This window comes from Phoxinus phoxinus (assembly GCF_949152265.1).
Source record: "Phoxinus phoxinus genome assembly, chromosome: 4".
In the NCBI taxonomy this organism is placed as follows: domain Eukaryota; kingdom Metazoa; phylum Chordata; class Actinopteri; order Cypriniformes; family Leuciscidae; genus Phoxinus; species Phoxinus phoxinus.
In genome coordinates, this window is record NC_136879.1 from 12352414 (window position 1) to 12496592 (window position 144179).

Here is a 144179-nt window from a genome sequence, read left to right on the forward strand (position 1 = left end):
CAAGGGTGTAGTTACATTCAAGCTATTTTAAGACATGAAGTTTTAAGGGATAACATTATCGACTACAGCGGGACTTTCAGATTTGTTCATGTTTTCTGAAAGGAGTCTCTTCTGCTCGCCAAGGCTGCATTTATTTGATCAAACATATAGGCAGGCTAGTAAAACAGTAATGTTTTGAAATATAATTACAATTATAAAATGAACTATTTTCTACTTGAATATATTGTAAAATGTAATTTATTCCTGTGATCACAGCTGAATTGTCAGCATCATTACTCCAGTCCTCAGTGTCCCATGATCCTTCAGAAATCACTCTAATATGATTGAAAACAGTTGCTTCAATTTTTTGGGAAACTGTGATACACTACCATTCAAATGTTTGGGGTAAGATTGATTAAAAATAAAAATGAATACTTTTAACTAATAGTATCAGCAAGGACGCAATAAATTGATTCAACCGACAGACAAAACATCAATGATGTTACAAAAGATTTATATTTCAAGTAAATGCCATTCTTTTGAACTTTCTATTTATCAAAGAATCTTCATTAAAAAGAATCAGTTTCCACAAAAATATTAAGCAACAAAAACAGTTTTCAACATTGATAATAATAATTATTGGTAAATTATTAGTTACGGATTACCATTAATAACTGATAATAATTGAGCTGCAAATCATCATATTAGAATGATTTCTGAAGGATCATGTGATTATCACTGGATTAAATTACAATGTAAAATAACTGTTTTCCATGTCAATATATTTTAAAATGTAATGACATTTCACAATATTACTGTTTTTACACATTAATTCAGCCTTGGTGAGTACGTCAGAAAGCTTTCCTGCAGTCACAGAAGTGAAAATACGAAGTGAAGGCCTTCTCCAGATCGAGGCGCTCTTCAATCCTAGCTTTCTGTTTCAGAAGTAGACTAAGACACCAGATCTGGCTCACACACAGCATCATAAGACACCAGATCTGGCTCACACACAGCATCATAAGACAAATATCATCACTCGTGGACATTTAGACACATTTGAAAACATAAAGACAGAAGAACCAGTAAGCGCCCAAGAAACGGACGAATCTGTGATTTCTGACTCATTACAGACATCATTTCAGTCTATTAAAGAAAACAACACTTCTCTAGTTTATTCCAAACATCCTTCATACAGAATTATTAAATTAGTTTGTATTTCATAACAGTTATTATATGTCAAATAATGTCATCTGTATGGTAACAACAGTACTACATATTTAATTATACATTTTTGTAAAATTGCAGTCAAATATCAAAATACACTCTAAAAAGTATTTTTTTTCTGCTGAGATTTCATTTTTAGTGGTAATAATAATTTAGTGGACAAACTATACTAGTTCTGAGACAAATACAGTGCTTTGTGTACAGAACAACATAAAACCTGGTAACTAGGGTTTACACAACGTCTGTTTGCAACTGTAGCGAGTGACTCATATTTGGCTCATGCACTACTGTAACTGCAGGAGCAGGACGATCTCTGGATGATCTCTGGCGTTTGGCAGGATGGGTAGTACTCGACCAGAGCAGACTCTTTACTAGTTTCCCTTTGTGAACACATCCTGTCTGCTTGCACAGAACACAGTCCTCAGTGTTTGTTCTGATTAAACTGACACTAACATTACATCAATGTCACTAAAATACTATTCACAAAATCATATGGTGTGTGCTTGAGTCCATTGAGTGCATGCTGTCATTCATCTAACTGACATAGATCTAGGTTTCAAGTTGTGTTGGAAATTTGGATCAAATTTGGAAATTTGGATATTCTGGAAATTTCGACATTGACATTTCCAGAATATCGTTTGTTATGTCCCCCTTTCGTATTGAAAAATCTGTATTAAAATGGAAAATATAAGCATTTTCCAACATGGACTTTTAACCTCACTATATAGCCTATTCAAAAGATAAAATGCAATTAAGAAATTATATTAAATTATCATATATTGATATTACGTAATCAACCATGAAAGGGAACGCATGAACTGATACAATGAACTGAATGCACTTCAAGCGTATATCGAAGAATGAACTGGTGGGACGTAATTTCAACAACAACAAAATCAGGCCAGAAGTTCAGAGTTAGTTTCAGGAGTTGAACACAGGTTTACGGAAACTTTACGGAGAAGTTTGCTCCGGCTGGTAACCGAACTACCACTGGTCGGCTGAGATCTTTTCCAGTTCATTGTTCATTTCTCCTGTTGAGTCCGTCGAGGTCAGACGCGAGTAAACACATGAACACACTGCTTTATAGTAGAAAAATCAGCTGTAATTCTGATTTAAAGACACACTGACAGTTTTTCCATGTTAATACTGTATAGCTGCTTGCTTCTCAGCAATCTATTGTATAAAGTGCTGTGGTAATAGAGGTGACGTGACTTCACTGGAGTCGTGCAAACACATCCGCTGTGATCAGATGCTTTCTCGACTACTGTTTTCTCACCGCTGTCATTTTTGCTGCATGTTTATTTTGCTATTGAGAGGAAAGCGTGCAGCACATATTTGCACATTCATGTAGTTCGGGATGTTCACTTCAACTTCTTTTTACCCTTGAGTAAAGAACAAAACATACTTTATATCGGCCCCTTAAGTCGCGTTGGATAAAAGCATCTGCCAAATGCACAAATGCATATGTAAATAAGTGCTGCTCCTCCACTGGGATTGGTCAAATGAAGAACTCTTCTGCTTGTGTGTGTTGATGGCGACTCGGACGCGGTGAAGCGCGAGTCTCTGCTTCAGAGGTCCACCGCGGCTCAGACAACGCATGCTTCAGGTCCCGGGACAGGGTCACCAGCGCAGACACTCCCGTGTCCACGTTGGTCTCAGGCTCCTCCTCTTCCAGCAGAAGGTCAGAGGTCACCGCCGGCTCACACCAGTTCACGGACTGGCCTGCCGGGCTGCTGCGCTGGGACGAGTAGCAGGAGCTTCCCGGAGGAGTGCCGTCTGATCCCACACTCTCCCGACCGCACGCCCCTGACCTCAGCCCTCGAGGAGGCCGTCCCACAGGCTGCTCCTTCACACGGGACGGCCTCTTGCCGGGGGAGGCCCTCAGCTGCGTCCTGGGACAGCTCAGGGGGAACGCAGACGTGAGGAGCGCCTGGGGTTGAGCTGGGGCGCTGACCTGCAGGAGAGGCCACGCTTTATCAGTTCATCACAAGCCACACTTTAACAGTTAACATTAAAAAAAAATGCTGCCACTATTTGACTAACCCTCAAGTCCAAAACCCCACTATACTATGTCTTACCACAAAAAGTAAAAAGATCTATGATCGCACATTGCACTTGCTTGTCTAGTAGCTTTGTGTAACTGAGTAACCTCATCCTTCCCTCGGGTCATTTTGACCCGAAACTCTGTTTATTTGTATTTTTTTATTGAGTGTTCATCAGAGGGGTCCAAGACACTATGCTTGAGGCACTTAAACCACGAATACACACACACACGAAAAAAAAAATCAATGGATTTGAGGAGTTTTGTGGTTGAATTTAAAAAAAGTAACAAATCCTTCCCTCACGGGTCAATTTGACCCCCTTAGGAATGCTTCAGTGTACATAGAAACACATAAAAATGCTAAAAATTCAAACTAATAATGCTAAAACTTTACCAAAATATTATTTTATAATGACTACATGTGTATCTGAATGCTGGCTTTAGGACCCAGAGGAACAGCTCATTTGCTCCATATAGTGCTATAAGGCCATCTAGTGGATAGTCATGAAATATCATGTTATATATATTTTTTCCACAAGAGGTCGGCAAAGACAACCAATGCAAGATATTTTGAGCTGAATTAAAAGTTATGCATGAAATTGTGAGTTATTTTGAATTTAAGTTGAAAGAATGTGAGGAATGTGCTAAAATTACTATTTATTTATTTTGTATTGATCAAATCTTGTAATTTAAAGAAAAATGCATTTAAAAAAATGCATTAAAAATAGAAAAAATATTATCAAAATGAAATATAATAAGATTTCTGGACAAAAAATATTTTTAGGGCTTCAGGTCATTTTGACCAGCAAGGGAAAGATATGTTACAAAGTGCGAGGGAAGGATGAGGGTTATAAGACATTATTCATCTTTCCCTCCGCAAATAGATTTACAATATAGTTTCTACTACAGGCTTGATATCTACAAAATTTGGTTTCAAAACATGAGAAGCAATGACATTTGATGTGACTGGCCCTGTCCCATAATAATGTACACTTGTGGTCTTGCGGACTAATGCATCCTTGATGAGTTTATGGCTTTTATTCATTTGTTAAAATTATTTCCAAATTATGTGCTTGCTATTTGCTGTATTAGAACAAAAGGCTTTCTTTAAAAAAATATGAAATGTCCTAATAGGGTGGAGTTGGGGTAAGGGTTAGAAATATTTCTGAACAGATACATACATCAACTTTAAAATAAACGCATGTACAAAATGTGTAACCTTTATGTCCATGTTTTTTAGTCAATGTAGTTTGTAACAACAGAACGGTGTGGAATAAGTGGACAATTTCAAAACAACCTTAATATGTAGCAGATCAATTTAGGAAAATTATATCAAAATGAACCGAAACTGTTTGGTTACCAACACTCTTCAAAATGTCTTGTTTTGTGTTCTGCAGAAAAAAAGGACGTCATACAGGTTTAAAACGACATTAGTAAATGGGTGTCCCTTTAAACAATAATGCTTGACGTATTACAATATGAATTATCAAGCATATAAGAAACCCATTGGTTTACATCATGGTTTGCCAGTATGAGAGGGGATCTAGACACCAGAACACGTTCCCGTGACCCACCTGGAAGAGGATCTTGTTGCCGTCCAGGTCCTCCGTGTGCCATCGGGTGGCGCTGATGGGGGAGCAGGTGTTGGGCAGCAGGGGCACGAGCTGCCCGATCTCCCCCACCCTGAACTGCAGCACGGCGGAGCAGCACGGCTCCACTCGGGCCCCCGGCGAGAGCTGTTTGATGGCCAACTGCAGGCTGAAGCCTCGCTCCGAGAGCAGAGTGAACCACACGAACCCGGGCTTCTGCTCCTCCGCCCTCCTCCGCAGAACCGTCTCGTACAGACGCACGCCGTCCTCGAAGTTATCATAGGTGCTGTGCAGAGTCACGCGCACCACCTCCTCTCCGTAGTGCACCGTCCGCACCCCCCACACCGGCATCCCCGCGCCCAGGCTGGAGAAGTCCCGGCTGGGCAGGAGGTAGGGCCTCAGCGGGGCGCTGGACGGGGAGGTCACGTCCGTGGGGTGGATCTGCCAGGGCGGGCGCTGCAGAAAGTCCAGCACCCTGAGGATACGCTCCTCCCCGAAAGACTCGTGCAGGAACATGGTCACCGCGAGGGATGGAAAGCCGCCCACAGGGCACGGGTCAGTCCCGGCATCGTCCTGAAGGGGACAGGCGCGCTCGGACACCCGGAAGAGGCGCAGGCCGGGCCGGACCCAGCGGAGCAGGCGGTCCAGAGTGAGCTGGAGCAGGAGCGAGTCCCCGGGGTTGGTGAGCAGGTGCAGGGTGACCAGGAGACGCTCCTCCTGACCCGGGCTGGACACGGGCTTGGCTGTGCAACAGGCAGACGGGAACATATTGGATCACAGGTCTGGCAGAGTCACACGCCTGGCTGTTGATGTGATTATTGAATGTAATGTGTGGAAAATGGACTTACTGCTGCTGCTACTGCATGACATTTTACTGCAGTCAGATCTAAAGAGAAAAAAACACACACGGTAACACTTTATTTGGTTCCACTTTATTTTGATAGTCCACTTTAGACATTCTACTGACTATAAGTAACTTTGCAACTACATGTCAACTAACTCTCATTAGAGTATTACTAGACTGTAGTAGACTGTTAGGTTATGGTTAGGTGTTAGGGTTTGGGTTAGGAGAATAAGTTGACATGTAGTTGCCAAGTTACTTATAGTCAGTATAATGTCTGTTGGGGGACCAACAAAATAAAGAGTTGGCAGATATTAAGCAGACAGTCTACTAATCCTCTAATGAGAGCTAGTTGACATGTAGCTGCAAATTTACTTATAGTTAGTAGAATGTCTAAAGTGGACTATTGAAATAAAGTGTTACCCTTTATTTTTGATGGTCCCTTTTGAACATTCTTTTGACTATAAAAGTTACTTTGCTACTGTGAACTGTTATTAGAGTATTAGTAGATTATCTGCTTAAAGGACAAGTTGGGTATTTTACACTTAAAGCCCTGGTTTCAGATAGTTTCTGATTAAATAGAACGGTAAAGATTGAAATTTTGACACATGCTGCTGGCCCGAGAATTGCACTGGAATATCCTTCCTAAAACAAATTACACTTTCGTTTACAAAGACGTGAAACTCACCGAGTGGTCACACACAAATCGCTGCAAAAGATGCTTTCCAACAGGTTTTATCGTAGTTTTTGTCCAACTCCATTGACTTGTATTGGATGTGCTGTGAGGTACAAGTCAATGGAGTTGGACAAAACCTGCCAACTCTTTATTGTGATGGTCCTCAACAGACATTATACTGATTATGAGTAACTCTGCAACTACATCAACTTATTTTAACCCAAACCCTGCAGTCTACAAATACTCTACTCTACTAATACTCTACTACTAATACTCTACTCTACTAATACTCTACTCTACTAATACTCTACTACTAATACTCTACTCTACTAATACTCTACTCTACTAATACTCTACTAATACTCTACTCTACTAATACTCTACTCTACTAATACTCTACTAATACTCTACACTCTACTAATACTCTACTCTACTAATACTCTACTCTACTAATACTCTACTCTACTAATACTCTACACTCTACTAATACTCTACTCTACTAATACTCTACTCTACTAATACTCTACACTCTACTAATACTCTACTCTACTAATACTCTACACTCTACTAATACTCTACTCTACTAATACTCTACTCTACTAATACTCTACACTCTACTGATACTCTACTCTACTAATACTCTACTAATACTCTACTCTACTAATACTCTACTCTACTAATACTCTACACTCTACTAATACGCTACTCTACTAATACTCTACTCTACTAATACTCTACACTCTACTAATACTCTACTCTACTAATACTCTACTAATACTCTACTCTACTAATACTCTACACTCTACTAATACTCTACTAATACTCTACTCTACACTCTACTAACACTCTACTAATACTCTACACTCTACTAATACTCTACACTCTACTAATACTCTACTCTACTAATACTCTACTACTAATACTCTACTCTACTAATACTCTACTCTACTAATACTCTACTAATACTCTACTCTACTAATACTCTACTCTACTAATACTCTACTAATACTCTACACTCTACTAATACTCTACTCTACTAATACTCTACTAATACTCTACTCTACTAATACTCTACTCTACTAATACTCTACACTCTACTAATACTCTACTCTACTAATACTCTACTCTACTAATACTCTACACTCTACTAATACTCTACTCTACTAATACTCTACTAATACTCTACTCTACTAATACTCTACTCTACTAATACTCTACACTCTACTAATACTCTACTCTACTAATACTCTACTAATACTCTACTCTACTAATACTCTACTCTACTAATACTCTACACTCTACTAATACTCTACTCTACTAATACTCTACTCTACTAATACTCTACACTCTACTAATACTCTACTCTACTAATACTCTACTAATACTCTACTCTACTAATACTCTACACTCTACTAATACTCTACTAATACTCTACTCTACACTCTACTAATACTCTACTAATACTCTACTCTACACTCTACTAATACTCTACACTCTACTAATACTCTACTCTACTAATACTCTACTACTAATACTCTACTCTACTAATACTCTACACTCTACTAATACTCTACTCTACTAATACTCTACACTCTACTAATACTCTACTCTACTAATACTCTACTAATACTCTACTCTACACTCTACTAATACTCTACTCTACACTCTACTAATACTCTACACTCTACTAATACTCTACACTCTACTAATACTCTACACTCTACTAATACTCTACTCTACTAATACTCTACACTCTACTAATACTCTACTCTACTAATACTCTACTCTACTAATACTCTACTCTACTAATACTCTACACTCTACTAATACTCTACACTCTACTAATACTCTACACTCTACTAATACTCTACTCTACTAATACTCTACTAATACTCTACTCTACTAATACTCTACTCTACTAATACTCTACTAATACTCTACACTCTACTAATACTCTACTAATACTCTACTCTACTAATACTACACTCTACTAATACTCTACTATTACTCTACTAATACTCTAATGAGAGTTAGTAGACTTATAAGAGTAACGTTACTTAGTCAACAGAATGTGTTAAAGGGACCATAAAATAAAGCGCAACCAAAAACTCTTATTATAATGGGTTTAATACTGTTATAATGACATTGGCATCCATTCCTTTAGCATGGCAATATCAGCTCATGAAGCAATAACCCTATTACGACCTAAAGTTCCTGAAACCAGTTTTAATTAGTATTTTCATCAGTGTCCCAGAAACCAAACAATATAAAAAACTTTCAAGTTTAATTGGTAACACTTTACAATAAGGTTCATTAGTTAACATATTAATTAACATTAACTAAAAATGAGCAACACATTTGTTACTTATTCTTCTTTGTTACAAATACTCTGTTCATTGTTTGTGTTAGTTCTTACAGTGCATGAATGTCAACTGTAACATTTGATTTTATTAATGTAATGTTGAAATTAATATCAACTAAGATTAATAAATGCTGAAGAAGTAAGTTAACTTATTGTAATTCTAAGGTAGTCAACTAATGTTAACTAATGAAGCTTATTGTAAAGTGTTACCGTTTAATTGAAATGTTCATTCAATCAAAACAAACTCTTAGTGGGTTGCATACAAACGAATAATAGTAGGCTAGTGTGATTCAGATTTTGTAGCCGTAATGCCGTGTTTTACTATTTGATCTCCACATTAAATAGCGCATATTTGACGGCAGAAAGTTGTTTGTATTGTTACCATGTACCGTTGGTTGCTGACGTCATAAAGCGTCCGGCTGCTGTGGGTTACCGTGTTTCTCGCCCTTAGAGACGCAAACAAAAGTGAGTTTATCTTTAGCTTTCTCCGCTAACTCACCCCGCAGTCTCCGCGCCCGAGTCCGCAGTTTCATCCTCCGTCCTGCCCGTGGAGAGAAGCGGTTGTCGGAGGAGCATAATGTGCGTTTACTCGAGCGCAAACCCCGCTTTAAACATGCTCGAGATCTTCGGCGAGCGACGTACAAACCCGTCCGTGTTGAGGAGTCGAGGTCACTTCAGCGTCTATAATTTATGATGATGAGGCACTCTTACTAAAACCCTAAAATATCAAGGTTACAGCTCGTTTAGATGGAGTCGTCCTCCGAGAGCACAGTTGAAGAGTGAGCAGGAGTCGGGGGAAGGGCTCCTCACAATAACAGTCGAGACAGGGGACTGAACCCGAGCAGATGCTGTCATCGGACGTGTGTGTGTGTGTGTGTGTGTGATACAGAGACTTTAAAAGCATCTTCTGAAGCAGGATGTAGTCTGAAGTATGTATAGGTGCCACTTGGATTGATATGTTGTATCTGCAAATAAGGGACACCCATTCACGGCCCCCCAAAAACATTTTGCGACAAGGACACAAATAACGTTAAAGAATAAGTCAGAAACGGATTATTTCATTACATAATAAGTTACAGCTCAACAAAAAAACACGAGTAGCCTATGTGAACTTGCAACAGAACACATTTTATATTATTTTAATTTTATTCTGAAGAACTCCCTGGGATGTGTTGCTGTGCTTTAATCAGTCATTCTGAACCGCTATCACTTTTTTCTTTTCTTTTTTTACTTTTCTTTCTGCAGCTGTTACAGATGGGATGATTTTTTATTTAATTTAATTTACTTAAATTAGGACTAGGCTACATTATTTTGTAATTATTTGGCCCATTTTTATACATTTTATTTTTAAATGTCATAAAACGTATGTGCCAGGACTATTTATTATGTGTATACAGTACTGTGCAAAAGACTTTGGCATGTTAGTATTTTCACCCCAATGGTTTTAAGCCAGTCATGTGTTGCTGTAGTGTGTCAGTAGGAAATATCAGTGTACATTTCCAGACATTCATTTTGACATTAATTGTTATAATCCAGTGAGATTTTTGTATGCCCCAGTTCTTCTGGATTTAGTCTGTCTCTTCATTTTTCACAAATAGACAGATTTGATACGGGACACATCACGTTACCTGTAAAAACATTTCCATAATTTACGGGATGTGTGGCAACTCTACACACTTATGCCATTCCAAACCTGCATATACAGTTTGTCCTATTGAAGGCCCATGTGACCAAAACTTTCATGCTTCAAAGTTGATAAAGACAATGTAAATGTAATCCATAAGAATCTAGTAGTCTTCTGAAAAAGAAAAAAAATTACTTGTAAACATTGATCAATGCTTTTATGTGCGAGAACACATTCACTTGTCATTTACCATATTTGATGTACTATTCAATGTTTATATGTGAATAAAAAGAATGAGAAAATGTTGTGTGAACAGTTAAATGTTGAGTTGTAATGTGTAACTTCACACAGCGATCACTTCTTCATGTCCTAACTTCCAGGATCCTCCATTGTGAAGACGAGAGCAAGAGCAATAGTCTGACCCAAAACGGCCATTCCTTTTATTGTTTTTTCCCCCGTTCTTTTTCTACATTTATTGATGAAAACAAGGCCCTGTACAGTTCACTTCAGCATCGAGTACAATAACAATTATTTTACAATTTATACACATTGAAATATAATAATGCTGAAAACCCAAACTGCCCCCCCATCACTGTTTAAACTGCATTCAAAAGAATTCCTTTAAAATAAAACGCTTTTAAGTCATCTTACAATTGGCCATGTCAGACATGAAGGAAAAGAAAAAAAAAAGCGAGGGGAAAAATACAGCCAAACCACCTTGTTGTATGTTGTGTAAGTCCACCTGTGTCCTGTGTGCCAATCCGACAGGTAAAGCACAGGTGTGACCAGCAGGCAGAAAGCAGAACCTGAACTAAATATAAGGTGCCAGAAACCAAACTCGCTTACACAGATAGAAGAAAAGAAAGAAACAAAAAGAAAACAGAAGGAATTTCCTAATGATATGAATGGTCTTAGTGATATCCAATGATGGGACACTGTGTGACTTACTTTATTAATTTGGTTGTATGATTATAAGGGACAGACACAAGAAAAACCCAATAATTCTCTCATAGAGACCAAGACCTTCTGTAAAACCTGTGAATCTAATCCAGTGGAAAGCCTTGTGGGAATCGGCGGGAACAATTTAAAACAAGTTCATTCGAATGTGAGGTTTTCTTCTCAGTTTATTCCCAGTACGAATGACAACAAAGGCAAAAAAAAGGACATAAAATAAAATAAAATAACATCCCGTGTGAGGTGTGTGATTAAGTCCCAAAAACGACGCTTGCTTGCTCACGCTCGCTCGCTCGCTCATGCCAGATCCAGCTCCGCTCCTTCATGCTACATACGTGTACACTTTGCGATCTTCTGGTGTTCTTGCCAAGTATTCTCTCTCAATAAGTCCTTCAATACGCTTCTTAATGACCACGGGACTCGGGAGGAACCGTGCCTTCAGCTGCTGGGTCACCTAACGGCAAACACACAAGACAAACTCAAGCTCACTCTTAGTCCCCCACAAAACCACACACATGACTGTTATTCTTAGATAAAGCCAGAATAAATATATAAAAACACAGCTCACATTGAGTCATAAGTGTTCCTTCATATGAAATGAAAGCTTGGGTTTAATCAGACCTCATATTATAGTACATTATATCGCTGGGGTCATATGTAAATTTAACTTGGGTGAACAACAACAAAAAATACTGTTTCAAATATCATTGCATCAAAGTTTTCAAAGCATTTATGAAAAACTTATTTTTATTATATGATTCCAAGTAAAGTATGAATAAAGGTCTGTGTGTAATATTGATCAAAACCGATCTGATGATTAATCATTGATCAGAACTGTGCTGTCCTACTCTAGCCTTCAACTTCATTATGCTTTTATATGCTATATACTTCTGTTTCTTACTATATTCAAATAGATCATATAGAGATTATAGACAAATATATGGAAACTTGTTTCTGCCACAGAATAAAACATTTAAGAAGATAATGGTGACTTTTTATCTCACAATTCTGACTTTTTTCTCAGACCTGCAAGATAAACTCACAATTCTGACTTTATATCTCGCAATTCTGACTTTATATCTCGCAATTTTGAGTTTATATCTCGCAATTTTGAGTTTATATCTCGCAATTTTGAGTTTAAATCTCGCAATTTTGAGTTTATATCTCGCAATTTTGAGTTTATATCTCGCAAATTTGAGTTTATATCTCGCGATTTAGAGTTTATATCTCGCAAATGAGTTTATATCTCGCAATTTTGAGTTTATATCTCGCAATTTTGAGTTTATATCTCGCAATTTTGAGTTTAAATCTCGCAATTTTGAGTTTATATCTCGCAATTTTGAGTTTATATCTCGCAAATTTGAGTTTATATCTCGCGATTTAGTTTATATCTCGCAAATGAGTTTATATCTCGCAATTTTGAGTTTATATCTCGCAAATTTGAGTTTATATCTCGCAAATTTAGAGTTTATATCTCGCGATTTAGAGTTTATATCTCGCGATTTAGAGTTTATATCTCGCAAATGAGTTTATATCTCGCAAATTTGAGTTTATATCTCGCAATTTAGAGTTTATATCTCGCAAATGAGTTTATATCTCGCAAATTTGAGTTTATATCTCGCGATTTAGAGTATATCTCGCAAATGAGTTTATATCTCGCAATTTTGAGTTTATATCTCGCAAATTTGAGTTTATATCTCGCAATTTAGAGTTTATATCTCGCGATTTAGAGTTTATATCTCGCAAATTTGAGTTTATATCTCGCGATTTAGAGTTTATATCTCTCGATTTAGAGTTTATATCTCGCGATTTAGAGTTTATATCTCGCGATTTAGAGTTTATATCTCGCGATTTAGAGTTTATATCTCGCGATTTAGAGTTTATATCTCGCGATTTAGAGTTTATATCTCGCGATTTAGAGTTTATATCTCACGATTTAGAGTTTATATCTCGCGATTTAGAGTTTATATCTCGCGATTTAGAGATTATATCTCGCGATTTATAGATTATATCTCGCGATTTAGAGTTTATATCTCGCAAATGAGTTTATATCTATATCTAGAAAAAGAATTGCAAGTTTTTATCTCAGAATTCCGAGATAAAAAGTCACAATGACCTTTTTTTTTTACTCTGTGGCGGAAACAAGCTCCCATTACAAGTATTATTTTTTTTAAATGCTCAAACTATTGTCACAAAAAAATGTAGTCTCCGCACCTCTGCTACAAGAACATTGTGCTGCATTTTCTTTCTGGACTTCATGATTCGAACAATAGCTGCCTCAATTTCATGTTTCCTGTCGTCATCCACTTTTTGTCGCGTCTCCTTCCTCTCAGGGTCTGATTCTCCCTGTTTGGCTGCAACTGCAGGGAAGAGACAAAAAGGTTAGTGGATAAAGCTTTCCAAATGATTACCTAGAAGAAAGTCTCTGATGACAGAGTTGATGCACATTTTTAAGGCTTTTTAAGACCTGAAGAAATAAAAATTAATACTGTACATTAGGGATGCGCGCTATTGAGGACAAAGTTATCTCTCAATATTTTCATATAAATTTATATAAAATAAATATATTGCAATATGTTGGTATATATACATGGATAGTTACACCCCACAAGAGCTGCAGTTTTGGAGATGTCTGACCCAGTCGTCTAGCCATCACAATTTGGCCCTTGTCAAACTCGCTCAAATCCTTACGCCTGCCCATTTTTCCTGCTTCTAACACACCAACTAGGACAAAATGTTCACTTTCTGCCTAGTATATCCCACCCACTAACAGGTGCCACGATGAAGAGATAATCAGAGTAATTCACTTCAACTGTCAGTGGTCACACTGATCGGTGTGTGTATATATATATATATATATATATATATATATATATATATATATATATATATATATATATCCTGGTGATGGACCTTTTTTAGAGTCAGATGAAGTTAAGGATGAAATTCTTATCAATTAAAGGATGAACAATCTATTAGAATATTTAAAATGTTAAATAAAGGCAAATTCACACCACAAGTAATGAGAAAAAGAAAAGAAAATCTGATGAATATGCATTTTGGGGGGGTTTTCACTATTGCTGATCGTCTTGACTTGGCTTACAGTAAGCTCTAAAGCATCAACACAGGATGATTGTTACCGGTCTGGATCTTGACTCTGTGCAGTCTGGAGGTGAACTGGTCGTTAACAGTGAACACGTGGCCGCTCTCGATCTCTTTCGACTTGGGTTCTTTAGTGAGGACTCGCTGTGTGGGCTTTCCACAGGCCAGAGACTGCAGTGCCCGCACCAGCTCTCTCTCTGGGATATCAGTCTCTTGCTGAATCTCCTGCCAAAAGAGGAAAACACAATAGGGACATGAGAATAGGGATATGGGAAAAGTATGGTGATGCCCTTACTTCGGGCATTTTTTATGATTATTTTCCAGTTATCACTGTAAAGCTGCTTTGAAGCAATCTGTACGGTATAAAGCGCTATATAAATAAAGGTGACTTGACTTGAGGGTACAGACTGGTTACTAAGTACAATGGATGATTTTTCCAATTTCTGGACCCAGTTGTTTAAAAAGTTTAATCTGAATTAAAAAAAATTCAAAGGTTTTGAGGGTGAATGCAAAGTTTCTTTGACCCCCTCCCATATCATATACATTTTTCTTACCGCGGTTGAAAAGCAAGAAATTCCCGCTAATCGCCGTCACTCTCTCACTTCTCCCTCGCTCTCCCACACAGTCCCCAAACACACACACACTTGCCGGCTCGACGCACACACCAGCGCACAAGTATAAACACCAGGCCACCTGGCTGCTTCATGTGTTTTCTCAGATCGGATAGCTCTCTGATTTATCAAAACGATTCCATGTACACCTGGTCACATAAATGTGCTTTTGCGGATATAAATCATATCTTCAATTCCTGCGCTATATGCAGATTTAATGGAGTGCACGTCACCGAAAGCAACAGTTATGAGCTGCATTTTATTGATTGTCAGCTAAAATTTCGAAATCAAAGACCGCAATAAGAGAGAGCGCCAACAGCCCTGGTAAGATCATTTCATTTCTTTACTTTTAATAAAGATGATTGTGTGTTAAGCGTCTGCGACATACTTTCACTGTGATTTGCGATAGTTTGCACGTTGGCTTGATGAATAGATGCTCAGCTTCGGTGATGCGTGCTACAGTAGCGTCGTCATATCTGGCTATAACATGACATATAGCTATAACACGCTCTCACACATTACATTTTTAGCATTTTTGTTTGGAATAAAATTTACATGTGGTTTCAACAACCAGATGCACTTGTCCAGTTTCGTCTGGAATGCGGCCCAGACCTCCAGAAGTGGTTTGAGCGATCGGAATTGAAATATCGAAATTAATATCAATATCGCAATATTCATTATCGATATCGCAATATCACATTTTGTCAATATCGTGCACCCCTAGTGCAGGCCAATGTATTTAAAAAAAAATTTGCGGTGATGACGGTGACGAGCTCAGACCCACGGTAGGCGTCACGTGATAGCGGTATTGCGGTAACCGTCCCAGCCCTAAATCTGTCTGCACTCGAGTCTGCACTTCTTCAGAAAGTAAATTAACATGTGATGATGTTTTAGCTTATGATGACATCAGTCACTAAATAAAAAAAACATGTACATTTACGTTTATTCATTTAGCTGACGCTTTTATCCAAATGAGAACAATAGAAGCAATTAAACTAGCAGTAGGACAACAGTATGTAAGTGCTATGAACCTTCGCAGTTCAATCTAACGCAGTACAGTTTCTTTTTTTAAGATAGAATAGAGGAGAAAGTGGTGATTTACCTTGAATACGAGTGAGTAATCGTGCAGTGTAATCAGCACTGTGCATATCGCATTAAATAATTCATTTAAATGTTAGTACATAATAGTTAGACACTTTATATAAAGAAATGTCATTCAAAATACACATTTGTATTATCGCGAGACAGGCGATTTCAATGGTCTGACTGAGTCCAAACCAGGAGAATACACAGCCTGACACAACATGAAGGGCGTAACACGCACCGAGAGTGCTGTACCCACGGCACTGTGCTCGTGTGAAACCAAGCACTACTTCCCACACTTCAAAGCATCGCTGCACGCTTGAGAATCTACATTTGAAATGTGGAGCATGATGTAACTGACAGAATCATCAATGGAGTGAAAAAATAATGACCCAAGCTGAAAGAGATTGGATAGCAAGTTTCCAGGACTAGTATACAACTCCTCACAACAGTGTGGTCATGAGCACCACTCACGGACACCGCTGCGTGCAGCATGAGCAAACTGTTGAAACATCTAGATTCAAAACATAGTTGAACTGTTGTCATCTGGAAACACAGCATGTGCTGGAAATGACGAAGCAGAATCAATCATGGACAGGCTGATCACGAGCCAAATGTTGGGCAGCCTTAGGCCACGTGTCCACCAAAGCGCTTTTAGCCTAGCTGTGGGCGCTGGAGAGCGTTTAGGCAGCGCAGCGTTTTTTCAGTTGAGATACTTTGCTTGCTAGTGTTACTAGCATCTCATTTCACAGATAGATTGTTTCTGTATTGTTTCTATATAAAACAATGTTGATACAAATGTAAAATATTTGCTCTGGCTCTCGTTTTAAATTATTTTGGTCCTTTATTATGCTTGTTGTTGTCCTCTGTTGACGTTGCACAAGCAGAATGTGGCAATTGGTGGGTGTGGTATTAGTCCCGCCCCTCCTCATCTGTGATTGGACGGTTGGGTAAAAGGGACAGTGAGGAGCGCAGCGCTGGTAAAATTTGGTCAAATTCTTCTTTTGCTGTTGCTTGATTTGAGTACTGGACGTGCACAGAGGTGTCACTCGGTTTTTGCGTAGTTTAGAGTGACAAATCTTACTTTGATGTCAAAATGCATACCCACTATGCAAATGCGTACAGGTAGGCAGGTCTGTATTATGTATTAAAACAAATGCCAGCAGAGGGTGCCAACGGTCTGTGTCTAATAATGCGATTCATTCATCCTCATCCGTGGAATGCGCCACTTACGGTATTTTACCGGTTACTCCACACGGGTAAATTGCAATTGAAGATTTTTTTTAAATCGAGTACTCGAATTTAATCGAGGAATCGTGACGGCCCTGATTCAAGTCCATCCATCCATCTTCTTCCGCTTATCCGGGGCCGGGTCGCGGGGGCAGCAGTCTAAGCAGAGACACCCAGACTTCCCTTTCCCTAGCCACTTCCTCTAGCTCTTCCGGGGGGACACCGATGCGTTCCCAGGCCAGCCGAGAGACATAGTCTCTCCAGCGTGTCCTAGGTCTTCCCCGGGGTCTCCTCCCGGTGGGACGTGCCCGGAACACCTTCCCAGGAAGGCGTTCAGGAGGCATCCAGAACAGATGCCCGAGCCGCCTCAGCTGACCCCTCTCGATGTGGAGGAGCAGCGGCTCTACTCTGAGCTCCTCTCGAGTGACCGAGCTCCTCACCCTATCTCTAAGGGATCGCCCAGCCACCCTGCGGAGAAAGCTCATTTCGGCCGCCTGTATCCGGGATCTTGTCCTTTCGGTCATGACCCAAAGCTCATGACCATAGGTGAGAGTAGGAACGTAGATTGACCGGTAAATCGAGAGCTGAGCCGCTTTCTTCACCACGACAGACCGGTACAACGACCGCATTACTGTGGAAGCTGCACCGATCCATCTGTCAATCTCCCGTTCCATCCTTCCCTCACTCGTGAACAAGACCCCAAGATACTTGAACTCCTCCACTTGAGGCAGGAACTCTCCACCAACCTGAAGTGAGCAAGCCACCCTTTTCCGACTGAGGACCATGGCCTCGGATTTGGAGGTGCTGATTCTCATCCCAGCCGCTTCACACTCGGCTGCAAACCGTCCCAGTGCATGCTGAAGGTCCTGGTCTGAAGGGGCCAACACGACAACATCATCCGCAAAGAGCAGAGACGAAATCGTGTGGTCCCCGAACCTGACACCCTCCGGCCCCTGGCTGCGCCTAGAAATTCTGTCCATAAATATTATGAACAGAACCGGCGACAAAGGGCAGCCCTGCCGAAGTCCAACATGCACCGGGAACAAGTCTGACTTACTGCCGGCAATGCGAACCAAGCTCCTGCTCCAGTCGTACAGGGACCGGACAGCCCTTAGCAAAGGACCCCGGACCCCATACTCCCGGAGCACCCTCCACAGGCCGCCTCGAGGGACACAGTCGAATGCCTTCTCCAAATCCACAAAGCACAACTCCCATGAACCCTCCAGCACCCTGTAGAGGGTATAGAGCTGGTCCAGTGTTCCACGGCCAGGACGAAAACCGCACTGTTCCTCCTGAATCCGAGGTTCTACTATCGGCCGTATTCTCCTCTCCAGTACCCTGGCATAGACTTTCCCAGGGAGGCTGAGAAGTGTGATCCCCCTGTAGTTGGAACACACCCTCCGGTCCCCCTTCTTAAAAAGAGGGACCACCACCCCGGTCTGCCATCCCAGAGCCACTGTCCCCGACTGCCACGCGATGCTGCAAAGACGTGTCAGCCAAGACAACCCCGCAACATCCAGAGACTTGAGGTACTCAGGGCGGATCTCATCCACCCCCGGTGCCTTGCCACCGAGGAGTTTTTTGGATACCTAATTCAAGTCATCTGGTGAAATTGTTTTCATATCGCAATATGTATCACAGAAAAAATAAATATTGCTATGTCAGCTTTTTCCAGTATCGTGCAGCTCTACGCAGCAGTGGTAGATACAAACATATTCACACACGATGAAACGGAGAAATGAGAATAAGCAGATCAACCGAGTTTTGATGGCACAAGCATGTTCTTCTGAGAAATCAGAGGCAGTGATTTGGTGGGTGGTGCTAGCGCCATCAGCCAACAACTTGCCATGACTCTTTACAGGCTTCAGACAATTGACCGTTCGCAAAAGCCACGCCCCTTAGTTATTGTTACTACGCCCGTCAAACAATTGAGAACCAGACACATGGCTGGGTTGAGCTCCATACATTAAGTGATTGGTTTTGGAGTAATGCAGCAGACATATCCTCCAGGGCACGACAGAAAGTATAGACAGAATAGCGCACGGGAGCACATGCACAAAACAGTTTTGTAAAATTATATATCAATCATTTTTATTTGATCATATATCATTTTACAAAACTGTTTTGCGCATGTGCTCCCGCGCGCGCTATTTCAGTCACAACACTGCAATCAGAGGACGCGCTGAAACCATCAACTCTCGATGCTGTTCTCTTCATTCATAACTCAGCCTACTGAGAAGGATATATTTGTGTAAATAGTTGTGCAACTGCGCAAACTTTGTTTTGAAGTTTAATGCTTGAGTTCCAGAGGAATTTGTAACTGTGTACCTGTTCAACCACATCAAAGTTTCGTAATTAGTAAGTCCGTGCTCTTTCTCTTTTTTTTCCCTCTTGTTTGCTGACTGATGAGGGGCCGCAGTGCCGTAGTGAAACGGTGTTTGTACATGTAGCCTATTTTTTAATAATAGTTGCAAGCAATCATAAAATACAGCAAGTTTTAAGCCCGTGCAGACCTCACTGCCATAGGCGCATCGTTTCACTATCTTGCTGAAATCGGAATGTTTGACGGAGGTCCTTCTCCTTAGTTACAGTTGCTGAGCTAGGATTGGACGAGAACCGTTCGAGGGCGGGGTTTTGCGAACGGTCAATTGTCACACTTGAAGGGTTTGTTCATAGAGTGAGCTAATTGTGCAGCGATGAGTTAACCCAGAACTGCCCAACCAGTCGATCGCGGTCGACCTGTCGATCGCGGACTGCTTTCCAGTCGATCGCGAGAGTGAATTGTACTCTGGTTTGCCCTTTCTCTCTCTTCACCGCTCCCGCGTCTCAGACATCAAAAACATAAAATATTATCCTTTATAGAGTAGACATAGTATTTCTTGAGTAAAGAAAACGCTGTACTTATTTAAAAAAACAGTTATTTATTTAATCTTACAAGATCACTGATTACGTTCAGCTATGCGCTGGCCGGGGGGCGGAGCTACGATGAGCTTTGAGCTGTGAGACAGAGTCCTGCAAGCGTTCGGGTACCCGATGGGTGACCCGCAAATTTTGCTCAAACGGGTGAAAAATATCCAACTGTGTCTGGTGCGGGTCGGACACGGGGGAAACACGGATCTAAACACGGGTTTAAAACAATCACATGCAAACGTAAAAATATGCATATTTTTAGGAACACATCTACAAAAATATGCCTGTATTTCAAGTTGATAAAATAATTTAAAATCCACATCAGTTTATACAACACATCAGCTTGTATAACGTTACCTGGGCTACTTTCACTTTTAAAAATCCATCATAACCGCGCACGCGATCTGCTTGCAGTCTTTGAGATGGATGCTGAGGAGTTGAAGAAAAGAATAGCTTGTGGAGATAGTAAAGTTGTCGACAGTAGCCTACGGCATCAAAAATAAAGTCCAGTGTGTGGGAGAAATTTGGAGTTATCTGAAGAAAATATTGTGAAAGGCTTGCTGCATTTTCGTGTTGGATAGCCGCAGATGTGGAGCTTCATCACCGAGGAAGCACGATAACTGTGGTAACAAGCAGTTCTGTCGAACAGTATTTTTTCATATTTAACACTATGTGTGGTGTGCAGGGCGTGTTTGAACCCCAAATTATCTGATGTAGGCTAGACGAAATTGCTATAGAAATTAAATAAGTAGCCTATGTAATAATGAAATATTGAATAATTTTATTTAAAATAATAGTGTGTGTTCATGCAAGTTATAATGCTAGAGTGCTGGTTATAACATGGGAATAAAGAAGAGAGAAAAAGAGTGACCAGTTTAAATTGCGATTTGTTATTTAAAAAATACTAAACCTTTTTCATTTAAATTACATCTTTTTAAAGTATAGAAACAACATTCAAAACAATAATATAATAGAAAAAATAATACATATTCAGAAAAATAAATAACTGAAAGGATTAAACTGGTCCCTCTTTTTCTCTCTTCTTTATTGCCATGTTATAACCAGCACTCTAGCATTATAACTTCCATGAACACACACTATTATTTTAAATAAAATTATTCAATATTTCATTATTACTTAATTATTTAATTTCTATAGGCTATATTTTTAAAAATAGAGTAGGCTCTTCAGATATGCGAGCTCCCGACGTTCACCTCGAGCCGCCTCATTCGCGCCACAACTCACTGTTGCTATGGAGACGTTGAGAGCTGCGAGTCGCGACGTCAGCAAAATAAAACACAACTATGGCAGAAACCAAAAAAACAAAAACATATTTTCATTCTGACTGGGAAGAGGATTACTTTTTTGTTTATTCAAATTCGAAGTCCGTCTGTCTTATTTGCAATTCAAGCGTGGCCTTACCGAAGAAGGGCAATTTGGAGCGGCATTTCAAGACCGTGCACAAAAGATATGATGCAGATTTCCCGGCTAAATCAGCTCTACGCACCCGAAAAGTCCGGGAATTGAAGGGGCAGTTAGCAGCACAGCAGTCCATTTTTACCAGGCCAAACACCAAGGGTAAGGCTGCAACTATAGCATCTTATCGTGTCAGTCATATTCTTGCAAAACACAAGAAGTCTTTCAAGGACGGCGAAGTTGTGAAAGAAGCGTTTGTCGAGGCTGCAGACGCACTTTTTGGTGACTTTAAGAATAAAAGTGACATCATAGCTGCCATTAAGGACATGCAATTATCCCGTGGCACTGTTACACGGCGATGTGAGGGAATGGCAGAGGATGTCGAGGAGCAGTTAAGGAAGGATGTTGAACAGTGCGAATGTTTTTCTCTTCAATTTGACGAGTCAACTGATGTTGTTGATGTGGCGCAACTATGTGTTTACATTAGAATGGTTTTTGGAGACATGGGTGCAAAAGAAGAGCTGCTCACCATTTTACCATTGAAAGGACACACAAGAGGCGAAGATATTTTCCAAGCTTTCATGGAATTTGTCAACAAGACCCAATTGCCCCTCTTCAAACTCATCTCTATCACAACGGACGGTGCTCCAGCAATGGTGGGCCGTACCAGCGGATTCATTGCATTGTGCAAACAGAGTGAATATTTCCCAGACTTCCTTAATTACCACTGTATAATCCACCAGCAGGCATTATGTAGTAAGATTTTAAACATGAAAGAAGTGATGGATGTTGCAATGAAGATTGTGTGTTCAGTTCGGGCCAGGAGTCTACAGAGAAGGTTATTCCGTGCTCATTTGGAGGAGACCGGTGCAGAACACACAGACCTGTTGCTTCACACAGATGTTAGATGGCTGAGTAGAGGTAAATTTTTAGCGAGATTCTCAGAGTTGTTGCCTGAAATCAAAGATTTTCTGAAGCTTTCGAAACATGCAGAATATGCCCAGCTAGAGGACTACCAGTGGCTATTGGATTTAGCGTTCCTGACCGATCTCACTGACCTGCTGAATGATTTTAATTTAGAGCTGCAGGGTAAAGACAAACATGTAATCAACATGATCAGTGCAGTAAACACATTTAAAAGCAAGCTACAACTGCTTTCAAATAGACTGCAACGGTATGACCTACGTAACACTTTCCTCACATGCAGGCAGAACTTCAGCGTCAGGGCAAAGACTTTGTGCAGCTTGACAGTGCACGTTTTGAGGAGCAGGTTCAGAGCATCTTGTTAGAATTTGAGAGGCGCTTTACAGATTTTGGATCCATCGAGCCTGTTGCCAGCTATCTGTGTTTTCCATTTGGTCCAAGTATTGATGTGGATAGTATTGCCTCCAAAATTGTATCACTGTTCCACTTCGATAACACTGCTGTTGAGAATGAGATTCTCACACTGCAAAATGACATTGAGATCAAATCCAGGGCAACATCTGACATGAATGGAGAGTTCTGGAACTTACTGACTGAACAAAAGTATCACAACCTCAGAAAATGTGCTTTTAACTTGACAGCACTTTTCGGGTCAACCTACTTGTGTGAGTGTGCTTTCTCTCACATGAAAATCATCAAGTCAAAGTACAGATCTACAATGACTGATGACCACCTTCTGGCCTGCTTAAGGCTTGCAACCAGCTCTTACTGCCCTGACTACGAGAAACTAGCTGCCTCCTCCCAGTGCCAGAGGTCCCACTAAGGTAGAGAAATAACTTTATTATATGTTTTTGTTATTATGCATGTCTGAGCATTTCTGGTTATCCTTGTCTGCCTGTGTCTCTGACCCTTGCTATCTCTAACTCTCTCTGATTGTTCTGCTGCCTGCCTACTGACCCAAAGCCTGGTTCTGGATTCTGATTGTTCTGCTGCCTGCCTACTGACCCAAAGCCTGGTTCTGGATTCTGATTGTTCTGCTGCCTGCCTACTAACCCAAAGCCTGGTTCTGGATTCTGATTGTTCTGCTGCCTGCCTACTGACCCAAAGCCTGGTTCTGGATTCTGATTGTTCTGCTGCCTGCCTACTGACCCAAAGCCTGGTTCTGGATTCTGATTGTTCTGCTGCCTGCCTACTGACCCAAAGCCTGGTTCTGGATTCTGATTGTTCTGCTGCCTGCCTACTGACCCAAAGCCTGGTTCTGGATTCTGATTGTTCTGCTGCCTGCCTACTGACCCAAAGCCTGGTTCTGGATTCTGATTGTTCTGCTGCCTGCCTACTGACCCAAAGCCTGGTTCTGGATTCTGATTGTTCTGCTGCCTGCCTACTGACCTCCAGCCTGTTTCTCGACTCGCCTCTGTTTGATCCCTGAAACTGTGCATCTATGCAGATATTGACCTTTGCCTGGAGTTTCTGTTTAATAAATTGAGATCTGTCTCTGCCTTCTGATTCACAACAGATTTATTATATATGGATTAGACTAGAGCTACTTTTCTGTTTGTTTTGAGCATATTAAATCTGCAGATGCGCTGTTAGTAGCGACTGGCTTTCTGTTTGGTGTGGTAGATCTCGGCACACTGATAAATCTAAAAGTAGATCTTTGTTCAAAAAAGGTTGGGCTCCCCTGAGTTAACCTATGAAAGGGAACTTTCATTCGATAATCCACAAATTCAATACAAAAATATTTAAAGGGACAGTTCACCCAAAAATGACATCATGTCATCATTTAGGCCGCATTGACTCTGCATGGTTCAAGTGACCCAATTCTGATTTCTTCCTCCTGTGGAACAGATCGGATATGACCCATGAACATGCAAAAAAGCGCATGGATTCCGACATTCTCAGATCGGTTTCAGGCCTCATTCATATGTGGAAATAAATCTGATATGTATCGGATACGTGGATTTGTGCCTGTAGTGAAAGCGGACAGATCGGATATTCCCCTGTCAATGTGGGTCGTACATCACTGAAAACAGTGACTTTTTAAAACATTTTGCGGTACAGATATATCTACAACAAATTAAACATCTCTAGTTGACTAGCCGAGCATTTATTTAGTCTGTTTGTGTTAAATAAGTGATGATCTGCCGCTGAAATGTGTTGCTTTTGAAATCATCCCGAGAGCTTGTTGCTGCTGTTATCAGTGACGCCGGCTCGTCTGAAGACACATACTTCAGTCCCGTTGTTGAGACACTATTCGTTTCAGTGAAATCACAAAATAAAATGCACACAAATATGTCCCTGCTCTTAATATACAATCTCTGATGAACACATTTGGTTTTAATGAGGAAAAAAAATACAAGAGCAAAGTCGAACCTCTAACATGCTTAACAAATGCTTCTACCGCGAGGCCATTACTACACACTAACTTTTACAGCGGATCTGTGTACATAATCACTGTCTTGAAGAATTTGTACTATATAATGAATTTGATATACGGATGAAACTATTGCATTGAAAATGTTTCTATGAATTCCATGTCAATAAATTAAACACAATGTGCTACTGAAATTGATTTCTTGATATCATAATGTTACTTTTTGTTTGTTTCGCAAGTGAAAATTTTGTAGTGTAAATACAGATATCAGATATGGTCACTTTTAAAAGAAGATTGGGTTGTCAAAGAAAATTGGATATAGTAAAAAAAAAAAAAGGAATTGGGCATCAAGACCTGCAAATGCTGTAAATGCGGCCTTAATATTTCACTTAATAGCGCACACATAAACTGAGAATTTGGTTAAGAATACTATGTTACAGGAACTGAGACTTTGTGTTTGACTTTATCATTACTGATTTGATCATTTTAAGGTCTGTGCTGCATTATTTAGGCTTATAGATGAGCAAGCACTTCCTATGGTCTACTATTCTGTGTGGAGAATCATGCATTGGTAGCATTCTTGAGTCCCGAACCCCAACTTCTGATTTCAACCTAAAAACCACTAAAGAAAATATTTTTTTACCGTACAAATGAAGCCTTCCTCGGCATGAATGCAAGTTCTACTTTTTCTACTTTGAATACAATTTTCTGAGATACATTTGCTGAGAAATGACATTCACAAACTTTACCAAACGTGTCATGAGTGCAGTACCTCAAACGTGGATTTCTCTCGGTTGTTGAAAAGCATGAGTATCGTCATCTGGAATGTGGAAACCTGCAGAATGTGTTTCCTAGTGTTAGAGCCTGTAACTTGAGCCCCACCGACCATATCCGAGCCATCCTCCTGCAGGGAGATGCAAATAGGGCTGGGAGTTAGAAAGTTAAGATCTGCAAGTTCTTTGTCTGTCTGTGATTGTTTGTTAGTGGTGTATGGACCTTTTTTATTGGCCCATGAAAGGTGGCATTGAGGTCTGCTGAACCCATGTGATGCTGCAATGTGAGCTGCCTACCACTGTGCTTGGCCAAATAAAACCTGCAATGAAAAGAGTCAAGAGTCGCTGTGAACACACACAAAACCCCACGATTGACGCTGAAAATGAAAGTTCTCCACAAATGAGCTTCCTAAAAAAAACTAAACCACAAAAAGGAACTAAACTATTGCAAAATACAATAATAAACACCTTCTAAAGACCTCGAAAGCATGTCTTGGTGAAGGGGGGATGTTACATTTGGGAGTTGCGGACTGTGTTGGCCAGTATCCTGTCGTCAGAACCCTTACTGTGAGGTCAACGCCACCTAAAGACACCTGAGAAGAAACAAAGACATTTCAAACCTCCATTCAAATCACTACACATGTACCGTAATGTAATGGCATGCAGTGCGTGAACCTAAACAGCAGCAAGATAAAATGCATGTGTACAGTATCAGTGCTCTAGATCTGTACATTATGCCTTAAAGTGACAGCAGCCTAATATTCCTGCTGCGGTCTGTTAATCAAACAATCACTCACTGCTCTTGACTGAATAACTTTTGTAACTTTAAACAGGGATTCATTTAAGATTGAAATTACACAGTAAAGACTACGCAGTTTAATATGTTACAGCTTATTTTTATGACCAGCTAAAAAATGTGCTGAAATCCTGTGACCAAAACAAAGAGATTATAATCATAGGTGATTTTAATATAAATTGGGATGATAAATATGATAAGAAAAATCTTAAACGATCCACAGATTATTTTAACTTAGAACAACTTATCGAAAAGCCAACTAGAATAACAAATAACTCCCAGACAAGAATAAACCTTCTGTTCACTAATAAGCCAAACCGAATTATCAAGACTTTTAATTTTCTGACTGGTTTATCAGACCACAACATGATTTTATTTTCTAGGAAGCTTTCAAAACAGAGGTATCTAAAATTAAATAGTGCTCCTCATTCCTCCAATGTTAAATTAAACTTTATACCTAAAAATCAAACACTGAACCTCAATACAGCCTTGAAAATGGTTGATTGGGAGGAAACATTATTGTCAAAAAATATAGAAAGCAGTTGTAACAATTTTATCAACAAACTCAAAGAGGTGATGTCCTCCTTCACCCGTAAGAGGAGCTATGGGGCCAAGAAGGGAAATAATCTACCTGTATTAATTTATTTTTTCTGCTGAACACAAAGAAAGATATTTTGAAGAATGTCAGAAACCAAACAGTAGTCTGTACCCATTGACTTCCATAGTATTTTTTTTTCCTACTATGGAAGTCAATGGGTACAGACTACTGTTTGGTTTCTGACATTCTTCAAAATATCTTTCTTTGTGTTCAGCAGAAAAAATAAATTAATACAGGTTTGAAACAACTTGAGGGTGAGTAAATGATGACAGAATTTTCATTTTAAAGTGAACTATCCCTTTAAATCAAACCTGTAAACATCTATTAAAAAAAGAGATGTGCTGCTCAAACAATACCTGAAATCTGGTTTGTCCACTGACAGGGAAAAATTCACACATGCACGTAATAAAGTTATACAAACTATAAGAAAAGCCAAAGCAGATTTTTTTGTTTCCATTATAGAAAGTACAAGAGGTAACGGGAAAAAAACATGGCAAATTTTAAATAAACTATTAGGTAGACACAAACACAATAAAAAGGAAACTACAGCTCTTGAGTTAGTTGTGAATAATGCCCTGGTTAAAGATCCTACGATCGTGGCAAACACTTTTAATAATCACTTTATAGACAGTATATCCGAAATAACAAGGCCCTTCGTCCCTTCTAATATTTTACCTCGACTTATAAATGAAGATCACCCCATCTTTCACATACAAAATATAACAGAGGCAGAGGTAATAAAGATAATTGCTACTCTCAAAAACTCCAAAGCTATGGATGTCCATGGTTTTGACACTAACTTTTTAAAAACCCATTATGATGCATTGGTACAACCTATTACTCTTATGGTTAATCAATCAATTAGTCAAAGGGTAGTTCCGTCATATTGGAAAGAGGCCATTATTACCCCCATCTTTAAATCAGGGTTAAAAACACAGGTCGCCAACTACCGTCCAATCAGCATCTTGCCAATAGTTTCTAAAGTTGCTGAAAAGTGGATAGCACAACAACTGGTTGAACATCTGGATAAAGGTTTTACCCCTCTGCATCGTATGCAGTTCGGTTTCCGGCCCAACCACTCCACTGAGACAGCGAATTGCTTTTTAATTGAAAAGATCAAGTATTTATTGGATAAGAGTCCTTGTGTAGGAGCCGTATTTTTAGACCTTAAGAAGCAATCCCTTGCTTAGACCCTTCCCTTAGCAATCATGTTGGAGTTCCGCAGGGCTCAATTCTCAGGCCTCTATTATTCTCAATGTACATTAATGATTTTCCAGCTGCCTGTCTGGACCTTAATGTACAGATGTATGCGGATGACGCTGTGACATGGTAAAGACGCAAAGATAATAGCTACAAATCTTACAAATGCACTAACCAAAGTTCAAAACTGGTTAAATCAAATTTGTCTCATTCTTAATACCAAAAAGACTGTTGTGATGATGTTCACAAAAAAAAAAAAACATGTGAAGCCAAAAACGATAGAATTTGATTGTAAGACGCCCACTGAAAAACTACCAACAAGAAGTAGATCTTCTGTGTTTTTGGGAGGTGAGGAATTAGAGTTGGTAGACCAGTTTAAGTACCTTGGGATTATACTAGATTCAAACCTCAATTTTAAAAAGCACATAAAAAAGGTAACCAAAGTTATAAAATTTAATTTACAAAATTACAAACAAATTAGGTCTTTCATTACAACAGAGGCCGCCAAATCCTATCTCCATTGTATGATTTTTTTCTCACATTGAATATTGCTTTACAGTCTGGTCATTTGCTGGTGTCACTGCATTAAAACCCATTGCTCAACTTAAAAAAAAAAGCAGTTAAGGTTTTTGATAGAAAACCACAGTCGGTCCACCTTTGTTCAATCCTAGAGAAGTATCAATTCCTAAGTTTTGAAAATCTTAAAGTTTTTAAAAGTAGCTGTCTTATTTATAGGTCATTGAATGGAATGGCCCCACCACCCCTGGGGGATTTTATTAAAAAGAGAAATAGTAAAACTAGTACGAGGTCAATTACTCGGGGGGACTGTGAAGTACTTTTTAGAAAGTCTACGTTTGCACAAAATGTCCTCTCTATTAAAGGCTGCACAAATTGGAACAGTATGCCCACGGAAATTAGAGGTAACCCCACCTTTGTATCATTTAAGAAACAGCTAAAAAGATGGCTGAATAGTAATAAAAAATGTGAACATTAGGTAAAAATGTAGATTTCGATAGGTAGATTTATTTATATTTTTACACAGTAACAAGTAGATTTATTTATATTTTTATACAGTAACAAGTAGATTTATGTATATTTTTATATAGTAATAAGCATGGGTCTGTGCACAGTCTGTGCACAGGCATTTACGATAGGTACTCTTAATGTTTTGTAGCTTTATGTGTATTAGTTGTTATGCATGTTTGTGCTTTTTCTTTTATTTTTTATTTTTTTATTTTCTATGTCTGGGACTACGGATGGAAACTAGCACTGTGCTAAATCCGGCGTATTTACGTCAATTTCGATTGTACGTTCATTAATATGCACTGTCCCTTCTAAAAAAATAAATAAAAAATAGCTACCCCATAGTGATAAAATAAAATTCTGTATCAAATTTATAGGCAGTACAAGTAGTTTGTTAAAGCTTGGTTTGTAGGGAATTACAAACCTGCGCACATATATTCAAATGTGCATAACTAGAGAATTAAGTCTTGATTCTCACGTGAGCGCCATCAGTGTTTCTCACAGGTTCACGTTTAAAGTCTGTGTAGAGAGAACGGTGTCATCTTAGCGGCCCCTAATTTAATAACTAATTATCCTTTCGACGGAAGTGAATCAATCAAAACTAACTTTAGCTGGAAAATATCTTTATTCAAGAACCGCTATAAAGCCAAAACAATCTGTTACCTTAAATTATCAGTTTATCTCTGTAAAGCAGCTTTGAAACAATACACATTGTTAAAAGCGCTATATAAATGAAGATGACTTGACTTTACTTGACATTTGATTACTTAATTGGAATTCTCTTCCTGAAAACTACAGTTAGACCTGCCTGAAAAACCTGAATGGCACTGTTTATTTCATTGGTATCTTTGTTCTATTGCGTGTAATTTGATTATTTGGTCTTATTTTATCACTGACTGTATTCTTGTCTTTAATAATATTTAAAATGTTTATTAGTAAGGCTAGTATTTATTTGCTGTGGTATCTAAATTGGAATAGAGAATTAATCTCAAATCAATATCTCTTATCCCCATAATTATTTATGTGGAAAAATGCTGTGGTAAGACTGTACCCTTAAATGTCCGTCTAGTTTGAACTTGCCACTTGCTATCAACTGCTTTCTCCGTGGAAGCCTTGTGTTTAAAAACCTAATAAATTCAAGTCAATATTTCGGGTCTAATTATTAGAGAGAGAGAGAGAGATAGAGGGAGAGGGAGAGAGAGAGGGAGATATATATATATAGAGAGAGAGAGAGAGAGAGAGAGAGAGAGAGAGGGAGGGAGAGAGAGAGAGAGAGAGAGATAGAGGGAGAGGGAGAGAGAGAGAGAGAGAGAGAGAGAGAGGGAGAGAGAGAGGGAGAGATATATATATATATATATATATATATATATATATATATATATATATATATATATAGAGAGAGAGAGAGGGAGGGAGAGAGAGAGATAGAGGGAGAGATAGAGGGAGAGAGAGAGAGAGAGAGAGAGAGAGAGAGAGAGAGAGAGAGAGAGAGAGAGAGAGAGAGAGAGAGCTACAGAGAGCTAGAGAGAGAGAGAGAGAGAGAGAGAGAGAGAGAGAGAGGGGTTCAGTGTAAATCTCTCTTGAGCATGAACAGAAGAGTAATGACGGCTGTCAGGATGGGAAAAGATAAGTGTTAAAAAGAGAATAGATAACCACTAACGTATGTGAACTACCTATTGAAATGCATAGCTTTTTGAATTATTAAAAAGTAAATTTCAAACGAAACGAAATAATGATGTCACAATATGAACAAAGCATACTAATCCATATTTTAGAAATCTAGGCTACCACTCTTAATGCTGCCCTGCAGAGTAATCCACCTTTCCAATCATTTTTATTTCATAGCAGGGAGAATATAATCATGAAAATGCGCTTTGACACATTTGTCTATGTCATAGCTGGTCACAAGTCTATGGTTATAGCACAGTCAACAGGAGTAAAAGCATTTGCTGCAGTAACCGCGACTTGTTCTGGTCGAGTACCATTTGTATCTCACCCCTGTTGACGTCAGGTGCTGCCGAAACTCATCCATGGTTGTGTTTGAGATGCTCATGTCCCTGAACATGCCTTCCAGTTTAGATGTGAACTGACACCCACACTCCGTCTGTGGAACGAGAGACAAATCAAATAAGACACATACAGTTTTATATGCACTCTGAGCTTCTACCCCGTTCAGCAGCAGATCTTGCCTTCAGCTTTGAGATCATGTTTTTTTCTGAGTCATCAGAGACGCTCTTGTTGGTGAGGAGTCTTCTGGCCAGGTGCTGCTTGTAGTAGCGCTCGAACACATCCTTCTCCTGCATAAACCTGAACAGCACCATGGCTTTATCCAAGATCGACTCCACCTCCTGCTCTGTCAGCTGAAGGAGGGACAAACAACAGACGATTAACATCTACAAACAAACTGATTACTCTAACGGTCAAAGGTTTCAAAATGCCTACATTTTAGTTCTCCTCTTAAAGGATAATTCCGGTATTTAACACCTTGAGTCTATATTGTAGTTTGTTTTGGATGAACAAGAGTGGTGGACAACATTTTTTTGACAATGGTTCCTCTCTCGAGTTTTTGACTATAAAAGAATTGGCCATGGACCCATTTAACATTGGAGTCAATGGCCATGTCCGAAAATGTCATTAAAACAGCCAATAATGTTCGTTTACAAAACTGTTAAACTCACCGAGTGGTTGGTGGTGTCCGTTGATGATTATAAACAATATATCGTCGCAATATATGATTCCAATCTGTTTATTTTGCTATAGTAGAACTATTTTTTCAGACACTTCACAACCGTGTAACTTCCGCTCAATATTTGAATCTGAAGCGTTAGCACACTCCCAACCACTTGATGGCGATAACCGCTGTTTATGTCTCGCGGGACACTCACGGTCACAGTCGAGTTCAACTTCATATTGCACTGGTCAGTGGTCACGTCTTTCAATATTTTCAAGGTTTTGTTTGTTTATTTCGCTTACTCTCCCGGAGCATAGTTGCTCTGCTCGCTAGCCTTATGAGAAACGGAAGCGAGCAAAAAGACTACATCGACCAAATGTAAACAGCCCCCTTTCCGTTTCCGGTAGCGCATTTATATTAACGAGCACGCAGTCCTTCAACAGAATTCAATGGGATTTTACAAAATGACGAATAAAACACGACAGAAACTGTATTTCGCAACACTTTTTGTTTCTGGAACATCAACTAACATCACTAACCACTCGGTGAGTTTAACAGTTTTGTAAACGAACATTATTGGCTGTTTTAATGACATTTTCGGACATGCCCATTGACTCCAATGTTAAATGGGTCCATGGCCAATTCTATTATAGTCAAAAACTCGAGAGAGGAACCATTGTCAAAAAAATGTTGTCCACCACTCTTGTTCATCCAAAACAAACTACAATATAGACGCAAGGTGTTAAATACCGGAATTATCCTTTAAAATCTGATTGATCAATAGTTGTGGTTTACTCTGAACAACTCATCAGTCACCAAGTCAATTTCTCATCCTCTTTCCATTACTTTAAATATCCGTCCATCCACGCACATGTATGCATGTCACACGCTCGTCAAAAATGCTTATAAATTTAGATGGCCACTTTAACCAGCAGAAACAAAGGTGTGTTAAATCACTGTTTTATAACGCCTTGAATCAAGGTTGTTCAATCCTGCTCCCCGAGTTTATCTTCAATCCTAATTAAACACACCTGGACCAAACCCTTGCCTTTAAATGGTGTAAGGAAAACAGCATTCACATTTACACAGTTTCATATCACAGCAAAAAGTTGGAAGGTGTCCGCTAATCAAGTGACTGGAGAAAACGACTCACTCCTTTCACTCCTTTTTTCAGCTTATCGTCAATAAAGAGCGAGAGATACTCCGGTGAACGAGAGTTCAGGTTCAAGAAATACTCAAAGTCCCCTGCAATGGTCTGCTTGAATAAACGGTCGTTGTTGAAAGACTCTAGCAAGAAGCGATCAAACCGTGACTTCAGATCGAGAAGGCCCTACAGAAAGGAAGCAGAAAGAGAGAGGGAGGTTTTGACATAAATCGTTTGTGTTCCTCTAGTTAGGTGTGGCTCTGTTTCTTATCTTGGTACCTGGATGTAGTCAACGGGGTTCTTGCCTTCTCCTTCCTCAGACACCAGAGCTTTGCCCTGCTCCCTCAGATACGAGCTCATACACTCGCACATGGTCTTCAGGCCGTTTGGCACCCTACTGAACAACTTGTACATGCAGGCCAGATCTGTGCACACACACACAACATGAATATTCTCTTAATACTCACATAGAAAAGATCCCAAACCACTGAAGACAATATCCTATACATTTTCTATTTAATGTTCATTTAATGTGTAATTCATGCTCATTAAATGTTTCATTTTGAACTTAGGAACAAAATGAATCTTTAATTCATCAAATTCTTTTATCCAAAGCAAGGGGTCATGTCATGATCAAAATATCTTGATTTGTGTACACCGCAAGGTGAAAAAAGGACATAAGTGGACCTTTCAAGTCTCAAGAAATAATCATTCAGAAGTTTGAATGCACAAACTTCTCATTGACCACTAAGCTGTACTGCCGAGTAATGAGAAATGACAAAGATGAGGCAGTGCACCTTCTGTCTTTCCATTCTTGAGCATGTGTACCAGGCCAGAGTTCTCCATCTCCACAATGGTCTTCATGTGTTTGGAGATGAGCTCTCTCTCCACCACCTTCACGATCGGCTCCTCCGTCGTTTTATCCAGACAGTGTATCACTCGCTCGATCTCCTCGTTTATCCGTGCCTCCACTTTCTTTATGTACACACTCGCGCTGTTCTCAGCTAAAAACTTTTGACTTTCCATCTGAAAAAGATAAATATATATATATATATATATATATATATATATACAAAAAATAACAAATTAATAGGTTTATACAAAAAAAAAAACATACTTCATACTTCAATACATCTTTATGCACAAATAAAAAAATCTGTCATTATTTACAGTTGTGCTGTTTAATATTTAATATAGTTATTCTAAATAGAAATCTTTTCAAACAATATAAAAATTTAACTTTAAATTTAAATTAACACATCCTTGCTGAATAATGAGTATTCATTTCTTTCAAAAAAAGACCCCAAACTTTTGAATGGTAGTTTTAAATAAACGCTGTTCTTTTTTTACTTTTAATTCATCAAAGATTCCTGAAAAAAGTATCAAAGATTTTAAAAAAATATTAAGCAGCACAACTGTTTCTAACATTGATAATAAATCACCATATCAAGAGTGATTTCTGCAGGGTCATGTGACACCGAAGACTGGAATAATTATGCTGATGAAAATGCAGCTTTGCATCACAGAAATAAATCATATTTTAAAGTATATCAAAATAGAAAACCATTATTTTAAATTGTAATAATATTTCACAATATTAGTTTTTGATCAAAAAAATGCAGGCTTGATGACTTCTTTCAAAAACATTAAAAATAGTAAAGTTTCAAACTTTTGACCGGTATTGTATGTATGTATATATATAAATAAATAAATGTTATAAATGTGCAAATATAGGCCTATATATATATATATTTAATGTGATCCTTATATGTCACTTATTCCAACTAATAGAGAAATACTAGTGAAATAAAGTGTAATCTAGCTTTACGAACCTGAAAGAATTCAGCAGACATCTCTAAGAACGGGGCCTCAAAATCCTCCTCGTAAACAGAACGTCCTTCCAATCCCAAAATCATTAACATTTGACAAGCGTTACGAATGGCCCCCCTGAATGAAGACAAACATTTATTTACAATCTATATAGAAAAACCTACGGCTGGATAACTTTTCCTGTTACATGTGTAATACATTCTGTGTGTCTGATGGTTGTGGAAAGCAGCAAATCATAAATGTAGATCTATGTGCGTGATAAAACTAAAGAACGGGTGGAGCTCCACGCATCTTCTGCAATGGCAACGATCTGATTGGCTTACTCTGTGCTGTCTAATATTACACATGCTGTTTGCAATGAGGATTTATGTGCGAGTACCGAATGGTTTAAAATTGCTTGAATGTTTAAATTGGTAAAACTTGACAATGACAAAAAAGTGACAATCCGGAAGCGAGAGAGAAAGTCTTGTATCGCAGTGTGCAGACGGTAAGCCAATTGCTCGTCATAATTAGAGAGAGAGAGAGAGACAGAGAGAGGGAGAAGAGGTCGTAAATTCAGGCCCTGATTAAACATGTGACCCTGGATCACAAAACCAGTCACAGTCGCATGGGGTATATTTGTGGCAATAGCCAATACATTGTATGGGTCAAAATTGTAGATTTTTCTTTTATGCAAAAAAATCATTAAGATATTACCGTAAGTAAAGATCATGAAGAGATTTTGTAAATGTCCTACCGTAAATATATAAAACATGTATTTTTGTGAGTGAATGCAGCACAATCGTGAACATAAATGCACAACTTTAAAGGACAAGTTCGGTATTTTACACTTAAAGCCCTGTTTACAGATCGTATCTGATGAAATAGAACGGTTAAGATTAAAATTTGGACACATGCTCCTGTCCCGAGAATTTTAGTTTTATTTAGCGTTTGTGGACCTATTTTGCCAAACGCGTCACACCCAGATTCTTCCGTTGAGAGCTTGAATAATAGACACCAGTTGGTGGCGATAATGCACCTTTGCCGATTGCAAGCAAACCGCTGGCATTTCATTTAATACACAGAAGAAGCAGAAGAAGAAGCGGCGGAGGAATACCGCACCTCACACAGCACATTCAATACAGTCAATGGAGTTGGACAAACACTACGATAAAACCTGTTGGAAAGCATCTTTTTCAGCGATTTTTTTTGGGCCCGTATCAGTGAACACCCCTGACCACTCGGTGAGTTTCACGTCTTTGTAAACGAAAGTTTAATGTGTTTTAGGAAGGAATCTTCCAGTGGCCATAGACAACCATTGTGTGGGGGTGGGGGGGAAGCGAAATAAACCCAAAATTCTCGGGACTGGAACATGTGTCCAAATTTTAAACTTAACCGTTCTATTTCATCAGATACGATCTGTAAATAGGGCTTTAAGTGTAAAATACCGAACTTGTCCTTTAAAGGAGATTTTCTCAATGTTTCGATTTTTTTGCACCCTCAGATTCCAGATAGTTGCACAGTCAGTAATTCATACTGTGACATTCGTTTGTTTGTTGTCATGTTGCAGTTTGTTTGAAATAACACACCTGTTCAACCGAAGGAAAACTCGACGAAGTGCTATTAGAAGACATCCTGTCAAAGCTTTTTGGTACATATCGCCTACCGTAGATGCAACGCGCATTTGAAAAAGCGAGGCGCTGGAGAGCAAAATACGAATTCACCACTAGATGGGACTAATTCCTAGTTAGTGTCCCTTTAAAGCAAAAATGTGAATAAAATATGCAATAACTCGTTAAATAATGCAATATTCGATATGCGACACGATAATGCTTTAAGTGTGTTAAATAAATGTATATTTATATTTAAAAACCAACTAGTAATTGATATAACCAACATACATGTTCTGTGAGTGCTCACCAAGACAGGCATTTTGAACATCATTCAGTTATTGTAACTAAACCATTGTGATATACATATAATTTGTACATTGCGACATTTTGATCATTTCTATATGGTGCAGCCCTGTTCAGGTGATATTAATATCAGTTAATTTTTGAGCATCTTTTATGTCACTGTTAAGCAACAAAAAAATTTATTCTTTTTAATAAACATTCAGTTTGCTTTACATTAAGAGGATGAATTTATCCCTATTATTGGCCTCCTCCTCACATTTACTGATGCTAATGCTTTGTAAACTTGCCACAATATCATATTTTTCATACTCTTTATGCATAAAGAGATTTTGAAGTAGTTCACACAAAAATGAAAATTCGGTCATATTTACTTACCCTTATGTCGTTCCAAACCTCTATGACTTTCTTACCTCTGCGGGACACAAAATAAGATATTTTGAAGAATGTTGGTAATCCAACAGTTTTTTACCATTAACTTCCACTGTATGGACAAAACACACCAGGACATTTCTCAAAATATCTTATTTCGTGTTTCACAGAAGAAAGTAAGTCGTACAGGTTTGGAACGACCTGAGAGTCAGTAATTGATGACAGAAATGTCATTTTTTGGTGAACCACCCCTTTAATCTATATCTTGATTTAACGAGTCTAATAAAAAATAAGCGAATAAATAAGTACAATTAACGGTAATTGTGGAATTTATTTTTTGTCCTTACTCAAGTGTTATTGGCAAGTTCGACTTTTAATATTTCAATATATAATTCTGACATATTTCCTATTTTATGTTACATTTCTTTTTTACACCCCACTTCATTCCCGGGTTTAAACTCAGACCTTTCAAGCCAGGGGCTCGTGCTTTGATGCGGTGTGTGTGCACAAAGAGAGCACATATGGGGCTCACATCAGGATTTATTAAATCTACCGGTACTTGGCAAAGAACTTAGCAGATGTAGGGTTTGATCAATTAAAAAATATATATTGTGTGCCAACTAAAATTTGCATATTGCAATTATGCAACCACACATGTGTAGAGTAGACCAGAACCAGACGACACCCACCTGTCCACCACCTCTCCTTTTCTCTCACGGGCAATCATGTCTAGTAAGGTCTGCCTTAGATGGTCCCGGATGCAACCGTATCGAACCACCTGGTCTCTGAAGATGATGAGACCTAGATTATAGACGTTCTCTACATTATTCTGCTGAACATACACCCGGTCCTATACAAAGACAGAAGGGGAGACAGAGAGAGAGAGAGGGATAAAGCTCTTCTCCAAGCAACAGTCAAGTTAGTTGGACACATGCACAACCACAGTAGGAGAAACTAAAATATATCCGCAGTTCCTGAAAGAAACTCCAGTGCTTGCGAGGCAGCAAAAGAAGAGCTAAAGTTGAGCAGGAACTTTTGTTCTGCTGTTATTAATCATGATTTATCTAAATGGTGCGCTTGTGTGCTTTTCCTGGACGTGAGGGCGTTAACCGGTGCTCTCGTACACTCTTTATGAATGCGCACAGGAGAAAAATTGCTGAAATTAATATTATATATTTAGGTTGGTAAATAACATTTTGGTTTGTTTTTCACCAAACCGGATCATGCCTTCACTTGGACTATAGGGCACAAGTCGCTCGCGATTATTTTATGCTACTTTTGCATCTTTTATAAAGCGATAGTTCACCCAGTAATGACAGTTCTGTCATCATTTACTTCCCCTCATGTTAATCCAAACATGCATGACCTTATTTCTTGAGAAACACAAAGAATATTTGGAAAATGTTCATATTAGTGTTTGTCCACACATTAAAAGTCAATGGTGTCCAATCTTGTTTGGCCTCAACCTCTCTTGTGTTCTGCAGGTTTATGTGAACTCCAGAAAAAATTGTTGTTACAAAATCTTCATGTATAATAATCGCGTATGAAACGTGGCTTTGCATTTGCTGAAGAAAAGATGCGTTTTTCAGGAGTGCATTCAATCCCTGCCACAGTCACAAGATCCCAACTCGCCAACTGAACGACTTTATCAAACAGAACAGAAGTTGGTTTCTAGTCATTATGGTCATTATCTTAGGAGGGAGTTGCATTGCTGCAGTTGTTAAAGGAACAGTTCACCCAAAAATTACAATTCTGAATCCACACAGATAAACGGATCAAAAACACATGCGAATGTCTTCAGATCACCACAGACGTTCACTCGCATTAGAATCGAGGAAGCGGTTTGACCAGCTGAGAACTCATGAAGAGCTTATGTGTAAAAGAGTCAAAACAGCGGCAGGAATCCCTCCGTCACACACACACAAAAGATCTGCCTGTACCGAACTGATGGCAAAATCACTACTATGATGAGAGAAAAACGATATGCATGAACATTGTGTCCTTTTTAGGGTCTTATCTTCCTGGTTTTGGTTCGTTTACATGAACCACACGCACCAGAGTGTGTTTTAATCGAACCCAACATGCCAAGTGTGAACACACCCGAAGAGACCAAAACAGGTCGCAGGCACATTTTAAGCCTTGTTCTTAAGAGTAACTGATGGATTACAGTGGGTGTTTTTTTTCTGTGTTCTTTTCAAAGAAAGTCTTTTTTGTTCCTGGTCCAGTTTGGTTTATGTTTCTTGTTCACAGTCGCACACACAGTGCCGTGACGAGGGGCATCTCAAGAGGTATCGAACGACAGAGAATTAAAATGAGAATTACAACTAGAAAATAATGCACCTAACCAGAATTTTTGAGGAATTATCAACACAGTGATGCCTTGCAAGCCCTGTAATAATAAGCTACCATCACACAGACAAGTACCAAGACAAAAATCAAACAACACACAATGAAAGGTTGCCGTGAGGACCCACCATGTACATCAAGATGTCTCTGATCATCACCATAGCCGTCTGGTGGTCATTCCAGGCTTGATTCAGTGTTTGCAGAAAGTTGTTATTCAGGGAGTTTAACACATCCTCGCGTACCTTTTAAAGGACAAAAACAACATATATAAGGGAAGGAATAACAACCTGCTAATTCATATCAACCCAGCAAGCAGAACCACAACTTGGTGTAATTCATAAATGAAGCACTTATCTTTCTTTCAACTTAAACACATGACATACATTAAAAACCAAACCTCAAACCCACTTCAGAGAGTCACTCTTATTTCATTAATCCAATAATGCCTGTTCAAACCAGACAAATGTTCAGTGCCAAAACATTTTCATTTGAATGAATGTCTGTTACGTGTCTGTGCTGTGCAGACCAACACACACTTTCGCTGTCAATGCGACAGATTTTTTTATTCTAATTTCTAATTATTTTTGCTGAAGGACAATGAATAGCAGAGGAAAAACACAGAACCAGCTCTTTTGTCTCTGCGAAATCTGAACGGCTGTTGGAAAACACGTAATAATGTTGGGCCTAATTTCTTCAGAAGAGTGTCAGAAACAGAAAGTTGCGCTGCACTGGACTTCTTCTTTTCCATAAGCGCCACCTACAGTCAGAGTGCAAATTCACATTTTTATTCCGCCCATCTGCGGTTACTTTTTTCATTGGTCTAAAACGCGTTCTCCTCACATTACTTTCTACACCCTGATATCCCTTTTCCAGTTAACTGGTGCTGGATCTTCCTGTTAGAGCCCTGCATTTCAGCCCGAGCCCGACGGGCCCTGACTTATTTACGCCCCTAGGCCCGGGCTTCGGGACAATTTTCACGTCAGTTCACACGCGGGCCGTGCCTCGGGCCTGTTTTAAGCTTAAACGTTTTATAACCTATCACACTGACATATGACTGACACATGACAGTCTGCTCACGCACACACACACACACACACCTGCACACAGGTTTCCCGGCGGCACGACCCAAGATTCGCGCGACCGGCTCGCTCTGTTTCTAGTGTCCCAGCCAGCAGCAGAAGTATAGCGAGCGTGACTTCAGCGCAGCTGGAATAGTTAAAGGAAAAAGTACGACTGGATTAAAACCTTCCACTGTGGATGCTGTGATCTTTCTTCACGATGCTCGGTAAGAGACAGTTCTGTTAGGGGGCTGTCTTGTTGTTTTTCATTTGAAAGTCTGTTGGAAACTATTGGAAATAAGAATGGCCATGTTCTGTAGTGAAGACTTGACTTTTGAGGAAAGATAATCCGCATGTTTGTTTTTAATTTAATGCCATTTATTTGATTTTATTTATTTGATTAATAAACGTTTAAACTAACTGTCTGTGTGTGATGTGCTTAAGGTGTTTTATATCTATGGATTGTATTGTAGCCAAGTAAAGTGTTGATTTGAGAGGCTAAATGGATCAGACATGTTTAACTGGCTGCTTGGTCGTCATAATTTTTATTTTATTTTTATCCGAACATTAGTCTAAATTAACTTAATAAAGAAATGAAAAGAAACATAACTACTTTGCCATTGAGAAAGAAAACAGATCTGAAGGGGCGGTCAAAATCCCTTGTCTCTTCAGTCAGTTATATATATATTTCATTCCATATCCTTTTGAATGCTTACATTACTTTTATACAAATCAATAATCAAATATATATATGCATTATCACATAATCATTTCTATATTCTTTTGTGCTTGTGAAATCATATATTTTCTCTAGAGAGCAATGCAATTTCTCTCCCTTTCTTCCTGAGGAGCTATGTTTTGGTTAACTGATAATGCAGAGCTCAAGCACTCTTCGGCCTTGGCGATGTTATGTGTGTGTGTGTTTGACTTTCTACGTAGGCATTTGGGACCCAACGCTCAGCCTCATCGACGCTCTCCTCTAACTTGTGAGGTCAACGCTGACCTAAATCTAAGGATTGGCGACAGCTATCCTAACTAATGGCGATAGGCACCTTTTATCTGCTCACATGTGTGAAATTGTTTATGGTTCTATATTCTCTTAGCCAATCAGATGTATGATGATGCGATGCTTGCCCTTGCAAAATGGTATAATTGGTGTATGATTTTGTGTAAGGTAGAGTTGGCTTGCGACCTCCTCGTGAGACTTTGACGCTCGCTCTACCGATGAAACTGCAAACTATTCTTCAGTAAATTTTTATCTTTTTGATTGAACCTCACGACTCCTGGTCATCTTCTTTCATCATATCTGGTCTCGGGTCTTATAACTGTTACCCCCCTAACAGTTTGGTGGAGGATTCGCGGGAAACCATTCTGTGGTGACATCTCTGGCAAATCAGCAAACAAGGTAGAAAGAGATTTTATTAATTATTAGGGCTGTCTGATTGGAAGAGATTTTGAAGGGGAACGGGAGAGCTTCACTCCGACGAGGCGAGTGAAGATTATTTATACTACGAGAGTATAAAGGGTTGCTGTTATGTTTAAAACAGCAAAAGTGAAACGCACTCTGTGGGGGCCCAGTGGGGCAATACGGGTGTGGTACACCACCCCAGCAGAGGGCGTCCCTGGATTAGGTCCAGTGGCACCGCAAAACCTGATCAATCTCTTCCATCTCAGATAGGGGATCCCCGAAGTTAGTGATTCAGGCAGATAGGGAACAAGATGTTAGTTAAATCAATAAAATAAAATTAAAATAGTAAAATATAGGGTTGTTTGCCAGGGATGCATCAGGAACGGTCCCAAACAAATAAATATATATATAGTGTGACCCAAATTGGCATAGACCAGTTTTATGTGACTTGGGAAGCGAAACATAATTTGCAGTTTCATTGTGTAGAAGTCTCACTATTGTTGCTAAACGTATTTTTCCGCCAAATTTATTGTTGTGGCTGCTAAATCTTTTTCTGTGGTGGTTTTTCATCTGTGACCAATAAGAATGACTGATAAAGAAAAAAGTCCTGACCAAATGGAAGAGAGCGAACGCTGTAAACAGCTCTGCTCTGACGAGCTCAAATCAAAGAAATACGCACAGCTCATTAAGAAAATGGTCAGTCAGGGGTTTGATTCTGATTGGAAAATCACACAGCAGTTAGACTGGCTGCAAACAAAAAAAGAAGCTGATAAAGTCAAATTTTTATCCGTGTTTGCCCTATTCATGGATTTGTAAGATGGGTGGTATACCAATAACTCCTGAAAAAAAAACAAGAAAAAAAAAAACAATCCCTAACATGATTAATGGGTGGTCCAGCTTGATTGCTCAACGTGATAGGATGACAAAATTATCGGACGAGAGATAGGATCTGATCTGTGCAGTTTGAGTGAAGGTCTAAAGGCAGTGTGTGATCAGGCTGAGAGAGCTGCGAAATGTGAGACGGTCTCTCGTGCTCCCTCCGCCCCCACCATCTCTTCTCAGACTGTTCAGGCGGCAGCTTTAGCCGGTCAGACTGAGAACCATTATGATGGACCCTATACTGAGGTGCGCGGACTGTTGAATGTGGCTGTTGTAACCAATCGATCTTGAAATCACTTCTGAAACTTTGTATATAGAAGGTCTAAATAGCAAACAGGTGTATCACAAATCTGTTTCTGTCCCTCTAACCATTTCTAACTCTGGAAATGTATATTAGACTGAATTTTGGGTAGGAGAAAACACTGTAGGGACAATTATTGGTGTTTACATTTTGAAAAACCTTGAAGCTGATGTTTTGCTTTCTAAAAATAAGCTAGTGCTTGGCTGCAATGAAACAATTCGCTTATCTCAGACTGGCCCCCACCATGAGGAGAGATGTGCAGTGGCTGATTCTGTGAGTATCGTTGAAGTTTATAATTTCTAAATTCCCAAATGTATGGGCAAAAGACAAATATGATTGTGGTCTGGCACAGATTCAGCCTCTGAGCATTCCAGGTCCCTTGCATGAAGCCAAAAGACAATACCCTTTGAGAAATGAAGCACGAGAGGGAGCTGAAACTATTCAGAATGTTTTGAAGGCCCTCCAAAACGGGGGAGTCAAAGTGAACTTGAAGAAAGCACAGCTAGCATTACCTGGAGTGACTTATCTGGGACAGATTGTGGGGGTGCGTGGCCGACGCATCCCCCCCGAACGAGTTAAAGCTATTATTGAACTTCCAAAGCCAAACACTGTCACTGGTTTAAGGCAAGTGATGGGTCTTTTGAATTACTGCCGCCAGTATGTTTCTGAATAGACTAAACTCTCTAAACCACTCACAGAGGCACTGAAAGGAGGAAGACCTGGATCGGATTTGATCGACTGGACTGAGGAGATGGAGGAGGCTTTCGTGAGTATCAAAGAAACTCTTGCTTCCTCCCCAGCATTACGACATGCCGATGCCAGCAGGCCTTTCCACCTATGGACATGGGTGGGGACCCGGTCTTACTCCGCTGCTCTGGGTCAAAAGGTTCTGGGCCGGAACTCGTATGGGATGGTAGGATATTATTCTGCTCCTATTTCTGTTTCAATGGCAGGGCAACATCTGTGCCTGTTGATATGTGACTGTGCAGAGTGGGCAGTGACATTGTGACACATCAAAAGGTGATACTGCACACCAGACACCAGATTTTGAAACTGTTAACAAATACCCGTTTAGGCTCCATCTCTAATCAACGACGAGCCAAATGGGAGACCACTCTCTTGAGTAAAAATGTGGACATACAAATTGACATTGAAACTGCTATCAATCCTGCCTCCTTGCTTCCAGAAGAAGGAACTGCACACAACTGTGCCCGACTGATCGAGGCGGACAGCCAAAGCCCTCTTCAATCTGAACCCCTGTCTAATGCTATGAACTTGTTCGTGGACGGCTCCAGCTTTCATGAGCAGGGAACACGCTTCGGCCCCGTATGGAGGCGCAGGGGATTTCTGACTACTGCAGGACTTCCTATCTCACATCAACAGCAGGTACAAGAACTTATGAATGCCTGTGATCTTCCCGCAGAAGGAGCAGTCATCAAAGTCATCGGGCACGCTACTGACAGCTCCCCGGAAGCCAAAGGGAACCACGCTGCAGACGCTGCTGCCAAAGAGGCTGCAAAACTGACTGAATCATGTGTGAGTGTGATGACTCTTTCCCTTCAGGAGAATGAAACTTCCAGAGACATTTTGAACTTTATGCAGAGGATGACCCTGAAGAGATAGAACAGTGGACAAAGTTAGGAGCACAGAAAAATTCTGAAGGACTTTGGAAATTTAATGGACGCTTTGTTTGCCCTGTTTCTGCTCGAACGGAACTTATGTCCTTGTATCATGGGTTGGCACATGCAGGGCCTGAGAAATTACATGCAATGATTTCAAAAACCTGGTGGTGGCCAAGGCTGAGGGCTTCTTGCACTGATTTCTGTAAGAGATGTTTAGTATGCCTTAAGGTTAATTCTTCCTCAAAGCTGAAAATTCCCTTAGGACATGCCCCTCGACCTCAGGGTCCGTGGACACACCTCCAAATTGATTTCATAGGTCCATTGCCCCCTAGTGGAGGGTTCACATAGATTCTAATGATTGTTGATCTTTTCTCCAGATGGGTGGAGGCATTTCCACTGAGAAACTGCACCGCAGACGCAACCGCAAAAGTAATGTTGAATGAAATTTTCCCAAGATGGGGCTTACCCTTACAAATTGATTCAGATCAGGGTAAACATTTCATGGGAAAGGTAATGAAAAATGTCATGAAACTGATGGGAGTGAAGCAACACTTCCACATCCCGTTTAGGCCTCAGTCTAGCGGCTCCATTGAACGTACAAACAGAACACTCAAAACGTCATTGAGAAAGAGATTGTTGGAGTGGGGGAAGGGGTGGCACGCAGCTGTTCCAATGGTTCTTTTAAGTCTGAGAGCCAGCCCTAACAAAACTACTCAGATCAGTCCTTTTGAAATAATGACAGGTCGTTACATGCGACTGCCTTGGGATGCTCCCCTGCAACATGAGGGACCGTCCGGGCCGTTGAAAGATGCTTTGCAAAATTATCTGAAGGCTTTGGATAACTGTTTACGCGATACACGAGTTAGTGTCAGTGTCCGACAAGCAGAGAGAGATAATGTTGAGCAAAAAGACATGCCGGCCTTGCCTGAAATAGGTGACAGTGTAATGTTGCAAAGAGAGATTGTTTCTCCTCTAGGTCCAAAATTTGATGGACCTTTCCAGGTGCTCTTGACAACTAATACATCTGTTTTACTTGACAGAGGGGTTCTGGGTACTGTCTGGAGACATTGGTCACAGGTGAAACCACTCGATAAAGGTTCCAACCAAATCACCGCATCATAATAACGAACTGTCTCGTAAAGGTCTGTCGTTTATATGTGTGATAGTGTAAAAATTCTGTAACAATGTTTTACCATTACAGATGGCGGAATCCGACGATAAGCTGCTAATTCTTTAGGAAAGTGAGGCGGGCCATCATTCGATTGGTACTCCCTCTCTCGTTTGTGGCTTTGATTATAATAGCCTTATCATTCCTGATGTGGATTCAGATTTCAATTTGGACCGGTAGACTCCATGCGTTCTCCACTCACTGGGATTGTGAGGAGATTGATAACCGTCCATCATGGGTTCAATACCCATGCCTAAATTCAACTGAGGGTCTAAATTTAATTCCAACCATGTATCAGAACGTTAATGATCGCTGCTATCGCTTGGACGGAAATGAGACGGTGACCTTTTGGCTTGGTCACTCCCCAAATTATCCCTGTAATACCCTCAATATGCAAAAAGGTTGGTGGGATAGAAGTGGAGGCGTGGGTTGGCTCTTCTTTGTTTTTGTGTATGGATGTGTGTTCGTTTCTTCTTCTCATATATTTGCAGGTCTGCTTGCAGTAAGCTGAATCCTGCCGAGGAGGAAAGCAGACTGATCAAGCTGACAAACCGCCTGAGCGATAAACTGAGAAAGAACAACATTGATGCCCTGTTGTGAGTGGAAGGTGGGAGAGCCTCGGAATGGGGACTGGAATTTTTAGTTTCCAGCATGTCCGTAAAGAGGCGAAGAGACTCTTGTGACCCGCCAGGGAATCATAAGTCACCACTCCACCTTCCGTAGTGACCTCACTTGTTAGACCAGACGTGGCGGTATTGGACCCCACATAGGTCTAAAACGGGGGACTGAAGGGGCGGTCAAAATCCCTTGTCTCTTCAGTCAGTTATATATATATTTCATTCCATATCCTTTTGAATGCTTACATTACTTTTATACAAATCAATAATCAAATATATATATGCATTATCACATAATCATTTCTATATTCTTTTGTGCTTGTGAAATCATATATTTTCTCTAGAGAGCAATGCAATTTCTCTCCCTTTCTTCCTGAGGAGCTATGTTTTGGTTAACTGATAATGCAGAGCTCAAGCACTCTTCGGCCTTGGCGATGTTATGTGTGTGTGTGTTTGACTTTCTACGTAGGCATTTGGGACCCAACGCTCAGCCTCATCGACGCTCTCCTCTAACTTGTGAGGTCAACGCTGACCTAAATCTAAGGATTGGCGACAGCTATCCTAACTAATGGCGATAGGCACCTTTTATCTGCTCACATGTGTGAAATTGTTTATGGTTCTATATTCTCTTAGCCAATCAGATGTATGATGATGCGATGCTTGCCCTTGCAAAATGGTATAATTGGTGTATGATTTTGTGTAAGGTAGAGTTGGCTTGCGACCTCCTCGTGAGACTTTGACGCTCGCTCTACCGATGAAACTGCAAACTATTCTTCAGTAAATTTTTATCTTTTTGATTGAACCTCACGACTCCTGGTCATCTTCTTTCATCATATCTGGTCTCGGGTCTTATAACTGTTACCCCCCTAACAGATCTATTTTAATGGCTGCAACATAGGGCAGGCTGTGTAATGAAAAAGAAAAAACCCCGGCCTCGGGTCGGACTCGGGCTGATCATTCTGATGAGCTGTCGGACACGGGCCGGGCTAGGGCCTGAGCGTCTCGGACACGAGCCGGACCAGAGCCTAGATTTGAGGCCCGTGCAGGGCTCTACTTCCTGTAACTTAAACAGCACAGAATTGCATTAGCAACACCGAGGCCATAGGATAACATTCTCAGTAAATCTGCCAAATGCACGATTGTGCATGTGTCAGTTTTTGTGCCAGATGCAGTGCTCGGCACGGGGATCTCGAACTGTGGAAATGCACAGAATTAGAGATGCACCGATTACAATTTTCTAGGCCGATTCCGATTTTTCACCGAGTCCGACCTGCCGATACCGATTTGAGCCGATTCCGATTTCATTTTTTCTAACCACTTTACAGCCCACACAAATATGTATTTTCTATATGTTTATTTTTTATAAAACACCATATACTTTTACCCAAAGTACTGAATAATAAAAACAAGTTTAAATGGGTTAATCCTTCTTCAGTCTTCATTTTATTTTCTGACATAGCCTACTCTAGTTCTTGTTAAAACACACTAGACATGCAAATTCTGTGCATTTTGGGCACTTTTTGTGTGAAATCATATTTATTTTGTCCATCAAAAGTGTGCTTTCACTTTAATTGAGCGACACTCCTGCTTGACGCTCTCGCGCTGCCTCTCCCGGTGTGATCGCACTTTCTTTCTCAATACGCGCTGCTCACGCTTGCATGTGTGCACGTGTGATGCTAATGTTGCGCGATGTTAATAATGCGGCGTCCCGAGTGCATTTGACCGGCATAAAATGGGCATATGCCAGACTGACCAGCCGGTCGTGGCCGATCACGTGAAAATCGGCCAATTCCGGTCACCAGCCGATCAATCGGTGCATCTCTACACAGAGCGGTTCCCTCAGGTTGGGAAAGAGGAAAGAGAGAGATGGGTCTTACTTTGTTGATGAGATGTTCTGTGACCACCTCCCTCAAGCCTGTATAGAGCTTCTCTCCGTGTTTGTGGAGGACCATGGTGTAGGCGTTCCTGTAGAGCTCCTCGAAGCTCAGCCCACTGTTGTTTTTCCTCTGGATCTCCTGAATGGCATTTTTCAAGAGATCCCAGATGTTGTTGACATATTTCTCATCCATGGTCATCTGTAATGAGGTGGAGACAGAAGTGGGGAAACCATTAAGAGAGAAAAGGTGATAGAGGTTGCTCAAAACGTTTGAAAATAACGTGATAATGAAGGTTGCCCGATTCAAAATATAAAGCATCAGTGCGTGAGGCTTACAGAAGCAATACCTTCCTCTCGCTATGGCTCAGCACAACCTTGAATTGGTAACAGATTATCAATCTAACCTAAAGTAGACATTAAATGAATACACAATGTAAACAAATAAGTGAATGTGACTGCATTAAATAAAACAACAACAGACAAAGCGCATTTTTCTTAAAGAAAGATAACACAAACACCCTGGTCAAGCAGAACATTTCACGAAAAGACAAAAGTACAGGTTGTCATGGAAAATGTCCATTAACATGATACACTATGAGTAACTCTATGGGACACCTGTGTGAACTTAAGGCGAAGTTAGTTCAAAGAAAATATATAGTACTATGATCAATGTATTTGTTCGATTGGACAAAACTTGATTGATGTTTTATGACACTCATACATTGTAGCTTATTTATCCACCGTAGTCTACTGAGACAATGCAGAAGTCTTGGCCAACAGGTGATAAAGGGGAGATGTCTCAATGTGTGAGTATCTTAAAACAGTTGTGTGTTCTGGGGTAGTCTATATTTGCTTAAAATCAAACTGAAATATCAACTGAATGTTCACCTCTAACAGTTGATCAATAGATGTGATTCAGAACAAGAATGCGCCCCAGAATCGGTTTATTTTGGTTTTACAGTATTGACTATTGAGAGACCATTGACTATTGTGAGACCAGGCCAACTGTAAACACCACAAACACTCCAGCAGCATTAGTGCTAGCTCACTAAAAGCGTGTCACATCACAGGTGCATTTGTACTGGCCATGTGTGACATTCAAGAAAAAGATACATCATGGAAAAAGTTATCAGACAAATCAACCTGCCAAACACAACATTACTATAGCAGATCTTTCTGATAGAGTTTAACTCAAATTTACCGGTGATTGCATATGCTCACTGAGGGAAGCTCTGCAGTAAAACCATTGCATTTGGGTCATTAAATCATCATTTATGATTATCTAACTGAACGTTAACGTTACTGCTGTTGTTAAACAGGTTAGCCAGCTAACTGGCTCGTTGGGTTAACGAGATGTCATTATGACCAAAAACAACGCAAAAGACACTAAACCTAGATCATTCTGACACTCCTCTCATGATGGCTATTTGATTATTTGTGGGATTTGGGAAAACATCGAGGCAGTGTGAAGGGATTTGTCCACATAGGCCTGTCTGCTCGGATCCCCGGAGCTCGAGTGAATGTCCCGCCGGCTTTGAACGCTCATACTCACAGGAAAGGCTCGTATCCTCATCTTGGTGTCTTTTTTAGTGCCCCCTTTGCTGAGATTTGACATGTCTGGCTTATTCCCCGCCGTTGTCTCCTTTCACATGAAAGTCTGCTCTGACAAAAGACGGGGGACACGTATACTGAGGCAGCGCTGAGCCCCCACTTGACCTTCTTTACGAGTCTCACTCTTCGGACTTGTTGACAACCGCTTCGCGTTCAGCTACTTTCGGGCTCTAGTGATGGCGGACGCGCAAATCTCGCAGATTCTCTACACTGAGGGGAACTCACGCGAGATCTTATACTTCAACATTACAGATTCTTTTATATATGACACAGCCCATTAAATATAGATAGCCCTCAATATTTTAGAAACTTGTAAAATAACTGTAATTTCGGATTAGGTAAATGTTATTGGCTAAAAACTGTGCCCTATAAATTAGTGGTTTTCAAATAGGGGTCTGCTGACACCCAGGGGACCGCAAGGGAGTGACAAGGCAAGAGAAAAAAAATACAAAAAATAAATATAATAAGTATAATAAAATAAATACATGAATGAATGAATAAATCAATAAATTAGATCTAAATAATGTTATTAAAATAAATATGAGTTCGTTTTTTTATCTATTAAATAGATTAAATTATATTATTTATAAAAAATATTAATATACAAAAATGTAGATTTATAATATTAAGTTTTAATGTGTATAAAAACTGGATGTTCATAAAAGACAGATGCCTTATAAATGTTAGGGTGGGGGTCCCTCACACAGGGATGATCATATTTGAGGCTCCAAACCCCTGCAGTAACAAGTTGCATTCCTCAAGGAGGCGCTTGACCGCCCAGAAATGCTCTTTTTGAGTCATATTGCCAAGTGTGATCTCTTTTTGAGGCACACCTAGGCTAATATTTCCTAAGATTAGTAGCTGCTATACAAATGTAAATATATCCCAACAATTGCTAAATAGCATGTCTTAATTTATCCATCAAACACACACAACTGTAGGCTAATTGGTCCATTTGGACAGGCACTGGGAAAAGTAACAAATATCATGTGACAACGCTGTATTCAGCAACGATAATAATTTACTCCAAATATTAATCTGCAATTAATATTAATCTGCCATATTAATCAACAGCACACACTGAAATTCATGGCGTTTTCAACACAACTTCTGCTCACGAATTTAAAGGCTTCTATTGTCAAAATTCTATGATATTCTATTATCAGAAGCCTTCAGATTCAGTGGGTGGCGCTGTCGCCTCGCAGCGAGAAGGGCCGAGGGAGATGCCCGCTTCCAGGAGGCCTCGGGTGCTTCTCAATTCTTATTTGTGCATCCTCGTTTCCTTTCCTCGCTTCCTTTCCTCGCGTCTCAGCTCCACCCCCTGGAGGACGCGAGGGAAAGCTGCAAGGAAAGGAAATGAGGACGGAGGAATCGAATGAAAGCTTTTTTATACATTGGAATACTTGATCATTCGAGCGTCACTTTACAGCGTCATCAGCTGCGTTCAAAAGATCTGCACTTATGTTGTTGAAGTTTGGTTATTTAAGAAATTCATAATAAATAATAATAAAGCAAGATACCCTGTTGAAATATGTGACGTGTGGTTTATATAAACTGCAATAAAATTATATAGCTATAAAATTATTGTGACCGATGTGAAGGGGGAGGAGAATTTACACGTGCGTCACGTTAAGTCAATAAAACATTTCCGCATAGGATACACCTGTGTATCCTCGCTCATAGCTCCTCTGGAAGCCTCCTCACTCCTCGATCCTCGCCTCCTCGCGGTGCAATTAGAGAATTGAGATGTCCTTCAAGATGGCTGAGCTCGATCGGTTTCCGGGTCATAGGATGGAGGACGGAGGAGTGAGGAGACGAGGAGGGATATTGAGAAGCACCCCTCGTGTCTGGAGTTTCCCCCTGTATCCCTGTATCTGCTGTATGGGGTTCCCCCACAATCCCAAAACATACAGTATGTGTTCATTGGAGACGCTTGGAGTGTGTGTGTAATGAGATGGCCCATACCACCAAGACTGAACAACTTACAAGACTTCCTGAAATGTGAAGTGAAGTGAAATGTGTGTGTTTTTTTTAAAAGAAATTAATCATTATTCAGCAAGGATGTGTAAAATATGTAAAAAGTGCTAGTACATTTTTATATTGTTAGAAAATATTTCTATTTTGAATAACTCTGTTCTTTTTAACTTTTGAATCCTGAGAAAAGTATCACAGGTTCCAAAACAAATATTAAGCAGCACAACTGTAGGCTAAATAATGACAGATTTTTTTATTTGTGCATAAAGATGTATTGTATGTTTTTTTTTTCTCCTTTTGGTAAACCTATTAATTTGTTTTTTTTTTACACAGGAATTACAATCGCAAGAAACAGTGAATATAAGAACATCTAAACTAACAGGTTTCATGCAAGTAAAACATTTAATTTGATCTGCATATCAACTTGACAAATTACATCCAATAAAATTGTTTAATTTTGTGGGTTAGATAAAGTAGAAGTAATTTTTGTGGGTTAGATAAAAGTAATTTTTGTGGGTTAGATAAACAAATGAAGGTACGATTGTTGCAGTGTACGTTTAGTGTGCAACCCCAGGTTTTTTAGTGTCCCCCGCTGGCCACCCCATTACACATTTCCTGAGGCGCCACTGGCAAGACATCAGAGGCTCTTCAATCTCTCATTAGGGTCATGCGGTCTCATTCATGTTGTCATGTGGGCTCGTGCTGTATCTCCTGCTGCGGACATATCGGGTCGTGCATGTTCGGGACTCCTGATAAATAATTTGTAAATAGTTGATGAAGAAAAACTGTATTTGTTGGAATTCTCGTTTATTGCTGATTGAACTGTAGTATTTTTTAGTCATGATGGACATGGAGGTGAATGTTTGATCCATGGAATATAAATCAAATAGAGTGATTCAACTGTAAGCTTTCATATGCCCAAGGAAAACAACCTGATAGAGAAATGGTAGGATATTGCAATTTTATTTTACTTGCAGCAAATGTTCTGTATACTATACATTTTGCTTTATTGCATTTTTATTGATGTGTGTACAGTATATGCAGTTGAGTGCATGAATACATCTCAGTTTATAAATCTCTTGCAGAATGTATACAGACATATGAGATAAGAGATATGATATTAGAGAAATATAAGAGATATGATATCTAATTGTTTAATTGCCCTTCAGAATTACTGCATTCAAAATGTAGGGCTGTATGTAATAAAAATTAAATTATAGGGCTATATAAAATAATAACATACAGATCATCCTCACTGTAAAATACAAATCTGTTGAAAAACAGAAACTACTGGTAATTGTCTGCCAGGACATTTTCTGTTAAGGTTACAGACATTTCCTTTAACCCTAAAACAATAACACAATATAATGCGTAATTCAAAATATGAAGGAAAACCCCTTTTTAGGGTGCTGTCAACAAAAGTTTACATCCATTTTAGAGATGTTACATGCATGATCTCAAGGTCATAGCTATTATTGAGAAGAACTCAAAATGCTGGAAAAGTTGTGCGGTGGGATTTTTCTTAAAATGGTGGGCAGCTTCACTCAGGACGAAACAGGGACGATCACAAAATATATAAACCGTCACTGATCATTGACAAATCTATACTATAGCTGGGATCTATACTTTGAACATGATCATTTATAAATACAGTTATTATTTTGTAATGTGGAGCAGTATCTGTAATGTGAAATAGCTTAATCGGGGCAGTACTAAATAAAAAAGCTAAATGCTCTTTTATATTATTTTTTCAAAAATAAACATAATGCAGATTCTGCCAAGGGTAAGCAAACCTATGCCCTTATATAAAAATAAAGTACCGGTACTAGTCTACCTTCATTAGTTTAGCCTTGCCTGAATATGATTAGTTTTGGAGGATGAATTATTCTAATTTAGGAGGTTTTTTTTAGTTATATTTTTGAAACCAACATACAAATCCACTTGTAGAGAAAGCAAACATTGTGCAATAGAATGTTTGACGTAAAATCTTTTAATAACTGATATATAGCCCTAGTGATAACTAGTCTTGGTCTTCACTGTGTATTATTATTACAAACATTAGTTCTTGCTGTGTGAATGTAATCTTCAGTATTGTCTCTACACAACATGTCAAATGGCTGTGTGTTTAACTCTCGTGTCCAGTATGGATTCATCAACACATGTTTGAAGTCTCTAGTGATTGACAGATTTGGAGAAGAGACATGGGACAAACTAAGGTGAGCATCCATAACACTCCTATAAATGACTTGATTTTACACCGAAAAATCCTGGTTTTGATTGGATTTTTGCAGGGATCAGGCGAGGGTTCAAGACACCTTCATGACTTATGAAGTGTACACAGATGACATCACCATGCAGTTAGTGACAGAGGCCTGCAAGATGCTCGGTAAAGCACGTTCACTTCTTTCTTAAGACTGTGTTTGGTTTTCAGAGCACCCAGCAATATTTATTAGAAAGAGCGTGCTTGTTCTTTATCACCTAAGTCAAAGTTAACGTACACTTTCTGTGTTTATCCAAAGACCTTGAACAAAGTGTGTTGCTGAGGCAGTTTGGAGAATACTTCTTTGAATTCTGCAAAAGGTCTGGATATGATCATATGTTGCGCACCCTTGGAGGAAATCTGTTTGAGTTCATGGAGAATCTGGACTCACTGCACAGCTATCTCTCTCTTTCCTACAAGGTAAAGTGAGCAGGACATTATTATTCTCATAAACATCTTGAGGAGAATTTCGATCAAAGACACTGTTTCATAATTTATTTGTTAATCCAGAATTAATAGCCACTTTTGATGTGCCAAAATAGGACCTTTCATTCTCACTCAATATTACTTTTTTTTCTGAGTTAGTGATTTATTCATTCATGCATTCAGAATCATTTATAAATATTTATTCTTGTGAAAAGAACCGCAAAAAACATATGGTTATATGGTGTGATCTGTCATGCATCTAGGCAAAATATCTATTGCAAATTTGTGTTGTATTTATTTTAGGAAATGAACGCACCATCATTCCGTGTCGAAAAAAACAATGACGGCACTTTGCTGTTACACTACTACTCAGACCGACGAGGTCTTTGTCATATTGTCCCTGGTAAACATCTATCTATCTATCTATCTATCTATCTATCTATATTGTCCCTGGTAAACATCTATCTATCTATCTATCTATCTATCTATCTATCTATCTATCTATCTATCTATCTATCTATCTATCTATCTATCTATCTATCTATCTATGCTAGCTATATGTGCATAAGGAATTAATGACATTTTCTGTTTGGTCAATTTCTGATGCTGTAGGTATCATTGGAGCTGTGGCCAAAGACTTCTTTAACAGCACCATAAAGATGGAAATAGTGAACCAGATAGAGGAAGTTGAGAGGATGGGGAAAAAGGAGCATATTGTTTTCCTCATCACACCAGTGTTCTTAGACAAAGTACGCACTAAAAATGCTTTCTAACCAACTCTACACAATTTATTTTTGGTGTTCTAGATATATGTTGTAACATCCATATTAATAATAATTGTATTACTTCACAGTTATATACAACATTATGTATACTTATTGAGGATAAGGGTTTTGATTGGGCATATACAGTAAAATACACCTTCACTGTTTTCTTTCCAGGACTTTTCTAAAAGGTCCCTCCTGAAGAAGTCTAAAAATCCTGTGCAGAAAAACCACTGGGGCACAGTCAGAAGCTTGATACATCCAGAAAAGGGTAAAGATAGAATAAAATTATGTTCTAGGAAGACCATGATGTATATGAGATGCAACAAAATTGACAATTATTATTTTAATTCTACAGTTATGTATACCTCATAGCTGAGCCTCATTTTGTGTCAATCACAAAATGATGGTAAAGATTTGTAATCAGCAACATTCTTATGTTACTAATTTTCTAAACAAATTACCATGTTTTCCTGAGATGAATTGTTGTCACGGAGTCACCAGATCAGCACGCTCCGCCCACTCGTTCACTCTCCCCGGAAATCTAATTCACCATCATCATCCACACACACTATAAAGAGGCACTTCTCCTTCACTTCATTGTCTGGTCTCGTCTTTACGTGCGCTTTACAGACTCCTCTCTGATACTTACCGTTGCCTACTTACCTCAAGGATTCCTCCTCTGAACTTTGTCTCCGATCATCCGTCATCTGTCTACTGCCTTCAGCCTGCCGAATCCTCTTCCATCACCTGCAAATAATCAAGATTAACGTTCAGCTAAGTTCACCATCCAGTTCTGATTCTCCGATACATACTCACCAGTCTCCTCTGCTGTTCCACTCCGTGCCTCTGTTCAATAATAACTATATTTGAATTCATTACCTGTCTGCTTCTCTCTGTACCGTGACAGAAGACCAGACCACATGCAGAGCCCCACGGACACTGCAACAAATCGTCCCACCGACGATCTTTCCCTTTAACCTTCTACGTCAGACAACCCACCTACCGTTCCCGCTGATGTTGTTCAAGCCGCACGTCTATCACTCCTGCACTCAGCACCCACTGCCTAGTCCGCTGCCTCTGCTAGTCCTATAGCCTGACCTGCGATTTATAAACCACCTCGGATTTATCAGTTCACGAGTTATTCAACCTACGCCCAGCCAATAATTCCGTCAGCGCTTACGTTCTCCAGTTCCGCACTCTAGCTGCCGCTAGCGGCTGGAATGAGACTGCACTGCTCACCGCCTTTCGTCAGGGACTCAACGCTGAACTGATGGTTCAAAGCTCCGTCAACTGGTTGTATATGATGACACAATGGGTATAGAGAACTTCACCCAAAAGGCCACCCGAGTTTCTCAAAGTCTCACTGCCAGTTTTCTCCCGAATCCCGCTGCATATCCTCCGCCCTCTGCACCATCAGTCGGCCTTCCAGCACCAGAACCCATGCAGGTAGACTCCTATCACCTAACACATGCGTAGCGTCAGCGAAGAATTCTCAATCAACTGTGTTTGATCAATCTCAGGATTTGAGGATTAGCACCATCCAAGGAAAGATCTTCAAAGTCTCGTCCTCTCTCATCCTCCACTCCGGAACAACCAGCGCTCTCCATCAACTCTACCACCGTTGAGAGTCCAGAGGTGGATCACAAAGTGGAGAATCCTCCAGAATACCGGGCGTTCCAGGATGTCTTCAGTAAGCGGATGGCAAACCAACTTCCACCACATGGGCCATGGGACTGTGCAATCGACCCACTAACTGGGACTACTCTGCCCAAAGGCATAGTATATCCACTGTCCATCCTGGAACAGAAGGCCATGGAGGAGTATTTCCAGGAGGCACTTCAACAACAATTCATCAGACCATATACTTCCCGTACCGCTTCAAGCTTCTTCTTTGTTGCCAAAAAGGATGGAGGCTTGAGTCGTGCATCGACTACCGTCACCTCAACTGCCAAACAGCTATCCACTTCCTCTGGTCCCGGCTGCTCTGGAACAGCTACGGGGAGCTCCCATCTTCTCCAAGCTAGACCTGCGGAGCGCATACAACCTCATTCGTATACGCGAGGTGATGAGTGGAAGACTGCCTTCTGGACACTACGAATTTTGGGTCATGCCGTACGGCCTGTCTAACTCACCGGCTGTCTTCCAGGGCTATAAGAATAAGGTGTCCCGGGAATTTTTTCAACGATTCGTCATGGTCTACATAGACAACATCCTCATCTACTCCCGGAACCTGGCCGAACATCGCCTCCATGTGATGCAGGTCCTCGAGAAGCTCCGTCATCACCATCTCTACCTCAAGTTGGAGAAATGAGAGTTCCATATCACCTCCGTCCAATTCCTGGGGTATGTCATCGACCAACATGGCATCCAGATGGACCAGAGGAAGGTGGATACCATCCAGAACTGGCCTCAACCCACTTCCATCAAAGAACTCCAGTGCTTTCTAGGATTTGCAAACTTCTATAGATGGTTCATTCGCAACTATAGCCTTCTCAGTTCACCTCTGACCTCTGCTCTCAAAGGCCGGCCCAATTCTCTGTCCTTAACCCCGGCAGCATCGGAAGCTTTCCAACAACTCAAAATGGCCTTCCAAACCTCTCCGATCCTGGTCCACCCTAATCCAGATCTCCCATTCAACGTCGAGGTGGACGCCTCGTCCGCCAGGGTCGGAGCGGTCCTCTCTCAGCGGCAGGGGGATCCTCCTAAACTCCATCCATGTGCCTTATATTTGAAAAAGCCTTACCCGGTGGAGCAGAACTACGACATTGGTTATCAAAAGTTGCTTGCCATCAAGCTAGCTCTAGAAGAGTGGAGATACTGGCTAGAGGGAGCACATCACAAATTTTAGGTCATCAAAAATCATTGTAACCTCAAGTACCTGTGAGAAGCTCAGAGATTTAACTCGTTGGGCTTTATTCTTCACAAGTTTTAATTTCACCGTCTCATATCGACCTGGGGATAAGAACTGTAAGGCACATGCCTTATCACGTCTTCATCGACCTGATTCTTCTCCTGAACCTATCCTCCCTCCAGCCATGATCGTCAGTCCTATAAAATGGGCCATCGTTGAACAAATTACCCAAGCCACTCGCTCCAACCCTGCTCCGCCAGGACGTCCAGAAGGGCTCCTCTACGTTCCACCCACCTTTCGTCTGCCCCTTCTGGACTCAGCTCATACATACCCAGGTAGCCAACGTACCCTCTCGCTCCTACGTCAACGCTACTGGTGGCCCACCATGACTCAGGACATCTCCCGGTACGTCAAGGGATGCTCAGTCTGTGCCATTAACAACACTCCCTGGAAACTCCCTGAAGGAAAGATGGTCCCCCTGCCAATTCCACATCGTCCATGGTCACATCTGGGCATCAACTTTATGACGGACCTACCATCTTCAAACAACCACACCTGCGTATTTGTCTTAGTAGATCGCTTCTCAAAGGCCTGTAAGTTAATTCCCCTCAAGGGACTGCCAACTGCCTTCAAAGCGGCTGAAGCATTGTTCCAGAACGTTTTCCTCAACCCTGCACATTTCGGCAACCCCGAAGACATTGTATTAGACCGGGGTTCCCCAATTCATCCCGAGTCTGGTAAACATTCTTCAAACTCCTCTGAGTATTCGTTACCATCCTCAAACTAACAACCAGACTGAGCGGAAGATCCAGGAAATCGGGAGATACCTGAGGTCCTACTGCCACCAGAACCTGGACAGCTGGAGCCAATTCCTCCCGTGGGCTGAATACATCCAGAACTCCCTATGACAATCCACCACAGGGCTCACCCATTTCAAATGTATCCTGGGATCCTCCTCTATTCCCTTGGCCGGGTAAGCCCTCGGAGGTTCCAGCTGTCAACCACTGGTTCGAGCAGAGCGAGAGGGTATGGCACTCAGCTCATGTGCATCTCCAACAGGCAGTGCGGAGACGCAAGAGACAAGCAGGCACCAGTTGGACATCAACGCCTTGCTACCATCCATGCCAGAAGGTATGGCTCTCGACATGGGACATCCGTCTCCACCTGCCTTGCCGTAAGCGGAGTCCATTGTACATGGGTCCATTCACCGTGCAGAGGCAGCTCAACGAGGTCACCTACGGGCTAAACCTTCCCCCTCACTACAGAATCTCACCATCTTTCCATGTTTTCTGCTCCCACAGAATCTGGTGGCGATGAAGTACCTCCTCCTCCCAATATCGCAGAAGAGGAGCTTATCTACTGGGTCCGAGCTATCCTAGACTCGCGACGACGGGGTCCCAGGCTGGAGTACCTCATCGACTGGGAGGATTACGGTCCCGAGGAGTGCTCCTGGGTAACTCGTCATGATATCCTCGATCCTACACTCCTCAAACAATACCATACAGAACACCCAGATCAACCGGCTCCCAAGGGTCGAGGTAGGCCTCGTCGTCGTCCCATCCAGCTGTCAGGAACCACCCGTGGAGGAGGCGGTACTGTCACGGAGTCACCAGATCAGCACCCACTCGTTCACTCTCCAAGGAATTATAATTCACCATCATCATCCACACACACTATAAAGAGGCACTTCTCCTTCACTTCCTTGTCTGGTCTTGTCTTTACGTGCACTTTACAGAGTCCTCTCCGATACTTACCGTTGCCTACTTACCTCAAGGATTCCTCCTCTGAACTTTGTCTCCGATCATCTGTCTACTGCCTTCAGCCTGCCGAATCCTCTGCCATCACCTGCAATCAGGATATCAAGATTAACGTTCAGCTAAGTTCAACATCCAGTTCTGATTCTCCAATACATACTCACCAGTCTCCTCTGCTGTTCCACTCCGTGCCTCTGTTCAATAAACCATATTTGAATTGATTACCTATCTGCTTCTCTCGGTACCGTGACAATTGTAGAGTAAACTTTCTCTTTATGGGTGATTGTATTAATTAGATTTTTTTCTTTCCACATCAGATAAATCTTTAAGGGGATTTGAGCCTGTGTACCCAGATAATCTCTGCATCGATCTGAAGACATTTTGCAATGCCTTCCCTTTCCACATTGTGTTTGATGAAGAAGTAAGTGATGGTTGAGGATTTACATTTATTTATTTAATATACAAGTTTATCTGAAGCAACTTATCAGATTAGTACACAAGCTAGAGCAGAACTAAAATTAAGAAAAGTAGTGGGAAAACATTTATATATACAGTTTATTATTATTATTATTGGAAGTTTGTTTATGGTTGTGAATTAGTTTTTACCCATCGAAAGCATTTGTTGAGTGATGAGCAAATATCCTAAAGTAAAATCACACTAATATTTATAAGCTAATCTGTTGAATGTCAACACTGCTGTAAAGTCGATATAAGGATATAAAGGCCATGCACAACTGAACATGCCACAGAAATCTAAGTGGCATGTGTAACAACATTCAGTGCCACTCACATGCCACTCACAACTGGATATGTCACCGGATGCATCACAACTTCCACCAGCATGTAACAGTAGCAAAATATAAGATGTGGAAAAATATAAGATGCCAATGTTGTGCAATGAATACTGCACGTGAGAGCAAAAGCTCACCTGCATGAGGCAGTGGTTGTACAAGCTGTGTCATTGGCTGTCATCTTCTTAGTCAGAGTCAAGTGTTTGTTGTTGGTTATTATTTGCGTAAAATTGAAAAGAATCTCAGAATGTTATTTCAGAATGTAAAACAGAATTAAAAGCAGAATTATCAATCTGAGCTAAGCAATCTTCACCGGGAAATGCCATGGAAAAAAGTGTTTTCGGTGTGCAGATATTTTACACAAGTTAGGCTTTATTCTTATATACTATATACATGTGCATTTGTATGAGCACAAATTTCTATATTAATTTTGTTAATTAATATATTTGACAGCAGACCTGTCCAGTGGAATGAGGACAGATGATTGGGAGTTCACTCAGTGAAAGTGAAAGGAAAGAGATTGGTCTGTAATTTTCGACTGCTGTGGGGTTCCGTGTTATTTCTTTGAGCCTTCTTAAATGTGGAAGGTTGCCATGTTGTTACAGACGTGTTGATAAAGTGACTGAGAGGGCTATAGTTTTAACATTTTCTGCATTGCTCAGTGTCTAATATTTTTTTTATTAAGTCATTGATCTTTTCTTCTACTCAATGCATCCATACAGCTACAGGTTAGACAGGCAGGGGTGACTATTCAGAGATTTGTGCCAGAGTTACAGACCAGGTGTGGCCAGCTGGATCAATATTTCACCATCCAGAATCCAAAGGTGACTTTCAACATCTGCAGCATCCGCAAGTTCATTAATAGCCATTTTATTTTGCGGACAAAAAGAGAAATAATGCCTATGGCTTGGAAAGAGAGACCCATGCTAGAACTGAGAGGTGAGAATTCTCAGCCATTTATTCCTGATGGTTTCTGCTGTTCTGTCAAAAATTCTATTATTTTTTTATCTGTAAAATGAGCTGTATGTATATTAATTGAAATGAAGGTGGTGTGGGGAATAAGGTGGTATGTGTCTCTTTGTCTGTAGTTTTCTTACCTGTTCCTGAAGACATCCATGAATGTCTCTTTTGTCTGACACACCCATTTCAGGTCTTGGAGTCTCTACCAATAATGTCCTGAATCAAGTGTGTTTAAGGAGACATACTAAATGTGCACTGCTAGGGGAGGTCCAGGAACAGAGTTAAGAAAGTCTCAGGTTACCTATGTAACCCGGTTCCCTGAGAGGGAACGAGATACTGCTTCATGGCATTGGCAAATAGGTGCCTGAGAAACACTCCATCAGATTATAATGTCTGGGACTTTGAATCTGCTTAATGGAGTTGATATTATGAGAACAACAACACCAACATCGACAAACCAAGGGGAAATCAGAATCAGAATGATCGTTATTTGCCAAATATGTTCACAAACACAAGGAATTTGTCTTGGTGACAGGAGCTTCCAGTGCAGAAGAAAATACAGACATGATGCAGACATACTTGATAGTGCAGACATAGGAATTACACAGTAGAAATGAAATATAACAATAATATAAGAAACACAAATTTAAATAATGCGATATATACAGCAGTAGAAGAAAAAAATATATATTGATGAATGTACAGATATGTTATTTATAAGTGAACAGTTTATGATGTAATTTACAGATGTAAAATTGTAGATGTTATGTACAAATGTTATGGTATGTACAGTTAAGAGAGTTTAAATTTTTCAGGCTGAATGTAGCCTGTGGGGAAAAAACTGTTCTTGTGCCTGGCTGTTCTGATGCTCAGTGCTCTGTAGCGCTGGCCAGAGAGCAACAGTTCAAAGAGAGACTGGGCTGGGTGTGTGGGGTCCAAAGGGATGTTCTTAGACCTTTTACTTAGCCCAGGTGTAAAGATCTTGGAGGGTGGGCAGGGGGGAACCAATAATCTTCTCAGTCGCCCTGACTGTCCGTTGTAGTCTCCTGATGTCTGATTTGGTAGCTGAACCAAACCAGACAGTCATTGATGAGCACATGATAGACTTGATTATGGCCGAGTAGAACTGTTTCAGCAGCTCCTGTGGCAGGTTGAACTTCCTTAGCTGGTGAAGGAAGTACAACATCTGCATATGAGTGTCCCACTTCAGGTCCTGAGAGATGGTGGTGCCCAAGAACCTGAATGACTCCACTGCTCCCACAGTGCTGTTCATGATGGTGAGTTGGGGGAGTTCAGGGGGATTTCTCCTTAAGTCCACTATCACTGTTTTGAGCGTGTTCAGCTCAAGGTTGTTATGACTGCACCAGACAGCCAGATGTTAAACCTCCAGTCTATAAGCACACTCGTCATCATTTTAGATGAGGCCGATGACTGTTGTGTCATCTGCAAATTTCATGAGCTTGACAGACTGGTCTTTGGAGGTGCAGTCATTTGTGTACAGGGAGAAGAGCAGTGGAGAGAGGACGCAACCCTCAGGAGCACCATTGCTGATAGTGAGGGTCCTGGATGCAGCCTCCTTACTGCGCCCACCAAAGCAGACCAAGAGTTGGGTGGATTCACACCACTGGCCTAAGCGGTGGACGTAAATCCTAAGGGCCCGGATTGGACATAAAAAATCCAGTCTTTCTTGCTCCAGCAGAAGGCACCTTTAGGACATAATCCGGCCTATGGGTGTAATAGACTAGTCAAGGGGAAAAGTCTAAACAGGAGGAGGCTACTGACAGTGCCTGAAAATCTTCTACTCTTTTAAAGTCAGTGTTATAAAAAGAGACACTTTAAAAGTCAGTAACTTTTGAGGCTGACTGTAGGGACTCAAATGAATCCAAGTCAAGTCTCCTTTATTTATATAGCGCTTTATACAATACAGATTGTTTCAAAGCAGCTTTACAGTGATAACAGGAAAATTATGCATTTCTTCTATTGTTCAGCTGAAGTCAGTTCAGTGTTGATTCAGTTCCGTTGTAAAGATCATCAATTATTAAATTAGTTCATTTAATCTATAAAGCAGTCCTGCAAAAAAAAAATTGTTATCATCCAGCTCAGGCCAGTTTTCATACAGCAGTGTCAGTACAGTCAGATCGATAATATTGTTGAATATTAAGTGTTCTCAACTAAGCAAGCCAGAGGAGGCAATGGCAAGGAACCCAAACTCAATCAGGTTACAGAATAGAGAAAAAACCTTGTGAGAAACCAGAAACCTGCCCCTGATAAACCTTTCAAGATGACTGAAAGATCCGAGCAAGGGACTTGTGGCCTGAAGATAGTCTTACGCCGACTGGCACTGCGCAAAAAGCTGAAGACTTGGGGATGTTTCCCAATAGAAGCTCCATCAATAGGTATATTAATAGCCGAGAGCTTCCACTTCATAGCATACAGCTTCCTCATGGAGGGATCTCTAGAACTTAAAATAGTCTCAACAATCTCTATTGAAGAACCAGAATCCATGAGCTGGTACCCCTCCCAAACCCAAAGCTTCCAGTCTCTGGTCGGGGGTGATATATTGACCCCTGCACTTGAGAAAGAAGGTCCCTTCATCCAAAAATGAACCCCTGCTAGAACTCCCGGAAACAGAGCTATCGGAGGAAAGGCAAACCTGAGAAACTTCCCATGATCTGGCAATATCTCAATGTGGAAGTATGCGTCCTTCAAATCTATCATCACAAACCAATCCTTGGTTAGAATTTGTGACACGATAAGTTTCAGCGTTGACATCTTGAACCTGTATGTCCACGGAGTAGGGATCAAGCAACTCAGATCTTGAATGGGACGCAACCCCTGTCCTTCTTAGGAACCAGGAATTAGCAAATGTAAAAGGCTGATTCTCTGTTGGGAAGAGGTATGATGTTCGATGGCCCCTTTGGCCAAGAGAGACTGAAGTTCCAAGGACATAATATCTGTTTGAACCGAGTGTAGTACTATGGGCTGTACTCCAGTAAAACAAAGTGTACGTGAGGCAAACTGGATCCTGTAACTCTTTTCTTTTGAGAACCCATTGAGATACATTCGGCAGAAGTCAACACACTGCCAAATTATCTAAAATAATTTGGTATCATCTTATCGATAACCGGAAGAGATGTGGTCTGTTCGCTTTCCTGTAACAGCCTGCTGGGAGAGAACAATCCAACAGGTAGCACTGACTCTTTTTCTCTTTTTGCACATAATGGCATGGTGTGGACCAACTCGCATCAGGTGACTCCTCAAGACAAAGAAGCTGATGGTGTGTTTCTCAGGCATCTATATATAGTCTCGGTGACATGCTCTTCAGACAAAGGCTCACACAGAACCATTCCCATAATGTCAACGCCATGACGCAGTGTCAAAGTTCCTATTCAAAACTTATAATAATAGCATATTGTATTTTTGACCAAATCTGTACTTGATTATTTTATCTTATATTTAGATTTATTTTCCAGACAAATTAGAATTATTAGAATTATTAGAATTCATTTCTGCATTCATTAATTCAGATTTCCCCCTTTTTCATCTCCTTATGTCCACCTCACACCCTTTTGTACCTTTAGGAAATATCAAAGAAACCGTTCTAATGACTGTGGTTTAGTGACTTAATCACACTAAAATGTGGTGTCTCATCTGTAACTTTAGACTGTAACTAGCCCCATATTTAACATTATCTGCCTTAATGCATTTGCCTCTATACCTCTTTCTTAATATTTTCTTACTTCCTTCTCCCAGGACAAATGATATGGATGCCTCTGTTGCATTGCATGCTGTACCTAGCTTCACCCTTACTTCGCAGCTTGCAGGAGCTGGAGGAGCACTGCATGCACCTCTCTGATATTGCTCCACATGACGCTACGCGTGATCTGATCCTGCTTAACCAGCAGCGTCTAGCGGAGATGGAGCTATCCAACCAGCTAGAACGGAAAAAGGAAGAGCTCCATCATCTCTCAAAACACCTTGAGGAAGAAAGGCAGAAGACAGAAAATCTACTCTATGCCATGCTGCCTAAACATGTTGCCAACCAGCTGAAAGAGGGCAAGAAAGTGGAGGCAGGTGAATCAATCAAATGGAGGGATGGATGGTTAGGCAATCAGCGAATGCAATGAGTAAGGTTTCAGTAGAAGTGGTGAGACACAAGTACCCACAATCTACCTCTTTAGTATTTTCAATTAAAGCTAGGCATTCATTCCAGTTAAATTCTCCATTGTAATGTGCTAGGTTCTCATTTGATTAATTCATTTATAATTAAGTAATTTAAATTTCATTCAGTAATTACACAACCACCTCTCAAATTGCCCAAAATTAACTTAAATGCACAGTAAGTTTTAACATCTGTGTCTGAAAGTGCAACTGGGTGACAAGAGAAAGAGGGGAACATGATCAGGAAAGGATCTTGAGCTGTGACTTGTTGCAAAAAAAATTACAACCATCATAATTTCTATTTAATATGTTTAACAAAGCCAAATCTAAATGTACCCTCATATATTTATTTAACTACCCCTTACGGTAATCACACCCCTGGGTGGCAATCACTGCTCTAGAACATCTTTGGATCAGGATTGATTCTACTATATGCATTTACTGGAACTAATTCAGCCCATGTTGGACATAATGCATCAGGAGGACTTAACATATCTTTTTATGACATGTTATAAAATAATTATTACTCTACTGTTGGGGACCAGGATGCAAAGATGTTCATGGTTAGGGCAGGCACAGCTGAAGACTACCAAGGCGGAGCGGAAGACCAAAGTGGAGCCGGTGAAGCTGGAGACCACATTGGGGCTGGTGGAGCAGAGAGTCCAGAGAGATCAGGGTCAGCCATAGTAGCCGTGACAGGGGGCACAGAGAGTTCAGAGACGACCTCCTTGGCCATTACTGGACAGGCAGAAGGGTCAGAGATGGCCTTTTTTTGCCATTAGCGGACAGGCAAAGGTTTCAGAGATGGCCTACTTGGCCACAACTAGGCAGACAGAAGGTTTCCTTAGCAAACACTGCTACCTTAGGAGGAGCTGTAGCAGATGCCGTTGGCTCGAGAGGATCTGCAGAAGTGTGTGCGGCCCAAACATTCAAGATGACAGTTGCCATCACAAGTAGCACCAATGACAGTGGAAGAACATCTGGGAGCACCTGAAAACCTGAAGAATTGAGACCACCAGACTTGAGACCACCGAGGGACCACCTCAATTAAAAGAGACCACCGTAGTAAAATACGGTCCTTAGTAAAATACAATTCAATGAGTTCAAAGTCCGGGAAGTCAGTGAGAATGTCTCTGGTGTGGTCCTCAAGAGAACGTTTGCCTTTACAGAGCTGGATTAACCTGATTTCTGGATCCACAATAGTTTAATCTTCTGTAACATTGAATGAACTCAAAATCATGGGAGAGCTGGATCCAAGTGCACACTGGGTAATAGACTAACAAGATACACCTGAACACAATCAGGGAACTAATCAAGGAAAAAACTACACAGGACTACAACAATGGCACACAGGACAGGAAACAGTTACATAACAAGTACCCTTCACACAGTCAATTAGGTGATTATTTCAGCATGTCATAAGGGTTTCGAGACTAAACCTGCATCCACTTAGAATTTGTTTCCTTTTTAGACAGTTGTTTTTGGTTTTTGGTATCGCACGGGATTACATTTAAGGTGTGTGCACTTGTAGACATATAGTTGGGGCAGCATCAATGCACAACTTTACTTGAGAAAATTACTTCAACACATCTTACTCTACCATGTGTCTTTTAGATACATACAAATATATTAAATTGTAATCATACATTTAAATTGTATGATTACAAAGTCTTAAAAAGTCTTAAAAAGTCCCGTGTTGAGTCAAATTAAGCCGCAGGCTCCACTCCTGGTGGTGCCCTTCCATCAATTCCTTTAAGTTTCAGCTTTGCAACCATACTCCCCCCGGAACCCAAAAGACTCGTGGGAGGTTTGGGAAGACTCGTGCCCGGCGTGTCATGGGAATAACGCCGCCGGATTGCGGGTCGGCATCGTTTACGGTCGGAACTACGACGGTATCTGATCGTCTTCGAACCTCCGACTTTAGTTCTTGATTAATGAAAACATTCTTGGCAAATGCTTTCGCTCACGTCCGTCTTGCGCCGGTTCAAGAATTTCCCCTCTAGCGGCGCAATACGAATGCCCCCGGCCGTCCCTCTCAATTGATGGCCCCGGGTTCCAGAAACCCACAAAATAGAACCGGAGTCCTATTCCATTATTCCTAGCTGCGGTATTCAGCGGCGACGGGCGGCCTGCTTTGAACAGTCTAATTTTTTCAAAGTAAACGCTTCGGGCCCTGAGGACTGGACACCCAATTAAGGGCATCCGGGGGGCGCCGTGAGGCAGGGGTCCGGGACAGGCAGTGGCTCGCCTCGCGGCGGACCGCCGGCCCGCTCCCGAGATCCAACTACGAGCTTTTTAACTGCAGCAACTTTAGTATACGCTATTGGAGCTGGAATTACCGCGGCTGCTGGCAACAGTCATCAACCATATCACCCTGTAGCCCAAGACTGGTTTCCCACTGAAGCTAAGCGGGGCTGAGCCTGGTTAGTACTTGGATGGGAGACCTCCTGAGAAAACCAGGTTGCTGCTGGAAGAGGTGTTAGTGTGGCCAGCAGGGGGCGCTCACCCTGTGGTCTGTGCGGGTCCTAACGCCCCAGTGTAGTGACGGGGACACTATACTGACAAAGAGCGCCGTCCTTCGGGTGAGACGTTAAACCGAGGTCCTGACTCTCTGTGGTCATTAAAAATCCCAGGATGTCTTTCGAAAGAGTAGGGGTGTAACCCCGGCATCCTGGCCAAATTTGCCCAGTGGCCTCTGTCCATCATGGCCTCCTAATCATCCTCCTATATATACTAATTGGCTTCATCACTGTCTCCTCTCCACCAGTTAGCTGGTGTGTGGTGGGTGTTCTGGCGCAATATGGCTGCCGTCGCATCATCCAGGTGGATGCTGCACATTGGTGGTGGTTGAGGAGATTCCACCCTTCTATGTAAAGCGCTTTGAGTGTCCAGAAAAGCGCTATATAAATGTAATGAATTATTATTATTAAATTAAAACATGGAAAGTTTATTAAAATTATGTTTTGAATTAAATTTCTTTTTCTAGCATATATTTCCACACTCATGCTGCATATCACCTGAGGGTACTCAGTTGGAGTTCAGGTCAATAAAAAGTCTTAATCTGTCTTAAATGTTATAACAGAAGTCTTAGCGATTTTAAAAAGTCATAAATATGGGGATCAAAGAAAAAGTATTGTGATACAGACAAATGTGATTATTAAATTGCAAAAGGCTATAATTTAATTTAATTCAATAAATGTGCACTCTAAACATATCAAAGTAAAACGAGGTACAATCTCTGTGTTTCAGGACAGTTCGCAATTAATGAATACTGCACATTTATGCAAAATTTATGCATTAATTATGAAATACTGTTGATGAATTATGACAGCATTTACTTTATGGCTACAAATGCCATATGGCTTTATGGCATTTACATTTTTTCCTTACCGGGACTATAGTCAAATCTTGACTCTACAGTGCTTTTCTTTTAGGCGAGTTTGAAGAGTGCACCATCCTCTTCAGTGATGTGGTGACCTTCACAGATATCTGCTCTGAGTGTGAACCCATCCAGATTGTTTCCATGCTCAATTCTATGTACCTGAAGTTTGACCGTCTTACCTCTGTACACAATGTTTACAAGGTGAGCCTTAGTCATGATGATTTTTCTTAAATGTAAGAATAAATTGGTTTATTTTGATTTGAATGATAAGTGTTGCAAAATGTGTTCGGCAGGTTGAGACAATTGGAGATGCTTACATGGTTGTTGGTGGTGTGCCAATCCTGATGTCAAGTCACACGGAGCGTGTTGCCAACTTCGCCCTAGGCATGATCATAGCTGCAAAAGAGGTTACTAACCCTGTGACTGGTTGCCCTATTCAGGTGATGGTTATCTTTGATTAATGCTTTTGACTTGAGATTCAGTGTTTTTAGTCTGTAATTTCAAGCCAGACCTGCTTTTCTAAAATTCACATTTCCATGAGAAACATTATAAATCTTCAGATGTTTTGTGGGTTTAGGAAAGAGTTTGGATTGATTTTTGCCACCAAAAAAAATCATTTCATCTTATTCATATCTTATTTATACTCTCTGTTTTTAAATATACTTCTATTAAAGTGGTGTTTTGCGTCCCAGATTCGGGTGGGCTTGCACAGTGGACCAGTGTTGGCAGGGGTGGTCGGTGAGAAGATGCCTCGCTACTGTTTATTTGGAGATACAGTTAACACGGCATCCCGAATGGAGAGTCATGGCCTGCCTGACAAAATCCACATTAGTCCCAGTGTTTACCAGTGAGAAGCATTACAATATGTCCTTTGTCTTACAGTTACTTCAAATAATCTCTGTTTGGCACTGTAAATACACAGTATATATATAAACCTTAACATAGATTAAATACTTATTTGCCTGATTTCTTGTTAACAGTGCTCTAAGAAATAAAGGCTATCAGATGGAGGAGCGTGGAGAGATAGAGGTAAAAGGTAAAGGAAGAATGCAAACCTACTTCCTACAGAGGAACCTGAAAGTGACCGAGAGTGAGATCATGGGGCTTTTGGTGCACAGCACTGACTCAGTCAGGAAGATGACTCATTCGGGAAGAGACTGTGCTTCACAGCTACCTCACTATAGGCCGGCATTAAAAGGTCTGTTGAATGTCTGTTCATTCTGCGTTACCAGTTGCATGGCAAATGGATTGGTGTCCTACTATATATTCTTGATCAGGCCAAAATTCCTATTCTTTATCAGGAGAACTATAGATATGTTAAATAAACTGTTTTATATATATTATTGCATATTACTTATATATTATTAGCCAATTTATAATTGCATTGCATTTTTTGCATGAACAGTAGTGTGGGACACATCCCTGTACGGGTTTTAACCTGTATTCACCTGTCCCCAAGTTTTGGTATCAGTTGCAAATGGATTTAGCAAAAATTGCATAGTGAATCAGAAATAAACATAAAATTAAACAGCAGATATAATATATATTTTTATTGCATTCTTTTTCATTGGTACATTTTTATGACATATTTTGTACCCTACAGTGAATATATCCTGTATATGCTTGCAATAAAAAAAGAGAAACCGATTTTATTGGTCCATTCCATATAAAATTATAGTTTTATTAATAATAAATAATTATGAATTAATTAATGTACAGAAAACATCAATTATGTTACTGTTTTCTATGTCATTATCTTCTGTTTTCTTCCTTTTTTCTCTTCCTCTCTTAAAGATACCCAGAGACTGCAGAAAGGAGACAGTTGTCCATTGGTACCAATGAAATATGGAGATAGTCCAACAGAGAGCAAACCTCCCGCACAGTTTATTGAACCTCAGAAAAGCAGTATAACAGGTATCACCATGCAGTACAGCAGAACATAAAACTATAATAAATGGGGAAGTCTGATGAATATAATTTTGAGAGATAAAGGGATAATGTCCACTTTACATTAAAAAAAGTTACATTTATTTCAAACAAATGGGTGCACTGGCATTGCTTATATCATTGACTGCTATGTTCACTAACAGGTAAACCACGAGATTCGGAGAGTTATGGGAGTCTTTACAGTGAGAAAAGCTCATTGGACGAGCTCACACAGGAGAGCACACCCAACAAGACTGACAATAAGAAACCTTCAATTGATAAGCGGAGGAAACATGTTCACACTAGGTTCTGTGTGTTATTCTGATCTGTTTCATGAGCCCAGGTGTATCCAATATGTTATACTGTAACTGTCTGAGACAAGCTAATAGTCATGTACTAAATGATTTGTAGTATTGTCTACACTGCATACAATCATTTCAACTTTTTTAGCCTTTAGATGTAATTTTTCCCTTTTTACTATTTTCTAAAATGAGTGTCCCCTGGGCAATACTTGATATCAGGAGCGTGACCCCAAAAAGATTTTGGAAAAAATATTTTCGGGACTACAACCTCAAAGCCTCTGGACTGTCAATGGCCCTGATATCTTATGTAGATTTTAAAGGGGCAGATCTTAAAGGGGCTATATGCAGAATTCAGAAACACTTGTTATTAGTGACACCGGTGGCCATTAAGTGAACTGCAGCCGGCACACCGCGCATAAGAAACTGAACGAGATTCAATGCCCCACAGCCCGATATACTCACTTTGACAAAGTTCAAAGCTCTCTCACGCTGCTGAGAATGGCGAGATGAATATCTGTATAACATATGTGCTGCACGCTTTTAACTCAATAACAAAATAAACACACTGCACAAATGACAGCGATTTTTGCACCAGCTCTGCAATTCACCAGCCTCATGTCATTAAAATTACACTATGATTGTTTGATTATAACGTATATTTGAGACTACACTCTAAAAAATGCTGGGTTGTTTTAACCCAAATCTGGGTCAAATGTGGACTAGCCCAACCATTGGGTTAACATATTTAATTAAAAAATGTAACCCAACGGCTGGGTTTTTCCCTATTTGACCCAAATTTGAGTTGAAACAACCCAGCATTTTTTAGAGTGTATCGTAACACTTTCCAATAAGGTTCATTACTTAACATTAGTTAATATATTAACTAACATGGACAAACAATACATTTAATGAATGAACAATACATGAGCAATACATTTGTTACAATATTTATTAATTATGGTTAATGTTAGCTAATAAGAAATACAGCCGTTCAGTGCATTAACTAATGTTAACATATAGGCTACAACCTTTAATTTTAATAATGTATTAGTAAATAAAATGAAAAAATTGAAATTAACATTAACTAAGATTAATAAATTCTTTAGAAGTATTGTTCATTCTTAGTTCATGCTACATACAGGGTAGTTAACTAATGTTAAATAATGAAGCTTATTGTAAAGTGTTACCGAGACTATAGACTGTAAAGATCTGGCTATGCGAGACTATAGTTTGATTTTTTTTTTTTTTGCATGACACATTGACATTACATTGATAATTGACATTATCTTTCTGTATTATCCTGAACATTATATAAGCATTCATTTTGTGTGTCATAGAATAGAAGAGAGGCTCTCGGAAGCACAACCTTTTGATTTTCCCAGCAAAAACGTCCTGGCACCTTCACATGAAAATCATTCTCCAAGCTTTCATAGACCGTCTAGGTTGTCGGAGGAAAGTGTCTTTTTTTTTTTAAGTTTGGTAACAAGCAGTTCACACATTGGCAACAAAAAAGCTATTAACACATGCAAATTCTTACATATAGCCCCATTAACTCACTAATAATAATAATAATAATAATAAGTGTAAACCTTCCTTTGGCTTCATTCTCTTTCATGCAGCAAATGAGTCACAGCTTTAGTATGAAGATTGCATGCACAAGTTTTTAGTTAAACATGTTTAGAAGTAAACTATGTTATGTTACAATTAGGCAAGCTAAGATTTCAGGGAGAACTAAAACCAAAATGACTCAAACTAGTAAAGTTCGTCATTCAAAGCGCTCTGTACTAACAATTTCAGCAAACTCGTAGTAGTGGGCAGGAAGTGCATGTCTCCAGTGGCACTTCACACGATCAGACTGTGTGTACACAGACACCTGATCCAAACGCCACAGCGGGATTGCCAGGTCTTCAGACGAGACCATGAGATGACTTGAGTTTCTTCAGCTGGATTAATTTGAGAAACCAAATCTGTAACAGGAGTCAAAGTGTTGAGGTCAGGTGTAGGTATTAATTCACCACAGGACTCACCTACAACGTCTTAAATGAGCTAGGACAGAGTTTTTGACCACATTACTGAACCTCCTCTTTGTCAGATTCACAAACATTGCTTTCACAGGCGTTTCTGTATATCCTGCTGTTAGTTCGGGCCTCACGAGTCCGTCTCCGCTATTGTTTTGAGTTCACAGGTGCTCCTTTCAGGCAGGTGCTCGGCCAGTACAGGTCGATTGGTATAAATATCATCCACAGGCAACAGGAAAGTTACCGTCTTGACTTTGGCTCTAAAATGTTAAATAAAATGATTAGCATACAAATTAGTAAATCAATATTTCAAACAAAGCTACTCACTAAAGCCTAACTCACCGGTTTTTGTTGACAAACTCCTGAAGGGAATGCCTGTTGGTTAATTTCTCTATGTCTGGTTTTGAATAGGCAATAGAAGGAAGCCCGAGTGAGCCATCATGTAATTTTGTCCATTTATTGTTGTTCACAGTCTCCTCATATAGTCTTGGCTCATGCAAAATCTCATTCTTTCGAGAGCCGTTCATGAAATTTGAGGATATGGAGTATCTCCGCACGGTCATAATAATGTTTTCTGTAGAAAGAAATCAGAAAAGCATGTACATAATATCTTTTTGATCAATTATAACCAATGCTTGACTAAAAATACATTACTTGTTTGGACAGAGATAATGTTTTAACTTCTGTGTCATTCTCTGTATCATTTTCATCAATACATTAGTCATAAATTATAGCTCTGGCCCTTGAGGTCCACTGTCCTGCACAGTTTAGCTAAACCCTGTTCAAGCTCACCTCAAAAGTCTTCAGGATTACTTGAAAATTACAGGTTGGTGTTTTTGATTAGGTTCAGGGTGCGTCTCAATCCCTAGTTCAGTAGTCAGAGGGAGTCGTCATTTTAAGGTCTTAATCGCAAGATGCTTCCAGTGCACTGAAAAGTTCACTACCTAAAAAAGTCCCACAATGCACCGTGAAAACCAGGGAGCGTCAACGTTCCCTTTTAACAAAAATTCTGAAGCGCGAAACATGTGAGTCAACACAAAAACATCATACCATGCGAAAGATGTTTTTACAAGTTCACCTGCCCATTCAGCCTTAAGGGTTAATAGTAAACTAACTTGGCTTGCTGTCCTTGGAGGAGGCTGGGACCCGAGGCTCAGCTCGAGCTCAGAGTTAAAAAAAACCAAAAGTAGGCTATTGCAGAGACATTAAGCTGGGCAGTAAACTGCGAATGTATTGGTGAGATAGGTAGTAAAGATATAAGAAATTTAGAATGTCTAAAGTAGACTATCAAAATAAAGTGTAACCGAATATTTCGCTGAATCTGCTTTGGGGAAATATAGGGTGGCTAGTGGGGTAAAACTTGAAACATGAAAAGCTGGCGTGAGAGAGGTGGCCGAAATCACTGTGAAAAATGAAGTTTACTCTGAATGCTGGTGGCAGTAGCCGCAGTCACTGCTGGGTAGTGAAACATTTTGAAAGCTAGAGTAGTATAGTAAGACATTTAATTTAATCTGAAGCTGGTGTGAGAGCAGTGGCCGAAATCACTGCTGCAGTGGTGAGGAATGAGGTTTGATCTGAAGCTGATGCGAGAGTGCTGGCCAATTCCCTGCTGCAGCAGTGAGAAATATATATATTTTTTTATTATTTATTAAATGAAACTGATAGAGCGGTGGCTGAGATCACAGCTGCGGCTGACAATTGCTAAAAGATGAGTTTTAGGTGGGCGGGTAGAGTTTGTTAACTAATATCGAACAGGTGCGCAAAGACTAGATTATTGAATAGGTAGTTAAAGGAGAACTCCGGTGCAAAATGAACCTTTGGTCTAATTACACATTGTTACCTAGTCAACCGTTATCTGAGATTTGTTTTCATGATTATCGAATGTAAATAGTTTTATCTCTAAAAACAGTTTAGCCTATAACGCTAGTATAACGCTAGTATATGGGGCATGGAGTAATGACAAATAAAAATCGCGTGTTAATACCACTAACAAGGCTCAAAATAGCCCCACACTAACACGGTAGCATAATGAAGGTCCCTACCTTCAAACCGAAGCATTGAGAACTTTGACAGTGTCCAGACAGTTTAATAAGTAGATATTTTATACATACAGTCAACTTCACGTATACAAGCAGAATCCATCTTGGAAAAACAGACTCTATCAATCGATCTACGAACCACCGATCCAAATGCGCTGGACCACATGAGATTCTACACAGTTCAGCGCATTTGGATCGGTGGTTCGTAGATCGATTGATAGAGTCTGTTTTTCCAAGATGGATTCTGCTTGTATACGTGAAGTTGACTGTATGTATAAAATATCTTCTTATTAAACTGTCTGGACACTGTCAAAGTTCTCAATGCTTCGGTTTGCATGTAGGGACCCTCATTATGCTACCGTGTTAGTGTGGGGCTATTTTGAGCCTTGTTAGTGGTATTAACAAGCGATTTTTATTTGTCATTACTCCATGCCCCATATACTAGCGTTATACTAGCGTTATAGGCTAAACTGTTTTTAGAGATAAAACTATTTACATTCGATAATCATGAAAACAAATCTCAGATAACGGTTGACTAGGTAACAATGTGTAATTAGACCAAAGGTTCATTTTGCACCGGAGTTCTCCTTTAATGGGCTTGTCTAATGTGGGAAAGGTTTGTTCTGATATATGATTGAAAAGCGTTTGAGTTTTGGTTTGCTGGGATTCCTGATCTGACTAGAATGGATTTGTGGTGTTTTTGAAACCAATGTCTGGAGATGGGGTAATTATTGTCATCGACGAAGAGGGGTTGGGAGAACAGGTCGGGGAACTTCTGTGAGCTAAAAATTGAGAAATGGACTGGTAAGGCTGAAAAGGGGTAGAAAAATAATATTGGGTGTCCGTGCATTAGTTGATCTTTTTTGCTGTGCTTACTGTTGAATCGGATTGTGTGGCTGTCCAGGACCTGAAGATCAGAGAAAGACGAATGTATCTGGGGAGTTGCAGGTAAATTCAATTAGCTGAATCTACGTCGCAATAGTTCAAAGAAAACTCAGGCAGAGGGATTAGGCTATTGATGCTTGGGACAAAGCAGTCGTGAGGAGTGGAGAGATTGATAATTATGTACTCTTTTCCTAAAAACGTTCTTGTTGCTATTCCAATAAGGGTTAATGCAGTAGACGTCGAATGGTGTAGGGGATTGAATTGGCCGATCATAAAGTTAGAAACAACCTCCTTTACAGTGTCCGGATCGGTCAGTGCATACAGTCTGGTAGGCTTTCTAAACCAAGAAGGTAGTGAGTAAATTGCTTGTCGGGATATTTGTTTAGCTCATGTGCTAAGAGAGGGACAACAGGAGAAGAGTGGGATTTTGTTTTTTGTCTTTATTGTTTTTTGCTGAAGATTTGTACATGGGACAGACATGTGCGACCCGCCACAAAAATTAAAATGCAAAAAACTGCATCTTTGTCTGAAACAATGCAAATCATTACAATTGTTACAGACCTGGCGATTTTTTATACTGGAAGAGAAACGTCCTTTTTGTTTTCCAAATAAGAGGGAGCGATCCAGCCCGGACTGTGGCACGTAGGAGGTGGATTTAACATCAGTGAAGGATGGCTGAGAATTTGAGGGGTTTTGGATTTGAGGGCAAGAATGGAACTGAAGATCGATGGACAAAAGTCCAGGGCTCTCAATATGGGCATTGATTCGAATGTGTGACTCTCATTGCACATAGTTTAGAAATGACTGCCACCAAATAACAATAAGTCAGCGATGATGGATAGGTAATTGTTCAGTTCCTTTCGTCTGTTTGGAAAGACTGAACAGATTACCTCAGAATATTTTGTGAAAGCTAGTACACGGAGAGGATGCGATTTGAATTATATGCTGAATCTTTGAGGATAACAGAAAATGCGGCACAGTCCAGGGAGCGAAGGCAATCTTTTTGCAGAATGAGAGGGTGCTGGAGCGGTTCCTGTTTGCGAAGGCAACTTCACGCTGGAGACCACTCCGGGGATGGTTGGAAAGGAAGCAGGAGGGAAATTGGTAGGAACAAGGAATGGCGAGTTATGGGCGAGGCTGTGCAACTCTTTGAGGTGGGTGGCAGGTGGGGCTGTTTGGGGGGAGCAATGTTGTAAACAGAGGTAGCTGAGGGTGCTAGGAAGGTGAGGATTTGTCGGGCTAAGTTTGTTTGTGGAAGTATGGGGGTTAGTGCAGTGGCCATACAACCTGTGCTAGAGACCGAGAGGGTGGAGTTGGAAGCCTTGGTAGCAGACGGTGCATGCGCAGAGGGCATGAGGGAGACGTCGACGGAGCTTGAGGCAGACGCGGCTTCCCGGTTGGAAGGAGCGTGCCGAGTTGTCTTGGATGGACGACTGCCGGCCTTTTTGGGCGGAGCATCAATTGGAGTCTGGCCTGTTTGTGAACTCAGGTAAAGAGCATACAACTGAGCTTTGGTTTGTCTTCGAGAAAAAAACGGATGCTTGCGGCCACAGCCCGTTAACATTCCATTTTGAAATTTCAGGGATAGGAGAAGATGTGATCTCCTGATGTGCGAGGAGAATTCGAGTCGGCCGAGTGGGCGCCTAGCCAGAGGTGGGGAGGAGCTAATTACATGGTGGCGCCTTGGTAAATTCGCTGGAGGACGTCGAGAAGGACAACCTCGATCCCCGTTGTTTTGTCCAGTTGGATGATCCTGTGGTCGGTTCTACGACACCGGATGATTCTGCATCGCAGGAAAATCCGTTGTCATAGGTAAAGAGCTGTACTTCATATTTGTCAATGGGATGACGCAATGTGCTTATATAGTACACTTGTAATGATGATTGACGGGTCTGAATGTTTTAGGCTTCTTCCCGGACCTACGTTTGGAACTTCTCTTAAAAAACAAACCATTGTCTAATTATGTTTCAGCATAAACATACAGAGCTAGACAGGTAATGAACAAAATCTAAAATCTACTTTTAAATAGCAACCAAATAATGTCAAAAAGACATATGTGCTGCAGTTGTTCATAAATATAGCAGTAGTGACGTTGTACAATGAGGACGTTGCCATGTCGCCAGAAATAGAGCCATCAGTGTCCCAATGTGTAGTGAGTCAGAGTCCATACCAGTGTCTGACTTTTTTGTACACAATATACTGATTCACAAGATAGGGAGCTGAACGAGATTCACCCTAGTCCATAGCAGCCCACCCCTGCCTTCTACTATCTACTATGGTTTCATATGCACAATGCATATGCATATATATACACACATATAATGCATGCCGTTCAGGAAATTATTGTATTTATAATATCGTCACCCTCCTAAAATTGTCCTAAAATAATTTGTCATCTGAAAATGAAAATGACTTTGGCAACTATTTTAAGAAGGTGACGATATGAAGTTTGAATATGAATGAAACTCTGAATATATGGAATGAAACTCTGAATATATGGAATGGAACTCTCAATATATGGAATAGAACTCTCAATATATGGAATAGAACTCTAAATATATGGAATAGAACTCTCAATATATGGAATGGGACTCCAAATGTATATAATGGGACTCTGAAAATATGGAATGGGACTCTGAATATATGGAATGAAAATTAATATATGGAATGAAACTCTGAATATATGAAATAGGACTGAATATATGGTATGAAACTGAAAAATACTGAATACTGAAAATACTTAGAAAATAGAACTTTATTCAGTACAGTTCTACTAATAAAGAAATTCATTCACTATTTCATTGCGGAAGACTGAAGCCGTGAACCTCACAGGCCTGGAAGTTCCTGCTTATCAGGCAAACATAAATACAGAAGGAAGCATGTATTCCACCTCACAGGGAGCACCCCAGAAGCCCCTATCTACACGTGATGCAGAATGTGCACTCCAAATACCATGCGCTTGTATATCAGCTTCTACCTGCAGTGCTATTTCAGCCAACATCTCTTGAAGAGATTCATAAATGCCTTCGATAATGATGCATAATGTTTTAAGCAACATTTTGATAAACCTGATTACTCATAATCATTATGAATGTTGCAATAATGAAAATATGATCGTCAATATGACGGGATGTAGACTCCAAACTGTCTGTGAAGTTTGGAGTATGACCAGCTATTTAAAAAAAAAAGTTTTCAAGTATTGGAACATTTCTGGGAATTACATTTTTAAAGTCATGGAAGTCATGGAATATCACTCTCTGATAACAAGGATATATCTTGCTAAACATTATTCGTTAAGTAGTGTCAAATGTGTACTTTCATTCCATATTTTCAAAGTTTCATTACATATATTCACAATTTCATTCTATATAAATATATTCAGAATTTAATTCCATATGTTCACACTTTCATTCTATATATATTCAAGTTCCATTCCACATATTCAGTTTCATTCCATATATTCAGAGTTCCATTCCATATATTCAGTTTCATTCCATATATTTAAGTTTCATTCCATATATTTAAGTTTCATTCCACATATTCACAGTTCCAGTCCATATATTCCATATCCTCAAATTTCATATTATAAATACAATAATTTCCTGAACGGCATGCCATAATACATACATACACACACACACACACACACACATACACACACACACACACACACACACACACACACACACACACACACACACATATATATATATATATATATATATATATATATTATATATATATATTATATATATATTATATAGTGCAATGTATGTAAATATAAAATAAGGTAATATCTAAGTTAACTAGTTTTATTTCAAAACTATTTTATTGTTGGTCAAAAGTATGATTTAACCACATATGATTAAGCCTTTTTTAGTCAGGTCAGGTAGATAAACTTACATAATAGCAATTGTATGTTTTTACAGTCAAGTTACTTATTTGCATTCGTCAGAATTAAGATGTGGCACAAGCTTATTAAAGTTTGAGTACCACAAGATATTTACCTTTGAACTGTCCTTCAAGTTCTGGTGCAGAGACGTTCCGTCTCAGGTTGGCGTGGGTCAAGCTTTCCTGTGACCCGTCCTTCTGCTGAGTCGATAACGCACATGGCTTCATCGAGTCCGAAGCCGACGTTGGCCGGCCGAGCTGCCCACGGAGTGTTTGGTTTTCGTTCTCTAGCTTTCTGATCTCATTCTGCATTTCCGAGATCACCTTCACCAAGCTCCGTCCACTCTCCATGCTTCCAGACGATCCGTCTCACCTGCCGCCGCTGCCCATTTGAGTGCAGAACAAAGAGTCCTATTTCCACTCCCTTATATTGGACCTCTCCCACTGTGCCTTTCAATCTCAGTCCAAATCTTGTCCCGGGGAGATTATGTCGCCTTTCACCACTTATGCAGCTGAAAGCGTTCAGGTGTTTGGCCTTCTGGGCCTCGGGACAATGTTTTATTAATCACTGACAGAGTGTTGAGTTTCGGTTGTTAGCTCTGCCTGCAATAGTGCACACAGAGGAAAAATACTCATACAAATAAACTAAATAGACATAGAACACTTGGCTATAAGAACATCCTGATTAAATTTCTTTCTCTGAGAGGACAAAGGCAATTAATTTGTCATCAGACAGAGATGAAGATCTGCGATAGATTCAGTGGTAACTGATGCGCCTCCCCGGGAGCTTAAAAAATTCATCAGGTCAGTCAACAAGTAGCAACAAATCTAGGATGGAAAAGTTTCCCATAAGCATGTCCTTATTACATGTCCCCTTTACGTCTTTCTGGAGAGTGGAAGTAACAATTGTTGATTGTTGGTTTTTATACCTTTAAAATGTTGATTTAACTAAAAAATATTTTGATGGAATTCATATTTATATTCTTGTTTTCCATACATGCAGAGTCGTCGTATATGATCCTTTTCGCTGGTCATGTCAAAAGATGTCTTCCATTTGTTGTTAAAGTTTACAGTAGTGTTATGCAATGCATATATATTTTGTGGCTGTATCATTTAGAACAACCACTGTAGTTATGCATATATTAGAACTAAAGCAGTCCTAAATATGTTTATTCATTCAGTTTATTTATTTACATGTTCTCAGTGCTAAGATAGATGATTAACCTACTATCACTCTACTTTCATGGCAGGAGTATTTCCTATTAATTCATTAATATATATGGCCCAAGTATGCATTCAAGAATATTTGGGATTTATTGATATTGAAATAAGTTATCAATTATTTTATATTTCATGTTGAGACTTGCCAATATTAATAAAAATACAAATATTTAGCGATAGAAATTATAGACGTAAACATGTTGTATATGTCTGAAAAAAGAGAAAGAGGTGATCAATAGAAACCAACCTCAACCATGGCTAATTACCTGTAATTAGCACCCTTAAAGAAATTGTGTGTTATTCATACACAATTATCCAGTGTCATTATGAGGTCCAATGAATATGCATTTGCCAAAGCAGCATAAAACAGAGGTTAAAGATATTGCCCTTCAGTTATAGCACAAGCATAAAAATAAAGAATACTGCGTTTGAGTCCAACAAAGAATTCATTCTAACGAATACACATCAAATAAAAGGTTACAAAGGAACATACAATGGGGAAAATTACAGAAAATTGCCCTAATATACATACGCACAAAATGGCTAAGCTCAGTAAGCAGTTGTTGCTGCTTTAATGTTTTTTTTCCCCTTCACACTACTGTGATCACAATCTAATCAAAGACAGCATACGGTAGTTTAAAACATTACCACGTTTGACAAACAAGAAATTCTATACTTATTTCTCTTTTCTTTTTGCACACAAGTAAATACATAATATTGTAATAAATTAATGGAATGTAAAAGATCTTCATTTTGATCCATTATGAGGTAAAATGGTCAAATTACAAGTATATTTTCAAAATTCATACCTCCTGATCACACACACACACACACACACACACACACACACACACACACACACACACACACACACACACACACACACACACACACACACACACACACACGTTGGGTTTTCATGTTTAATTTATATTCTTGCTTACATGCAGGGGTCGTCGCATATATGATCCTTTTCGCTGGTCATGTCAAAAGATGTCTTCCATTTGTTGTTAAAGGTTACAGTAGTGTTATGCACACACACACACACACACACACACACATACACATACACACACACACACACACACACACACACACACACACACACACGTTGGGTTTTCATGTTTAATGGGGACTTTGGACATAATGGTTTTTATACTTTACAAACTGTATATTCTCTCTCCTAACTCTACCCCTAAACCTGACCATTACAGAAGAAAAAAAAAGAAAAGAAAAAAAAACATCACTTAGTATAACTTATAAGTGGTTTTCCTCATGGGATTTCGTATATTGCCATCTTTGTGGGGACATTTTATTCCCATAATACATGCATACACTCACACACACAATATTGAATACCAAAACACCATGTTGTTAACAAGAGATATCTGATTCTCTAGTGTGAATGCTAGATTCTGAATCTTGCATGAGGCTGTCTGTGTGGGAGAGAAACCCTATCACCCAAACACTAGCCTTGCTATCCATGGCTTGAAAATTGTGCCAGTGTGTGTGTGTGTGTGTGTGTGTGCATGGTTGTGATGACAACAGCAGATTATTGTGTGGCAACCATTGTAAATACAATATATAAATGTCCAAAACAAAATCTTTCACCTACCAAACGTAGTGTGACATTTTATTTTGTCTCATTGTATTGCATTATTTACATACTGATGTATGTGGTTGCCAAGGCAATTCCATGTGGTTGCTAAGGTGTTTTAGTGTGTTTAGGGTTTTCTGGTTTCTAGATGGTTGCTTCCTGGCCCAACAAATAAAAACACGTTGTTATATATATCTTAATATATAACTTGATAATAACTTAAAACGAGAAAACAAATTATCCGAAGGTACACGGACCTACACTACATTCATTCATAATTTATATATAGATTATAGATACAATATAGATTGTTTCAAAGCAGCTTTACGGAGATAACAGGGAAATATTGCAAAACTTTTGATCTGAGCCTACTGAAAAGATGAACCAGTTGATTTTTTTTTTGATTTTTTTATTGGGCCTAAAACTAGAGAAGAAGGTACACTTCTTAACAACAATAACAACAATAATAGAACTATAACTTGTAAACAACTCTGTAAAATACAAAAGTGGCAAGGAACCAAAAAAAACTTTATCCAGAAAGAAAACGAGGCTCAATCGCTCAGTTCTCCTCTGGCCACTGAACAAACAGTGTGTGATTATGATTCGGGCAGCATTAAAGGACAGAAGTCAGACTGGACCAGAACATTCAGAATATTATCCAGTTCATCTGGTTGAAGATCGGAGTCACGCCGGTATGGAGTCGGGTTTGTTGAGGATCAGTGCCGATGGCTGTTGTGTCGATGAGCTCTTCACAGCGGAGAGTCTAGTGGACACAATCTCTGCTGACACTTCAGGGATGCGTTGTGGACGTGTCCAGGCGCAGGTCCTCCATCTGATCTGGATACGGCCCGGATCCGGCTGACTTCAGTAAACCTCGGAATAAACAGAAAGACTAACATTAGCGTATGACATTTTTCCTATGATGTAACGAGTACATTGGGTGTTAGGAAGTGTTCCTGGTTCCAGCTGACCTAATTTATGCAGCCTAATTAATTTATTAGATGAACCACCGCATATCCTACTAATCGAGACGGAGGCTGGGACTAACAATATCAAGGAGCAACACTGTTCATGCAAAGCTGGGTAGGTCTCTATTCAGTTATATAATCGTTATTTCAAAGCAAACGGACTACGCGAGTATAACGTTGTATTTATTAGCAGTGTGTGCTAGCGTATCAACAATTAGGGTAGAGAACGGAAATCATAACCTAAAGCAGCATAAAACTGTTTAAACTAGTATAACTTCACAGTAAGGTTAAAAGCAAAATGTATCTTAGAGCACAAAAGTGTGCTTGTTGATCCTTGAGGGGTTTTGCTGACTGTGAGGACGTCCACACAGTTTAATCCAAAGACGACACTTGTCAGGGTTTGACTTCGGTTTTGGGAAGGGGAAAAAACGGACTGCTGTTGAAGACTGGATTATCCTCTGGCTTGGAAAAAAATACCAAAACTGAGGTAAAACTCAAACAGGTAGGTTTATTTGCAGATATGGCAGGGACACAATGCATAAACAAGTAAGTGATGATACTTGAGATTGTTAGCAGATGAGCAGATAGCAGTCTGTGATATTACTCCCCCCTCCTGTACGACGGGTCCAGACAGCGTGACAGGAGATGGCTGACAGAATAGTCCAAGGGGGAGTGGATGGAAGAAGGAGCCAGGGAGAAGATGAAGGAGTGATGGAGCCGAAGGTACGAGGAAGCCTGCTGGAGCCTGAGACAGGACAGACCACGGTGAAGCCGAGGGAACATTGAGCCAAGGTCGAGTCTATGGGTCCGAGGGTTGAGGTGGAATCCAGGGCTCGGAGGCTACAGGTGGACCTGAGGGACCAACACAGCAAGGGTAGCATGGAAGAACCACTGTACAACACAAGGGGCTGAAGGGAGACAGCGGAGGCGAGGCCGAAGAACTGGCAGCGGAGAGGGGAGAGGGAGGCCGGGCGGGACCAAGATGAAGGAGACTTGGAACTGGGCAACAGAGACTTGGAACGACTTGGAGCTGGACTTGACCAGCAACAACTTGGATAACTTGGATGACTCGTCGTCAATGTCAACAAAGACAACTTGGGACTGGACGAGACCTACAGTGGTGACAATGGCTGCAATGTAGAGGGGAATTGGGGTTTTAAGGAGATCACATGAGGAGGTACAGACTTCATAGGCATGAGGAACGATGTCAAACCACCAGCACTCCCTCAGAGTCAGACTTGGCAGGCTTTGGCTCTGGGTCTGCGGTGGGCTCTGGCTTGTGGTTTATGCTCATGGCATTACAGCGAACACTGGTTCAGGGGCCGACATTGGGGCCGACACACACCTGGACAGACTTGGCAGATTCTGTGTTTGCGGTTGGCTTGTGCTTGTGGTCCTTGGTGGGCTTTGGCACTGGCTCTGAGTTTGTGGCGGGCGTGAGGAGTGAGGAAGTCTAGGGAGGAGTTTAAGGATAACTACTTACTGGATGATTGTGGCAGTGGGCTGGGGAGGGTGTGGCTGAGTAGCGATGGCCTCCTCTTCTATATCTCCAGCCATGAATGGTAAACCGTGGTGCATATTCCATGCACTGTGCCAGCGTGCAGGTGGTAGCTCACACTGGCAGTAGTCAAAACAGAAGGGAATCCCGCCCACTTCTAAAAAGGTCTTTAGAGTGTCGTCGCTCTAGGACACCAGATGGCAGAGCTTGAGGATCTCCTCCAAGAAGTCTTTCAGAGGACAGCCATCTTGTGAAAGGGAGAGGGGAAGATCTTCGGGGGAGTGACAGGAAAATCCTCTGTGCTCATCTTGTTGGGTCTGAACTTCTGTCAGGCTCAGGCTCGGCCACCTTGGAATTTTAGGTGTGGGTTTGTTGTTTTCTGATATAGGGTCAGATTCTGGATCAAACACGTATGGCTGAATTTCACTGGTTGCCATTTTTCAACATCGGACATTTTCAAAACAATTATACATGTGTAAATTGATGTAATAAAAACTTGCTACAATTCTAAGTGGACCTCAACGAACATTCTACATAAAAATAAATTAAAAAAACATTGGCCATGAACAGGCAATAGTAAATCACCAGACTGATATGAACATATATAAAAAGAACAAACCCTGCACAGCAGGCTGCATGACATGGACGATACAAACTTTCAGAAACAGCAGAGGAAAAAACTATTGCAAAGAAAAATAGATGAGATCAGAGATAGGTAGTAGACAGTAAACTACCCAAATTGGCCTTTGACAACTCTGGTGCGAATTCCAAAATTACATGGCACACATGTATAGATAAATGTACCACCATATTAACACTGACATAGAATAGATTGTCAAGGTATATGTGAACAGAGGTCTCAAATGCAGAGAGTTCATGAACAGAGTTTATTTGAACACTTTAGGAAAACAGCCTCCAAAGTGAAGTGACACACGTGGGAATGAATGTAAAGGATTGTATGGGACCTCCAGAGCTGTCCGTACAACCATTACACAAATATAAGATTTGGAAGGAGGGCTAGTGTAGTTTTTAATGGACAAAGATAGCGGCATTGTGCATTTATTATAGGCTGACAATGGTTGGAAAGCGTCCAGATGGCAGATGCATGTGTGAAGAAGCAGAAACTGTGTGCATAAAATGTAATGTGTCATCCATCGTACAGAAAGAAATCTCATGTATTCAGAACTATTGGAATCTGGAGTTACAAATTATACATTAAAATCAATTCTTAGTACTAATGACTATGAGACACTAAAAGTTGTGTTTTCACTTGATTTTGATGTTCCCTTTAACACATTCTGTTGACTATAAGTAATGTCGCACCTTCATGTCTACTAACTCTAATTATTAGTAGACTGGTAGGGTTAGGGAATGTAGAAAACATGATAGGAGTTGACATGTTGCAAAGAGACTTATAGTTAGTAGAGTGTCTGTTGAGAACCATCACAATAAAGTGATAGAGGGCAGCAATGCGCCTCTAATGAGTCTAGTCTGCTGCAAATATAAGAAGAAGAAGAAGAAGAAGAATATTTACATGGGAAAAAAAGAGAGATTTCAAAACAATTGAATGAATCCACCAATTTTGTGTAGATCTGATCACAGGGGACCATAAAAAAGAAGAAAAATTCAAAATGTCAGTTGTCAAACACTGAATCATGAACCAGAGCAGAGTTATCTTTGTCTGAACATTAAATATATGACCAACAAGTGCTCACAAGTTACACAGTATACTAATTCAGTCCGTTAATAAAGTCATCCGGTAAGGGGGCTTTGTATAAATGTAGTACTGTGAATGGTGTGGAGTGGATACTGAACCCCTGGCTCTGAGGTTTGCGCTAGTCTTTCCTGTCTCTGCTTCAGGACTGCTCTCCAGCAAATAATGCTCAGCACTCCTCCACCCACCTCAAGCAACACTATTCCCATCCAGCCAGTGAAGATCGCAGCTCCCCGTTCCAGTGTTAATAAGACATTGGCATTCGAATCTGTTAAATGTGTAGTCCAGGAGATCACCACCAGTAAAGGCAGCCCGCTTACAACAAACGATGGCCCGGAGGCAGCTTTAAACAGTATATACTTAGGATAACGTATCCACCCAATACCGTAAACTGCCAAGGCAATAGATCCAATTCCTATAGATGTGATGACGAGGATTTTCCAGGTGGTAAAATGTTCAGTCAGAGACAGCAGAGACTGATAGAAGGTGCAGTGAAGTCTCCCAGTTGTGTGGTGTTGCCAGTTTAACCACACTCCATCCCAGTACAATGGAAGTGTTGTTGTGGTGTTCTCCACCGTTCCACTTACTTTCCACATTGGTAGAAATCTTGTAAGGATAGTGCAAAACCAGCCTGCGCTAGCCAGCCCGACACTAGCAAATTCAATTTTGATATCCATGTCTGTGTTTATTCAGGAGGACCGTGGAGCAGAACTATTCCCCATATCACGGAAACCAGCTGCACTGCATTCCAGCGGTGGGCGGAGAGACACTCTGTGGTTGAAACGTGGAGGATTCTTTTGTGTTTTTGCCATGGTTTCATAACAAATCCCTCTATTTCCTCACATGAGGAGACTTGAATAGGGAGCTATGGAGATTGTATGCTTACACATCAATAGCCTACTGACAAAACAACTCCAGAACCTTTCTAATAAAAGTGTTGGGTCAAAAACTTTTTAGGAAAATGTTGTCCATGAAAAAGTGTGTGGTGTTCGGTGGAAAAACAAACCTGAGGAGTTGGCATAGAGGGAGCAGGGATGGTTGCAACACAGATCAATTACTCCAATCAGGAACAAGTTACAAATCACCTGATTCACTTCACCTGATCAACTTCTATCTTTTGTGAGTTCTGGGAATTTGGACATACTTCTTTTGTCACGTACTGTTTTTCGCCTACTATATAGTAGGGAAGTATGTGATTTCGGATGCAGCCAGCTGTTTTTAGGGGGGAAAAACTAATTTTGAGGAAGAAAGTAACTTTTTTTACTTTATTTTTGTGACGACAATGCCTGCTTTAAAACTCATCAAAGTTAAATTGTTCTTTGTGTCTGTGGATATTTTTGTCTTCATGTGGACATATGTTGGATGTAGGCTATTCAACAAACAGACTGTTAGTGGATCGATTGCTCTGGTCTGCCTCGCTTAAAGGAAAAAAAATAATAATAATAATTTTATCCATCGGATGTATCCTTTGCAGCCTTAAATCACCCACAATACTTTGCACATTTAAAAATTCTCTGGACTAGGAAGTACACAGCATCAGTAGGATGCAGACTTCTGTTTGAGAAGCACCCAAAATGCACAGCATTCTCTCTCTTCTCTCCGCTTACTTTGCACATATATCTAAGTCAAGAAGCTTGAGTGACATCTAGTGGTGCATTAATGTAATGACATCACATTTTTTCATGCAAGTTGCTAGTGCTAATGTTAGCTGTAAAGTGAGCTTGTTCATGGGTACAAGACTCTGGGTTAGTTGTTAGTTGGGTTAGTTATTTAAATGTTTTCTTTTAATTTTAGTGTGCCTAAGTCTTGGAAGAGAAAGAGTAATGTAAAAGACCAGGGAGAATCTGTAAGATCTGTGGCAAAATTGTATGGTATTTGTCATGTACACTCTAAAAAATGCTGGGTTGTTTCAAATATGGACAAACCCAAATGTTGGATCAAAAAGGCAATTAAAAAATGTAACCCAATGGCTGGGTTTGTCCATATTTGACCCAAAGTCAGCATTTAGAGTGTATCCTTGTACAGATTCTGTAAAAAATTAAAATAAATGTTGGAAGAGAAGGAACCGAGTGAGCTTCCCGTGAAAAAAAGGTCTTCACTGATGAACAAGAGAAATAACTTACAGAATATATGATAGGGGCAGCTGATGCATTTTATGGACTGTGTCCACGTGAGGTAAGTAGGATAAAAAGAGTAGGATTAGGGATAAGTTAGGTGAAAGTTAGGAGAAAATGATCAAATTATAGTGGTGCCAATGTAAAACATGCAGGTAGATTGATTGAAAATGATTGAACATTGAAAATATAGAAATTTTTGTGTTAAAAAATATAGCAGAAATTGGCCCATCGGGAGCAGTATTGGACAGTCCTACTTTATTTTAATGTGTCCTCGGTACATGTGTTGCATGCATTAATAGTTGAAAATTAACAAATTAGGCATTATTACAAGTAACTAACCCTAACGTAAGTAGGCCTACATGTTGTTAATAATATTACTCATACTCAAAATTATATAACTTGAGAACTTGTGTACAAATTACACTGCAGCCAGTGTCCTGTAGTCCTCCAGGCCCTCAATGCTATCACTCAAAAGTTTAGACATCTTGACTGATGATTCAATTATGTTATGTTATAAATAAATAAATCTTCAACATTCCCTTCTGGTAGAAATTGACGAAGTTTACTGGTAAAATAAGTGGCACCAAAAGCAATTTTATTCAATCGAATCTGGGTGAGGCAAAAGGATAAACACATAAAGTTAAAATATATAAATAAAGAAGTCACTTCTGCTCACCATCACTTATTTGATAAAAAATACAGTAAAAACATTGATATTGCGAAATATTATTACAATTTAAAATAACTGTTTTCTAGTTTAATGTATTTTAAAATGTAGATTATTCCTGTGAAATCTGTTTCATAATCTGTTTCATAAGGAATAATAGTTGTGTTCGAGCTTTCTTTCGAAGGGATATTGTCTCCAGTTCTGCTATTATATAATTTAGGAATGTGTTGATGGTTTGTTGTGAAGTAACATTTTAAATCTTCCTCAATAAACCTTAATCACAAATAAAATATGCACGCCTTCTTACCTCTCACCAAAAGTTATACCACCAGAGAGCACTTCGAAAATAGAGAGAGAGAGAGCACTCTCTCTCTCTCTCTCTCTCTCTCTCTCTCTCTCTCTCTTTCTCTCTCTCTCTCTCTCTCTCTCTCTCTATATATATATATATATATATATATACTATATAATAATTAAAGTTATTGTCTGTAATTTTCTGCTGTCATATTGCACTGCGATAAATAGGACATTACACAATAAAATATTGCACAATGAAAACTTTATTGACACTTTTTTTCACTAGAATAATTCATAGGATATTGTTCATTAAATTTACTTCATTGTTATTGTTAATTAATTATTTGGATAAAAATTTAGCATGACAGACAATGTCCGGCCAAAAGGGTCAGTGTGACAGATAGGGATTTTTTTTTAGCACAACCTTATTATTTGTTTCAGGCCTTACAAAAAATAAAATATACTATTAACGGTAGTCTTTTCTCTCACTCACTCTCTCTCTCTTTCACACACACTCACAAAGAAACACACATTTGTTTGTGTATCCACATGGGGACTCTCTATTTCTATGGTTTTACTCTTATTCTACTATTCTGGATTTTTACTGTCCTCGTAATGTACAGTAGGAAAAACCTGAACACACATACTCACTCACACAATATCTAATGTTTTGAATGTAACTTTTTTCTCTTTATACAGAAGAACAAACATGCAAATCACAAAAGAGAGAGAGAGAGAGAGAGAGAGAGAGAGAGAGAGAGAGAGAGAGAGAGAGATCTAATCACTTAAAATCTGCTGAAATGTTTCATTTAAGACTTGTACATTATGACGTATCGGTTTTGCATCTGACCAGTGTGTCCGCTTTACTCAGTGCTGTATATCAGACGTAGTTCTTTATGGCGTAGCCACTGTGGGTGTCAGCTTTTGTTAAGGTGTATCTAGGAGAATAGTTGTCCCGCTCTGGAGGGCAGCTGGTGCAGAGAACGGCTCCACCAACGAACAGAAAGCCCGCTGTCACCCAGCCCACATACAGGGCTGCCCCCATCTCTCTCTTCAGTGCTTCGTGCACTAGGGGATTGTGGAAGTCTCTTATAATGGAGTCGGCCGTCCAGGACACAGGCACCACAGTGGTCAGTCCAGAAAGCATAAAGGTAATCCCAGATACCACCACAATCCGGGCTTTGGCGCGTGGGTTACTTAGGCAGTTGGTACAATCCGCCCCAACCAGAAAAATGAGGAAAGCCAAGCAGGCCAAAGCCATGGTGGTCACCACTAGCCCACGCGATGCCTGCAGGGAAGGGTCCAAGTCCAGCAGGGCATCGTACAGTTTACACTGCATCTGCCCAATGCGCTCGTACACGCACGTCATCCACAACCCTTCCCAGAAGACCTGTGCCACCACAATGTTTGTGCCGATGAAGGCGGTTACCTTCCACATGGGCAGAGCACAGATGAGGATGGTTCCTGCAAAGCCAATCATTGAAAGAGTGATTCCCAAGACCTGCAGAGCCATGGAGGCGGCTGGGGAGGACAAACAGAGACAAGCTTTAATTCCTGCTTTTATCAGTGTTTCTGTAACATACATATTTGAACAGTGAGACAGATGTGACTTAGTTGCAGCTCTAATACAGTAGCATATGCATGATGTTCTCTCACTAGGGGGCAGTAGATTTCAAAGTACAGGTGAGCAACGGCGGCACTGAAGTGAGTTTGCTCAAGTAAGACAGATGTGTTTGGAGATTGAATGAAACCGATACTAAGAAATAGTTTTGTCAACAGAGAGCTGCATGGTTTAGTGGTGGTGGTCATACTTTTATCTCTGTCTTTGACATCACTTGTTTACATTTCTAAGAATGTAATGCACGTGTTCGGACATAAAAGAATATGTATGGGTTTTGCGTAAGAGACAACCTGGCATTTCCCTGTATGGTTATCTGATTCTGAAATAACACCGTGACTCTGTGAAAAGTTTTCATTGTAAGGAAACTCAGGATGTTTGTGTACGTAAGCCTGAGAACCATGTAATATGAGCCCTGTAAGGAAGGTTAATAGTGGGAGAACTGGTTTTCTATTTAACTGAAACTCCTGAACTCAGTGTATATTTACTTGAGTTCAAATGTGTCAAAAATAGAAACATGCACTTAAGTCAAATTGCTCATTCAAATGTTTAATTCTTTGTTCAGTGCATCTCAGAAAAGGAAGAAACACACAATTGAAATCAACAAATCAACATTTCATAATTAATAAAGTACAGTGACCTAAACCCACAGTAAAAAATGACTATGAACCTTATATCCCCTAGAACCTGTATTTTTACCGTTTGTCAAGCAGAACAAAAACAATCTATGCATCATCTTGTTCTCCGAGAACACATGAACCTATGTTCGATTGACTGGTGGAAACCGGTGGGTGTTCCTGAACAGCAGGTTTTCCTAGTGTTGCATAAAGTATGTTCCTCTGGCATGCACAAAAAACAGAATGAGACAGGAGCCAAGAACAAATTAGCCGACATGTTATAAAACTGCATATAATTAAAACTGCACATAATTAGTGAAAAACAAAGTGATTTTGCCCAAGAGAATTCCCTGCCGGCGGGCCCACAGCCATTACATATTTAAAACAGTAATATCCTAAACTAAGAGGAGACGTAATTTATCAATTTGCAACAAGAATATTTCCATACTCCTAAGACGTGTTCAGACCTTTATTTTGAAATAGTGATGAACATGAAAAATCATGAAGGAATGGTAGAAACCTCAGTTTGTTTTCATGCCAAGAGTTCAAAAGATAGCATCATTCAATTCTTTTAGAAAAAAAGGTCTGAAAATATTTTGAATGTAAAGAAATAAATAATAGATTCACCATTTGTGATGTGGCAGCGAGCTATAATGCACATACGTGCTCTTTTTGTGTTTCTTAGAGATCAAAATCTGTATGAAATTTGTATGAAATTGTATGAAAATTGTATCAAAATTGTAAAAAATAATGGTTCAGATCACTCAAACAACATATGGAAATGGAGGCGCCCTTATATGGGCAGTAATGTCAACTAGTGGAAAAGTTTGTACTGCGCCCAACCTAAATCTCACTGAAAGCTTATATTTTTAAGATATCAACCTAAAATCTGAAACACAACTTGTTCAGATTTTTGGCGTTGATTTTTTTTTTTCATTTTTAGGGTCCACCAGGTTTTGAAAATATATATTTTATATAAAATATGAATAATAAAATTTTTTACATTGAAGGCTACATTTTCATAAACTGAAACTTCTATAACTTTTTTTCTGTTTAACTACAAAAATCTGCCAAATGTCTTCTTTAAAACAAGACCAATCCTACATCTATATTCCAAAGCAACCATTTAAGTCCGGGATGTGCATTTTCATGTCTATTAAAAAAGGGCGGTGAATGGTTTTCAAAATAAATTACAGAGGAGCCGTAATTTATCAATTTGCAACAATTTAAGGGGTTAAAAGTGCTTCAAGAATTTCACCTACACTATTTTGTGGGGTCAAAATACACAACTATATCTTTCTAATGAAACTGTCTGTAGGTCTTGGGAGGAGTTGGAGACCATGAGACTGGGACTGTGTGGCCGGGAAGAGCCTCATGCTTTACCATCCTTACAGGATTATATATGACAAATGCTGAGTGGTCGAATGAAGCCCTCATCTCTCTACAGAGGTCCAGGGCACAGTGATAAGACATAGAAGCCCAGAGATGATCAGAACCACCACAGCAGCAATGGACGCTTTTACTTTTCCTTGTTCCTCAACTAAGTTGGTACATTTCCCTGAGGCAATGCAATACAATGGGAATCCAGCAACACCCACCACACTGGAAAAGACCATCAGGACACGATCAGCTTGCAGATCAGGGCTCAGTGCCAGCATGGAGTCATAGACTTTACACTCCATCTGTCTGGTACTCTCCACCACACAGCTGATTACAAAGCACTAAATGGTTTAGCTCCGCAGTACTTAAGCGAGCTCTTAACCCATTATAGTCCTTCACGTCTATTGCGATCTCAAAATTCCGGCCAGTTAATAATACCTAGAATATCAAAATCGACTGCTGGCGGTAGATCCTTTTCCTATTTAGCACCAAAACTTTGGAACAGTCTTCCTACCATTGTCCGGGAAGCAGTCACACTCTGTCAGTTCAAATCTAGACCTAAACCACATCTCTTTAACCTGGCATATTATACATTCCTATTATTCAAATCAGTTAAATGATTATTAGGCTGCATAGATTAGGTCAGCTGCAACCGGGAACACGTCCTATAACACCCGATGTACTCGTTATACTCATAAGAAGAATGTCGTCTACGCTAATGTTAGTCTTTCTGTTTATTCCGAGGTTTACTGTAGTCAGCCGGATCCTGGCCATATCCAGATCAGACGGAGAACCTGCGCCTGGACACGACCACAACACATGATGTAGTCAGCCGGATCCGGGCCGTATCCAGATCAGACGGAGGACCTGCGCCCGGACATGTCCACAACGCATCCCTGAAGTGTCAGCAGAGATTGTGTCCACTAGACTCTCCGCTGTGAAGAGCTCATCGACACAACAGCCATCGGCACTGATCCTCAACAAACCCGTCTCCACACCGGCGTGACTCCGATCTTCAACCAGATGAACTGGATAATATTCTGAATGTTCTGGTCCAGTCTGACTTCTGTCCTGTAATGCTGCCCGAATCATAATCACACACTGTTCGTTCAGTGGCCAGAGGAGAACTGAGCGACTGAGCCTGGTTTTTCCCTAGGTTGTTTTCTCCATTCTGTCACTGATGGAGTTTAATTCCTTGCCACCGGCACCTTTGGCTTTTGGCTTGCTTGGTTGGGGACTTTAATATTCAACAATATTATTGATCTGCATTCACACCATTTCATGAGAACTGACCTCAGCTGGACGATGGCATCACGTTTTCTACAGAGCAACTGTATAGATGAATGAACTAAATTAATAACTTTTTACAACAAAAATGAAACATCACTGCACTTACTTAAACTGGACTGTGACGCTATTTTCGTCTAGATCTGCTGTACAGCCGAAACTCTGTTGAATTATTTTCCTGTTATCCCTTTAAAGCTGTTTTGAAACAATCTGTATTGTAAAAAGTGCTATAAAAGTGACATGACTTGACAGCTCATCCAGATTCCCTCCCAGACAATCTGAGAGGTCACAATGTTGGTACCAATGAAGGCTGTAACTCTACACATGGGTCACAAATAATTATTACTCCAATCAAACAGGGCCAGGATGCAACCCAGTAACCCAGTAACCCGGGGCTTTACAAAAACTAGACCAGTATGTAGGAGGTAAACACGCTGGGCTATTCAAAATGAGGATCCGCACAAACTGAGGACATAGCAGGCGTGTGAGGGTCTAGAAGCCTCATGTTATATAAGAAAGCTTTGCTACAGAACTCAATGTTGCTTTCTTTATCCACTCGATTCATCCATTTGAAATTTAGTACTTAATATCAAGACAGACATATTTTCCAAAAGTAACGTCACCCACATCCTGTTGTTAATATTCAGACAAATACCATTGCTAGTTGTCTAACCAGTTTGGGAGGACTTGAAACCAAAGTTCAGCAAAACAACTTTTTGCAGTGCCAAACCTCATTTCTTGAAATGACCTAATTGACTGAAATATATGCACATGATTCATAATCATGAATCATTATGATGTTAGCATGCCCTGGGCACAGAGGTCTCAAAAGGGTCCATCAACAACACATTTTCCATAGCAACCTGTTTATACTACTATGGCCTAGATCCATAATCAGAATCAGAATTTGACCAAATTAATAACATAATATTGTTCTGTATGTAAACTTGGCCATTGCCTTCCCTAGAAGAGCCGAATTAACTACACTGTTAGACCTTACCGGGTTTTTTTTACAGTAAAATACTGGCAACACTGTTGCCAGTAATTTACTGTTAATTGTACAGTTCTTTACTGTAATCTACAGTATTTTACTGTAATATACAGGTTGTTACTGTAAAATGCACTAAATTAAAACTCGAGTTAAAACTATTTTCACTTGCAGAAACCGACTGCCTTAAATTGACCAACTGTCATTTAAATGTATTTACTAAAATGTATAATGCATTAAATACATGAGCAAAGAGTTATTATGAACTTTCATTAGAAACCATTAAAAAACTTAAGTACATAGAAAATATTTCCACTTGACCAGCAACTACACCCTGTTAAATAAAGCAACATGCAGCGTATCATCGATGTTTCTAGTTCTTCTGCTGGACTGAAGCACAGGCTCTACTCTTCAGGACAATGGTGACCCAAAAACTACATTTTACAGTAAACTACTGGCAACAGTGTTGCCAGTATAAAGCTGTTTTATAACTTACAGTTTATCACTGTTAAAATACATTTCGTGGGTGTGTCTTTTTATCTTACACTGTTAACCCTTTCAACCCCACAGGAAAATCCACACTACAAAGAGTAAAAAGTAACATTGATGCAGTGTTGCAGTGAGATAATTAAGTGAATATGTAAGTGATTGTTGAGCATTAGTGATGAACACCTGCTGTTAACAAGCAGAATCACTGAAGGAAAGAGGAACACAAGAACAGAAAATAGAGAAACACAAGAACTACAACTGACTTCCAGCCATTACACATTATTACACGTATTATTAACCAGTAGGACTTTATTTCTGTCATACATCTACAGAAGTAGTTATTGAGATGTTTAATTGAAAATGTTACCATTATAGAGATCAGTGTTTGCTTTAGTTGGGTTGCTGATGCTAAAACATTAGTTTTTCTCTTGCTGCTTGAGCTGTGTTTTTGCCAGTCACACTTGTGCACACACACACAGTTTGTGAATGATTGTGGTTATATTCACTATCATGACAGAATCGTCATATAGCCTGCTCATTTGCTAAGAAGTTAATTCTCACTCATTCTGATTTTAATTCTCAATCAAAAGTGTTACATTACCATCACTGTGAAACAACAGCAAAGATGACTAATTTATTTTTAACACAAGTATATCCAAAAATAACAGAGCTACACTGTCGTGCAGAAACACAGAGATATCACAAATTAGAACATGCATCTCAACAATGGTGAAAATATATATATATATATTTTTTTATTATTCATGCAGCAGAGCATACTGGGAGTTTTATACTATCCTGGAACCCAGCATGCATTGCGACATGAAACTTTTGATCGTCACCATTGTTGAGATTCATACGCTGATTGTTGATGTCTGTGTGTGTGCCAGAGTCAAGCAAGAGTTAATAAAATTTTAATGCACTATATGATTTCAATATTCTTCAGTTGAACTGATTACAGAAATATTGATGGATTTTATGTTGTAAATTACCACCCGTAAATTCATAGCTCACATACAGCTCACATGCAAAAAAGAGCAGAAACTCACTCATGGATGATTATGACATCATCACAAAACCAAAAACACCTGATCAACTTCCTCTTGACTTTTTATTGCCGTAACAAATGTGCTTTATAAACTCACTGTCACAGCAGCCAGAGAGAAATGGAATAACCTTTTAAGTCAAGGTACAAGAGACCAACTAAAGCAAATACTGATCTCCATCATGGTGACAACAAACTTTATTATTAACTAAATCCCTGTTAATTCTCAACAATAACTTTTGTACATGTGTGAAATAAATAATGTTAAACTGGTTTGTAAACTGGTTTCACACTCAGTGTGGCTGGAAGTCAGTTGTAGTTCTTGTGTTTCTCTTTGTTCTGTTCTTGTTTCTCTGTCCTCCAGTGATTCTGCTTATCAGGTGTTCATCAGTGTCTCAATTCACTCACTTCTTTTCATTCAAGTGGACTATACTAGTGAACTAATGTGGGGAATAGTGAATGAGGGTATATGGTGTGATTGGGAAAACTGCCTCTGAGTGTCGAATTTGAGCGCTGTTAATTCACAGTATATTCCTGTAGGTATATTCCTGTATATTACTGTTTTAATGGAAAATGGTATGATATTGTAAGAATTTGGTCGTTTTCTACAGTAAGGGCTAACAGTGTATTTAGGGATGGTTACAGATAAAAAATAAAATTGATCTAGTGAATTTACACTCATTTTATTTAGTAAAGAAGCTTGCTGGCTCAATAATAATATCTTTTAATAATATATTTCTCCACTGAACATCATAATTTTATTTTTGGCAACTCTTACAATAAAATCACATGCTAAAGTGTTAAAGTAGCTGTATTATTGCAATCTAATAAATGTACTGTTTGGACGGCTGATTTGCTGGTGCAAATGCCTGTACTGTAAAACCTTGCTGTAACAATATGGCAAAATTCTGTGAGTAACAGACAATTTTCAATTAAAACAGTAATATAACATAGAAAACTGTGCATTCTGGGTAATATTTGTCATTTTTCAGAAAGTAGCCTTAAAGTGTCCCAAATCACCCTCATTCACTATTCCCTACGTTAGTTCACTAATGTAGTCCACTTGACAGAGTGAATGAAAATAAGTGAGTGAATTGAGATGAACACCTGACAAGCAGAATCACTGAAGGACAGAGAAACAAGAACAGAAGAAAGAGAAGACATAAGCAGAATCACAAGAACTACACTGACTTGTGTAGTTGACAGTGTGAAACCAGATTACAAACCAGTTTCTTTCATACATGTACAGAAGTTCTTGTTGAGATTTAACAGAGATGTTTTATTGAAAATAATAAAGTTTTTAGTCACCATCAAAGGGCACTTTGACCCTTGACTTTTTAACATTTGTTGTTGTTTTTCTGGGTGCTGTAACTGGGTGTTTAAAAAGCATGTTTGTCATGGCAAGAAAAAGCCAAGAGGAATTTGATCAGGTGTTTTTGGCTGTGTTGCGATAATGCCATAATCAATCATCATGAACTTGTCGGATTCCATTCTATGTCTTTTAATTTTATGTTTATGGATGATAGTAGCTACGTGATTCTATAGCTTTCTGTTGTAATCAGTTATATTTAAAATCATACAGAGCATAAAACATTTCAAACTCCTGCAAAACTTAGAAACACACAGACATCAACAATCAGCATTGTATCTGAACAATGGTGACAATCAAAAGTTTTGTGTCGCAATGCATGCTGGGTGCCAGAATAGTACAAAACTGAATACATTATGCTACTTAATAGTCTTTTTATATGTCACCATTGTTGAGATTCATGTGCCGATATTTTTTATGTCTATGGAGGTCATTGATATCCTCAAAAAATTTTGCAAACGTTGATTTGATAATGTTCCTCCTTTGTTATTATGGAACATTGTATAATCTTTTATCTCAACAACATTCCCAAAACATGCTCAAAATGTTACAGTTAAATTTACACTTAACCTTATAGAAACATTATTTGAAATGAGAAAACATCCTTAAAACATTCTTTGAACATTACATTCAAATGTTTTCTTTAAAACATTAACCAAACGTGTTAGACAACTTTCTGAGAACGTTCCCTGCTAGCTGGTGAACATGCCTGTGTCATGCGCGGGAGTTATAGAAAAATCGCACGATGAGGAATATCAAACTAAACAATTCACGAGTTCCTTTGCCCATATAATCTTTAAAGGATTAGTTCACTTTTTAAAAAACTTTTGCTGATAATTTACTCACCCCCATGTCATCCAAGATGTCCATGTCTTTCTTTCTTCAGTCGAAAAGAAATTAAGGTTTTTAATGAAAACATTCTAGGATTTTTCTCCATGCAATGTAATGTATTGGGTACCAAACGGTTCAAGGTCAAAATGACAGTTTTAGTGCAGCTTCAAATGGCTTTAAACGACACCAGACGATGCATAAGGGTCTTATCTTGCGAAATGATCGCTCATTTCAAAAATAAATAAAAAAGTTTAAGTTTTATAAGCACAAATGCTCGCCTTGCTCTGTTGTGTAATGCACGTTTGTAACGTCACGTAATACGCAATTACGTTTAAAAGGTCACGGTTGACGTAGCCGGAAGTAACGGTACAGAGTCAGTGTTTACAAGTTGAACGCGCAAACTAAGTCAATATTAGAAGATATTAGTGATAAACATTCACACGTTATGAAACACATTAACGAGAAAAACACGTCAATACATCTAATATAGTTTTTAAAAAAACAAAGCATACCTCCGTTTGCTGTAAAAACGTACTGGGCACAGCCGACATTTTCAGATAACGGCGATCTCCTTGCTGGGAGGGTTTGAAATCATCGTTGAAAAAGTGATCACTGCACACTCTATTACTTATTATAGCATGTGCAGGTGTGTTGATATCCAAGTGCAGCGCGAGCAGCCACAGTTTCAATCGCTCAGGATTGTGTATAGGAAATCTATGAAAAGTAAAAAATTTCTGTCCTGACGAAAAAGTTCTTTTAGCCTTTATAATATTAATACACCCAGGATACGCACACGAAATGGGCATTTAAAAAAATAAACTGACAAAAAGACATTTGAATATGTGTATGTTCCTCCTTCCTCACATTGGTAAACACTGACTCTGTACCGTTACTTCCGGCTACGTCAACCGTGACCTTTTGCACGTAATTGCGTATTACGTGACGTTACAAACGTGCATCACACAAAAGAGCAAGGCGAGCATTTGTGCTTATAAAACTTAAACTTTTTTATTTATTTTTGAAATGAGCGATCGTTTCGCAAGATAAGACCCTTATGCATCGTCTGGTGTCGTTTAAAGCCATTTGAAGCTGCACTAAAACTGTCATTTTGACCTTGAACCGTTTGGTACCCAATACATTACATTGCATGGAGAAAAATCCTAGAATGTTTTCATCAAAAACCTTAATTTCTTTTCGACTGAAGAAAGAAAGACATGGACATCTTGGATGACATGGGGGTGAGTAAATTATCAGCAAAAGTTTTTTAAAAAGTGAACTAATCCTTTAAGCTTATAAACTTAAGCATATTGGCCTGCTGTCCGCAGTGGAGGGGCTTCGAGGAAGCAGCTTCAACTCGAGCTTGGATAAACTCCCCCCAGTGGGGCTACTAATGGTTGAATGATGAGTATAGCAGCAAGATGCCTCAATTATGTTAGTGGAGTTGGGGAGGTGGAGGAATGCCAAAACAACTGATTCCAGAGCAAGGTGAGTGGCTGCTTATATGCTCCGGCAGTTAATTGAAATTATGTTGTGAACTTCACTAATAGACTTCAGAGGGAAAGGGAGAACACAGGAGATACAACCACCTAAATACGCATACACAGAACAATGAGCAAACCAAAACAGGAAGTACATAGAGGTAAACGAGGGAACTGAACATGAACAGCTGAATCAAATTATAACTAATGTGTAATCATAGAAACTGAGAAATCATACTGACACGACAATAACTGACTAAACAGAACATGATCGTGACAGCCTGCTAGTTGTTTATCTATTTTTTTCTCCTTTAGTTGTCCTCCTCCTTAGTTGGGCAGGAGCTACACAGTATAGCTACCTCCTCCCAGGATCAGCAGTGCAGCTGCACCCCATCCCATGTAGATAGAAGCCCTTCTTTAGGCATCTGGGGATTGTATAAATCCCTGATGGTGTTACCTTGTGTCTTGCAAAACAATGACTTGGTCAGTCTGGAACCATCTCCAAACATACATTTTCTTGTATACAGAGATTCTAATTATTGGAGAAAAAACTTCCACATGTAATAACCTAGAGTACTGTCTAACACTTGATGGCTGCTCTGTTAAGTCTTCGTCGTCGGTTAGGAACCTGGGTGTGCTCTTTGATACCAATCTTTCATTTGAAAGTCACGTGTCTATTATCTGTAAAACCGCATTTTTCCATTTTAAAAATATATCTAAATTACGCCATATGCTCTCATTGACAAATGCGGAACAATTAATTAATGCGTTCATGACCTCAAGGCTAGATTATTGTAATGCTCTACTGGGTGGTTGCCCTGCACGAGTTCTTACCAGAACCAGGAAGTATGACCATATTAGCCCCGTTCTGTCAACACTGCATTGGCTGCCTATTAAACATCGTATACATTTTTAAATATTGCTGATCACTTACAAAGCACTAAATGGTTTAGCTCCGCAGTACTTGAGCGAGCTCTTAACGCATTATAGTCCTACACGTCTACTGCAATCTCAAAATTCCGGCCAGTTAATAATACCTAGAATATCAAAATCGACTGCTGGCGGTAGATCCTTTTCCTATTTAGCCCCAAAACTTTGGAACAGTTTTCCTACCATTGTTCGGGAAGCAGACACACTCTGTCAGTTCAAAGCTAGATTAAAGACACATCTCTTTGACCAAGCATTCACATAACACATTATAGACTTCTATAATTCAATGTTAGGCTGGAAATTCGGCTCGCGTATCTACCCCGAAGTGATCAAATAAAATAAAATGCTGTATCAAATTTATAGGCAGGACAAGTAGTTTGTAGGCTTGGTTTGTAGAGAATTACAAACATGCGCACATATATTCAAACGCACATGACTATAGAATTAATTCTTGATGCGCACGTGAGCGCCATCAGCGTTTCTCACAGGTTCACGTTTAAAGTCTGTGTAGAGAGATCGGTGTCGTCTTAGCGGCCCCTAATTTAATAACAAATTATCCTTTCGACGGAAGTGAATCAATCAAAACTAACTTTAGCTGGAAAATAACATTATTCAAGAACCGCTATTAAGCCAAAACAATCTGTTACCTTAAATTATACATTTATCTCTGTAAAGCAGCTTTGAAACAATCCACATTGTTAAAAGCGCTATATAAATGAAGATGACTTGACTTGACTTGTAGCCTTATAGTTTAAATTGTACGTGTTGCCGCACAACCTACACGTCCCAGCATTAATGCAAGCAACACAAGTGCCCAAGCAGCCTGCAAGTCCACAGTTCATCCACAAGCCCTCCCAGATGGTCTGCTCAGTCACAATACTGGCTCAGATCACTGCTGTCACCTTCCACACATAAGGGCACAAATCATAATAGCTCCCCAGACACCAATAATGGCTAGGGACATGGCTAGTATAAGTCAAAACATAGACGCCATTTGTATTTATTTATTCTGTTAGTTTTCTCGGAAGTGTTTGCTCCTCTGTTCATTGTAGAAATGACTAACCTGTTTTAAGTTTTTCTCAAAAGGGAGGGGTTCGAGACAGGTGGACCTGAAACCAGGTTAAACCTGACCAGATTCCTCAGCAGGGAATGTGGACACAGCTAGTTTCTGTGAGATGTGCATCAACGAGGAACTGTTGGTGGATGACTTGTTTCAAATACAAATGAACCACGTCATCAACCAAAACACATTTGGATATCAACCACAAGCCTTTATAGGGATTTATCTATCTAGTGCTCACTGCTTTTACACTCATTTTATTTAATTAAAAAAAACTTAAAAATGTTTTGCTTACTTGCTGATTTACTGGTCCAAATGTTTGGCACAACAAAGTGATAGAATATCATATAATATCTACCGGTATTCACCCAATAAAAATAGATTTTTAATTGAGTTCATATTATGTAAGAAATGAATGAAGCAGAAACAGACTGTCATGCCTGATTGTTGTTTATTGTTTTCTTTTACAGTAAAATGTTGTTGTTTTTTACAGCAAAATTGCACACACTGTTTTAGAGGAGATCTTAGCCAACATCTCTGTTGAGTTTTCAGCAGTTCAGTCACCATGAGGCCAGCATGATCTGATCTGTAATGTTTTCTTTGATGTGAGAATATTCATTATTGTCAAACTATTATTATGAAATGGTCAATGCAATACGTTATTTTACAAAACTGTTTATTTTATTAATAAAATAGTAAGACACATTTAATGATCATTGTGCAAAAAATGCTAATCTACGCAACCCCAAAAAATAAAACTTGATAAGAAGAGAACGTACATTTTTATAAAACCATAGACATTGTGTTTTTTTAACAGTTATAGTTTCTGATTAATAAAACTATTCCTATTGTCATATTAATCATAAATGGCAAGAGTGGCTTATTTATAAAAAAAAACTGATAGTTGCTTCCCTGAGTTGGATTAATCTCATCACATTACACATGCACATTTTTCTCTTTCATTGATCTGTATAACCACAGCACAAAACCTCAGTATATAAAATACATGTCATATCAGACACTGTCCTTCTACTTTTTCTCCTTGGTGGGGATAAAGAGGTTTTATGGGAAAAAGAGAGTCTTTGCCAGTAAAAAGTCTCTGTGTGCTTGATCTCTTTCAGACGTAGGCTTTGCTGGTGGCAACGGACCGTGGCTGAGAGTACTTGACGCCGTAGTTGTTGTCCTCCTTCGGTGGGCAGGAGCTACACAGTATTCCTCCTCCCAGGATCAGCAGTGCAGCTGCACCAAATCCAATATAGATCGAAGGTCCCATCTCCCTTCGTTGGGCATCTGTGAGCAAGGGGTTGTAGAAATCCCTGATGATGGTGTTAGCGGACCAACAGACGGGGACCAGAACCAGCACTCCAGCGATGATGAAGATTACACCACTAGCAATAGCCACCTTCACCTTTGAGGTTTCATCCTCGACAAAGCTGGTACATTTTCCACCAGCAATTCCCAGGATGATCCCAAAGATGCTCACAATGATGGCGATGATCACAAGTGCCCGAGCAGCCTGCAAGTCCTGAGGTAAAGCCAAGAGGGAGTCGTAGATTTTGCACTGCATCTGTCCTGTGCTTTGTACCACACAGTTCATCCACAAGCCTTCCCAGAAAATCTGCGCAGTCACAATATTGGCTCCGATGAATGCTGTCACCTTCCACATAGGAAGGGCACAAATCACAATAGCTCCGATGAAACCAATCATGCCTAGGGAAATGCCCAGGGTTTGCCGACACATAGACACCATTTTTCTCTTGTTTGCTTGGCTTTGCTGGCTTGAAAGTGTTCGCTCCTCTCTTAATCCAAGAAATTACTTCTGGTCATAACCTTCATAATGTTCCAACCTTTATGATTTTCTCCAAAGGGAGGAGTCCAAGTTGAATGGACCTAAAACCAGGTTAAACCTGACTAAATTCCACAGCAGGAAATGTGGGCATAGTTTGTTTCTGTGAGATACGCATCAATGAGGATAACCCAACACACACATATATCAGCCACAAGCCTTTATAGTGATTTAGTGAGCTTTTACACTCATTTTATTTAATAAACAAGTTGTGAATTTGCAAATTTAATAAACAAGTTTTAGCTTACTGGCTAACATTGACATTGATATTGACAAATGATTAATTCCCACCAGTATGTGCTCTTTCTCCGCTGAGCAGTATAATTTTAGTTTTAGGCATTCAGTTCAATCTCACAAAATCAAAACCAGCGAGGGGTCCCCCTGTCACAGGGGAAGAAGGGCCCTCGCACTGTATTACAACCCATCGCCAGGGCAAACTGTACAACTGGGTAAAAGGGGGCTAGGCATCAGTGCTTTTTAACAATGTTGCACGCTGTATGTTTTTTAACTGGTTATACTCAGCTAAACAACACATAGCAATGTTACGTCACCGTTCTTTTCTTAAATCGGGGCCGATTCATGTCAGGCTACAGTTCGTTATACGTGAAAGCAAACCACTCTGGTGGAAGAGCAGAAGCTGTGCTCATACATGTAAAAGTATGATAGGTGATAGGAAAATAGGTGGCTTAATTTGTTAATTTAGATTATTTGTGTGGGTGTTTAATTTGTGATTGTAATGAAGTTTGTTGTAATGGGAAGAAGGAGGTGGGAAGCTGTGAACTTTAAAATTAAAATAAATCAATACAAAAGTGTCAATCACGCCACCGGCCTCGTCCTATCGTATTCCCCCCTCGCCGGCCGGGGGGGAACTCCTGAGACTGTGCTCTAGTCTACGCTAAAGTCTTCTATGTCTTGGCATGATTTTACCTATGTTTGATGGCAGTCAGAAGAATCCCGCAGGAGGAGTATTTTAAACGCCTGTTTCCTGTTTGGCGGAGCTAATGTCTGTGGTGTGAAAGTTGTCTGGCTTGATATGATATGTGCAAAGCTTGGTGACTTTTTTTCGAATATCCTACTTCCCTCTGCCAGTTGTAATGTTGAGGACAATAGCCCCTTTCACACAGCAATCCTGGTAAATTACCATAGAATTACCAGAATGACTGGTTTTCTGGCTTTTTACCGGTAAGAGACCATTCACACATAATACCAAAATACTGGTCAATTCTGTGATGTCAGCCATCGGAAGTGATCTTTAAACGTTGTGCCGTTGTCTTCATCCGCCCGCATGAGGAAAAGTGCTTTAGTTTCAATATCTGTTCAATTTGAAAACATTTTTTGACGTCTCAGTGAAATGCATAAGGGGATGATCAAACAGAACGTGTTTTTGCTCTTAAAAACACAAGACGTGCATAATAGTATCCAACTGATATCTGATCCAATTTCTGATCCAATCTGACTTCTGACCTGAAATACTGCCTGAATCATAATCATACACTATTTGTTCGTCGGACAGAGGAGAACCCAATGATCCGACTTATCCTCGTACGTGAAGAATTTCTTATCTTTATTTACATGGGACGGGTAACTCCACGGAGGCTTCCATGTCGTTCCGCCATCTTGAAAAACTATAATAGCAGAGAGGGACAAAAAGCACTAGGCTACCTCAACGCGTTTCCACAACGCGCTTTCATCCAGAGCCAGCGTAACGTGACTGAAACCAGCAGAGACGGACAAGGAGAGAGGCGTCATGCGTGTCACTGCCCCGGAAAATTTGAATGGTTGCACGTGCAGTGCAGGTACTTCATAATTCAGGATCATATACGTATGCCGAGCCACAGGACAAATGCCAAAATTGAATTTAAAAGGAAACGTGACCGGCGAATTCAAAAACCGAGGGTAAATATCGGGATAGCTTTAGTTGGAAAGAGCTAATGAAGGATAAAGACTTTGAAAGGGACGCTGAAGTTTCCTGCTTTCTTCTCGACAGGTAAGTCAATGTTACGTTCTAAATTACAAGCTTTTTTTCCTCACTACTACCGTAGTTGTACACGCGATTGAAAAAGCGAAGAGCTAGAGAGCACAATTCGTTTGAAAGCAAAATACAATTTCACCGCTAGATGGGAGTAATTCATACACACTGTCCCTTTAAGCTGGACTATGAAATAGGGATGCTCCGATCCACCTTTTTTGTTTCCGATATCGATTCCGATACCTGCAATTCAATATCGGCCGATACCGAGTACCGATCCGATACAAAGGTAAAATGTTAAAAGAGCTAAATTACTTAATAAGCTGTATGCATTTCTTTGCAAGATAATAATAATAATAATAATTAATAATAATAATAATATAATAATATAATAATAATATTTTTTTAGCCTTGTAAAACAAAATGACAAACAATGTATTCACAAGTTTAGTGATTTATTAAACCAGCACCAGAGCAACAAGTGCAAAATAAAATAAAAAGTTCAGTAGCTTAAACTTGTTGACATTCAAAATTAAAGTGCAAAATTTGCACAGGATGTTTAATGGATGCTATTTGCACTGCAAATAGGAATGAAAATTGTAAATGTATACAAATAAATAGAATCAAAATCTCTTTAACTGTTTAGTTCAGGGGTGTCCAAACTACGGCCCGCGGCAAATTTTGAAAATATAATTGAATATGGCCCACACAAGAAGCTTGAGCTCAACTCTGTTAGCAATAAAGCTAAAAGCAGCGCGCGTCTGACCTAGTACCACGGACATCGGCGCCGCGCAGAGATCTGCCACATGAACGCGTTTCCCCCCGGGGGCGAGCGCTGCGAGTTGGTTGTTGCGCGAGTCTTGCTGCACCTTCCTCGTTGTCGCTTTTGAATTGTGTGCGTTAGTTTTGAAGTATTTTTTATTTGTGAGAATTGTTCTTTAGGCGAATTAGCAGTCTCTTGAAATTGCCTCAGATTATTAGTCTGACAAGTCCTGCTAAATATGGTAAACCTTACAGTTTACACATGTTCATGTTTTCATGTGCTACCTGCAGGCCTGTCGTTCCAGTGCACGAGCAGTGCAGTTCCAGTTATTAACCTACCTGACTCTTTGCAAACACACACAACTGACATTGTATTTAATTCATACCACACTTTTTACTTTAATAATAAACAGTTCTTTATTCATTTTAAATTTTAAAACCTAAACTTTTTGTTCCTGTTCCTTTTTATGTTGAGACCTTGAGTAACAAGCCAGGTTGTAAAAATGCAGTATTCATGTGTCAATATAGTGTGTGGCCCGGCCCTTTGTTTATTTTTCTGTATTTGGCCCTCACTAAAAAAAGTTTGGACACCCCTGGTTTGGTTAGTGCAAATATAACTTCAAAATTAATGCACAAAAAAACAGCTGAAATTTAGCAAAAACTAAAAAAGCAATAGCTTTACTGCTTAAGACATTAAAAATAACAGGATTTAGCTCTTTTCAATGCTTTGCTTTGGTGGATAATATTTAAGATCCAACACAGAAACAGATCAAATAAAACACGAGCTTCTCTACAAACAAACTGAAATTTAACATGCTGTTTAACAATTTAACATATCAATCTCAGTCTTTTTATCACCACCCCTCGGAACATTCACTTGGCATATACTGCAAACCGCATTGGAACTCGTTGGGATAACTATTGTGAAATACCTCCAAATCGCAGATGTTTTGGCTCGCTCCATGCTGTTCGCTGTTAGCTTGTTAATGTGCTGCGTACTAAAGACACAAGCCGTTTCTCAATGTCAAGGAAGGATCCTCGAAAGCCGGAATTTCGAGGATGCTACGTCATCGACATCCGTCGCAGGACTGTTCCAATGTCGAGGATCCTCAGAATTTCAACCAAGGGCGGAGTCCTTCGTTCGGAAAATATCCCATATACAGGAAAGGGTGCATAATTGTAGACTTCGCGCTCTCAAATCGCCCACAATCCTATGCGCGCAGCTTTGCTATCTTGTTTTAAAAAAAATACAAAATGTCGGAGGTTAGCGGAGTCGGAGCAATAACGGGGCAATATGCTTTTAAATGCAAGTATATTTATTAACAATTGTTAGCTTGTTAGCCGTCACCGGCATTTCACATATTTTACCATTGCATGTGTTTTAACAGCTAGAATGTTGCTATGGACGCAGTTCTGTTCACTCAGGCAATACAATCATTTTAAAATCAATAAACTCCTTTTTAAATCAATATTTTGTCTGAAATTATTGATTTATTATTATTGATTATTTTGTTAGGTAGGCAGCCATGTAATAAGCGGGAGAATGTATAGCGAGCCAGTTTTTACAGCGAATACAACCCTTTTAGGTTTATTCAAGACCCCTCCGCTTCGCGTTAGAGTTCGCGGGGTTTCACTAACGGACGCAATGACGTGCACTTGCTAGAATGTTCCATTTACGTGTTCTCTCGAATCCTAAAGAGGATCCTCGCCTAGCCTCTGAAGGAAATGACTTGGAAGGACGCGTCCTGCCAAGCAAGTATCCTTGACATTGAGAAACACCTGCGGTCTCTTGCTCTCTCTCTCCCTTTCTGCCGTGCACGCGCTACGCGGTTTGGAGCACAGTCTCTATCTCGCGGGCGCGCTCGCTCTAGATTCCGGGAGATTTTAACTAATGCCTATCAGATAAGGTCAGGTTTGCCGAAGTGCGTTTAATTTAGGCTATTAGTTTATTTTTGTCCCTGTGCGCCGATCGGAGACGGAGTTCACTGCTGATATTCTGAGGTAAGAGCTTTCTAGTCTCGTGGCTGTCATCAGCAGCGCCCAGCATCGCCCAATCAGCAGATAGCGGGCGGGTGCGGTTTTGAAAATTGGTCAAAAACGTTGGTGCGGATGGATGGCGGACGGATGATGAGTTTTGTGATGCGGTTGCGGATGAAATAATAGCCCATCCGCGCATCTCTACTGCGTACAGTGCACGTTGCTATGATGTCACGCAGTGCGCACAGCGGCGGCGCGAAATCCTTAAAGCGCCGGCATCTCCATAAACGTTTATATCGACTAGCAGATCGGGGCAATTATCGCCGATACCCGATCTAGAATTTTATTCAGTATCGACCCCGATACCTGATACAAATATCGGATCGGCGCATCCCTACTATGAAACTTCTTTCTTCTGGATCTGCTGTACAGCAGAAACAAACTTTGTTGCATTATTTTACTGTTATCACTGTAAAGCTGCTTTGCAAACAATCTGTATTGTAAAAAGCTCTATATAAATAAAGGTGACAATTGGCCCGGTGGCTCTGTGTGAACGCGGAATGAAGATTACCGGTATGATCACGTATGAGGTCAGAATGCGCTGATTAAAGAAGTCTGCTTTATTAAATCAGTGCAAACCTCATACGTGATCATACCAGTAATCTTCATTCCGCGTTCACACTTAGCACATTACCTGTAATTTACTGGTAATGTTACAACTTGCCTTACTGGTACATTGCTGGAACCAATTTATCTGTATTTTTGAAAAGGTCCTGTTCACACATGATCTCTTACCGGTTATTTGCTGGTAATTTACCAGTAAAGACTGTTTGTGTTGTCGGCGCTGATAGCCTCGTGGGTAAGTGCGCCGAATTATAGCGCTGTTATGCTTCCACTGGCTACACCCAAAACAAATGACCAAAGAATTGCTAAATGTTGCTAAGCTTCTACGAGTTTTTAGTTTAGTTTAGTAAAAATTTTGCCTATTCCAAAGGGACCATAATGCAATTTCGAACTAGAGGGTGCTGTGGAGCCAATGAGGGACGGGTCTCCTGAATTGCAGTATCAAAACAAAAGATGTCCTAAGACAAATGTATCTGTTAACTTTCATGATATTTTAGCCATGGTAAGACCATCAAAACAGTGTGGGAAAATTTAAAGCTCCCACATTCCATCCAGGATGGCTGACTTCCTGTTGGGCGGAGTTAGATAAAACCAAGTGAACATTGTCCTATATGATGTCATCAATGACCATACCAAATTTCGTGCATATTGGAGAAACTTCATCCTGACCACAGCCTGCATTTGGGGGTGATATAGAGCCCCTCAACCACCCCAAAGTCCAAGCATTACATAACTTAAAACATTTTCACAGGTGTGATGTGTCTGCAAAGTTTCATGTATGGCAAAGGCCTCAAAAACGAGCAAATTCTCTAAAGGGGAAAAAATATATAATAATAATAATAATAATAGTGAAAAAATAACCCAAAAACTACAGGGCTTTAGTGCCTCTGGTTCAGGCTTCTATGCCCTGCCCCTTCAGTGTTCAGGCCCTAATCATATGTTAAAGTGTTAACATAGCTGTATTATTGCCATAAAATAAATAATGTTTTAAAACACAATAAATGCACTATTCCACCAGATTAGTAAGACAGCCTGCTGATTTGCTGATGCAAATGCCTGGTGCACAACAAAGTGATAGAATACCATATAATATCTATTCACCTAATAAAAATTGCTTTTTCATTGAGTTCATGTTATGTAAGAAACAATACTTTTTGCTTAATTTCTTCAAATGAATTGGAAAAAGACTAAACATGCTGTTTATTGTTTTCTTTCACAGAAAATTTTAGATTTTTTAACAGCAAAATTAACAGCTCAAACTGTTTTAGAGGAGATCTTAGCCAACATCTCTGTTGAGTTCCCTTTCAAGGGAACTCGAGCTGCGTTGAGACGCGGTGGGAACGCAGCGTCTCGTTCCCTCTCAGGGAATACATACGTAACCTGAGACGTTTTCAGCAGTTCAGTCACCTGTCAGAGGCCAGCATGATCTGATCTGTAATGTTTCGTGAGAATATATAGTCAAAGTATTATTATGAAATAATGTCAATGCAGTATCAATAAGTTGTTTTACAGAAGCATTTATTTTAATAACAAGACAAATTTAATGATCAAGACATCTTTGTGCAAAAAATGCTAATTTATGCAACTAAAAAAAACTTGATAAGAAGGTTATCACACATTTTACAAAACCATAAACATTGTATTTTATTAACAATTAGATATCTTAGACTTTCTGATTATTAAAACTATTACTATTGTCATATTAAACATAAATTGCAAGAATGGCTTGTTTATGAAAAACAGATCTCTGTTGCTTCCCTGAGTTGGATTCCCCTCGTCACATTACACATGCACATCTTTCTCTTCCAGTGATCTGTATAACCACAGCACAAAACCTCAGTAAATAAACTATATGTCATACCAGACATTGTTCTTCAACTGTTTCTCCTTGAGAAAAAAAATATCCACAGCTGGGAATAAAGAGGTTTTACGGGGGAAAGAGAGTCTTTGCCAGTAAAAAGTCTGTGTGCTTGATCTCTTTCAGACGTAGGCTTTGCTGGTGGCAACGGACCGTGGCTGAGAGTACTTGATGCCGTAGTTGTTGTCCTCCTTCGGTGGGCAGGAGCTACACATTATACCTCCTCCCAGGATCAGCAGTGCAGCTGCACCAAATCCCATGTAGATAGAAGGTCCCATCTCCCTTCTTTGGGCATCTGTGAGCAAGGGGTTGTAGAAATCCCTGATGATGGTGTTAGCGGACCAACAGACGGGGACCAGAACCAGCACTCCAGCGATGATGAAGATTACACCACTAGCAATAGCCACCTTCACCTTTGAGCTTTCATCCTCGACAAAGCTGGTACATTTTCCACCAGCAATTCCCAGGATGATCCCAAAGATGCTCACAATGATGGCGATGATCACAAGTGCCCGAGCAGCCTGCAAGTCCTGAGGTAAAGCCAAGAGGGAGTCGTAGATTTTGCACTGCATTTGTCCTGTGCTTTGTACCACACAGTTCATCCACAAGCCTTCCCAGACTGTCTGCGCAGTCACAATATTGGCTCCGATGAATGCTGTCACCTTCCACATAGGAAGGGCACAAATCACAATAGCTCCGATGAAACCAATAATTCCTAGGGACATGCCCAGGATCTGTCGGCACATAGACACCATTTTTTCTCGTTAGCTTGGCTTCGTTGGCTTGAAAGTGTTCGCTCCTCTCTTGATCGTAGAAATGATTTCTGTTCCTCCCTTCACAGTTTTAAGATTTTCTCAGATGAAGGGAGGAGTCCAAGTTAGATGGACCTGAAACCAAGCATGGGTCAATTTTCAAGCCTGACCAGATTCCTCAGAAGGGAATGTTGATACTGTCGGTAGTTTCGATGAGATTCCCATTGGCAAGGCACTGAACAATGGCCATGTCACGAATACAAATGAGGCAAGTCATCAACCGGAAGGATTGGGTAGGTATTAACCATAAGCCTTGTTGAGACTCAAAGCAAAAAATAAGCTAAAAATAGAGCTAAGTGTTTTGATAGCCGGATGAATTAAAGGCTTTCATATCATATTTCATATGATATGATCATATTTTGGTTAGCTTTCTTTTTATACTACTGTTAAAAACTAAACCAATGCTACACTGTCCATATGCGTTTATTTCATGTTTTGTGGCAGAATCCCTGGTACTTTCCAAGTAGAATTCACAATACAATTACATCAATGCTTTTTCCAAAAATTACAGGGGTATTTTAATCATATTTTCTCATTTTTAACTGGTTGGCAGCTGAGCGAAAAAGGTTTATTGCTCAAGTTTCAATTAATCAACTAACAAAGGATAAATGTAGAAATGACAATATGAAATCATTTGTAATATTTCAGAAATATATTTATTGACAAGATAATTTATACAAATCCAAAGCTATATTCATTGTAAAAACATTCCCCTGTGGAGACGCAATCACATTTATAGATTTTATAACAAAACAAAAAAACATCAGAAAATGCTTGATTTACAGAAAATGAACAACACAATAGTACTCACAAATTGTACATACTGTGTTGAAACATACATGTATTCATATGCCTTTTAGCATTAGAAAGTCTGTAGCTGTACCTGTAGAACAACTGGGATGAGTGGAGAAAGTGGACAAACAAGTTTTTCCAAATCATCATTCACAGGCTAGCAAAGAATAAGACATTGCAAACAAGTCGCTAATTAGAGTTGTTGTTGGATATATACATTTTATTCAATCAAACACTGAAAGTAAGTACAGATTGCATTTTAAAAAATTGAGGAGCACAGTTTTAGAAGGTGTCAGTCAAAATAATGTTCCATTAGCTAAAGATATTGTCCAGTTGAGTAACCTGCGGGTGGATATGGTTTGTTAGGAACGTAACTTCCAGAATATGCTACATTAGGTGCATATGTGTTGGCAGGCATGTAAGCTCCAGGAGGCCCATACATAGGTCCTTGGTAGGGGTACATGCCTGGGTAATTTGGATACATATCTTCTCTCGGTGGACAGGAAGTACACAGAATGATCCCTCCAAACAGAAGACACGCTGAGGCGCCCCAGCCAATGTATATGGATGCCCCAAGCTCCCTCTTTTGTGTCTCGATTGTGAGAATATTCTGGAAATCTGAGATGGTGACAGCTGACGACCAGCAGACCGGAATAAGACATGCGATTCCAGCTACAATACAGAGGATGCCTCCCAGGATCAGCACTTTAGCCATGGAGGACTCTTTCTTCAGACAGCTACTGCACTGGCCACCCACAAACGTCAGTAACATTCCAACGGCGCCGATCACTATTGAGATGACGGTCAGTGCACGTGCCGCTTGCAAGTCCTGGGTCAGTCGCATTATTGAGTCTTGGATTTTACACTGCATCTGTCCTGTGCTCTGGATTACACAGTTCATCCACAAGCCGTCCCAGACAATCTGGCCCGTGACAATGTTGGCACCGATGTACGAAGTGACACGCCACAATGGGATGCCACAACAGACACATATGCCAACAAAACCAATGAAGCACAGGATCTGGCCCGAAACCTCTTTAGCAATCCTTCCCATGGTGTTGTCACAGTCAAAAGCAGCTGTTGGTCTGGTAATCCATGAGTGTCTGAGGAACAAGCAGGAAGTTTGACACAGATCCTCATTTGGGAGGAGTCTTGCAGAGCTGTTTGTTTTAATCCTGCTGAACAAGATTCCCAAGCAAGATTCTTAAAATATGCAAGCCATTCCGCGAAGACGCATTCAGAAATGCTTTTGGCACAGATGCCTTTAAAACCATTTCAGTCTTGTCTCTCTTGTGTCAAAGATATGAAGATTCTCTCAGATGAGTGGAAATTAATTACAAATGAACAAATAGTGTTTAACACATGATTTTAAATTACATTTATAGTTGAAAGAGGTGAAATGCTGTAAAAACTGTATATTATTACAGTATTACAATCAGTAGCATAAATTAACAACTTGAGCTAAAGCAGTGTTTTCAGAAAAGGTAACCGCTAGTTTTTAGAATGTTTACACTTTATTTTGGATTACAAAGTTATAGCATAAGACTTATTTTAAGTGCCTTCTAAAGGATCTTAACAGAGTGTCTATAATTTGGACCCATTAGTCCTTAAAGAAGATCCCAAGCCTTGAGTTTCCATCACTGCGATCTCACTAATAATATGCAGTTGCAACTGTTTCAAAGAGCAATGCCACTCCAATGAATGTGAAACATGAAAATATTGTATATAAAAGAGGCCAGTGCATTCATCCATATGCTAGTTACACAAAGCCAAGAGAGAAAAATTCGGACGTTTTGATGATTAGGATTCAGAATTTGCCATCAGATTTAAACGTATTATTTATTTTTAAAAACAAATTTGAGAAAATATTGTGAAAGTATATTGGAAGTGTGCTGTTGCCCAAGAGTTTTTAAACTTGTATGAACTATACGGTATATGCTTTAATTAATACCATCACAGTCTGAAGACTTGGGATACAATGTTATTTATTGATGCTAGTACATTATGACAAAAATACACAATACACATGACAAATTACAGAACAATACAAAAGGTATTATAAGTATTTTAAATAAACCTATATATATTCCCATCCATAAAAGCTGTAATACATACATTTAAGCATTTGGCCAACACTTTTATCCAAGGGACTTGCTATACATTAAAGCATATTAATAGATATTTAAGCTATACATTTAGTATAGTATATACTAGTATATACAAGGGAGATAGAAAATGTTACACTATTAAATGTAAAAAAATGTCTCAAGTAATTCTACAGATGAATTGTTGACATACAGTAATTAGATCTGCAGTTACTAGCGTGCATTTTAAGGCCAGTCATATGGGTTCTGCATCTCAGACAAATTCTCTTGTTGAACTGGACCTCACAGCGGAGAACTTGGGGTTGTAGATGCGTTCTTGCTTTGGTGGGCAGCTCCAACAAAGTATTCCTCCTCCTAGCAGGAGCAACCCAGCAGATCCCCAGCCGACATACAGAGCTGCACCCAACTCTCTCCGCTGGGCCTCTATCACCAACGGATTATAGAAGTTCTGTATGATCGTGTTTGCTGACCATGAAACTGGGATCAGACAAAGAAGTCCAGAGACAATGAAGAGAATCCCTGCAATGATGCACGCCTTTGCTTTAGACCCTGGGTCTTCAATACAGTTGGTGCACTTCCCACCAGCCATAGAAATGATGATTCCCAAGAGTCCGGTCAAAATGGAGATGATGATCATGGCCCGGCCGGCTTGAAGGTCTGAGCTGAGGGCCAGCATGGAGTCATAGACTTTACACTGCATTTGTCCAGTGCTCTGCACCACACAGTTCATCCACATGCCCTCCCAGATGATCTGTGCTGTAACAATGTTGGCTCCAATAAATGCAGACACCCTCCACTGGGGCAGAGCACACACAATAATGACCCCCAGCCAACCTAGCATGGCTGTGACCATGCCCATAATCTGAAGTCCTTGGGAGACCATGTTTTTTAAATCACTGGCCTGCCTTTACAGTGATAACGTAGCCAAAAGTGTGCAAACCACACATGCTTTTGCTCTTTATAGGAAAAGTGTGAAAAGGCGGAGTTTGGTTGTCCAGAGTTGATGATTTCTGGAGAGCCCCTATGACTTCTCATTCGGCTGCTTACACCATAAACACAAAACAAGAGAAACTGACAAAGCACAGCAACACTTTGAGATCCTTCAAGGTCAGTTAAAAAATAATTTTTCAAAATGACCTTGCACTGACATAAAAGCTTCTGTGAAAAGATATGGCCTTTAGATGAGTGATTATGGTTAGAAATATTGGTAATACGGGTGCACTAATATGCATTAATTCATGCTTAACTAATGCACAGATAATCATGTGTTAATGTATGACTCATGAAGAACTAAACCATTCATTAATGATTACTGCATCAGCAACTAAAAAAGATTCTAAATTATTAATATATTAAGTAATATATGAAATGTTATTAATTAAATGTGTCATAATGTATTAATTCCTTAATAACATATCGTATTAACTAATAGTGTAAATGAATGTGTTAATTACCACAGTGGGTTGAAGCAATGTACTTCAACTTCGAATTGTCTGCTTTTATTATTCATTAGCTAATGATTTGCAAACGTATCATTATGTTATGACTTTACTTGAGGCACACGACTATTAACTAACTGTTAAGTAATATTTCATTTATGGGTTTTGGTTTTGACATCCACACTAAGTCATAATTTCAATTTCCAGCATCTACAACCAAGATTTCACTGAGTCCGATGAACTGCCGCATCAGTGCCTGTTGTTCATGGACAGGAGTGTGTCAGGTTAAGCTTGAGGTCGTGGTTCACTGAGAACATGCAGCCGGGCTCTGCTATTTCATAACACTGTGTCTAGACTGGACAAAGACAATAGTACCCATTATAGTCAGTGATACTACACTGGAGGCGGCGCGACGCTACATGACAAAACCCCGACAGTAAACTGATGACACACTCTATTCCTGATGTACTCCGAGCTCTTGCACTACTTCCGGTACGAAGGACAAATGGACTTGCAATGGTCTGTCATGTCCAGTGTAACAGCGGTCAGGAGTTCAGATTCTGGTGTGCTGATATCTGTGTGCAGCCCAACTTACACATCCTTAAAACACATTCTCTGACATACATTCACTGCATGTGCAACTGTCAAAACCCATAAATAACATATTACTTAACAATGAGTTAATAGTCGTGTGCCTCAACAAGTAAAGTCATAACATAATGATACATTTGCAAATCATTAGTTAATGATTAATTAAAGCAGACAACTGGAAGTTGAAGTACATTGCTTTGACCAATTGTGGTAATTAATGTATTAATTTACACTATTAGTTAATACAATATGTTATTAAGAAATTAATACATTATGACACATTTAATTAATAATGATTAATTATTTAATTTAAAACATTTAATCATAATTCACATATTACTTAATCTATTAATCATATAGAATCTTAGTTGCTGATGCAGTAATCATTAATTAATGGTTTAGTTCTTCATGAGTCATACATTAACACATGATTATCTGTGCATTAGTTAAGCATGAATTAATGCATATTAGTGCACTCGTATTGTAAAGTGTTACCGAAATATTTAATGTTTTTCTTTACCATTTTTATGATATAGGTAGATGATACAACAAACAAAATTGCAAGAAATTATACAAAGTGCACGCTAACCATAAATTCCTGTACCCTAACCATGATTGTAACAGGGACAAACCATTTTAAAATGAGTTATATACATGATAATAACTGCACTCTCAATGCAGGGTTGTTTCAACGTTATTACTGATGAGCAGCACCTGCGTGACGCACCGGTCTCGTATCTCTCACGGCGGAGCTGCGGAAGCATAACAGGAGGAGCGACGACAGTGAAGGACGAGAGAGGACCAGGCCTGGACTTTACATTGTTTTGTTTATATTTTATTATGTTTGTGGGGCAGACGTCCGTGAGGGGCTGCCACCTTTACTTTCATTTTGTGTTTATTTATTTTATTATTACCAAAGTTTGTTAAACGTTCGCCAGTTCCCGCCTCCCTCTCATAACAACTAATCTTCGTTACACCATGTTTGGGCCAAATATGGACAAACCCAACCGTTGGGTTTAAAATTTTGATTAAAACTTCTAAATGGTTGGGTTTGTCTATATTCAGCCTGTTCTCATGTAAATGCGTCTTTATAGCACACAGTGTGTTTATCGTGCAATTTATACGCGAAAATTAGTTTATGTGCATGATACACATTTTTCTCATGCATTTGATACGCACTTCAGGCGTGTAATACACATGCACCCCACACCACTACTAAACCTACACTAACCAACCCATGCGTATCCTATGCACGTAAAAACTAATTTTCGCGTATAAATTACACTATAAACACACTGAGTGTTATAGAGACGCATTTAGTGTGATCGGGTTGCTATATTTGACCCAAACGTGGGTTGAAACAACCCAGCATTTTCAGAGTGTGGATATCCCACCAAGGATGCCATAACTATTTGGATATGTTGAAACAATATTTGAGATTTTTTTTATTTTTTTATCTGCTCCAGGTTAGACACAGGAGACTGGGGTTAGTTGCAACAACCTTTACTACATTTACTTCTCAGGGTATGGAAGCTTATGGGTAGCAAATTTCAATTTGAAATGTAATATGCAAAATGACAATGCAATATATAAAATGGCAATGCATTTCTGTATTTTAATTTAAATCCTTTGTGCAACGTTTGGTGTAAAATAAAATAAAATAATATAATTTACATTTGTCATTTCATACACTAGTTTTAATATGTAAATTGAATACATATTTTAACGCTTTAAAAGTTACAAAATTAAAATGTATTACGGAAATGTTTATCTGTTTAGCATGTTCAAGCAAAAACTGTAGCAAAATTGTAATTTAAATGTAATTTTTTCTTAATTTTATTTACACTCACAGTTAAGACACTTGCGATTGCATTTCCATTAAGTGTCCCGCAGTGAATGTAGCAAAATTCATTGTGCAATTTGGGACACGTGCCCGTCCCGCCCTGTCAATCACTCACAAATTATACTTTACCACCCCTTTAAACAACGAAGCAGCACACGAAACTTTAACCGGCACAAGCGATCGCACAAACAAACATGACTATTTGGGTGAATGTGGAGCAGGTAGGCGGACTGAGTGACCTCAGAATGACCAATAAATATTATTTTAATATTTAAGAAACCGAAGCAGCACAAAATAAACCATTATCGGCGTAAATTAGCACAAACATATGGAGACTATTTTGGGTGAATGTGAAGCAGGTCGGGGGCTGGTGACGTCATAGTCTATAATTCAGTCTAATATTTCCAAAACTGAAGCAGCACAAACAAAACCGGCACAAACCGAACGAGACGGTATTTTATTTGGAGCATGTGGCGGGCTGGGTGATATCAGAATGACCTATAAATATTATTTTACTATCTAAAAAACAGAAGCAGCACAAATAAACAAACAAAAATTACAGCACAAACGAAGTAAAAACGATTGAGCCTATTTTGCCGACGTTTTGCATTGGGTTGGGGGCGGGGCCAACTTCAGAGAGTGATTGACAGGGCGGGGTGGGCACGTCGGCTCAGAATGCATTTTCAAATTGCACATTGAATTTTGCTACATTCACTGCGGGACACTTAATAGAAATGCAATCGCAAGTGTCTTGTGTAAATGCAATTTTTTTTTAAACAACATTTACAATTTTGCTTCAGTTTTTGCTTGAACATGTTAAACAGATCTACTCATTTCTGTATGCATTTTAATTGTGCAACATTTAAAGCGTTAAAATATGTATTTAATTTACATATTAAAACTAGTGTATGAAATGGCATTTAAACATTTAAAGGGGTCATGACATGTTTTTTTTTATTTTATTATTATGTTCCCTTAGGTGCAATTATAGTATTACTATAGTTTTTTTTACAAAAAACTTTTAAAATGTAGTGTTTTATGACCTTTTCCCACCCTGTTTCTCATCCTCTGATTCAAACAGTCTGTTTTGGGGGTGTTTCCCCTTTAAGAGTTCAGTGTTAACGCCCACTGTTATGATTGGCTAACGTCAGTGCCTATGCATCAATTATTAACGCCCCCAGCCAGAACATTTGCGGATTCCGCGTATTTAAAAAGTAGTTTAAAGTTTTAAATACATTACTTACAGTTTGCGTCGTCGTTGTTGAGCCCAGAATAGTCGGCACGGACTTATCTTTGAGCAACAGTTTTCTGTCAAAGCCAGCATCATTTTGGGATTTGTTATCAAAACAGTCATCCTTCAAATGTATAGAACAAACGCTTAAATTAACACTGCCGTGACTGGGACGTCCGCAAAAAATAAAGTGCATCCATTTTTCCCTGACGTCTGGATCTTTCGCAGCGTATTCATAGATGTTGTTTGTCCACAGCCAGGAACAGCACATCTGCGTGGCATCGTAATTTCCCTGTACACAGACCGACTCGCTGTCCGTCGACTGAACACTTGTGAGGCGCGCGGGCGCGACAATGGTACGAAATGAGCGTAGTTGCCTTGCGCTTAAAGCGTAGTTGTCTTGTGCCTGGAGGCGGTCATTATGCAAACGCTGGTACGTCACTTCGTACCGTGACGTCACTTCTTACCATGGATCCAGAACGAGCTGTATTTAGAGCTTGATTAAATAAATGATTCGTTTATAATGGGGAGGACGTCTTAAGCTATGAAACTTGCAGGACGTTTTAATGGTACAAAGACCTATTATATACCAAAAGATCAAGGCAAATTTGGTTTCTCATGTCATGACCCCTTTAAATACAGAAATGCATTGTCATTTTACATATTGCATTGTCATTTTGCATTGTCATTTTGCATATTACATTTTAAATTTGCTACGCATAAGCTTCCATACTCAGGGAAGATTTATTTTTGAAAGTCAGTTTTCTGTGTAGACATTCAATAGATCAACAGCTACAAAACATTTCCGTTTTTTAATTTCCAGACAAAAATGATACCATTCTTAAAACTTCTGGAACTTCATTACAGTAAAAAAACACTTAAATAAGCTGAAACGTATACAGTACATATTTGGATATTTAATCAGACATTACACAACTATTATTTGTCATACAGTTTATAAAATTGCTAGACACTAAAAGTCTCTAAAACTACAAGCACATTATGTGCTTCACACTCAAGTTGCAATTGTAAAACAAACTTTTTGCAAAACTCTAAATACAGTTCTCTTCTGTTACAGAACAGAGACTCCAAACAGTAATGGTGGAGGTGAGAAACAGGTTTATTGACTATGAAGCAAATAGCAGTATTGTGAACCTTTAAAGGTAAACGTAAAGATGAACGGAGATACTGACAGTCTTTCTGTTTAGACGGTTGAAGAGGTTGGAAGAGGATGGTGGAAGCACACACACACCGGTGCGGGAAGAGAGGTAAGTGACTGCAGAATGACAACGAAGGAGATGAAGACACTCTGCCAATGATGCATGGACGTAGGAGAAGACAATGAGGTGAGTCCTTACTCATGTACGAGACCAGATAAAGTAGCAGAGTGAGTTGTGCTATAAGTGTGGTGATGAGCAGATGGCGTGCAGGTGCTGGTGATTAATACTCAGGCGACATCTACTTTAGACACTCAAAACTAACAGCTCTTTGGTTTCATCTGGGAAAGACTGCCATTTAAATTGTACAATCATTTCCCAATTACCTACACCCAATTATCATGTGTGAAAACACTTATGCATAAATTGTTCACTTATAAATCAAAACTCAGTGTTTTGAGAAAGAAAGAAAATATTTAACCCCTTACATCTCCGTTTATAGTGTAAATATATATATATTTCTGTGTGTGTATATATATGTGTAAGTATGTATGTATGTATGTATGTATGTGTATATATATATATATATATATATATATACGTACATACAGAAACTCAACTTTATTTCTAAAGCGCTTTATATAATCCAGATTTCACATTCTGCTAAAGCAGCTCTATCAGCCAATAGTGTCATTATTCAGCTCAAGTCTCAGTATTGATTCAGTTTAGTTTCATACCTGTCTAAAAAAAATTATCAGTTGAGCAACCATACTGTACATAATTTAACATTTAATTGAATATTCAACAATAATATTGATCTGTTAAACAAGAACTGAACTGAGCGGGACGATGACATCACGGTTTACTATTATCCTGTTATCTCTGTAAAGCTGCTTTGAAACAATCTGTACTGTAAAAAGTGCTATATAAATATAAATATATAAATAAATGTGACTAGTAGTTTTGAAACCTCACAAATAGCTTAAAGTAATATTACCCAATTATGTATCAGATCATTTATTGAGAACAGAACCGTCTTCAACAAACAAAGAGTTTGTATATAACAAATAGTAAAACATTTAAATGGGTTTGCTAGATTCAGGTTTGTATTAATTTATAAATAATTGACATAAATGCAAAAATCCACTTTTAACTGTGTGTAATGAGGCACAAGACACTAATTTGAGTGTTTGTAAAGAATTTATTTGTTGCCATGCACAAACTTGAAATGTTTTCTAGCTCAAATCTGTCACAATTTTAAAACACAATATGAGTACATTTACATTTTATATAAATCCTTAACAGTTTAAGCACATCACCAGAGTGTGAAGCCAGTCGGCAAAGTTCAGAAGAGATACGTACAGTTCCCGTTTACTTTGGCAGCAGAGTTCAGTTCAGCACTGTGACACCCACACACACACACTGATACATGACACTGAGTATTTCACCTTTCCGGTCACAGCTTGAGCTGACAGCTAATTCAACCATTTGGTCAGTGATAGAGTGTTCGCATGGATGGTCAATTGTAACACCACAGGTCAAAAGCTGACCGAGGTACAATGTTCACAAATTGTGCAGTTTGAATGTCACTATTTGAGTGCTCTCTGGCTCCTCTTCACACATACCCTTTGGTTCCTCCAGGTCGAGCAGTGTACTTCGTGGTGTACTGATCCCGGGGAGGGCAATTTGCACAAAGCAGTGAGCCGCCAATAACCAGCAGTGCCGAAGCACCCCACCCAATAAACAACGAAGCTCCCAACTCTCTCTTCTGTGCACTGATGGTCAAGGGGTTGTAGAAGTCCCTCACAATTGTGTTGGCGGTCCAGCAGACAGGAATCAGACACAGAACTCCAGCGACGATGAAGATGGCTCCTGAGATAATGCCAACTTTGGCCTTGGCGGTCTCATCTTCAATGCAGTTGGTGCATTTCCCTCCAGCAGCCGCTAGCAGGATCCCAAAAACGCCTACCAGGATGGAGATAATACACAAGGCCCGGGCCGCCTGCAGGTCTGAGCTGAGGGCCAGCATGGAGTCGTAGACTTTGCACTGCATCTGTCCCGTGCTCTGCACCACACAGCTCATCCAGATTCCTTCCCAGGTGATCTGCGCCGTGACGATGTTCTGTCCGATGAAAGCCGTGACGAGCCACATAGGGAGAATGCAAACCACAATTACCCCGATCCAGCCAATGACAGCCAGGGCAATGCCCAGCATCTGTAACCCTGCCGATACCATGCTTTGCTTGTGCGTTGAAGTCAGAGAGAGCGAAAGAACAAGTATGCTTCAGTCTGTAGAGCGGGTTTAGTGAACATGGGAATAAAGCGGGCTCTTTTATGCATGGGGAACAAGGAGGGGCACGGGGAATCATTCACAGGAACCGTCACCATGATTCGCCCCCTGGCCCGTGCTGTCATCGCTCAGGCAAATCCCAGGGGCGAGTCTCAACTCATGCTCGCATTAGGGTGGGTTGCCTTAGGGCATTTTATGGATCATTAGTTATTCATAGTTTTTGTGGAAAATAACATGATTCATGGTTCAACAATAGGAGTAATCCATAAATGAAGATTAAAGAAGCAAGGCAGACACAAAAATATAATACACCCAAAGGCGCGTGAAGGGTTTTGAAAGATGAAGTAACATAATGAACTCTGGGCAATACGTTTAAACACTTAAAAGAGCACGAATCATACAAAAGATCGATTTAGCCTCTGAAACACACACCCAAACACTCTTCATTTTGATTCACTGTCTTTTGTCTTCACTAATTGCTGAAGCTTTAGCGTAGAAGGATGATTTTCCATAATGCAAAAGAAACCACACATTTCTACTTAGAGATAGTTATGTGACCATTATATGCAGTTTTGGTAATGTTTTAGACAATTTTAATGAGCTTAATGAAATTAATTATCTTGAGCGAAGCGTGTTTCATGCCACCCTCTCACCAATACTTCTATTACACATTCTTTTATCTAGCAAAAAGACATTCAATGGAAAAAGCAGTTGCTTAAATTAGATTAAAACGGCCACTACTTGAAGTTCCACAACCATCTCCCCTTTATATATTTAATATTTTGTCTAAATAGTAGAGTTTCTAAAGAAACAAGGGAACAAACATGCAGTAAAATGCTGACCTGGTTTCCAATGTCCAGAGAAAGAGGTGGAATATTTCCTAAAGCCACTGCTGCACTATATAGTTAAAAGAGCAAAAAAGTGTTCGCTGTCCAAGGGTTTGCAGGGAACAGACATTAGAGGCACACGGTGAAGGGATGGAAATCAATCTCAGGTGTTTGCTGTGGAGAAAATGGAGGGGGAAAGAGGGACAGAGTAAGAGATACTGTTTGTTTCGTGAATGAAAGAACGCTCTGTTTGGTGGCCAGGAGAACAAGAATGGCTCTATTTTATGGCAGCTCATTAAAATCCCTCGGCAAGGAGAAGGAGGATACGGTTCCACACAGGTAAGGAATGTCTGCAATTAAGGAATTGAGGAAAGATGGTCTGCCAAGTTTTACCTTCTCGGATGGGTTATTTTGAAGTCTACGAAATCCTATTTGAGGCTGTAGAGTCAAACATTTCAATACAGACATCAGAATTTATTCAATTTGTATTAAAAGATTATGTCATCATAATCACATGACTGTAATATAGTAAATGGTAAAAAACGAATCACATTTGGTTAGTGTTCATTTGTTCAAATATCCAAGCGCACTCATTTAATTGGGTTTGTCCTGTATGGACACTTTAGTTAGAAGTTAAGAACAGAATCTCAAAATCAGCGAGGCTCTTGAAAAACACAAAAACACCTAAACGGTTATGTGGAGAACTGGCTGGTCTAGATGTTAGGCAAATTCAGTTATTACACATGAACATGAGCAGCTCATACTCTGAGTTTTGTAACGTGAGAAGAACATTTTCATAAAATGTCGACCTCAGTCTCTTCGGTAAGTGTGTAGATGTGTAAAATGTTCACAGAGCAATAATTCATGTTATCAGGCACAACATTTGAACTTAAAAGTATTATTAGTATTAGTAAGTGTTGAGATTAACATGTTTAATAGATGCTAGATTGTTAGTTTATGTTGACTAAACAAATGAAACTTAATTGTAAAGTGTTACCAAGCAATAAGATATAGGAAACATAAATAAATGTATTTTAGCCTATGTAAGTACAGATATTTCCAATGTGACAATGGGAAATGTTTTTACTTCTACTTTCAGCAGTGAGTCATTTGTCTCCACACTGTTTACACCTGTGTAATTACTAATGAATCTTTTAATAGTTTCATCCTCCCAGGTGACGGGGGAGGTAGTCTGACATCAGAGAGTTTCGCCCCCGGGCTCGTGGGACGGCTACACTTAGTTTCTGGATGATCAAGCCTGTGATAGCGATCTCGAGGAATGAGAAGACGGATGACTCAGCAGTGCTTTCCAATGATCAAACAACAACACGTGACACGAGAACACTTGATGTTTGACCCAGCCGGATAATTAAACTCTGCTGAGTTTCTGAACAATTAACATAATAGACCAGAACAGAACAGTGGTCTACACATCTTGCTAAAGCTCATCAGAAAACAAAGGCTTAGATTTTTCTAGAAAAATAAGTGGATTTCCTTCACTTTATATATGATGTAATTAAGACCAGACTGAAAATGTTTAAATTCAAATAAAATTCAAACACTGAGAAACAATGGACAGGTTTGATATATTGCAAAGGAAAAGTCAACAAATGAATAATTTAAAATTGAACAAAATTAAATACTTTATTCCTGGTAGTATCTGGTAGTTTTGATGTGGCTTGTAATAAATCACGTTTAGTAAATAAATAAGCAAGCAAGCTAATAAATATACATACATATACATACATACACACACACACACACACACACACACACATAACTTATTTTAAAATGTTCTCAAACCATTATATAGCAAATATCATTACGTAAAGTCAAGTCACTTTTATTTATATAGAGCTTTTTACAGTAAAGATTGTTTCAAAGCAGCTTTACAGAGATAACAGGAGAATAATGCAACAAAGTTTGTTTCCAGATGAAAATATCGTCACAGTCCAGTTTAAGTGAGTTCAGTGATGTTTCACTTTGTTGTAAAAAAGTTATTAATTTAGTTCATTTATATATATATATATAGCCGCTCTGGAGAAAACTGTGGTGTCAGTTCTTGTATATCAATGCAGGCAGATCAATATTATTGTTGAAAATTAAATTTAATGTCCCCAACATTAACATTAACACCACATTATATATATATATATATATATATATATATATATATATTATTATATAGGCCTACCTATTTACCAGTATAGGCTATTTGTGATTTCTATCAAAAATTATATTTTTCTGTATAAGATATTTCCCATAAAAGAGTACTACTGAGTTTCAGGCAAACATTTCTGGCAAAAGACTTTGCGTTATTTCAATATACTGATAATTATATGCTAAAGCCTTAGCCTATTTCCAAATGTTGATACACTTGTCTGGTTTCAGGAAATGACAGGAAGACTGTGTGAAATAATTTTGCCCTGTAATCATACAGGGAAAGGATTAAAAGTTTTTGCCATTTTCAGCTGGAAAACGCAAAGAAATGCATACGTGCATGCAGGGAAAGGGAAAGGGATTAGGCAGTCACATTTTTCATAAGCCTTAATAAATGTTGACTCTAACTCCCACACAGAAATGCTATGCTGATCTCAAATGCTGGTTGCATACTATTGTAAACATAACAAGTCAGTATTCAGTTAAAAAGAAAAAGAAAAAAATGCATCTCATGTCTTCTGTCAATTGTTTACGACAGCCATACTGTGCCAAAGGCCAACGCTCACCTGTGAAATTCTTGGTTGGTGCGTAACAAAAGCACATACACACCGCACACTTTTAAATCCTTGCACTTTTAACGCTCACATGGTCCTGAATGTTGTACACACTTATATATACACAAGTATATATTATGTTTTTATAGTAATTTAAAAAAAGAAAAATTATAAAATATTTTAAGACATTTTTCATTGCTAAAGTTTGTTTGCATTGCTGTCAGGTTGTTCTCACCCAAACTGTTCAAGTGAAAAGAGTTGTTATCTAGTAGCTCCCTCTATCAGCTAAATGCAAGAACTAAAACACACAACACGTGCTGTTCACTTTTGGCACGTACACACAGCACAAAATAATTACTGAATGTAAAAAAAAAAAGAGTAAATGTCTTGAAAATGTATTTGCTGTTTGGCAGTTTGATATTACTCAAAATCTGGGAGCAATCTAACCAGTGAACAGTGTTTTAGCCTTGAAAACAAAAGTGAATCTTTTGAAATACAGATGCATGCGCTGGGAGAACTGATCTAATCTCAGTCGACCCAAAACCAGTCTACAGGATTCAATCTCTATAGCCTTAACTCTTGGCCTGCTGTCACACAATAGCGGATCTGTGGAATGATTATTTACTGTACATCTTCAATTGATGGAAATCAAACATCTTCATGAAATGAAAATATAATGTTTTGGTAATAAGAATAGTGTAATAAAGTATTTATGAATCATTTGTAAACTGTTAGTTTATAGTTCATAAATTATCAACTGTAGTTACAGTAATAGATTAATATATTACAAATAGTGATTTCTTCATTCATTGTTTCTGTAATTAACAAATGATCATTGTTTAATTAGATCATACAGTATGTAAAGAGTTAGAACGGTTCTCAACCTTTTTTGAGCCAGCGCCCCCTATCCGATATCCAGGTCCCTGACCGCCACCCTGCGGTCGAATATTTTAGCCTTCTGCAGTTTGTGCCTTGACACAATCTTGTCTCTGAGTTCTGAATGCAGTTCCTTTGACCATATGTCTTGGTTTTTGCTCTCATATGCATTCTCAGCTGTTAGACCTTATATAGACACATCTTTGTCATTTTGGTGTATGAAGTGTAGACTTATTTATGTATTTAAGGATTTAGACATAAAGCAACATAACAAGAAGTTAAAAAAAAGAATATTCTTTAAATGCACTGTATGGACATGGATCTTTGTCATAAATAATTTTCAAATGAATGGCCTGCCATGAATTCCAACATTGATTTGGAAATTAGATTTTTCTATGATGTTTGAAAATATCCACATCAATATGCAACCATATGGTGTCTATGTGTGGCATATACAGTGGGGCTTGGAAGTTTGTGAACCCTTTAAAATTTTCTGTATTTCTGCATAAATATGACACAAAACAGACAAAGAGAACCCAATCAAAGAAATGAGAAAAAAAGAAAAATGATGTGTGATTGGCAAAAGTATGTGAACCTTTGCTCTTATCTGGTGTGACCCCCTTGTGCAGCAATAACTGCAACTAAATGATCCTGCAGAACTGACTACTGTACATCCAGCCCATTAGTGGGTTTCATCACATTAATTACTTTCTTCAGATCCTTCCACAACATTTCAATTGCATTAAGGTCGGGATTTTGACTTGGCATTCCCAAACATGTAGATGAACAATCCAAGATGGCGTAATGTGCGAGGCGTGTATTCAGTCTGTCCCGTGTATAGTTTTTGTTTTATTGTTTCGGTTTCGATTTTAAAGTTTATTATTATATCCAGACACAAAAATTCAGACGCATAACTCTCCGGTCATATGCTTCTATCCAAGACCAATATTATGTAACGTTAGCCTTGTGCGCGTCTTACTTTTCGCTGAGCCGAGGAGGGGATCCAGCTCCAGGACACCTGCTGTTGCTGACGCTTAAACCAACCACATCGCTGACATATTCCTCGGATGTGCCCCGACTATGGCGGGTTTTTCAGCATGATGAGCTTATCGTGAGTAATTTTCCGGATTCTTGGACCTGCTTGCTTCAGCCCTGGACATCGCTCCTATCATAGGCAGCTGGTTAGCGGATTTGTGGCTGTACAGAAGTACTAACAGTTACATCGGCAGGCTAGCTTTGGTGGCTAACCCTGCCCCCTTACCCGGCTCTCGGGTCCTCGCTGTTTCTCTGCATCTCTGTGACTCGGATCATATATACTCTGCGGGACTCTTGTGACTCACTGGATTACACATTGCAGTGGAATCGCTTCACTAGAACAGTGCTGTGTCGGGAGAAACACGATTGTAGCTTGTTGACGCGGGACCCTGTGCGCATGCGCGACGCTTGGTCGGTGATCGCGCTGGTTCGGTTGTCTTTTCGACTATCAGTATGTCTCGTTTATTGTTGCTTTTGTTATTTATTGTTGCATCATTCCATTGTAAATCACCCATTCATCATGTATCAGGATCCTCTGTTCTTTCAATTCCCCTCTTCTCTATAACCTCATCTGATTTACCTGGTTCCTCTAGAGATATAATTGTCTTTATTGTTACACAATGTTTAGGTTCACCTCCATTTCATATCCAGGCTCTGATATCATTGTGTGTTCATAAAGCTCTGTATACATTCTATTATGCTCATAATCCCATCCCTTTATTTTACATTTCCAAGTGCACTAAACGGCCAGTTTTCACAGTCATCAGCCGGGCTCTTATCCTTCTTCTTCTATTTTCCTCCGGAGACGTTCAGCTAAATCCTGGCCCTGTAACCTCTTTTGGAAACTTAACACCTCATATATTTTCATTTGATGACTTTTGTAATCGTAAAAGTCTTGGTTTCATGCATATTAATATTAGAAGTCTCCTCCCTAAAATTGACTTAGTCACTGCTCTGACACACTCGGCTAACCCTGACATCCTAGCTGTGTCTGAATCTTGGCTTAAGAAATCAATAAAAAATTCAGAAATATCTATTCCAAACTATAATATCTTCCGTCAAGACAGATCTGCAAAAGGGGGCGGAGTTGGAATCTATTGCAGAGATAATCTACAATGCTCCATTGTTCTATCTAGGTCCGCCCCCAAAATGTTTGAGATTTTAATTTTAAAAATCCATTTTTCCAAGGACAAATCACTAACAGTAGCTGCTTGTTATAGACCTCCTTCAGCCCCCAGTTGTGCTATAGACATGCTATGCGAATTGATTGCCCCACACTTATCCTCCGAGTTTTTACTATTAGGAGATTTAAATTTGGACATGTTAAATGTCTCAACAAATTTACAGTCTAAGCTGGATGCACTAAACCTTATACAAATGATTAACGAACCTACTAGATACAATTTAAAATCTGCAAACAAAGGCACTTTGATCGATATAGCGCTCACTAATATGCCTTCAAAATATACACCAGCGGTCTTTAGTCAGGATCTCAGTGATCACTGCCTCATTGCATGTGTTCGTAACGGGTCTGCAGTTAAAAGGCCTTCCCTCATCATCACTAAACGCTCTCTAAAGCACTTCTGTGAACAGGCCTTTCTATTAGATCTTGCCCAGGTATCCTGGAAGGACATTGACCTGATACCATATGTGGAAGACGCCTGGTTCTTCTTTAAGGATGCTTTCATTTCTATCCTGAACAAGCATGCTCCCTTTAAAAAGTTCAGAACAAAAAATAGGCACAGTCCTTGGTTCACTCCGGAATTGACCGCCCTCAGCAAGTACAAAAACATTCTGTGGCGAACTGCATTAGCCTCAAATAACCCTCATGATTTGCAGCTTTTTAAGAAAACCAGAAACCGTTATACACAGGCAGTAAGGGAAGCTAAGGCTAGTTTTTATAAACATAAATTTGCTTCTTGCAGTACCAATTCTAAAAAGTTCTGGGACACAGTCAAATCAATGGAGAACAAGAACACCTCCGCCCAACTGCCCACGGCTTTAAAGTTAGGAGATATTGTCACTACCAATAAGTCCACTATAATAGAGGGATTCAACAAGCACTTTGCTACGGCAGGCCATGTTTTCCATCCAGCTACTTGCTCCCGGGACAACAACACCGTATCTACCTTAGCATCTGGCTCTAGCCCTCCGCAATTCTCATTTGCAGAAATTCAATCTGAAGATGTCTTGAGAGAACTACAGAATCTAGACCCATATAAATCAGCTGGACTTGACAATCTGGACCCCTTCTTTCTGAAAATGTCAGCTGCAATTATTGCCTCTCCCATTACCAGCCTTTTCAATCTCTCATTTGTTTCATCAGAGATACCTAAAGACTGGAAAGCTGCTGCAGTTATCCCCCTATTCAAAGGGGGGGATACTACAGACCCAAACTGTTATAGACCCATCTCCGTCTTGCCCTGCCTCTCAAAAGTCTTTGAAAGCCAAGTCAATAAACAGATAATAGGTCATCTTGAGTTCTACCATTGCCTCTCTGATATGCAATCTGGCTTCAGAGCTGGTCATGGGTGCTCCTCAGCAACACTTAAGGTCCTAAATGATGTTATAACAGCTATTGACCAAAAACAATATTGTGCTGCTGTCTTTATTGACTTGGCCAAAGCTTTCGATTCTGTCAATCACAGTATTCTTATTGGCAGACTCAAGGGCCTGGGTCTTTCAAACAAATGCCTTTCCTGGTTTTCAAATTATTTCTCTGACAGATTTCAGTGTGTTAAGTCCGAGGGCCTGCTGTCAGAGCCCCTGGCTGTCTCTATCGGGGTACCCCAGGGCTCGATTCTTGGACCAATATTATTTTCTGTTTACATTAATGATGTCGCTCGTGCTGTAGGCAACTCTCTTATCCATCTCTACGCAGACGACACCATTTTATACACATCAGGCCCTACATTGGAAAACGTTTTAGAAAAACTCCAAAAGAGTTTTGATGACCTTCAACTTTCCTTTCGAGGCCTCCAATTGTCTTTAAATTCTGGTAAAACAAAATGCATGATTTTCAACCGGTCACGTTCTGCACCTTCTTGCCCAATAAACATCACCACCCTGGATGGGTCTAAGCTGGAAAATGTGGAGAAATACAAATATTTAGGGGTCTGGCTAGACCCCTCACTCTCTTTTCAGATCCACATAAACCATCTACAGTCTAAGATCAAGTCCAGGATCGGCTTTTTATTTCGAAATAGAGCCTCATTTACTATCTCTGCAAAACAGGCCCTTGTGAAAATGACCGTCATCCCAATACTTGACTTCAGTGATGTTGTCTATAGAACTGCATCCAATTCTCTACTCAAGAAATTGGATGTTGTTTATCACAGTGCCATTCGTTTTGTTACTAAAGCCCCATACAACACCCACCACTGCACTCTTTACTCAATAGTTGGATGGCCTTCGTTACACACCAGACGCCTAAATCATTGGCTCCAGTTAATCTACAAGTCCTTACTAGGTAAAACACCATCTTATCTAAGCACTTTAATAACCATATCTGTACCTACACTTAACCTGCGTTCGAGTAGATATATTTCTTTAGTTGCTACAAAAACTCGCACCTCATTTGGCCGTTTTTCTTTCAAATTTTCAGCTGCAAATGATTGGAACACTTTACAAAAATCTCTCAAACTCGAATCCCTTGTTCCTGTCACTACTTTTAAAACACTACTCTCCAACTTACTGACAGATCATTGTACATGTTGACGCTCTTTGCTTGTTAATGTTTTAGCACAGTCAACAAAGCCTCAACGTATTTTGCACATATTCAATTGAATTCAACTAAAACTATTTGCACATTACTATTAAGTCTGGATTATACTATTATTCTATTGATATTCCTCTCGCACTGCCACTTTACATTTTTAAACAATCTACTTTTAACTTCTTATTAATTTTTAAATGTCTTCTATATGTATGATTGTGTATTTGAATGTTTGTATGCTGTGTGTAACTTTGTTGCCTTGCACCTTCTGCCTTATCTTGGCCAGGTCGCGGTTGCAAATGAGAACTTGTTCTCAACCGATTAACCTGGTTAAATAAAGGTGAAATAAAATAAATAAAAATAAAACATTAGCTCTGCTCTTCTTTATCCATTCTTTGGCAGAATGACTTGTGTGCTTGGGGTCGTCGTCTTGCTGCATGATCTACTTGCTCCTGAGATTCAGTTCACGGACAGATGTCCTGACATTTTTCTTTAGTATTTGCTGGTATATTTCAGAATTATTTTTTCCATCTTATGCTGGAATGCAGTGTTTTTCTTTCTCATTTAAACCAAAAAGTTATATATTTCGTCTTATCCGTCCACAAAGCATTTGGTAACACTTTATTTTGATGGTCCCTTTTGAACATTCTGTTAACTAAGTAACTTTTTAACTACATGTCAACTAGCTCTCATTACAGTATTAGCAGACTGTCTGCTTAATATCTGCTAACTCTTTATTATGATGGTCTTCCAACAGACATTATACTGACTACAAGTAACTTTGCAACTACATGTTAGCTTATTCTAATCCTAACCCTTCCAGTCTACTAATACTCTAATGAGATTTAGTACAAGTGCAACGTTACTTATAGTCAACAGAATGTGTTAAAGGTACCATTAAAATTGAAACCAAGCATTTTCCCAATAGCCCTCTGGCTTGTCCACATGATTTTTAGCAAACTGCAGATGGAGAGCAGTGACTTTCTCCTCCCAACTCTGCCAATCACAGCATGGTTGTTCAGTGTTCTCCTGATGGTGGACTCATGAACATTAACATGAGCCGATGTGAGAAACCTGAGAGTTGAGAGTTGCTTAGAAGTTACCCTGGGATCCTTTGTGACCTTGTGGACTATTACACTTCTTGCGTCTTGGAGTGATCTTTGTTGGTCGACCACTCCTTGGTTTTGGTGACAATGGTCTTGAATTTCCTCCATTGTACACAGCCTGTCTGACTGTGGATTTGTGGAGTCCAAACGCTTTAGAGATGGTTGTATCCCTTTTCAGTCTGGTGAGCAACAACAACCCTTTTTCTGAGTTCCTCAGAAATCTCCTTTGTCCATGCCACGGTACACTTCCACAAACATTGTGAAGATCAGACTTTTTGATATATCCCTGTTCTTTAAAAAGAAAGGACTAAATAAAAGTACACACTGACACCTGACTATCAATACATTGACTGAAAACATCTCAGAACAGGTGGACCCTAATTTCACCTTCAAATTAACAGCTAATTTTAGAGGTTCAGTTTTGACATTCAAATATTTGTAATATTGGATAATTTTCCTGAATAATTAAATGATTATATATAATAACGATTTAAATTAATTCGTCTTTGTCTCTAGGATACGTACCAAAAACTTTTAAGCTGGCTATGATTAAACCGCTTGTTAAAAAAACACAACTTGATCCTACAGAATTAGTCAATTACAGGCCGATCTCTAATCTGCCATTTCTGTCAAAGAAATCCTCACAACTGTGTACCTTTCTAGAAATAAATGATATCTGCGAGGATTTTCAGTCCAGATTTAGACCGTACCATAGTACCAACACAGCTCTTGTTAGAGTCACAAATGATTTGCTCTTATCATCCGATCGTGGTAGGACCGCTGCTGTTCACTCTGTACATGCTACCATTATGAGATATCATTAGGAGACATGGAATTAGCTTTCACTGTTATGCCGATGATACTCAGCTGTATATTTCTTCAAAACCTAACGAAACTTACCAATTCACAAAATTAACGGAATGCATAGCTGATATAAAAAATTGGATGACTAGTAATTTCCTACTACTAAATTCTGAAAAAAACGGAGATTCTAATTATTGTACAAAAAACTTCCACACGTAATAACCTAGAACACTTGATGGCTGCTCTGTTAAGTCTTCGTCGTCGGTTAGGAACCTGGGTGTGCTCTTTGACACCAATCTTACATTTGAAAGTCATGTGTCTATTATCTGTAAAACCGCATTTTTCCATCTTAAAAATATATCTAAATCACGCCATATGCTCTCATTGACAAATGCGGAACAATTAGTTCATGCATTCATGACCTCAAGGCTAGATTATTGTAATGCTCTACTGGGTGGTTGCCCTGCACGCTTAATAAACAAACTACAGCTAGTTCAAAACGCAGCAGCTCGAGTTCTTACCAGAACTAGGAAGTATGACCATATTAGCCCCGTTCTGTCAACACTGTATTGGCATAACATTGTATAAATGTTAAAATATTGCTGATTACTTACAAAGCACTAAATGGTTTAGCTCCGCAGTACTTGAGCGAGCTCTTAACGCATTGTAGTCTTTCACGTCTATTGCGATCTCAAATTCCGGCCAGTTAATAATACCTAGAATATCAAAATCGACTGCTGGCGGTAGATCCTTTTCCTACTTAGCACCAAAACTTTGGAACAGTCTTCCTACCATTGTCCGGGAAGCAGACACACTCTGTCAGTTCAAATCTAGATTAAAGACACATCTCTTTGACCTAGCATTCACATAATGCATTATAGACTTCTATAACTCAATGTTACGCTGAATAGATTAGGTCAGCCGGAACTGGGAACACTTCCCTTATATCCTGATGTACTCGTTACATCATAAGAAGAATGGCATCTACGCTAATTTTAGTGTATTTGTTTATCCCGAGGTTTTCCCGCAGTCTGCCGGATCCAGGCCGTATCCAGATCTGACGAAGGACCTTCGCCTGGACCCGATGACAACGCAGTGCTGAAGTGCCAACTAGTCTCTCCCTATGGAGGATCCCTTACCACTCTATAGATAAAGTGCTGTGGGGAAATTTGGTTCTCGTATCTAGTGATAAAATAAAATAAAATTCTGTATCAAATTTATAGGCAGGACAAGTAGTTTGTTTAGGCTTGGTTTGTAGGGAATTACAAACCTGCGCACATATATTCAAATGCGCATGACTATATAATTAATTATTAATGCGCACGTGAGCGTCATCAGCGTTTATTACAGGTTCGCGTTTAAAGTCTGTGTAGAGAGAACGGTGTCGTCTTAGCGGCCCCTAATTTAATAACTAATTATCGTTGCGACGGAAGTGAATCAATCAAAACTAACTTTAGCTGAAAAATAACATTATTCAAGAACCGCTATAAAGCCAAAACAATCTGTTACCTTAAATTATCCGTTTATCTCTTTAAAGCAGCTTCGAAACAATCTACATTGCTAAAAGCGCTATATAAATGAAGATGACTTGACTTGACTTGAAACACATCAATATTCATGGTGGTTCATGCCTACCTCGCATACAACTTTCTTACACAAAATATGTCTTAAAAATTTTAAATCAATATATTGTTTTATCTGAACGAGTATTCAGGATGATTTTCACATAGTTTTGAAGCAAATATTCTAGGCTACGGGATACAATTTTCAAGAGTCTTGTGAAGAAATAATCAGTTTTACAAATGTAAACGTAAAATGTAAATGTAAGAAATAATCAGTTTGGGTTTCATGACCTTATTTCAGTGACACATTTTTTTTTTTCACAAACCACCCATAAATATCATTATCACAAAACTACAAACTTTTACATACATGCTGCTGACATATTATTGTAGCAGAGTTTGTGCTGAATGCAGTGTAATACGACTTTAGCCATGAAAATGTCACAAGTAACAGAAATAAGCGCAAATGTCAGAGCATGTCAGAACACCTCCAGGACCCAGAAAACACCTCAGACCCCAGAGGGTTAATAACTAATGATCTTTGCAATGGAAGTGAATAGATAACTTTAGCTGGACAATATCTTTACTCTAGAGCTGCTGTAAAGCCAAAACAATCACTGTTACTTTAATTTCCTATAAGCTGCTTTGAAACAATCTATTTTGTCAAAAGTGCTATATAAATGAAGTTAAGTTGACTTTACTTGGACCCCCTTTTGCCTTTATTCATCACGGCATAGATTCAACAAGGTGCTGGAAACATTCTTCAGAGATTTTGGTCCTATTGACAGGATATCATCACGCAGTTGCTACAGATTTGTCGTCTGCACATCCATGATGAGAATCTCCTGTTCCTCCACATCCCAAAGCTGCTCTATTGGATCGAGATGTGGTGACTGTGAAGGCCATTTGAGTTTAGTGAACTCCTTTTCATGTTCAAGAAACTAGTTTGAGATTATTTGAGCTTTGTGTTATGCTGTGATACCCTGCTGGAAGAGGCCATCTGGAAATGGTACACTGTGGTCGTAAATGGATGGACATGGTCAGCAAAAATACTCAGGAAGGCCGTGGCGTTTGAATTATGCTCAATTGGTACTAAGGGGCCCAAAGTGTTGGGGTGATGAGTGTTTCATTTAGTTGGGCAGTTTGAAACAAATATGATCAGGTGATATAGTTTTCATCATCAAAAGGTAGAACCAAAAGTGGTAATTTGTTATTAATAGATTTTATTCACCAACCATTTTTTCTTGCAACAGATCACACACGTTGCGGATGCTGCTGTCATTGTTTTTGGCGTATACCTACCAGCGCAACATCATTGTCATAGAAACCAATGCAGATATTCTGGAAAATGAAAGAGCGGCATGGACACACAAATCGGATCTGAACATTTGTGATACACAATATGGACGTCAATTATTTTAGATCAGATTCCAATCGGATACACAAATAATATGACCTGGACTGACAGTTTGAATGTATAAAGGTGACTGGACGACGTCTCTAAGTTATATTATTTATTTATATAGTGATATTTTTGTCAGGGCCAAAGCCTTTTTGACAGTGTCCAGACATGTAGTGCACTAGTGCTGTGGGCGACCCACGGTCCAGTCCCGGCTTGTGGTCTTTACCGGCTCCCACTCCCCTTTGCTTCTCTCGTTGTCTCTCCTCTCAAAATTGTATATGCTGTCAATATATGCAATATATGTTAATAATGTATTTTTTCATGTCTAAGTAATGAATGAAAAATGTAAGTGTGTTAGAACCTCACACACAGAAAGAATGCCTATGATTACTGCTGAGATCCCATTGGATTATGTCTTACTCCTGAAGACATTTACATTTAGTCATTTAGCAGACGCCTTTATCCAAAGCGACTTACAACTGAGGACTACAGCAAGCGAGTCATCGTGAAGAGGCAAAAAATAACGCAAGAAGTGCTCAAAATACAAAGTTCTGGCATTGCTCAGAGTAGCATAAGCCAAAACAAGGGAGGGTAAAGGAGAGGGTTTTTTTTTTCAAGACAAAGAGATGAATTGTCCCTTTTCAAAGAGCAGTGATTCAGCAGATCTCAAGGTTATCTGGAGAAGTGGACACATGAGACACTAGTGGAGTTTCATTTAAATGTGGAACAAAAATGTATTCTTTTATATAATGCCAAGGTATGCAGGTGTAGAAAGACCAGAACAGAAATCTGAACCGTAATCACTGGGGCTGAAGGAAGAAAGAAATATGTTATGTATTTTTAATGCATTGCGTGTGTGTGTGTGTGTGTGTGTGTGTGTGTGTGTGGTCCTGGTAAACACGTTATGGGAATAAAATGTCCCCAGAAATATGGCAATATACAAAATAGTTGGTCTTGTGGGGACATGTTTTGGTCCCCATGAGGAAAATAGCTTATAAATCCTTTTTTTGACAATGTAAAAATGCAGAAAATGTTCAGTGATGGGCAGGTTTATGGGTATTTCTAATTTTCTCATTTATTTCTAATAACATTGAAATATTATTAATACAATACTAACGACGACATATGATACATTATGCTATCCGGTAACACTTTATAATAACTGCACGCTATTAATCATTAGTTAAGTAGGATTAAGTATGAGATTAAGTATTTATTATTAAGTATTAGTTATAATAAAACATTCATAGACATTAATAAGCAGTTTATAAATACAGCTATAAATGCTTTATTCTTGATTTAAAAGCGTATCTATAATGTGTTTAATAATTGTATTGTCCTTTCTAAATGAAGGATAGCATTATTTACAAACCAGTTATTTTGGAGTTGGCAGTGATTCGATTCGACTTAGAAATTGTAAGTAAATGTAGTAAATTCAGGTAGTTATAAAACATTTAGTAGTGGTCAGTTAACTGTTTGAGAGCTCATCTAAAGTGAGGACTAGTTATGCTAGATTTAAAGGCTCATTTGTCTTTGAAACTGAAAAAATAAACAAACACAACACAGTGACACAGAACATAGACATAATAACAGCCTTTAAATCTCCTTCGTAAATGCTTTACAAGGCATAACTAGTCCTCACTTTAGATGAGCTCACAACAATAGTAACTGACCACTACTAAATGCTTTAAAACTACCTGCATTAACCCTGAATTACAGTAGAAATACATGTTATTAAAGCAGTTACTAACACACTAAGTAACTATTACTATATGTCTGAATAATAAGATGTATGAATGTACATTTAAATAGTTTATTAATCATTTACTTACTAAGTGATCTTATGAACCACTGACAACTCCTAAATAACTGGTGTGTAAATAATGCAATACTTCATTTATAAATGATAATTGAGCATTAATAAAGTATGAAAATACAATTATTAAACACATAACAGATATGCTTTTAAATCAAGAATAAAGCATGTATAGCTGCATTTAGAAACTTCTTATTAATGTCTCTTAATGCGTTATAAATGATGAATTAACTGTTTACTAATGCTTAACTAATGATTAATAACGTGCAGTTATTATAAAGTGTTACCAGCTATTCTTCTATTTCCCCTATTTTCTTATGTCACTAAACAATTACATAACAGGCATACAAATATGTAACAATCCAGATATGAAGCATTTGAGAGGATCATTTGAATAATTCCACCCAGTTACAAGAAAAGTGCTTAAAAAGCCCCAGTCTCTCTTGTACCACACAAAACATGATGCCATCTAAGACTCCACCTTCCATCTTCTCTTAGCAGTATAAAGAAGGTAGAAACTTTATCTCTCTCTCTCCCTCTCTCTCTCTCTCTCTCCCTCTCTCCCCCCCCTTTCTCTCTTTCACCGTTTCTTCATTTAAGCAAGTCTTCAAGTCTAAGGACAGCTCTAATATCAGAGCTAATGTTCAGCGTTTAGTCCTGGATAGCGAGCACCACGGTCTGTGAAACTGCACATCGCAGAGAAGCACAATGGCTTCAGCCGGCCTGGAGATCCTGGGGATGATCCTGACTGTGGCGGGGTGGCTCGGCGTGATGGTCGCCTGCTGCTTGCCCATGTGGAGAGTAGCGGCGTACATAGGCCAGAACATCGTCATCACACAGATCGTGTGGGAAGGTTTGTGGATGAGCTGCGTGGTGCAAAGCACAGGACAGATGCACTGCCGAGTGTACGACTCCATGCTGGGGCTCCCGGACGAGCTGCAGGCTGGCCGCGCGCTCACCGTCGTCAGCACGCTGCTCGGGGTGGTGGGCATGGCTCTGGCCGTGGCGGGGGCAAAGTGCACCAACTGCACCTCGGATGCCTCCAGCAAGCCACGCATCATGATGGCAGCGGGGGGCACGTTCATAACCTGTGGGCTGCTGCTGTTAGTGGCCGTCTGTTGGACAGCTAACGGCATCGTCATGGATTTTCACAACCCGCTTCTAGAGGAGACGCAAAAGAGGGAGTTTGGGAACTCGCTGTACTTCGGATGGGGTGCCTCCTGCCTGCTGATCCTAGGTGGAGCCATTTTGTCTTGTTCCTGCACCTCAAAAGCACAGAACAATGCCGTGCCGACAAGAGTGGACTACTCGGGGGTCAAATCCCTCTCTGTGAATGGATATGACAGGAGAGACTATGTTTGAGGGCTCTGGATCTGTGCACATGAAGGACCTCCTTGAGGGAAAAGCCAACAAGTCTGCTAAATGACAAGCATTCAAATGTCAACAGCAAGTGAATGATCGATGCTGAATCTTGAATACCAACATGGCAGATATACAATTAGTATTATTGTTTTTGTTTATTAATGTTGCAAGAACTAAGTTTAATTGTAATTGTGTCTTTTGATCCAGACGCTAGGTGATAATCAGTAGCTCTTTGACTCACTGAAATGATTATAATAGATGCTTTTCCATTCAAACTGCAAGATTAATTAAATGATCAATGAACATGATTTTATTGAAACAGACATTGGTCTGTTTATCAATAAGTATTTTACCAATTTTGCTAAATGGGTAACAATTTATTTTGATGGTCCCTTTTGAACAGTCTGTTGACTATAAGTAACTTTGAAACTACATGTCAACTAGCTCTCATTAGAGTATTAGTAGACTTTCTGCTTAATATCTGCTAACTCTTTATTGTGATGCTCCTCCAACAGACATCACTGACTTTGAGTAACTTTGCAACTACATGTCAATTTATTCTAACCCTAACCCTTCCAGTCTACTAATACTCTAATGAGATTTAGTAGACACAAGGTGCAAACTTACTTATACAAATGTGTTGAAGGGACCATCAAAATAAAGTGAAATCGCTAAATGCTAGATTTTGTCAAAAACAAAAAATACATATAGCCTATATTGGTGGATTACAAACTAAAGTGTACATCTGAAATTAATGCATTTATTTGAAGGAAAACATCAATACATGTTGTTTTCGACTTTTTCACCTTTCCCCCTCAAAGTCTATCAAAGTTTATAACATTGAATCATGGACGAACTATGGAAACAAAGTACTTGGAAAACTCAGAAACTAGAGTGAAGCAAAGAGTGCACTTTATCATCATTCGTAATCAACCCTACTCTTAAAGGTCTACCACAAATATAAATGATACTCTCCCAGTTGGGAACGGAGACAATGCGCTGGTTGTTCTGGTAAATCTCTAAACCTCTTTGTTCCCGATCCTTTAGTCAGGAGAGCGTAACTGAGACTATGGAAAGATAAACTCACCTGCCTTATTGCTCAGAGGAGCTAGATAATTACTCTTTTTACTCTAGTGTTTGGTAATTAGGAAAATATGTAAAGATTTTGTGGGTTATTATGCTAACCTTCTTTTGCAGCTCATTAAATATTATCATTCGAAGTACTGTAACGTATTTTGTTTACTGCTCATTTCAGTTGAAATATTGACAGATGATATAAAACAAATGTGTCTGAATTAATTATTGTTTCATGCCACAAAACAGCAATGTTAGCGCACATTTGATGCAATAGATTTGAACATACTTTTGCACACAGAAAAGATGCCAATTCCACTTGTTCCTTACTATCATACTCCTAAATAAATAACCACTGCAAAGGTTAAAGCAAGGTCACAAGACTTTGCATACCTATGCATGACTGATTAGAGTTTGAGTGTGTGTGTATAATGTGTGTGTGAGAGAGAGAGAGAGAGAGAGAGAGAGAGAGAGAGCTGAATATGCATATTTGTGATGCTGTTTAGATTAGATAGACTCTGTTATTGAGTGGCCTTGTGGAGCTGATAGCAGCTAAAGACATGCTCTCATGCATCAGTGGACTGTATTGCTCCTTCTCAAGTGAATCCTGAAGAATCAACTCCCCAAGTTGAATGATCAATCTCAAACGAATCTCTGCTCATAGTATCCAAACAAAATGATGAAATATCATCATTTATAATTGTGTATAATTGTGGTATACTTGCGTCCACATTTCAAGCATGCTTTCTAATCTCACACCGTTGGAATTTTTGTTCAAAAGTGTGGTCTTGCCGGTTATCCTTTAACCAGTCCCCGCTGGGCTTTTGTTATCTATCCACTATTTGGTCTCGGAGTGGGAAATACCAGATGAAGACAGCTAAATCATTAAACAAACTTGTTTCCTAGCCAA

At 39.5% G+C, this 144179-nt stretch overlaps 14 protein-coding genes across 15 annotated transcripts; 3 read left to right on the forward strand and 11 right to left on the reverse strand.

The window, feature by feature from the left end:
• Nucleotides 1-1120: 1120 nt before the first annotated feature.
• Nucleotides 1121-9580, reverse strand: fam124b (family with sequence similarity 124B). The gene is made up of 4 exons (XM_079611031.1): nt 9212-9580; nt 5682-5719; nt 4819-5576; nt 1121-3157 (listed from the first exon to the last, which is right to left on the reverse strand). Exons 1-4 carry the CDS (start codon nt 9286-9288, stop codon nt 2702-2704), a joined length of 1329 nt encoding a protein of 442 aa, XP_079467157.1. The 5' UTR covers nt 9289-9580; the 3' UTR covers nt 1121-2701.
• A 1167-nt stretch (nt 9581-10747) lies between these two features.
• cul3b (cullin 3b) lies at nt 10748-50348 on the reverse strand. The gene is made up of 16 exons (XM_079611576.1): nt 50067-50348; nt 48516-48713; nt 39714-39827; nt 37929-38089; nt 34978-35092; nt 33943-34171; nt 33425-33570; nt 33155-33331; nt 31520-31690; nt 31327-31434; nt 26182-26306; nt 25937-26033; nt 25713-25844; nt 14431-14617; nt 13505-13650; nt 10748-11744 (listed from the first exon to the last, which is right to left on the reverse strand). Exons 1-16 carry the CDS (start codon nt 50127-50129, stop codon nt 11613-11615), a joined length of 2301 nt encoding a protein of 766 aa, XP_079467702.1. The 5' UTR covers nt 50130-50348; the 3' UTR covers nt 10748-11612.
• Nucleotides 43939-45001, forward strand: LOC306997943 (uncharacterized protein). The gene is made up of 2 exons (XM_079611577.1): nt 43939-44144; nt 44418-45001. The coding sequence occupies exons 1-2, from the start codon at nt 44069-44071 to the stop codon at nt 44852-44854; spliced, it is 513 nt and encodes a 170-aa protein (XP_079467703.1). The 5' UTR covers nt 43939-44068; the 3' UTR covers nt 44855-45001.
• A 2560-nt stretch (nt 50349-52908) lies between the features above and the next one.
• LOC306997665 (guanylate cyclase soluble subunit beta-2-like) lies at nt 52909-71795 on the forward strand. Of its 2 annotated transcripts, XM_079611029.1 has the most exons (16): nt 52909-53045; nt 54242-54315; nt 54391-54485; nt 54619-54779; nt 55089-55188; nt 55398-55534; nt 55727-55820; nt 60475-60578; nt 61671-61887; nt 65662-65982; nt 69504-69652; nt 69745-69891; nt 70144-70298; nt 70432-70649; nt 71246-71365; nt 71542-71795. In XM_079611029.1, exons 1-16 carry the CDS (start codon nt 53043-53045, stop codon nt 71700-71702), a joined length of 2256 nt encoding a protein of 751 aa, XP_079467155.1. In that variant the 5' UTR covers nt 52909-53042; the 3' UTR covers nt 71703-71795. The 2 variants fall into 2 exon arrangements, with proteins under 2 accessions (XP_079467155.1, XP_079467154.1); XM_079611028.1 differs by lacking the exon at nt 52909-53045 and having other exon boundaries at nt 54199-54315.
• A 2032-nt stretch (nt 71796-73827) lies between these two features.
• LOC306996828 (putative coiled-coil domain-containing protein 195) lies at nt 73828-80863 on the reverse strand (the record flags this gene model as incomplete). Its single annotated transcript, XM_079609732.1, has 3 exons — nt 73828-73957; nt 74040-74271; nt 80629-80863. The coding sequence occupies 3 exons, from the start codon at nt 80861-80863 to the stop codon at nt 73828-73830; spliced, it is 597 nt and encodes a 198-aa protein (XP_079465858.1).
• A 6540-nt stretch (nt 80864-87403) lies between these two features.
• LOC306996728 (claudin-4-like) lies at nt 87404-88264 on the reverse strand. The gene has a single exon (XM_079609557.1). It carries the CDS (start codon nt 88185-88187, stop codon nt 87549-87551), a length of 639 nt encoding a protein of 212 aa, XP_079465683.1. The 5' UTR covers nt 88188-88264; the 3' UTR covers nt 87404-87548.
• A 2579-nt stretch (nt 88265-90843) lies between these two features.
• cldnj (claudin j) lies at nt 90844-125922 on the reverse strand. The gene is made up of 2 exons (XM_079611263.1): nt 125819-125922; nt 90844-92109 (listed from the first exon to the last, which is right to left on the reverse strand). The coding sequence occupies exon 2, from the start codon at nt 92099-92101 to the stop codon at nt 91469-91471; it is 633 nt and encodes a 210-aa protein (XP_079467389.1). The 5' UTR covers nt 92102-92109; nt 125819-125922; the 3' UTR covers nt 90844-91468.
• Nucleotides 93792-95923, reverse strand: LOC306996829 (claudin-4-like). The gene is made up of 2 exons (XM_079609733.1): nt 95731-95923; nt 93792-94530 (listed from the first exon to the last, which is right to left on the reverse strand). The coding sequence occupies exons 1-2, from the start codon at nt 95814-95816 to the stop codon at nt 94257-94259; spliced, it is 360 nt and encodes a 119-aa protein (XP_079465859.1). The 5' UTR covers nt 95817-95923; the 3' UTR covers nt 93792-94256.
• On the reverse strand, nt 104120-105532 carry LOC306996527 (claudin-4-like). The gene has a single exon (XM_079609113.1). It carries the CDS (start codon nt 105428-105430, stop codon nt 104798-104800), a length of 633 nt encoding a protein of 210 aa, XP_079465239.1. The 5' UTR covers nt 105431-105532; the 3' UTR covers nt 104120-104797.
• On the reverse strand, nt 112038-113567 carry LOC306997783 (claudin-4-like). The gene has a single exon (XM_079611264.1). It carries the CDS (start codon nt 113469-113471, stop codon nt 112839-112841), a length of 633 nt encoding a protein of 210 aa, XP_079467390.1. The 5' UTR covers nt 113472-113567; the 3' UTR covers nt 112038-112838.
• On the reverse strand, nt 114501-115437 carry cldnf (claudin f). The gene has a single exon (XM_079611259.1). It carries the CDS (start codon nt 115372-115374, stop codon nt 114637-114639), a length of 738 nt encoding a protein of 245 aa, XP_079467385.1. The 5' UTR covers nt 115375-115437; the 3' UTR covers nt 114501-114636.
• LOC306997784 (claudin-4-like) lies at nt 116549-117368 on the reverse strand. Its single transcript, XM_079611265.1, has one exon. It carries the CDS (start codon nt 117306-117308, stop codon nt 116679-116681), a length of 630 nt encoding a protein of 209 aa, XP_079467391.1. The 5' UTR covers nt 117309-117368; the 3' UTR covers nt 116549-116678.
• cldna (claudin a) lies at nt 123877-125015 on the reverse strand. Its single transcript, XM_079611266.1, has one exon. It carries the CDS (start codon nt 124920-124922, stop codon nt 124302-124304), a length of 621 nt encoding a protein of 206 aa, XP_079467392.1. The 5' UTR covers nt 124923-125015; the 3' UTR covers nt 123877-124301.
• A 15619-nt stretch (nt 125923-141541) lies between the features above and the next one.
• LOC306996763 (claudin-9) lies at nt 141542-142195 on the forward strand (the record flags this gene model as incomplete). Its single annotated transcript, XM_079609619.1, has 1 exon — nt 141542-142195. The coding sequence occupies one exon, from the start codon at nt 141542-141544 to the stop codon at nt 142193-142195; it is 654 nt and encodes a 217-aa protein (XP_079465745.1).
• Nucleotides 142196-144179: the final 1984 nt, after the last annotated feature.

What these genes read in the sequence shown, in the direction of transcription:
- cul3b (XM_079611576.1), bottom strand. Translation starts at nt 50,129, where the DNA reads ATGTCAAATCTCAGCAAAGGGGGCACTAAAAAAGACACCAAGATGAGG. An exon ending in GAGAGAAATCCACGTTTGAG is followed by an intron (nt 14,618 to 25,712) that starts GTACTGCACTCA and finishes CTCTTTTGGCAG; the next exon opens with GAGATTCAGCAAGAGACTGA. An exon ending in ACAATGTTCTTGTAGCAGAG is followed by an intron (nt 11,745 to 13,504) that starts GTGCGGAGACTA and finishes GTTTGCCGTTAG; the next exon opens with GTGACCCAGCAGCTGAAGGC.
- cldnj (XM_079611263.1), bottom strand. Translation starts at nt 92,101, where the DNA reads ATGGCTCTGCAGGTCTTGGGAATCACTCTTTCAATGATTGGCTTTGCA.
- cldnf (XM_079611259.1), bottom strand. Translation starts at nt 115,374, where the DNA reads ATGGGAAGGATTGCTAAAGAGGTTTCGGGCCAGATCCTGTGCTTCATT.
- LOC306996728 (XM_079609557.1), bottom strand. Translation starts at nt 88,187, where the DNA reads ATGGATATCAAAATTGAATTTGCTAGTGTCGGGCTGGCTAGCGCAGGC.
- LOC306997784 (XM_079611265.1), bottom strand. Translation starts at nt 117,308, where the DNA reads ATGGTCTCCCAAGGACTTCAGATTATGGGCATGGTCACAGCCATGCTA.
- fam124b (XM_079611031.1), bottom strand. Translation starts at nt 9,288, where the DNA reads ATGCTCCTCCGACAACCGCTTCTCTCCACGGGCAGGACGGAGGATGAA. An exon ending in TCGGGCGCGGAGACTGCGGG is followed by an intron (nt 5,720 to 9,211) that starts GTGAGTTAGCGG and finishes TTTTCTCTTTAG; the next exon opens with ATCTGACTGCAGTAAAATGT. An exon ending in GTCATGCAGTAGCAGCAGCA is followed by an intron (nt 5,577 to 5,681) that starts GTAAGTCCATTT and finishes CCTGTTGCACAG; the next exon opens with CCAAGCCCGTGTCCAGCCCG.
- LOC306997783 (XM_079611264.1), bottom strand. Translation starts at nt 113,471, where the DNA reads ATGGTGTCTATGTGCCGACAGATCCTGGGCATGTCCCTAGGAATTATT.
- LOC306996527 (XM_079609113.1), bottom strand. Translation starts at nt 105,430, where the DNA reads ATGGTGTCTATGTGTCGGCAAACCCTGGGCATTTCCCTAGGCATGATT.
- LOC306997665 (XM_079611028.1), top strand. Translation starts at nt 54,206, where the DNA reads ATGTCAAATGGCTGTGTGTTTAACTCTCGTGTCCAGTATGGATTCATC. An exon ending in ATCTCTCTCTTTCCTACAAG is followed by an intron (nt 54,780 to 55,088) that starts GTAAAGTGAGCA and finishes TATTTATTTTAG; the next exon opens with GAAATGAACGCACCATCATT. An exon ending in TCAGAAAAGCAGTATAACAG is followed by an intron (nt 71,366 to 71,541) that starts GTATCACCATGC and finishes GTTCACTAACAG; the next exon opens with GTAAACCACGAGATTCGGAG.
- cldna (XM_079611266.1), bottom strand. Translation starts at nt 124,922, where the DNA reads ATGGTATCGGCAGGGTTACAGATGCTGGGCATTGCCCTGGCTGTCATT.
- LOC306996829 (XM_079609733.1), bottom strand. Translation starts at nt 95,816, where the DNA reads ATGTGTAGAGTTACAGCCTTCATTGGTACCAACATTGTGACCTCTCAG. An exon ending in TGGATGAGCTGTCAAGTCAT is followed by an intron (nt 94,531 to 95,730) that starts GTCACTTTTATA and finishes CTTTGTAATCAG; the next exon opens with CTGTGTGGTGGAGAGTACCA.
- LOC306997943 (XM_079611577.1), top strand. Translation starts at nt 44,069, where the DNA reads ATGGACATGGGTGGGGACCCGGTCTTACTCCGCTGCTCTGGGTCAAAA. An exon ending in GCCGGAACTCGTATGGGATG is followed by an intron (nt 44,145 to 44,417) that starts GTAGGATATTAT and finishes CCTTGCTTCCAG; the next exon opens with AAGAAGGAACTGCACACAAC.